This window comes from Salmo salar, chromosome ssa10, assembly GCF_905237065.1.
Source record: "Salmo salar chromosome ssa10, Ssal_v3.1, whole genome shotgun sequence".
NCBI classification, from domain to species: domain Eukaryota; kingdom Metazoa; phylum Chordata; class Actinopteri; order Salmoniformes; family Salmonidae; genus Salmo; species Salmo salar.
The window spans coordinates 98,065,106-98,209,284 of NC_059451.1; positions in this window are offsets into that span (position 1 = coordinate 98,065,106).

Sequence of the window (144,179 nt, forward strand, 5' to 3'; positions counted from 1 at the left end):
AGTTTGTCTTGTCCCGTCAAGTCCTACCAGCATGTTTTCGTGTTTCCTGTGCTCTAGTTTTAGTTTTTCCTAATCTTCCCAGTTCTGACCTTTCTGTCTGTCCTGATCCTGCCTGCCGTCCTGTACCTGCCTGAATCTGATTTGGATTAAGACTCTTTGCCTGCCATGACTTACCTTTTGCCTGCCCCTTCGTATTATTATAAACTCTGAGAATCGTAATATTCACCTACTGTGTCTGCATCTGGATCTTAGCCTGAGCCGTGATAGTACGAACGGGCCATGACTGACCCAGCAGACTCGGACCAGCTCCGCAACGCTGTCTCCTTCCAAGGAGCCACCATTGGAAGACACAAAGGAGTTACTGCAATGCCTTATGGAGGGACTCCATACCCTGGCAGAACGCCATGACAACACGTTCGATACATTGCTGGAGCAATTCCGCGGATTCCATACTAAGCAGCAAGCCACAACAGTAATCCCCCAGACTCTCAGCAACGCCGCCACCAGCGGAAGTTCTTCCCAGCCTACCCCAGTGTCCCGAGAACCTGGCGTACCTCCTCCAGAGCGCTACACTGGAGATTCTAGAACCTGCCGGGAGTTTCTCTCCCAATGCTCCCTCATCTTCTTCGTTCCCCTCGGACTGCACGAAGATAGCGTATTTAATAACGCTAATGTCTGGGAGGGCACTCGCCTGTGCTACGGCGGTGTGGGAGCAACAGTCCACCGTTTGCCTCAGTCTGGAAGAGTTTGTGGCGGAGGTACGTAAAATGTTTGATTCTCAGATGTCTGGGATAGAGGCTGCTCCAACTACATCAGGACTCACGTAGTGTGGCAGACTACGAGGTGGATTTTCGCACGTTGGCGGCTGAGAGTGCCTGGAATCCAGAAGCCCCGTTTGACGCGTTCCTTCATTATCGGAGGTGATTAAAGACGAGCTCGCAGCCCGGGAGCTGCCCACAGACCTCGACTCCCTCATAGCCTTGACCATTGTGAGAGAAAAATTACGTATTTACCTGATTTGTTTGATATTAATAGTTAACAATTCATATTTAACGAATAGTAAGACATTTATGTTCTACTAATGCAGTGTTTTTGTAAAGGGATGGCTCCACTCTACCTCCCTGCAGCTAATCTGGGCGTATGGTCACTAGAGATAGCTTGAGCATTCCAGCATGCATTCATTCCGTAGACAAGATGTGCTGGGTGTAACCGAGATAGAGATAGCCTGGAGTAGAACAAAATCCCTCATTGTTACTAATCATCCTTGTATTTTGGAAACTAAGCTAGGTTGGGTGTTAAAACAACACCAAGTGCAGAAAACCACAAGATGAACCTGAGGTGGCTTATGATGCCCCCAATCTGCGTGAGATGGGTGGAACCAGCCATGACTGAGCATTTTTTGATCTACTACTGTGTATAAGAACTCTGCATTGTCTGTAAGAATAAGCTCTCGGCTACACACTTTAGAGTCGACCAGCTTCATTATTGCAATAATTAAGCGATGTTAAATAAAGATTGATTGTTTGAATAATTGTCCAAGTCTCTCTCAGTACTATGAATTTCTATGACACCCTCCGGATCGATGGGCGGCTACAGGAAAGTAGGAGGGAGAGGGAGTCTGTTCCCTGTCGTCCTCGATTTCCACCTCGCCTCTGAGGAATCCCAGAAATACCCAAAGTCTTAATTTCCGAGTGGATCCGATGTCATCCGAGTTCTCTCAGAAATAACTGAGGGCTGTCGACTCATCTCCTCCAGAGCCCATACAACTGGGCAGGGCAAGAATATCTCCTGCTGACTAAACACCAAGTGCTGTCTGTATTGGGGAGCTACGGGACATTATTTATCTACCTGCCCATTAAAAGACCAGGCTCATCAGTAGGTAAGAGTATACTGGTACGGGGAGTTATCTCTCACTACTTGTAACCCCCTCTGTGCTACCCTGTTGTGGGGAGGCCAGTCTAAATCCACTGCCTCGGGTGCGACTTTATTCCCTGTTGGGTCCGGAGACCAAAGCGATGGAAGGGTATATTGAGGGATTATGCGTCCATCTTCCTCCCCCACCGGAGCAAGGTTCTTCTTGTGGAGAAGAAGGACAAGACCCTGCCTCCGTGTATCGACTACCGGGGTCTCAATGACATTACGATTAAAAAATGTTTGCCACTACCACTCATCTCCTCAGCTTCGAGACTTTCAAAGGGGCAGTCATCTTCTCCAAGTTAGACCTTTGGGAACTCTTATGATCTGGTTCGGATACGGGAATGAGATGAGTGGAAGACAGCCTTTAACACGACTAGCAGGCACTACGAGGACCTGGTGATGCCGTTCAGATTGACCAACGCTCCTGCAGTGTTCCAGGCCCTGGTCAATGACGTGCTCTGTGACATGTTGAAATTATTTGTGTTTGTCTACCTCGACGACATCCTCATTTATTCCCGGTCAGCTCAAGAGCACGTCCTCCATGTCCGACAGGTCCTCCAGCGTCTCCTGGAAAACCAGCTTTTCGTGAAGGCGGAGAAGTGTGAGTTCCATCGCTCCACTATCTCCTTCCTAGGACAAGTCATCGCTGCAGGGGATATTCAGATGGACCCTGACAAGGTGATAGTGGTGGTGGATTGGCCTCAACCCACATCCAGAGTGCAGCTGCAATGTTTCCTTGCTAATTTCTACCAATGTTTTGTCTGGGGTTACAGCACCCTTGCTTCCCCCACTCCCTGCACTCACCTCTCCCAAGGTTCCATTCCTAGGGTCTCCAGCAGCTGATCCGGCGTTCTCAGACCTCAAGCAGAGATTCACTTCATCTTAATCTATCTGGACCAGTCCCATCAGTTCGTGGTGGAGGTCAATGCCTCGGTGTGTGGGCTGTCCTGTCCCAGCATTCTGCCCAGGACCGGAAGCTGCATCCCTGCGCCTTACTTTCCCATCGTCTTAATCCCGCTGAGAGGAACTATGACGTGGGAAATCGAGAATTACTCGCTGTTAAGATGGCATCGGCGGAGTGGAGGCACTGGTTAGAAGAGGCTCCATTCTTGGTTTGGACGGACCATATGAACCTGGAATATCTCCTCACCGCCAGGCGCCTCAACTCCAGGCAGGCGAAATGGGCCCTGTTATTCACTCGTTTCCATTTCACTACCTCCTAACGGCCAGGGTTCAAAAATGTGAAGCCTGACACACTGTCACATCTATAAAGCCCCGCTACTACACCATCAGACCCCGAGACCATCCTCTCCTACTTCCTGTCTAGCGGCTGCAATCATCTGGGGAATCGAGAGTCTGGTCCGCAAGGTGCAGTGTTCCCAGGGGGGCCCGGCTAACCGTATGTTTCTCTCGGACTCTGCCCATGCTCTGGTTCTGGAATGGGCACTGCCCTCGAGGCTCAACTGTCATCCTGGCTCCTGTCGGACTTTGGCTTTCGTCTGACAATGTTTTTGGTGGCCCACTATGGTTCCTGACGTCTCCGTGTTCGTTGCCGACTGCACTTTGTGTGCGCAGAACAAGACTCTACGGCAAGCTCCGGCTGGCCTCCTTCAACCACTCCCTGTTCCTCACTGCCCCTGGTCCCATATATCCCTTGACTTTGTCACTGGTCTCCCTCCATCAGATGGCAACACCACCATCCTTACGGTGGTGGATAGGTTTTCCAAAGGTGCCCATTTTATCCCCCTTCCTAATTTGCCCTCAGCTACTGAGACAGCCCAGCATATGGTGCAGCACGTCTTCCGGAATCATAGACTTCCGGTCGACATGGTCTCTGATCGCGGTCCTCAGTTCTCATTCCAGGTTCTGGAAGGTGTTCTGCACTCTCATTGTGTTGTCGGCTAGCCTGTCCTCTGGTTTTCATCCCCAGTCTAACGGCCAGTCGGAGCGAGCCAATCAGGACCTGGAGACGACTCTTCATCGTCTTGTTGCCACCAATCCCACCACCTGGAGCCAGTAACTCGCGTGGGTCGAATATACCCCCAACACCCATCCCAATTCTGCTACGGGTCTCTCGCTATTTTGTGGAGAGGGGGGAGCTCCCGACTCACTTTGTTCATGTTGCCAGGCAATGACAGTGAAATGAAGAAATTGTCCTTGGTGACATTTCACCATTTCACATTTCACCCTTGCAAATGTAAAGCTACACAAGCCTCATCACCACATTCTGACACTTGCTCACCTGCTGCCCAATGTGGATCTTTTCCCAGATATTATCAGCCGTTCAGCATGTACAAATATGCACGCTCTCACTGTGTATCCTACTCCAAGTAGGCCAGAGTAGACTTATAAGACTGTTTGGATTTGGTGGACTGATATAGGGTACATACCATTTTGAGATTATAACTGCTTTTCAGTATTTCCACAATATCCCCATGTACTTATTATTACCTGGTCTGTCTAGCTGTAGCAGGCTGCGTAGTCAATTAAAAGTCTTGCCGCATTACACTCAAAATCTGTCACGGTTGTCGTAAGGAGAAGCGGACCAAAGTGCAGCGTGTGTCGTTCCAAATTTTATTTACACTGTGAAACTATGCTATACATAAACATAAACTAAAGAACAAAACAACAAACCGTGACGCAGAGTTGAAACATACACTACTCAAAAACCAATCTCCCACAAACCCAGGTGGAAAAAAACCCTACTTAAGTATGATCTCCAATTAGAAACAACGAGGACCAGCTGCCTCTAATTGGAGATCATCCCAAACAAAACCCCAACATAGAAATACAAAACTAGACCCTGACAACATAGAAAAAAAAACTGTCACGCCCTGACCTACTCTACCATAGAAAATAACATCTTTCTATGGTCAGGACGTGACAAAATCAATCTAATTTCCGAGAACAAAATCTTCAAACCGTTCTATATATGAGCTCCACTGCTCAACACATATTTAGTTTCTCAATAGCCCCCAATTGTCGCTTACATCAATATTTTCCTCAGAAACGTCTTGAGTCAGAAGGATCATTGTATGTGTGGGGTACATTTTACATGTTAGCAAGTTAGCAGACGCTTTTATCCCGAGGGACTTCCAGGAGCGATTAGGATATAGTGCTTTGCTCCAGATGAGGTAGTCATTTAAAAATCATGTTAAACACTATTATTGCACAGAGTGATTCCATGCAACTTATGTCAGTTGTTAAGCAAATGTTTACTTCTAAACTTATGTAGGCTTGCCATAACAAGAGATTGAATTCTGTAAGGTCCCTCAGTTGAGCGGTGAATTTCAAACACAGATTCAACCAGGGAGGTGTTCCAATGCCTTTCAAAGAAGGTAGATGGGTACAAATAAAAAATGCAGATGTTGAATATCCCTTTGTGCATGGTGAAGTTATTAATGCCACTTTGGATGATGTATTAATACACCCAGTTACTACAAAGATACAGGTGTCCTTCCTAACTCCGTAGCCAGAGGGGAAGGAGACCGCTCAGGGATTTCACAATGAGGAAAGTTGTGATTTTAAAACAGTTACAGAGTTTAATGGCTGTGACAAGAGAAAACTAACGATGGATCAACAACATTGTAGTTACTCCACAATAATAACCTAATTGATAGAGTGAAAAGAATGAAACTATTCTAAAACATGCATCCTGTTTGTAACAAGGCGCTATGGTAATACTGCAAAAAAAATGTGGTAAAGCAATTCACTTTTTGTCCTGAAAACAACATGTTATGTTTGGGGCAAATCCAATACAACACATTACTGAGTACCACTCTCCATATTTTCAAGCATAGTGGTGGTTGCATTATGTTATGGGTATGCTTGTAATCATTAAGGACTGGGGAGTGTTTCAGGATAAAAAAATAAATGGAATGGAGTTAAGCACAGACAAAATCCTAGAGGAAAATCTAGTTCAGTCTGCTTTCCATCAGACACTGTGTAACGTGTGTCGTGTGTGGAGGACCAAGACGCAACAGGGAAGTGTATACTCATCCTCTCTTTTTAATATATATAAGAAGGAGAAACAAAATAAACACGTATACAATTAACAGAAACGACACTAACAGTTCTGTCAGGTGACAAGCACAAAACAGAATACAACTACCCACAATCCACAATACAAACACACCCTTAATTATAGGACCTTCAATCAGAGGCAACGATAGACAGCTGCCTCCAACTGAAGGCCCCAACACCAATTAACTAAACATAGAAATACAAATGACTAGACAGAACATAGAAATAAACTAACATAGAACTATAACAAAAACCCTGGACTAATAAATCAAATACCCCTCTCTACATTGACACATACACACAACCACCCTGAACCACATAAAACAAATACCCCCTGCCACGTCCTGACCAAACTAAACACTAACAAATAACACCTTTACAGGTCAGAACGTGACACACTGGAAGATTAATTCACCTTTCAGCAGGACAATAACCTAATTCTACACTGGAGTTTTCTACCAAGATCACAGGGAATGTTCTTGTGTGGCCGAATTACAGTTTTGACTTAAATCTACTTGAAAATCTATGGCAAGAGTTGATGGTTGTCTAGCAATGATCAACAACCAATTTGACAGACTTTGAAGAACTTTGGAAAAAGAATCATGGCAACTGTTGCACAATCCAGATGTGAAAAGCTCTTAGAGACTTACCAAGAAAAACTCACAGCTGTAATTGCTGCCAAAGGTGCTTCTACAAAATATTCACTCAGGGGGTGTGAATACCTATGTAAATGTGATATTTCTATATTTAATTTTCAATACATTTGCAAAGATGTCTAAAAACATGTTTTCACTTTGTCATTATGTGTGTAGATGGTTAAGATAATTAAAGTCAATTTAATACATTTTGAATTCAGGCTGTAACACAACAAATGTGAAATAAGTCAAGGTGTATTAATACTTTCTGAAGGCACTGTAACTCTACACCAGCAGGCATTTTCCTAATATTCTCTCATGGATTGGTGGTTACAGTGCCTCTGACATCAATAATCATTCTGTGCCATTCAACCATGAATCTATTTTGTTTCTCCTATTATTAGCTGTTTCATCTCAGTGCACTTTTACTAATATTTCGTCACTTTTAATTCATCAGAATGAATATCCTGCAGGCTAAATAGTGTGTGTTCGTTCCCCTCAGGTACCCCCAATCTTTTATCAACACCATGAATGTGGATTAAGCCCTCGTAGTTGTCGTCCCCCAGGAGGTATTACAACATGGCAAAAATAGTATTTCTGTGTGTTTAGTCCTTTTGGGTCAACTGTGTTCAGATAGCTGGCCAGCTAGGTCTTGTAATATGTGGTGTATGGCAAAGTTCCATCCCTCTAATCTCAATAACCAAAGTGTTCCTGTTGCCAGGAAGGGAGCACGGTGGACTACCTTTATGAGATGGCCCAGGGTAGGGATCTTAACTTCCTTCCAGCTGCCCCTGCCTATCCAAACAAGCCGACGATGCACCGCCCCGCTATCCCTAAACCCTGTTTTGGTCCAATCATTGGGCCGATTACAGTCATAGCTCATCAGTTTCACAATGGCATCGGATATGCAGGGAATGATTTTGTCAGAGGGCAATCACAGCCAAATGGAGCCTCTTCACGCTTTGGTTCACCCTCACCCATCAGTTAGCCCTAATTGTCTTCTCCCTCTAACAAGGACCATGGCTGTTTATGGAGAAAAGCCGTAATGACCTAAAAACCAAAGAAAGGAGGAAAACAAAACGAGAATGCAAAACAATAAAAATCACTATCAGAAAAATTGTGTTTTAAAACCCTGCTGGAACAAGTTAGGGAATGCAAATGGTGGCCTCAGAATGCTGATGAGGCCTCATCTTAGATATGTTGGCTGCCTTGGCATTTCCAGCATGTTGACTATTTTTATGATATCAATTGCACATCCCAGTAGGGTTTTTAAAGTGTCACTACTGAGCAGGGCATTCTGCATCCCAATTACTCTGCTGCTCAGGCCAACACATCCTTCATTCTCTGGCACTGTCTGTTCAATGAGACTTGTGCAGAACTATAGGGAGCCAGAGATGGCACAAAATGCACCCAGATTTATCCCTCTGTTATTGATTATTGTAGCGATATCGCGTTCTGAATAGCACAGAGGAAGAAACTAATTAACCAAGTTTAATGGTTAGACTTGTCATGATTAATGAGACTGTTATGTTAGTTTAAATTTGACGAGGAGAGAACTACTCATTATAACACCGTTTTCTGTGTGGTAGGGATCTTGCTAGAGCCATGAGTGAATTCCATTTTAAATGCCTCTGTTCTGGTAGTGGGGCCAGGGTAATTATTGATGGCTTCACTCCCTTTAGACTGATAAGGTGGTTGCGCTGATGGATAGATTGCTGTGCTCTGCATATACAAGGTTGAAAACATTGATCTTTGGGATTAATGTGGTTCCCACAGGGGCTGATGGCAGTCAAATGGCATTTCTGTAATTATACATTTACACAGACTAATATCCCTCAAGGTGCTGACAGATACTTTCATTTGCCACGACTACTCAAGTGGTGAGACAATTTGTTTTTGCTATACTTATTTACATATTTCAATGGCATGAGCCCCCCCAACCCCATCAATGCATAGCATTGCAAAGCATACCATAACACACCATTTCTCAAGGTCTCAATTACTTGAAGTTACATTACAATGTCATTGCAGTGCAGTTGCTAATTTCTGATGTCATGCTCACTCTTTTCTACAAACAAAGCACAACTCTGATTACAGACAGTGTGTGAACCCTCCAGACTTTATGTCATGTGATGACACACCACCCCATGCCGTGAATATCCAGACAGTGTGTGCATTGTGTGTGTGTGTGTGTGTGTGTGTGTGTGTGTGTGTGTGTGTGTGTGTGTGTGTGTGTGCGTGTGTGTGACAATTTCAGACAGGCTAAAGCTGAGCTTCCAGAGCTTGCCAATGGGCTAAAACAGACTATTGAGCTGGTCAGAAAGGTCTTGGGTGGTGAGTTCAAAAATAAAACACAATATTTTGAGGCAAATCTTTTGTATTACTCCTCATAGAAAGTCTGGGAGTGGGTGTTTTGAGAGTGATATTGCATATGATGTGTCAGTTAAATAAGTGATAATGGTGTTTGCTAGTGTTGATTGGCAGAGAGAAGTGACAGGCATAGCTTTCTCTGAAGGATGGGCAGTGATGCAGTTGCTCAAGATAAGCCCTGAATAAGCCAGGAAGCAGCACCTGCTGGGGCAGCAGTCCATGCAACAACTTCTTCTCCTGCTCATTGTTTTCCACATGCAGAACTCTACCAGCAGAAAAAAATCTAAAAACATATCTTGCCATTCGAGATTTCTAACAAAGACATTGTTATGGCTTGGTCGTGTTGTTGTTCTATGTGGCAACCGGTGTGGATTCCTTCAGCATCCGTGAAATGTGCAAGGCGTGGCGAGACCAGATTTCAGGGGAATCCAAGCGAGAACACGTAAAATCGATAAGGATTATTCTAAAGATTCGAGTTGGTCAGTATGCGGCAGGCAAGAGGAAGAGAGCAGATCAGACGTATTCCCAGACTCCTGAGTCAGACATCTAAATCAAGATGTGCTGCCTCCTTTTGTTATGTTGTGGGCTTTCTGTCCTCTCATCATTATATATTTGTTAGGTGATCAAATGTGAGACCTCTCAGGCAATACCCACAACTTAAATCAGGTTTGTACATTGTGAATCCATTTTTTATCATTCTGGAATGGAATGATACATATTCCTGCTGACTGTTTGCTTGTAGCTAAACACAAAACACAAAATGTGTTCCATACTTACAATGTAATATTAAGCAAATGTTATCTAGAATTTAACCATTAATGTAATATATCTGGTAAATATTAAATATTGTCTTCTTTAAAGTGGAACTCACAGCATTTTAGCAACATGAAATCTGATTAAAATCTGTTCATATACACCCCAGGAAGAATATGATTTTTTTTCTTAACATTTTCTGACAAGCGACCACTTAGATGGTCATTTTCATGTTTTCATTGGTCCTTAGAATGTTTGGGAATTACGTATACTCAGGCATTTGTGAAAATTCTATAGCGATATACAGTGCATTCGGAAAGTATTCAGACCCCTTGACTTTTTCCACATTTTGTTACGTTACAGCCTTATTCTAACGTTGATTAAATCGTTTTTTCCCCCTTCATCTAACTACACACAATACCCCATAATGACAAAGCAAAAACAGTTTTTTAGACATTTTTGCCAAAGTATAATATATATATTTTTTAAATAGTACATTTATATAATTATTCAGACCCTTTACTCAATACTTTGTTGAAGCACCTTTGGCAGCGATTAAATCCTTGAAAATACTTGTGTATTCCGCTACAAGCTTGGCACATATGTATTTGCGGAGCTTCTCCCATTATTTTCTGCAGATCCTCTCAAGCTCTGTCAGGTTGGATGGGAAGCATTGCTGCACAGATATTTTCAGGTCTCTCAAGAGATGTTCGATTGAGTTCAAGTCCGGGCTCTGGCTGGGCCACTCAAGGACATTCAGAGACGTCCCAAAGCAACTCCTGCATTTTCTTGGCTGTGTGCTTAGGGTCGTTGTCCAGTTGGAAGGTAAACCTTCACCCCAGTCTGAGGTCCTGAGCACTCTGGAGCAGGTTTTCATCAAGGATCTCTCTGTACTTTGCTTCGTTCATCTTTTCCTTGATCCTGACTAGTCTCCAAGTCCCTGCCGCTGAAAAACATCCCCACAGCATGACACCATGCTTCACCATAGGGATGGTTCCAATTTTCCTCCAGAAAGTGATGCTTGGCATTCAGGCCAAAGAGTTCAATATTGCTTTCATCAAACCAGATAATCTTGTTTCTAATGGTCTGAGGGTCTTTAGGTGCCATTTGGCAAACTCCAAACATTCTGTCATGTGCCTTTCACTGAGGAGTGGCTTCCATCTGGCCACTCTACCATAAAGGCCTGATTGGTGGAGTGCTGCAGAGATGGTTGTCCTTCTGAAAGGTTCTCCCATCTCCAAAGAGGAACTTTAGAGCTATGTCAGAGTGACCATTGGGTTATTGGTCACCTCCCTGACCGAGGCCACTGTGTTCTTGGGGATCTTCAATGCTGCAGACATTTTTTGGTACCCATTCCTAGATCTGTGCCTCAACACAATCCTGTCACAGAGCTATACGGACAATTCCTTCGACCTCATGGCTTGGTTTTTGCTCTGACATGCACTGTCAACTGTGGGACCTTATACAGACAGGTGTGTGCCTTTCCAAATCATGTCCAATCAATTGCATTTACGATAGGCGGACTCCAATCAAGTTGTATAAACCTCTCAAGGATGATCAATTTAGAGCTCAATTTAGAGTCTCGTAGCAAAGGGTCTGAATACTTATGTAAATAAGGTATTTCTATTTTAAAAAATTATAAATTTGCAAACATATCTAATAACCTGTTTTGCCTTTGTCATTATGAGGCATTGTGTGTAGATTGCTGAGGATTTTTTTGTATTTAATTAATTTTAGAATCATGCTGTGACTTAACAAAATGTGGAAAAGTCAAGGGGTCTGGATACTTTCTGAAGACCCTGTGGAGTGGGAAAGTGGCAGTGTGTTTGGACAATTAATAGACACTGCAGTAAATAAAACCAAATAAAAACATCAGTTTCATCCAGGACCCGGTGTCTACGCAGACCGATGCGCCATAGCAAGTCAGAGTTACAGTAGGCCTATAAGCAAACAAGCCATTTGCCACAAGGACCTGCCATAATTTACTTTGAACTGGACTGTGTGTTTACAGGCAGTTGCAACAGCGTGACTTTAGATCAATAGAATACATTTGGCATAAGGCACAAAATACACCTAAATGGATTTCTGCAAATATGTAGCTAAATATCAAAGAAGACCTCTTACATTTGGGAACTTTACAGTCATATTGATCAAACAACCATACAAATGTAGGCTATCTTTCCCTATATGCACATCAACAACAACAACAACATCAACAAATATTGCTAAAATCGAATGAAGGAACATTAGATAAACCCTCTCAAACCTTTTCAGCTAGTTGGCCGTCAAAATTGCACTGATAAACGATGGAGAATAGCTTGCTTCTGCAGCTGACCTGCCAATGCATGCGTTGTCCCAACCAAGCACCCAAGCTAACGGGCTAAAGTTGGCTTGCTTGCTAGCTAGCTACTTCCAGACACAAATGAGAGAACACATCACTGACCATTTTACTCACAGTATTAGAGCTGGTTAGGCTGTTTACATGTTATCTAGAGTATTTGTGACTAACTATTACCTTTTTTGCCTACATTTACTGACACGGTCATATTCAGCGGGTGTAAATAAATCAGTTATTCTGTGCTCTGGCACACTCAGACAAGAATTCTCTGAAATCTGATTAGATAGCCAGAGTGAATTTGCGAACACAAGAGATATGCTAACTGGATAACAGCAATATATATTTTTCTAGCTAAGCAAATGACACGTGAATCTCTAGTTGTGTAGCCACCGAAAAACGATACGAGGGCAAAAAGTCAGTCACTCAACCACTCCTCCAATGACATGACGTCCTCCTAGCAGGTAGCTAGCTACCGTTGTGCTCTGTTTTTAGCTTGCACTAGCATATTAGCCACATTATGACTGACTTGTGATCATTGCCACTTGCTAGTTTGATTTAATTGACATTCTCAGCCTTAGTTCCATCTGTATTTGTCCAAAATATTGAGTAATTGAAACTGAAACAGTGCATTCCGAATGGAGGCAGCAAACAATGTACCAGGCCAGCTGAGATTTTCAACCCGATAGCAATATTTTTTGGAGTACCAACAAATGTATTGGTGAATTATATAAATCATGCATTGAACTGCCTCCACTAAGGCCAATAATGCCTTAGTGTATGTCATGGAATGTTGAGTCAAATATAACCTATTTTTAAAACCTCTCATAAAGTTGGTTTTGTAGCATAAACTGGGAATTTCACATTTTTGACTGAACTTGTGATTGTCTGTTCTTTTCATATCTGCAAAGTAGTTAAAATACTGTTAGTTCCACTTTAAGTGAATGTAATATTGGGTAGATTTTCAAAATGGGCATTCTGCTGTGTCACCAACCCAGATGTTGTCCATTTTAATCTGCAATATAGAGGAGTGTGTGTACTGCTTCTGCTCGGCTGGGCCCAACTGCTGCCAGGCCATGGCTGGGCCCGAGTGGGTTACACCTCACAGAAGGGCTGCATCCTTGATCTCAGTGGAGCGAACACTGCCGCAAATTACATCCAGCAACGGGGTCTGCCCCGTCAAGCCTGGTTTACCTACATCTGCTAGCCTCTCCTCAGTGGTACTGTAGCCTACAGTAGTTAATGCCACATATGCAATTGAATAGGCTTGTATCTGTAACAGAACAAAATTATATGAAAAGACAAAGGTAAATGTTTTTCTACTGCAGGACTGGCTACCCCTCACTATACTCTCTTTGATATTGGATTATTCACATGCTTCTGTTATGTAAAATGGCTAGCCTGTTTGTGGCAAGTGGCTACACGTTTGGTTATTTGAGGTTGTATTGAATAAGCACAAATAAGCACAAACCCTCAAACTGTTTGCTGTTGTTTGCTTTTCACTGAATGTGACCCTGTTTTTTTTTACGGCTGTTGTCAACAGCTTCAACATCCAATTCACAAAGGTAATGTTGACACTAACTTGATGGGCACTACAGAGAAGCATTTCAATCTGAAGATGTCAACAGTGGGAACTAAACTAAATTGACATTGTGTTCAGCAGTCTTCATAATAGTGCTTTGCTTCTGTTTGTCTCTGGAGCGGTGCCATAAACTCATTGTCCCTGTTATGATGGTATAATACCATAGCGGTGTGTGAGACATATGCTTCCATCAAAGTCTCATTAACCTTGTATCTGATGATGTCCCTCATGGAGAGATTACTCTCTGAGATATCGTTCAAACAACACAGTGGCCATTTACAGCCCAATGATGATTAACAGGCAGGACAAACACTTCGCTTCCTAGACACAGCCTGAATTTCATATAGTTTTTGCATTGTTTTCTGCAGCTATTGACAGGTAGTACCTCTCTCTCTCTCTCTCTCTCTCTCTCTCTCTCTGTCTCTCACTCTTTTGCTCTCTCTCTATTTCTCTCACTACTCACAGATGGCCTATGAAGAGGTCCATTAACACTTGCAGGAAAGAGACGCTGAAATGGGTTTTAAATGCTACAAGATGGAGAGCAATCTTTTTCCACATGCAAGGACAAAGTTAACGTGGTAGGTCACGCTTACTCATCTAGCAGGCTTTAATGCCCTCTCATCTCCTCTCCCCTGCACAGCAAATAGCTGATGTGTTTTTGTGAGTCCTGAATTGATGAAATGGAGCAATTCGCTCCACAGCATTTAAAATGTAAATTGATATGGGGGAAAGTTTCTGTGGCGGTTGTTTAGACTTCATGTGAGGCTGTATCACCGTTCCCATGAATATTGGTATGTGATTCATATTTTTTTTACATTTCATTCAAGCTCTGAGTTAACACACGGTGATCAATATTTAATGCTTTTGGGGTGAATAGTTATAATTGTACAGTGAGAGCGTTATTATCTGCATTATGGCCCAGATTCCACTCCTGGTGTGCGAGTGAAGCAGAGAAAACATTGCTCCCATTTATTACTATGAAGACAGAGCATGATGGAGAACGTTTACCCTGGCATAGAGTCAATGAATTGCATTAAGCCTGTGCATTACTTTGAAAAGGGCAAGCTAATATTACCCTATGGATGACAGGAGAGCATAAAGGAAGGCAATGTGTAATGGCGCAGTGAAAAGTGCCATGGTGGGGCTCAGAATTCAATCTGGTGCTGCTAACTTTTTTCTCCATAACTCTAACGTTTTTTAATTTAGTGTGCATGTGTGTGTATGAGAGAGAAAGAGAGGGAGAGAGCAAGAGAGAGAGAGAGAGCAGCCACCCCACTGCTCTTCACAATACTATGTTCAAACCTGTGTTTTATAAATGTATGTTTTAGGTACATGCATCATCACTGTAGGCTTCGATTTGGTTTGAGCGATGAATACATTGATCCATATACAGAAGCTAAGATTGTCTGTTCATCTGAAAATAGGTCAGTTGGTCACAATCTGTCAACCATGTTTGCAATTAATCAATGATGAGGAGAGCTGGAAATTATTGTCTATAGATTTGAAACAACTTGTGTTCTACCAACATAAATGCAACTACATGTCATGTTAAGCATATTTATATCTCCTAGCACTTCACTTTCTTCTGTGTATCAAGTTTACTTTCAGTGCAGTAAATCAGGTCTTTTTTTTCTCCAATGGCCAAAATAATGATTTTTTTTCTCCATTGCGCTGACGTAGTCCTGCCGTAATGTTTATAATGGAATGGATTTGACACAAGGAGCACATTGGGAGATGGGCTGACTTTACAATCTCACACTGTGTGAACCTCTCTACAGTGGCCAAGGTCTGGTACAGAACTTTATATTACCCCAATTTCTGTATTTTATGATTCGGAGATGAACATGAACTTGGGGAAGGAATGACACATTGTGTATCGACAGACATGCAATGAAAACAGACCCTGATATAAAATAAAAATGAGAATATAGACAACCAAGGATTACTATGGACCTTAAACATCTTCATCTATGTATCAGGACATAGTGCCTGGCCTAGTGTCATTGTTACCATCTAAGTGGCTATGCAAAGACATGGGAGGGATTTCATTGTTCTTGTTTAACATCCACTCCAGCAGGGGTATTCAATGCCTTTAGACAAGGCGTCCTCAAGTTGTGAACTTTAAGTAGTCCTAGGTGTTAGTCTAATGTTGTAGTCTGCTATTGTATACACAGTAGGCTGTGGAGTCGCTGTTGGGTCTCAGCCAATCACATATTAGCCAAACTCTAAAGTGATGATGACCCAGCACACTTGCTCAGCCTGTCAAGTAGAAACAAATAAACACGTTTGGAAATGAAATAAATAAATAAGTGAAATTAAAGAGAGAGGGTGAGGATTCATTGTCCATTCATCAACCTGATTGGTGTAAGCACACCTTGTCTATTTGTTGTTTTTTGTGTCCTCTAATCACAATAGCAAACTCAATTTTATCTGACTCATTTTTCATGCCTGTTAATTCAGATAATCTTTCCAATCTATTTACAGGAATTCAGTCCTTAGGTTTCCCCTCACTCCATCCATCCCTTCATCTCTCCATCCCTCCAGATTCATCATGATGGCTGAACCAGTGAAATCAAGGTGATTGAACTGATTCAAAGCAAGCCCTCGAGTATATAAAACAGTTACTCAGTTCTTCACATTAACATTTTCAATAACTTTAAATCATTTACAGTTTTTCTCAGTCGCTTTGGTGCATTTTTCACATCATCCCTAACATGTGCAAAATAATAAGTGCATTTCTCAGAACAATTTGTACAAACTGAAATATACAATAGATGTGTTTCTAAAGCTAGTAAGTCACTAAAAATCCTTAGTGCATCTCTCAAAAGTAAATATTCATGCCAATGATCATGTCAGTGTCATCAGAATGATAAGTCATTGAGTCATTGTTCACGAACAAGGTCGTCAAAATGTTTAGGCATGTTGTCAATGGAACTGTGTACTTTGACAGTATTACCTGATGTAAACTGATGTAAAAAGTGTTCCGGAACTCCAATTTGAGCAGCAGCAGCTGAAAAATGAGCTCCTACAAATATTGAAATTTACATGGTTTTTAGAGTGAAGTACATCGGAAAAAAGCAAAAGAAAACTGCAAGACTGAATAGGAGAAAAAACAAGCAACAAACAAAGAAGATAGGCTTTTGAAAAATAACTATTTTTCATAAAATTGTAGTTATCTTAGCTAGCTGAATTGTTTACCAGTTGCTAAGCAGTTGCTAGGGACTCTTTTGGAAGAAGCTAGCTAGCTAACGAAGAACAACAAAGAATATCTAGTTAACAGAAGAAAAGAAAGAGAAAATCAGGACAGAAGAAAAAGGATATCAAAGTGAAACAGTTCTCTAAAGACACAAGAGACAATAATACAAGAAACAACACTTCTGTAGCTTGTCAACTATGTGTCTGTCTATCCCTGTTCTCTCCCCTCTGCACAGGCCATACAAACGCTTCACACCGCGTGGCCGCTGCCACTCTAACCTGGTGGTCCCAGCGCACGACCCACGTGGAGTTCCAGGACTCCGGCAGCCTCTGGAACTGCCGGTCTGCAGCCAACAAGGCTGAGTTCATCTCAGCCTATGCTACCCTCCAGTCCCTAGACTTCCTGGCGCTGACGGAAACATGGATTACCACAGATAACACTGCTACTCCTACTGCTCTCTCTTCGTCTGCCCACGTGTTCTCGCATACCCCTAGAGCATCGAGCCAGCGGTGTGGTGGCACTGGAATCTTCATCTCTCCCAAGTGGACATTCTCTCTTTCTCCCCTGACCCATCTGTCTATCTCCTCATTTGAATTCCATGCTGTCACAGTTACCAGCCCTTTCAAGCTTAACATCCTTATCATTTATCGCCCTCCAGGTTCCCTTGGAGAGTTCATCAATGAGCTTGACGCCTTGATAAGTTCCTTTCCTGAGGATGGCTCACCTCTCACAGTTCTGGGTGACTTTAACCTCCCCACGTCTACCTTTGACTCATTCCTCTCTGCCTCCTTCTTTCCACTCCTCTCCTCTTTTGACCTCACCCTCTCACCTTCCCCCCTACTCACAAGGCAGGCAATACGCTTGACCTCATCTTTACTAGATGCTGTTCTTCCACTAATCTCATTGCAACTCCCCTCCAAATCTCCGACCACTACCTTGTATCCTTTTCCCTCTTGCTCTCATCCAACACTTCTCACTCTGCCCCTACTCGGATGGTATTGTGCCGTCCCAACCTTCGCTCTCTCTCTCCGCTACTCTCTCCTCTTCCATCCTATCATCTCTTCCCTCTGCTCAAACCTTCTCCAACCTATCTCCTGATTCTGCCTCCTCAACCCTCCTCTCCTCCCTTTCTGCATCCTTTGATTTTCTCTGTTCCCTATCCTCCAGGCCGGCTCGGTCCTCCCCTCCTGCTCCGTGGCTCGACGACTCACTACGAGCTCACAGAACAAGGCTCCGGGCAGCCGAGCGGAAATGGAGGAAAACTCGCCTCCCTGCGGACCTGGCATCCTTTCACTCCCTCCTCTCTACATTCTCCTCTTCTGTCTCTGCTGCTAAAGCCACTTTCTACCACTCTAAATTCCAAGCATCTGCCTCTAACCCTAGGGAAGCTCTTTGCTACATTCTCCTCCCTCCTGAATCCTCCTCCCCCCCCCCCCCTCCTCCCTCTCTGCGGATGACTTCGTCAACCATTTTGAAAAGAAGGTTGACGATATCCGATCCTCGTTTGCTAAGTCAAACGACACCGCTGGTCCTGCTCACACTGCCCTACCCTGTGCTTTGACCTCTTTCTCCCCTCTCTCTCCAGATGAAATCTCGCGTCTTGTGACGGCCGGCCGCCCAACAACCTGCCCACTTGACCCTATCCCCTGTCTCCGCACCATGCGCGGAGAATCTGTCTCCGCACCATGCGCTCTCACCACTGGTGTCCCCCAGGGCTCTGTTCTAGGCCCTCTCCTATTCTCGCTATACACCAAGTCACTTGGCTCTGTCATATCCTCACATGGTCTCTCCTACCATTGCTATGCAGACGACACACAATTAATATTCTCCTTTCCCCCTTCTGATAACCAGGCGGCGAATCGCATCTCTGCATGTCTGTCAGACATATCAGTGTGGATGACGGATCACCACCTCAAGCTGAACCTCGGCAAGACGGAGCTGCTCTTCCTCCCGGGGAAGGACTGCCCGTTCCATGATCTCGCCATCACGGTTGACAACTCCCTTGTGTCCTCCTCCCAGAGTTCTAAGAACCTTGGCGTGATCCTGGACAACACCCTGTCGTTCTCCACTAACATCAAGGCGGTGACCCGATCTGGTAGGTTCATGCTCTACAACATTCGCAGAGTACGACCCTGCCTCACACAGGAAGCGGCGCAGGTCCTAATCCAGGCACTTGTCATCTCCCGTCTAGATTACTGCAACCCGCTGTTGGCTGGGCTCCCTGCCTGTGCCATTAAACCCCTACAACTCATCCAGAACACCGCAGCCCGTCTGGTGTTCAACCTTCCCAAGTTCTCTCACGTCACCCCGGTCCTCCACTCTCTCCACTGGCTTCCAGTTGAAGCTCGCATCCGCTACAAGACCATGGTGATTGCCTACGGAGCTGTGAAGGGAACGGCACCTCCATACCTTCAGGCTCTGATCAGGCCCTACACCCAAACAAGGGCACTGCGTTCATCCACCTCTGGCCTGCTGGCCCCCTACCTCTGAGGAAGCACAGTTCCCGCTCAGCCCAGTCAAAACTGTTCGCTGCTCTGGCACCCCAATGGTGGAACAAGCTCCCTCACGACGCCAGGACAGCGGAGTCAATCACCACCTTCCGGAGACACCTGAAATCCCACCTCTTTAAGGAATACCTAGGATAGGATAAAGTAATCCTTATAACCCCCCCCCTTAAAAGATTTAGATGCACTATTGTAAAGTGGTTGTTCCACTGGATATCATAAGGTGAATGCACCAATTTGTAAATCGCTCTGGATAAGAGCGTCTGCTAAATGACTTAAAAGTAAAAATGTAATGTAAACTTAGGCTACAGTTTGGATGACAGTTACTGTATTGAAAATGCACAAGGCTGCACTTCTATGGCATATATCAATTTCAACAGTACTATTTACATATTACTGTATGTGGGTTATTGATTGAAAGATACTGGACAACCCAAGTGGCACAAAGGAAAAAAAACTAAATTAGAAAGAAACACAGGAAACCACCCCTAAGGCACAACTTTGCCCGCAGCACTGTTCTAGTGCTGTCTCTACACATCCAGACGTTCCTGTCTGTCGGCCCACATATTCTCATCCACATCACACCGGATAGTTTCCCTTACAATGCAACGTGGAAAGAATCTTTTGGAATGCCATCCATCCTCTGCAGGCGTCTACTGTGATGTCCTCACATGCTGCATCCATTGCAGCCAGCAGGGTCATCTGTGTGTGTGGCTGACGATCATACACCTTCCACCTCCATGCTGAAAAGAACTCCTCAATTGGGTTAAGGAATGGTGAATAAGGTGGGAGGAATTCTATGAGCATCCTCGGGTGGGTCACAAACCATTGCCTTATGATGTTTGATCGATGGAAACTCACATTATCACAAATGACCACATACTTTGGCAAATCCTCTCTAAACAGACCCCTCTCATCATCAGGGATGAGAGCCCTGTAGAGAGTCTCTAAAAAGTTGAGTAGATGCTGGGTGTTGTATGGCCCTATAAGGGGGATATGGGTTAGGACACCATGCTCCGAAATAGCAGCACACATGGTGATATTTCCTCCCCGTTGGCCTGGCAAATCCACAGTAGCTCTGTGACCGATGATATTCCGACCCCGCCTTCTGCATCTGGTCAGGTTGAAGCCAGCCTCATCCACGTATACAAAGTTGTGAGAGGGTTCACTTGATTCCAACTCCATTATACGCTATATCCCAGAACACACAGTTGAATTTGTTTTGGTAAGGAAGAGTGACATAAAATGTACATATATTGCATGTTCCTTCCACAGCAATGGAAATGTGTGCAGTTTATGCTTACTGTACTATGTATCACTATAAAATGTTGCTGTAAAGTAGTTACATAGATATATGTTTTACCTGTACATACTGGTACCGTAGCTCCTTAACTCTGTCCTCATTCCTTTGGAATGGTACATGGTACAGCTGTTTCACACTCATCTGGTTTCTATGCAGCACCCTGTCGATGGTTGAGATGCTAACCGTATGGATGTTTTCAAAGACATCGTTGTCTTCTATAATGGTCCTTTGTATTTCCCTGAATCTCATGGCATTGTTTGCTCGGACCATGGTGCAAATAGCCTCCTCCTGTTGAGGTGTGAAAAGGCGTCCTCTGCCACCGGTTTGAGGTAATCTTGCAGTCCTATGTGGGGAAAAATGCAGTGATGCATCGCACACTTTCACATAGACAAAAACTATGCGAACACACATTTTACTGTAAAACTTACAGGTGGGTGCATGTAAGGTGCAGTATGTATCTGTATAGAGTATATTTCTGTATGCTGTGAAATACAAGTGGACTACTGTAATATGAAGCATTGTAGGAAGTATACAGTATACTGCTTATATACAGTAACTGTGCACTGTACATTGGTGGACATACCTGTTCTCTCTTCGAAACGTTTGAACTATTGAGGACACGGTAGATCTCCCAATATTCGTCTGCACTCTTCGACCCGCCTCAGCCATTGTAAGGCCATGATTGACAATATGGTCTACAATAGTGGCCCTTATGTCATCAGATATGCGCCTATGTCCTCTTCTGCCTCTTCCTGTTTTGCCTTCCACCACGCATCCTTGCTCCTCTTCTTCCTCCTCTTGGCTGTTGACCCTGTTCGTTTCCTGGTCCATCCATTATTGGAAAATTGCAACTCTGTGTTGTGGTCTGTCTATATATGCTTGCCAATTGATTCTTCATGAGATGCACCTTTGAGCAATTTAGACAACTGGTTGATTGTTGGTTGAACTAACACTTTACATTCCTTCATGAGTGAGGGTCAATTTCACCTGCACCATTCATCAATTCACGTTTTTGTACAAAAAGGTCTAATAGAAATGTGTAAAACTATGCTTGACAGTTTATGACAAATAGTTCAACAATTTTGCATGTAATGCCTTATGCAAGGAACTAATGCCTAGATGTTATGAGGGGTAAGACTATTCAACAGAGAACCATCTACTATATTTTGATCAACATGACATGAGCAATTGAAAATGTGGAAAAAAGCTGACACTTGTACATTATCAATTGCAATATGTACAAAAGCAATTGCAATTTGTTCAAAGGAATAAGACAGTGCTTTAATGATGTGCACAACCCTGAGTTTGACTGACTGCTAGATGATTTGGAATTTGTACAAGTAGTATCAAGAATGGCACTTTTGTTCTAAGAAATGCACCAAAGCGACTGAGAAAAAGTGTAAACCCTGAGTTTGACTGACTGCTGAATTCTCAGAAATGTACTCAGATTAAGCAGGAGAGAGAGAGTGGGGGCATTGAGAGAGAGAGAGAGAGAGAGAGAGGCAGGCACAAAAACAGTTAGCATAACGTGGATTACTCCAACAGACAAAACCCACAGCAGCATTAAGCTGAGAGTGCACCTCCACCTCCACAGCAAGGGTATCTTTAGGATGTGCTTTTCTACGCAGGGGGAAATGTAATAAAACAGCTCTCATTACCACACGGCCAGCGCCTTGCCTTGTCTTGCTCTCCTGTTGTTCCACCGCTGCGTCTACTACACGAATTAGCCCCTAATCATATTAGGAGATACTGTAGGTTCACCATTGGGTTAAATGTGGAGAAAATTCCTTAACATATTAGTGAATCCAAGGCTACACTTATCACCAAATTACGTGCAGGAGAGGATTGGATATCGTAAAGAGATATACTAATTACCCTACATTCATTTCAGTGATGTCGTCCTCCAGTGCTAGGGTATTGAATGTGTATTTGAGCTCTGTGCAACAGGGTAAATATAAAGGGAGATACCTAGTTAGTTGTCCAACTTAATGTATTCAACTGAAGTATGTCTTCCACATTTAACCCAACCCCTCTGAATCAGAGAGGTGTGGGGGGCTGCCATAATCAACATCCACGTCTTCGGCACCCGGGGAGCAGTGGGTTAACTGCCTTACTCAGGGGCAGAATGACAGATTTTTACCTTGTCAGCTCAGGGATTCGATCTAGCAATTTTCCGCTTAGTGGCCCAAAGCTCTAACCACTAGCCTACCTGCCGCCCCAATATATGTTGGCCATGTATGTTGAAAGCAACACTTCTAAGAGGCTATAAATATTCAAGCTGAATGTAAGTATTGAAGTCTGAAGCTAAAAAAACTAAATCGATGGGGAAGTTTGTGTGTGTGTGTGTGTGTGTGTGTGTGTGTGTGTGTGTGTGTGTGTAAGGGCATGTATATACAATGCAGTCCCCAGTCTCTGCTATCCCAACCTTTTCCCTGGCAGCTTACAGCCAACTCAGGTACTATATATTAACTGCAGTGGAGAAGAGGGTTTGGCGACCCGTGTCCCCCCGCCTTTTAAATCCCATCTCCGTCAATGAAATCAGGTGTCAAAGTTTGCGGAGGATGCAGCGAAAACAAGCCATACTCGATCACGGCCATTCCTGTCACAGCTAGTGAGAAGAGTGATAAAATAATCCAATAAAGAAGAGAGAGAGGCTGAACCAGAGTCCTCTACAGCCCAGTGGTGCCCGCCTTGACAGAAGGCCACTGAGGCTTTGCAATGGCAGCCATGCATGATGTTACAGGCAGGCAGGCATGCCCAACATTAAGGGGTGTTTTAGAGTACAGCAGTAGCCTATAACTGTGTGTACAGAAGAAATACTGGGCCGAACCAAGGAGAATAGATAGACAATGCAACGTTAATAGGAATACACAGAGGGGTGGTGAAGTCAATGAAACAGGCACCCAGCTGAAGAAAATGGGTTCCATGAGTTGTGTCAAAGTCAAGAGTCATTGCATGAACATATGTCTTAATGATTCCAGTTGCAGAACGTGTTGATCCAGTGCAGTCTTATGCTTGTCTCTGTCTCAAACTGCCCTTTTGTTCTTGTTGGACCGAGGCCATGTTTTTTTGTGCTCTAGGTTGTGTTTGCAGCAGCTAAATGGGCCTCCTCCATCACTTCTCCTTTTGGCTAGCTTGTTAGAAGCTATGGGGATGAGTGTATAGCAAGCAGAGAGGCTTGAGTCATACTACTTTGATGGCTTTGTTATAAAGTCACAATCCATCATCACAAATGGTGTAAATGTACTTTTTGTGATTTTTGTTAATGAAATGTTCTGCCTAACAATTGCCTTGAGTTTGTATTGAGGAGTGTGCGTAAAATCTGTGTATAAAAGCTGGTGAAAACATTTTCATCCATACCACAAAAAACTGTCCAGTCATCTTCTTTAGTTCCAAACTTCCTCTGCTTTTTTCAGAATGGTGTACTGTCTGAAATTGTTCCTGGAAAAATAACACCTCCAGAGGCCCAGCTTCCCACAGAGTGACCAGCCATGATAAATAGTCACCCTCTGTCATTTTCCCCTTTGAATGAGTCCTCTTCTGTCCCTCCACGCTGACATGGAAGGCTAGTCACAGGTGACAGAGCCCATGCCGTATGTCATTTGTTGCCTAAAAGTGTGGGAGTGCTGGACAGGAATTGATATTTAGACAGTAATACCTACTCAAGTGATCATAGATAATGTAATATTGCCACAGCGTTGAAGGAGGGAGCGTTGCCCGTGCTCCTGAAAACCATTTCTCTGGACTGAGCGACTGGCAGTAGATGACAGGGATGAAGCAGGAGTTATTGAACATTGATTGGAGGTTTGATTAATATCGAATGGAATCTATCCCAGAGCATGTCTTACTTACTTCTCACCCCTTTCCTTCGTCACAGGCCTCTGTTGAGGATTAACCATCTCTGTAAAACTGTAAAACATGTCCCCTGCTCTGCCCAGATTAAACCATCCGTCTGACTGTGGAACCTCACTGATATTGGAGGAGGCTCTCTCTTCTGTGAGATCTCAGTGCCTTCCCCTCTCTCGCTCTCTCGCTCTCTCTGCCTCTTTCCCTTTCTCTCTTTGTTTCCTATTTTCTCTAGCTTTGATGCAACACGTCTATGTACTGTTCAGCCATGTGTTATATAAATTATATTACAATCTTGATTATAGTCTGCTATATTGCAATACTTATACTCAAACAGAATAATGCATTCTTCCAAAATTATTTTCTATCATTAGTAATTTGTTTTTGTTTGACTTTTAACAACTCTAATTTGCTAATGGCATGATGGTTTTGAGGCTTGCAGTCGCTTTGGTGACCTGTATCAAAAGGTTGTGTTTTTCTGTCTACTTCTGTGTCTCACCTCATAGTCCACACATTCCATCTGTCCACACAGCCAATCTGAGAGCACCTATGCCAACTGCACACTATATAATAACAAATTATTGCACCATATTATCATTATTAATTTGTGTGCTGTCTGCGAGAGAGAAATCCCTCCCTTGCTCTTTCTCATCTGCCCTCCGTCTATCACATTAGAGCTAATGCCTGTTCACAAATTACATTGGAGAGGAGCCATTAATTGTGGGTTGAGATCAATTGTTGAATTGTTATTTTAGCCGCTGGCCTGATTTCAGTGCTGAGGGTGAGGGGGTGGTGGGAGTGGGGGTTTAGAAGGGAGGAGGCAGGGGGAGGATGACACTGTAGGCCATAACAAGTTGTCTTCCCCATTAATCAATGCCTTCCACACAATTTACCATCTGTGAATTGGGACTGACCCGTCTCGATCTGAGTTCCACCTTCCTGCTCATGAGGGAGCTCAGGAAAAGTCACTGTTCCTACTGAAGGGATTCCATCTCACTGGAAGATGGCCGCTGCTGACTTGCCTTGCCTTGCTCGATCTCTATCTCAGATTGTTTCTGATATCTCTCTCTCTCTCTCTCTCTCTCTCTCTTTCTCCTCACTTACAACACTTTTTCTCTAAACCTCAAGAAACTGAATCAATGCTATGTTATAGCTTAACCTGGCACCATGAAGAGGATGTGAAATGGATGGAATATACTGTATGCAACTATATTTGATTCTTGAACAAGTAATCTGGTTACACTAATATGTTTTCCTTGTGATATCGATAACATCGACTCATGTTAGCAACATAGAGGAGTAGCCTACAACTAGAGAGTATAGTCTCGCTAGACAGACAGGTTGCCTTCCATAATGTACCAATGTTCCAGCGTACATGTCAGTAGAAGTTCAGGCATCAGTTGTGACAGAGAGGAAGAGTTGGAAATGGGACGCGCATCACCGGCGATGTCACTGCTTTATTCGCTTGTTGCCCTAGCTAAACAAGCACAATTCCCACACGCATTTCCAGCCCCCCCTACCCAAACTCGTGATTTGTTGGGAACATTTATTTTTCCCCTTTTAACATTTCCAAGAGAATCTGACATCCACTCCAGATCTATTGCTTCTGCTCCTTTCCAAGCATCTCTCTAGTCTAGCTAAATAAGTCTGCAGGGCTCAACCCAGTGTCCTGAGTATCCCTTGTTTAATATAGGCACTTTGATATTGGCGTCACACAGCCAGACAAATCATCCTTTAATTGCTCTTCTCAGGAGAGCCCAGTGAATTGCAACGCCTCACCAGCCTCTCATCCTGTAGCAACTAGTGGTGGGAGGCAGCCCTGCCAACAAGGAGAGGAGAGAGGGCTGAACATGCCCCAAAGGTGCCTCCCTTTCTCTACACCAGAGGAGGCTGGTGGGAGGAGCTATAGGAGGACGGGCTCATTGTAATGGCTGGAATGGAATATATGGAACTCAGTCAAATGTGGTTTCCACAGGCTCTGATGAATGGACCGTTCCTCACGTGTTCCTCTGATTGTTATTGGCTTGAATGAGAAGCTGCACCACAGTGGTCACGCTGTTTTATGATGATTGAATTTCATTAGGTGTCTAATTGAAACACGCTGTCTCTGCGCTCGAGGGCTAGCTAATTAAAAAGAGGCACCCCAAACAATCTGCTCTACCACTGGTTTGGGAATTTGAGGAATTAATTAAATACACAAGTTTGCAAACAGAAAGGTGGCTAGACTTAGACGGAATGCAATTATTACTGTTATGTTTGGGTTTCACACTTGTTCGGAAATGAGTTCAGTGCCCCCAGGTTTAGGATTAATTACATTTAGAAAATGTGCTCACAACAAAATTACTCCAATGCCATTCTGAGAAACTAGAGGCCAGATCTTTTGTTGGTGGTGATTCTGTTCTGAGTGTGGGTTCAACCTGGAAATCTAATTGTGGGATCATTCTGAATGGCTTGTTTTGTCTTTGATGTCATCTTGCATTTTATTATTTGCTCTCAGTTAAAAAAAACAACCACTGGCACAGTCACAGTCACACACAATGTGTGAAATAAATGTAATTCATCCTTTTCTATCTTTGACGGACACTGTCCGACCATTTCAGTGTCAAGTCTTTTCACTGGAGAATGCAGAGGAGAGAAGAAAGTGGAGACAATGCCTGTTCTCTATTACAGTCCCTCCACAGGCCCCTCTCTGACCACAGTCACCCCTTTTTCTCCAGTGTCAAAACACCTCATTCAATCTTATTGCTAACCTCCTGGAACAAATCAATGAGCTTCATTACATTGAGACCCCTGAGGATTACTTGTTGTTGCTTGGTGGCCAGGATAACAAAACTACAGACTAGAGCTCCTCCATCACTGTAGACTGAATAAAACAATGAATGTGGCAAGGGCCCTCTCAGGGAGCACTAATGGGCCAAACTGCACTGTGGGAGACCATGAAAAGCACCCATAGATTGATTTCAACGCTCTTCTATTGATTTCTATTCCACGGTGTGGTTGCTAGCTGTATTTGCCACTTGCTCACTTCGCTATTCTTCCTTGTACTCTATATGATGACGGTTGTCTGATGATGCAACAACGCTGTAAAAACCTTTCATTCTTAACATGATGTCAGATATCAAATCAAATCAAATGTTATTGGTCACATACACATGGTTTGCAGATGTTATTGCGAGTGTAGTGAAATGCTTGTAGCGAAACACTTCCAGTCAGATATCAAAATATATTTTCATTAGCAATGGTATATATGTACTGTACTCAGGCATCTCAATTGACAATATTTCCAGTTTCTCTGTGTGGTTTAATAATTTGAAAAGAAAATGTCAAATGTAAGACATCTACTATTATTTCTACTTATCCAATGTAATAATCGGAAAAGAGAGGTAACAAAATTGAGCATATGTGTCTGGAATGTCCATGGCCCTTCATTTGTTATTATAAATATTGATATATATTTCCCAGATGACATGTGGTGTCCCAGGATTTCCCCCCTTCTCCCAGCCTGTGACTGACGTGTACATTGAGTGAAATAGTACACCACTGAATGTCTACAGGAATGTATTGATTAGGAATGGGGGATGTTTGTTATGTCAAAATGCAGTCATGTCATGATGGTCAGTCCAAATGATCATGTATACCCAGGACTTTCACTGAGTCTTCTTCACAGAAATGTATTCAATTCTCCTACAGCTATATCTGTTACTCAGGAACATCCAGGGAGCTTCAATTCCAGTGCCGCCTTCTTTGTCGACGTGGCACAGCTCAGAGTTACAACTGCAAAGCGCTCAACTGTGTATATTACATCTTTCAACTGTCAAAGTCCCGTGAGTGTCGAAGTTAGTTAAAACCAACACATATGGCACTTGCTGGAGTGGATTTCATGTGGGAGAGAGTAAATAAGCTAGAAAGAGACAATGTAGACATTGTGATGTGCAGGTCTCGCATGACAGCAATACAAAATGCCCCTCATGGTGGTTCACTGCCAGTTTAACTGTGTGAGAGCAGAGCGAAGGGACTGAGGTGGGCATCACTGTGAAGGGTGGGTGTGTGATTGTTTACTTCTTCCAGTTCTTCTCAGTGTTGCCATAAAGTGTTGGAGCAGTTTCACAGAATTGTAACTCAAATCAAAACTCCATTCATACAGAGAAAGACAGAAAGGTATAATTGATGTTGTCAGGAAAACACTTGTTGTGTTGGAATGGCGTCAAGGGCCCTTGCCTCAGCCACATTTAATTAAGAACAGGAACCAGTGGCCATGATAGGGAGCTCACAAAAGACAGCGTGTGTGTGTCTGTGTGTGTGTCACGTGGCACATCTGATCTCTGCCTCAGGAAAAGGTTGTTTTGAATGAATGTCTTTCTCTTTATAACGTGTGGTGATATTCTCAGTCCTATCCATTCCCCATCACAATCACTGGGCTTCAGGAGTGACATTCAATGCAGCTACATCATCCCTAAATTAAATTTATCGCAACAAATAACTTTACAGTTGCTTGGGTTTAATGTAAATCGACTACATTGTCACGCTTGAAGTGCCGTGAGATTGGTAGATGGGTCGTTGGTAGGCTTTTTTCAAACAAGATTCTCCGTGGGTGAAAGCTATAAAAACAACAACTCTGAAACCCAACAAAATCACCTAGAAAATTCCAAAAACAAAGCTGCCCTCGGAGTTCAGTGAACACACATCACATAGGAAAGCCATTTGTAAACCTGTCAGCTCTACAGCCAACTCCCCCCTGACCTTCATTTGTGGTTTGGGTGTGGTACAGTGTTACTGTAGATACTGGATTGAGAGGGAGGGAGGGATAAGAAGTGACCCGGATGTGTCAGCCAGAGGAGGCTTGTGGAAGTAGCTATAGGAGGACGGGCTCATTATAATGCCTGGAATGGAATAAATGGATCAATAAATGTGGTTCCCATATGTTTGATACCTTTCCATTGATTCCATTCCAGCCATTACAATGAACATATCCTCCAAAAGCTCCTCCCACCAGCCTCCTCTGGTGTCAGCGCTGCAGTATTGGAGTGCTACAGTGTTTTTAAAGGTGTAAAGCCACAGGTAGGACATAGCCTGTAACTCATTGGGGCACCGGAGGTCAGAATCCATCTATTCCATAGTTTCTGGGTGACTGTGGAAGGTGTAGGCACTCTCTCAAAGCATACAGCTCCATGAAGGGCTAATGCTTTACCTGAACCCACTGGAGTAGTGAAGGCTACAGCCTCAGAGAGTGAAAACATAAATAAATAAAGACCATCCAACAGTAAATTCAGTGACATGGCATCTGTGATTCCACCTTCCCAGGGGCCAAAACTAGATCTACTTCCTTAGTCCCCTGAGAATGTATGTTTAGAAAACAACTCAAACAATTAAATCAGTAAAGGCCCAAGTGTATTGTGTTGTGACCTCTGTTACTTGGGGATGGTGCTGGGGAGGGACTGTTGTGGTTGTGTTTACAATCTTCCACGGCGGTGATGCTCAAGGCACGTCACTCTTCATGTCCCTTTGAGAGGTTGTCACCGCTGAGTTTATTTAGAAAGAGGAGTGGGACGCCATTACCCCTGCGCCCTATCTACCACCCGCCTCTTTTTATTAGCCACATAATGGCAGAGATCCATTGTCAGACATAATCAGAGTCAAATGAATAAAAGTAGTGGAGTGAGACTGCAGGAATTGATACATTTTTCCCACCGGATGCATTGGCCAGACCCCCGTCGAGCTTTTCCCACTCTCTCCCACTCTACTGTATATCTCCCTCCTCACCTTCTCTCTCTGTCTTTCTCTTGTTTTGCATACAACCTTCACACAACATTCTTGGAATGGTGCATGTTACCCAGCTAGCACATAATGTTCTGTGAAGAATATGTTTCTTAGGTGGGAATTTTCAGTACTTCAGTATAACATTTTCTGCATGTTTTCTCATGGTGCTATTTATGGTAATGTTCTCAGAACGTTCAGAAGACATTAAGAAACAACATTATTGTGGGGGAATTTCAGTACTTCCACATAACGTTCTCAGAATGTTATTTAAAAACATATACATTCCGTTCTCAGCATCAACAAACTCTCTTTATCCTCTAAGTGTGTTCAGGTGTGTTGGCCGAGCAATCTCATTAGCCACAATTCATCTTAATGAGTGCTTGTTTCCTTTGAAATGGGGTCTGTTTGAATGGACTAAAATGAACAGCTTTGAATGAGTAAAAAAATAACATAGCATGTTAGATCAACCTTGTAGTGCAGTGGACTAATTCCATGGATAAAGGTCAGAAGGTCATTGGTTTGAATCTCACTGACGACGTGCTACCATAAAAATAAATGTGTTTGCATGAAACATGTTATTATTGAAACATGTTCTCAGAATGTTATTTAAATACCTTAAAATAACCTATTTCTGTTCTCAAAAGTTCAATAAAACCTCACAGGAAAAATTTCAGGCAACAATAGTAAAACGTTCTCAGAACCTCTCTGGAACCTAAAAATCAACATTCCCAGAACAGGCACATTTTTCACTTCCGTTCTCAGAACATACATTTGTTTTCAAATTAATGCAGTTTCACCGGTCAGGAAATGTATGGCTTCGTTCCCAGAGCCAATGTGAAAACAAAAACGTGCTATCCCACAACTTCCAAGGAGCCAAATGTGCTAGCTTTGCCGTTTCTCCCCCTCTCTTTGGGGTGGCCTGTTTGATATGCTGGCTGCGTGGTGGGTCAGAGGATGGATTAGAGCACGGATTAGAGCTCCGCTACTGCCTCTCCAGTGCTATTGATGCAAACACACAGAAACCCACTGGATATGGATGGAGTAGCATCTCTCTGTTCTCACTGCTGTAGAACATCAAGCATCTGCAGGTCCCCTTTGGCAAACAAGCCAGTTCTCATAAAGATCAATGGTTCATTTGCACCTGTGATAGCTTCCAGCAGAGAAGCCAGTGTTTTTAGAATGGATAGCCTGTACAGTTTTCCCTTTGGCACTGCTGATAGCATGGTTTTTCTCTGCAGCCGTGTGTTTATACCCCATTGTGCCTTGATCCCAGAGACCTTTCCCATTTAGGGGAAAATTGCAGATCCCTCATGTGGGGAAACAGAATTACTGTGCCTCCCCAGCCCTTTCATTGGATCAATAAGGTGATCTTCCAAGGCAGACATTAGGGGCATTGTAAAAAGGTTACAAATAGGAGTGTTTAGTCCATCACACTCTGCTTAGGTACTAGGATAATATTGATCCTTTCAGGCTCATCAACCTGTTTTCTCGCAAAAGTGATGCTTGAAAAGTAATCATTCTCAAAAGGAGGAAAGATAAAGCGTTTTTTGTGTGTATGTGCGTGTCAGTGGGGAGGCAATGACAGCAAGAAGATAAACACAACCATCCTCATCATGGATTTTTTCTGGTAGCCAGAAGCTACTGTATTTTCAATCATATGTCTATAGGGGAAAGTTACTGCGGCATCACAATATCATAGTGATCCATTCAACTGCAGAGATGGTGCCACAATGGCACTTGGTCATGTGCTTCACTACAATTGCATACCTACATGCATAGCTATATGTATTTGATATGAGTGTTAAATGTAATTTGATGATGCAAGGCACATTAATGTGTTAATCTAAGGCTCACCTTTAGTGTGTTCGGGTAAATCATTGCCAGATAGTGTAACTTTAATACCACCATGAAATTGCGACACACTTGGGTGAGCAAAATTCTATCGCTTGTAATGCTTTTCCATTTAAGTAAATACACCATACGCAAATCATATCATTAGCTTGAAGGATGATTATGACATTATGTTCACTATGGCTTGATACATTGAAATGGTCCATTATACCTTTGCATTAACACCCCAAACAAAATGGTCATTATACTTGCCTGTAAATGTACATACAGTATAGGTGAGAATTGACTTTGTACATGGCTGTCAGTTTTAATACAGGAATGTTTTGCCCTCTGTTTACGTTATTGTATTTTCTGATGGACTTGTTTCATTTTAAAACCATGCTCATCTTGTGTGAGTTGATTTGATCATTATCACCCTGGCACTCCGTCTCGTAGAAGAGGGCCCTCAATAACAGGGGGAGGTTAGTCCTCCCTCCCTTCCATTTGTTTAGGTGACAGCTAGCACATCAGATTTAGTTTGCTCCCCCAGAGCGCTACATAGGAAGTAAAAGATGTGATGTTCCACACTGACTAACCCTTAATCTAAAATATATTAAAGAAATCATTTTCTATTGTCTTTCTCTCATTTTAAATGTCGCCCCTGAGTGACAGCTATGACTGAACAGATTTCTTTAGCCTCAACGGACAAACATGGAAATGTGTGGCATGGAAACACACACACAGGCACATATAGGAACACGTGCGTGTGCACAAACTGGTTAAATCAACATTGAAGATGGTGCTGGCTAAGGTTAAAACTGGCGAGTGTAGAGAGTATAGGGATATTGTTAATCACGTCGGCACCAACAATGTTAGGATGAAACAGTCAGAGGTCACAACATAGCTTCAGCGTGTAAATCAGCTAGAAAGATGTCGTCATGGAGTAATTGTCTCTGGCCCCCTCCCAGTTAGGGGGAGTGATGAGCTCTACAGCAGTTGAAAACTGTTTTCTGCCCCAAAATATATAATTTGTAGATAATTGGCCCTCTTTCTGGGACTCACCCACAAACAGGACCAAGGATGGCCTGCTGAGGAGTGACGGACTACATCCTAGCTGGAGGGGTGCTCTCAACTTATCTATGATCATAGACAGGGCTCTAACTCCTCTAGCTCCACAATGAGATAGGGTGCAAGCCAGGCAGCAGGCTGTTAGCCAGCCTGCCAGCTTAGTGGAGTCTGCCACTAGCACAGTCAGTGTAGTCAGCTCAGCTATCCCCATTGAGAATGTGTCCGTGCCTCGATCTACGTTGAGCAAAACAAAACATGGCGGTGTTCGCCTTAGCGATCTCACTGGAATGAAGACCTCCTTCATTCCTGTCATTATTGAAAGAGATTGTGATATCTCACAGCTCTCACAGCTATAGGCAGTCATAGTCAATGAACTAATCACTGATCATAATGATCTTGATGTGATTTGTCTGTCTGAAACATTGCTCAAGCCTGATGAATTTAATGTGTTAAAAACTTCTTAAGGCTAGCCCCCCTTCTCAATTTCCGCCTGAAGATATACCCTAATCTAACTGCCTGTAGCTCAGGCCCAGAAGCAAGGATATCCATATTCTTGGTATCATTTGAATGGAAACATTCTGAAGTTTGTGGAAATGTTAATTGATTGTAGGTGAATATAACACAATATATCTGTTTTTTATTGTTGTAGCATCATCTTTCACATGTACAAGAAAAGCCAAACAGTCAGATAGGATTCTGGGGATAATTTAGATGGAGAACACGAGAGGGCAACTGTAGTTGTGCAAAGTTTCAGACCGATAACTTCAGGAATGAGTGAGCTACATGACATTTAGCATGAAGTCACCCAGGTGTCCCACACAAGTTGCCCAAATGTATCCAAGTGGCCGAATTGGTGAAGTGATACATTTTTATGCAAATAACTATATACAACATAACAAAATGCAATTCTAACACACACATTGTTTTTATCAAAATGTTTAACAAATATTTAAAAAATATATATAAAATAAAATAAGACCCTCAGTGCTCTACACAATATTTTGCTGCTGATGCCATGTCCCATAGCAGTCTCTTTCTGCTGTAAAGCAGAAGCAAACCAAACAAGAGGTGCAGGTGATGGGGGACTTCATGTGACAAAGAACATAACAACGCCTCCATGCTGTGCCCTTTTGGCCCTGAGGCACATTCATGCCTGCAGTTATGAATTTTGGCATGTAAACACCACTGGTGGCAGGAGTAGAGGGGGCAGAGTTAGAGGGGGCAGAGGTAGAGGGGGCAGAAGGTGATGCAGTGGACTTTGTGCTGTAGCCAGCAAGCTCCCTGATGAGCAGCTCCCAGAAGGCTAGCTGTGAGATGGGGGGCTGTCCACAGCTCTTAGCCATTTCCTTCTGGAGGATGAAGGAATTCACCACAGCAATGTCGATGAAATGATAAAACAATGTCTTGTACCATTTCATTGTCTTGTGGAGAACATTGTAGTAACCTATCAGTGCATCTGACAGGTTCACACCTCCCATGCCATTGTTGTAGTCCTTGATTGCTGCAGGAATGGGGACATTTTTGGTGGTCCATGCCCGAGTAGCGTCCTTCACACGCCTGACGCCTTCACTCGCCACTGAAGGACTTGTGGATAGTACTGAACATGACCACCTCTCTGGTCTCCATTTACTTCACAAAGAGCAGGCCATCTTCACGAATCCATCGCATGGCACCCCGATCAGCCTGCTTAGGCATGTCATTCACCTTTGTCTATGGAAAGCCCACTCTGTTGGTACGAATGGTGCCACAAGCCCACACATTCAACTTCCTCAGGTCTGCAAACAGGGTAGGGCTTTTCTAGTAGTTGTTCACAAACAGTCAGTTGAAAATCCAATAACTCCATAACAGAATCATAACTGAGTCCCTTACCGGTCGCAAAACTGCTTTTCCCCTCATAAACAAAATAATTGCAAGTGTATGCACACACAGAATCAGCCAAAACAAACAGTTTGTAACCCCATATTGTTGGATTGTTATGCATGTATTGTTTTAGGCCAATTCTGGCCTTTGAGGCTACCATCCTTTCATCTATGGACAAGTTCTGGGTGGGCTGAAAATATGTCTTGCAGGCCTTAACCAGAGGTTTGATTTTGCAGAGCCTATCAAACCTTGCGGTGCCTCTCCTCTTGTCATTGTCCTCATAAACTTTTGGGACACTGATGTGAAGCACCCGTGAGATAGTCAGAAACCTTTTACAAGACATGACAGTGGTGGGGAAAGGCAGTTGATAGAGTGGGGATGTTTTCCAGTAATCCTTGAGGGTTTTTAACTTCACCAGCCCCATGTAAATGACCAGTGAAAAAAATATATTCCAAAAAATATCAAATTAATTATATTTCAAACAACGGCATTAGCACTTACCAGTACAGAATTATGTCCTCTCCTTGCAGAAATTTCTCTTCGGCCTGTGAATCAAAACTATGCTCACTCAACGATTCATCTTCTTGTAACAATTCTGGCTCACTTTCCCTATCAATTTCTTCAAAATTTGGTGCAAATCTGTATACTTAGACTTTGACTTCGCTTTTCCCGATTTATTCGCCATAATGTTTTCTATAAAATCGTAAAATACTCTTCACAAAATACTGCTGTGCGTAACGCGTGTGCCTGCAACAAGTCTGATCTTGAATGGCGAATGAAGCTTTTTACACGTGCGTTTACTAACAAGGGCTGGTGTTCCAACCATCACATACTGGCGTTTACCTCAGCTCATTGGCTATATACCAAGCTAGATTTCAAGAAGATCAGTGGTCATTGGGCAGAAATACAGTCAAACAACGAAACTTCGCTAATATTATTGGTGCGCAATGAGGTCAATGCTCGTTGTCTTCAAATCAGTTCCTTTCGGTCAATATGCCCCGCCAAAAAGAACCATCAAGAATGGCTGTGTTACAAACATCCATAGGATTGCAATGAAACCAACCATGACTAGATAAACGGTTGTTTAGTGTGTGTAATTACATCGAATGCTTCGTCAAAAGTTGATAGAGACAGCATTCCTCACGGAGTTCCGTAAATTCCTATCTGACCTTGTAGTCATTGCAGATAATATTCACATTTTTGGTGACTTTAATATTCACATGGAAAATTCTGCAGACCCACTCCAAATGGCTTTCAGAGCCATCATCGACTGAGTGGGTTTAGTCCAACATACCTGAGAGTTTGACTGTGTGATAATAGGTTGCTTCTTGTGTAAATATTTTCTGTCTGGATTTTAATGATTTGTATTTGATTTGTCATACCCTGGATCAAGTTTAGTCCCATGGAATACATTTTGTAGATCTAAATATTTTCCCTCATAATCCTGGACTATCGGACTACCATTTTATTAAGTTTGCAATCTCAACAAAGAATCTGCTCAGACCCCAACCTATGATTATCAAAAACCATGCTATGAATTATCGGACAACCCAAAGATTCCTAGATGCCCTTCCAGACTCCCTCCACCTACCCAAGGACGTCAGAGTACAAAAATCGGTTAACCTCCTAATTGAGGATCTTAATTTAACCTTACTTAATACTCTAGATGCAGTCGCACCGCTAAAAACAAAAAACATTTGTCACAAGAAATTTGTTCCCTGGTATACAGAAAATACCCGAGCCCTAAAGCAAGCTTCCAGAAAATTGGAACGGAAATGGCGCTCCACCAAACTGGAAGTCTTCCGACTAGCTTGGAAAGACAGTACCGTGTAATATCAAAGAGCCCTCACTGCTGCTCGATCATCATATTTTTCCAACCTAATTGACAGAGAATAAGAACAATCCAAAATAAATGTTTGACACTGTCGCAAAGCTAAGTAAAAAGCAGAATTCAACAAGAAAGGATAACTTTCACTTCTTTGATCAAAAGATCATGGAAAGATCATCAAAGCAAATTACGGACTCCACTTTGAATCTGGGTATTTCTCCAAAGCTCAGCTGTCCTGAGTCGGCACAGAACTGCCAAGACCTAGGATCAATGGACACAGCCAAGTTCTTTAATCCTATATCTCTTGATACATTCATGAAAATAGTGGCCTCTAAAACATCACGCTGCATACTGGACCCTATTCCAACTAAACTACTGAAAAAGCTACTTCCTGTGCTTGGCCCTTCTATGTTGAACATAATAAATGTCTACCTATTCCACGGATGTCTACCAAATTCACTAAAAGTGGCAGTTATAATGCCTCTCTTGAAAAAGCCAAACCTTGACCTGGAAAATGTAAACAGCTATTGGCCTATATCGAATCTCCCATTCCTCTCCAATTTTTTTCAAACAAGCTGTTGCGCAGCAACTCACTGCCTTCCTGACGACAAATAATATATAGAAAATGCTTCAGTCTGGTTTTAGACCCCAACGTAGCGCTGAGACTGCACTCGTGAAGGTTGTAAATTACCTTATAATGGCGTCAGACCAAGGCTTTGCATCTGTCCTCATTCTCCTAGGTCTTAGTGCTGCTTTTGACACCATCGATCACCACATACTTTTGGAAAGATTAGAAACCCTAAATGGTCTACATGGACAAGTTCTTACCTGGTTTCAATCTTATCTGTCAGAAAGATATCAGTTCGTCTCTGTAGATGGTTTGTCCTCTGAAAAATCAATTGCAAGTTCAGGCGTTCCTCAAGGTTCCGTTTCAGGACCACTATTGTTTTCATTATATATTCCACCTCTTGGTTGATGTCATCCGGGAACACAATGTCAAATTTCACTGCTATGCGGAAGATACACAGCTGTACATTTCAATGAAACATGGTGAAGCCCCAAAATTGCCTACCCTGGAAAACTGTATCTCAGACATAAGGAAGTGGATGGTGGCAAATGTTTTACTTTTAAACTCTGAGGTCCCAAGAAACAAAGAGATCTGCTGTTGGACCTGAGAGTTAATCTTGATGGTTGTACAGTCGTCTCTAATAAAACTGTGAAGGACCTCGGTGTTACTCTGGACCCTGATCTCTGTTTTGACGAACATATCAAGAATATTTTTTTCCATCTTCGTAACATTTCAAAAATCTGAAACTTTTTGTTCAAAAATTATGCAGAACTGCTAATCCATGCTTTTGTCACTTCTAGATTAGACTACTGCAAAGCTCTACTCTCCGGCTATTTCAAGGTTTTACAGCTAACCTACAAAGCATTACATGGGCTTGCTCCTACCTATCTCTCCGATTTGGTCCTGCCATACATATTGTACCTACACGTACGCTACAGTCACAAGACGCAGGCCTCCTTATTGTCCCTAGATTTTCTAAGCAAACAAATGGAGGCAGGGCTTTTTCCTATAGAGCTCCATTTTTATGGAATGGTCTGCCCATCCATGTGAGAGACGTAGACTCGGTCTCAACCTTTAAGTCTTTACTGAAGACTCATCTCTTCAGTAGGTCCTATGATTGAATGTAGTCTGGCCCATGGGTGCTAAGGTGAATGGCAAGGCACTGGAGTGACGAACTGCCCTTGATGTCTATGCCTGGCCGGCTCCCCTCTCTCAACTGGGATTCTCTGCCTTTGACCCTATTACGGGGGCTGAGTCACTGGCTTACTAGCTCTTCCATGCCGTCCCTAGGAGGGGTGCGTCACTTGAGTGGGTTGATTCACAGATGTGATCTTCCAGTCTGGATTTGCGCCCCCTCAGGCTTGTGCGGTGGAGGAGTTCTTTGTGGGCTATACTCAACCTTGTCTCAGGGTAGTAAGTTGGTGTTCTGTTGATATCTATTAGACAGGCCTACAGTGCCCCCTGACCCACCCCTGCCTTAGTCTCCAGTATCTTTGCTGCAATAGTCTATGTGCCGGGGGGCTAGGGTCAGTCTGATATATTTGCTATATTTGCTTTAATTCTCCTGTCTTATCTGGTGTTCTGTGTGAATTTAAGTATGCTTCCTCTAATTCTCTCTCTTTCCCTTTCTCCCTTCCCTCCCGGAGGACTTGAGGCCTAGGATCATGCCTTAGGAATACCTGGCCTGATGACTCCTGGCTGTCCCCAGTCCACCTGGTCATGCTGCTGCTCCAGTTTAAACTGTTCTGCCTGCGGCTAGGGAACCCTGACCTGTTCACACGGTGCTACCGTGTCCCGGACATGCTGTTTATCGACTCTCTCTCTCTACCACACCTGCTGTCTTGACCTCTGAATGCTCTGCTATGGGAAGACAACTGACATTTATTCTTGTGGTACCCTCTACAACCACTGTGATTATTATTTGACCCTGCTGGTCATCTATGAACATTTGAACGTCTTGAAGAACAATCTTAACCTCTATGGGCTAGGTGGGACGCTAGCGTGCCACCCGTGGTGCACTCCATCAACAGCAGGTGCATTTCAAGAGCGGCAAATTTGAATCCAAATAAATGTCAAAATTCAAATTTTTCAAACATACAACTATTTTACACCCTTTGAAAGATAAACATCTCCTTAATCTAACCACGTTTTACGATTTCAAAAAGGTTTTACGGCGAAAGCATAAATTTAGAGTATGTTAGGACAGTACATTTACAAGAGTTGTGTGTAATGTTTTGTCAATTCAAAGACAGGGTCACCAAAACCATAAAACCAGCTAAAATGATGCACTAACCTTTTACAATCTCCATCAGAGGACACTCATGGACATTATGTTAGACAATGCATGCATTTTTAGTTCTATCAAGTTCATATTTATATCCAAAAACAGCGTTTTACTATGGCATTGATGTTGAGGAAATCGTTTCCCTCCAATAACCGGCAGTCAAGTCAGCACCACTAATTAAATAATTAAAATTAGAAAACATTGGTAAAATATTATATTGTCATTTAAAGAATTATAGATTTACATCTCTTGAACGCAATCAACTTGCCAGATTTAAAAATAACCTTACTGGGAAATCACACTTTGCAATAATCTGAGCACTGCGCCCAGAAAAATACGCGTTGCGATACAGACTAGACGTCATGTTGGGGAGATCTAAAATCGAAAATACTATGTAAATAATCCATTACCTTTGATTCTCTTCATCAGATGTCACTTCCAGGTATCACAGGTCCATAACGAATGTAGTTTTGTTCAAAAAAGCTCATCATTTATGTCCAAAATCTCCGTCTTGTTAGCACATGATCTAAGCCAGCCGGACTTCTCGTCATGAACGAGGGGAAAAAAATATATTTACGTTCGTTCAAACATGTCAAACGTTGTATAGCATAAATCATTAGGGCCTTTTTTAACCAGAACATGAATAATATTCAAGGTGGACGAATGCATACTCTTTTATAACGTATTGGAACGAGGGTACCCAACATGAACTCGCGCGCCAGGTGTCTAATGGGCCATCATCGTTCCATGGCTCTTGTTCGGTCAGATCTCCCTCCAGAAGACTCAAAACACTTTGTAAAGGCTGGTGACATCTAGTGGAAGCAATAGGAAGTGCCAAAATATTCCTCAGCCCCTGTGTTTTTCAATGGGATAGGTTTAAAGGTAATACAACACATCAGGTATCCACTTCCTGTCAGAAAATGTCTCAGGGTTTTGCCTGCCAAATGAGTTCTGTTATACTCACAGACACCATTCAAACAGTTTTAGAAAATGTAGGGTGTTTTCTATCCATATGTAATAAGTATATGCATATTCTAGTTACTGGGTAGGAGTGGTAACCAGATTAAATCGGGTATGTTTTTTTATCCAGCCGTGTCAATACTGCCCCCTAGCCCTAACAGGTTAACCTCTCCAGCGTCCCGTCCCGTATGCGGGATCAAAATCCAGGGAAAACTCCTAGCGACATTAGCATAACGAAATGTAATATATTTTTTCAAATATAGGACTGTCTCATATCGTTTTATAGATACACCTCTCCTGAATCGACCCACGTCGTCCGATTTCCAAAAGGTTTTACAGGAAAAGAAAATCATTAGATTATGTTAGAGGAGTCCATCGTAAAAGCAGCAACATAGTCATTTTCCGACCAACCACATGCATCACAAATAACCAAAAAACAGCTAAATGCAGCACTAACCTTTTACAAACTTCATCAGATGACACACCTAGGACATCATGTTACACAATGCATGCATTCTTTTGTTCAATAAAGTTCATATTTATATATGAAAACAGCATTTTACATTGTCGTCTGACGTTGACTAACTATTTTCCCGTCAAATGCATCCAGGGAAACAGTGCTACAATTTACTAAATTACTATTTGAAAACATTTTTAAAATGTAATATTGTCATTCTAAGATTTATAGATGAATATCTCTTGAAAGCACCTGTCATACCAGATTTAAAAATAACTTTACTGGGTAATCACACTTAGCGATAAAAGGGGATGCGATACTCAGAAAATGAGCTAGTAAACCGAGCTTGGCGCCATCTTGGAACAATCGCATATCACATCTAATCTTGTATAATATTGTCAATAATCGCTTACCTTTAGTTGTCTTCATCAGAAAGCACTTCCAGGAATCCCAGGTCCACAACAGATGTATTTTCGGTCGAAAAAGTCCATCCTTTATGTTCCATTAGCTTGCTGTTGTTAGCGCATCTGAATGCTGTATCCAAATGCTCTGCCGGGCGCGGGACAGCCGTTTCGAAATATTTTTTTTTTTTCCCATTTAGGTTCGTTCAAACATGTCAAACGTTGTATAACATAAATCTTCAGGGCCTCTTTCAACAAGAGAGCCAATAAGATTCGAGGGGGACGATTGCATTGTGTTTCAAAACGTTTCGAAAGGTGGGGGTAGACAGGGCCGCCGGCGTCATAATGGTGATGGCCCTCCCCCTGTGACCAATTTCCAACGCGTCTCATTCACTGAGTTTCGACAGTAGAAGGCTCAAAACACTTTGTAAAGAACGATAGCTCACGGTGTGAATAATAGGCAACGACGTGAAGTTGAGTCCACAATTCAGAATTCCACTTCCTGTTTCAATCGGTCTCGGGGTTTTGACTGCCATATGAGTTCTGTTATACTCACAGACACCATTCAAACAGTTTTAGAAACTTTAGGGTGTTTTCTATCCACAGGTATTAATTATATGCATATCCTAGCTTCTGAGTTTGATTAGTAGGCCGTTGAAAATGGGCACAAATTTTTTCCAAAATGCGCTGTGGCGCCCCCTATCCTAGGGTAACGTCAAGAGGTTTTAATAACAAACTTGTATGCCATCTGTAAATACGAATACAATTGTTAAATTATGAGCCTTGTTGGTTAAGCCACAGAAAAAAGATGGCAACCTTCCCACTAGACATGATTGGCTGAGATAATGAGTGGGCTGGACATGCCAAGAGAGGATTTCGGATTGGTCTGCCATATTCAAGGCTTCTGTCTATTTGAGCATGTCAGTCTGTGTTGGTAATCCTGTTGAACGTGGCTTTTTTTAAAGTATTGTGTAGTGGAGCTGCAGAAGTGTTGCTCTCCACTTTCTGGAGGATCAGGTTTTTGAAATCAGTGGAATTAGAGTATGATAGCTAAAGAGATGGAGAAAACACCTGTCTCCAGATTACATCTTCAAACTAAGGGCAACCATCGTATGGCATTCCTGACAGGGAGACGTGTCCATCATGCATGATGATGTATACAGGCAAGCAAGATAGTCTAGTGTTAGCTAGCTACATTTTCAGATATTAAACGTTTCTAATTTTGACAGAAAATGGTTTCATTTCAAGCTAAAATGTACTGTTAGCTAGCTAGCTAACGTTACCTGGCTGGCTTCCTAGCTGACGTTATGATTTGTTTCCCAGAGCCGTTTGCTTTTCTAGTTGAGCCTAATGTTAGCTAGCTAACATTGGACCTGGTTGGTTCGCTCACAGCACTGTGTCATTGTTGGCACATTGTTCATTGTTGTTTAACTAGCTAACGTTAGCTGGCTGGCTTGTCAGCTAAAGTTGCTTGACGTGTGTTATCTTAAACGTTGTTTACCTAGCTAGGTACAGTGTTTACCTATCTAGCTATATGTCTTAAGCTAAAGTGTACTGTTAGCTAGCTAGCTAGCTAGCTAACGTTAGCTGGCTGACTCCCTAGCGGACGTTATTATTTGTTTCCCAGAGCTGTTTGCTTTTCTAGTTAGAGCCTAATGTTAGGGATTGATGGCACTTTGTTCATTGTTGTTTAACCTGTTAGGGCTAGGGGGCAGTATTGACACGGCTGGATAAAAAACATACCCGATTTAATCTGGTTACCACTCCTACCCAGTAACTAGAATATGCATATACTTATTACATATGGATAGAAAACACCCTAAAGTTTCTAAAACTGTTTGAATGGTGTCTGTGAGTATAACAGAACTCATTTGGTAGGCAAAAAACTGAGAAGGTTTCATGCAGGAAGTGGCCTGTCTGACAAGGTGTCGTTCTTCTTGTCTCTGTTTATTGAAGAGTGAGGATCTTAGCTGTCCCGTGACACTTCCTACGGCTGCCATAGGGTCTCAGAAGGCGGTAAAAAGCTGAATCGTGGCTTTGCAGGCTCTGGCTGAAAAAAAGTAGCGCGTTTGGGTAGTGGCTGGTTACAGTACTGTGAGACTCAGGCTCGTGCCCGCGTCGACCGAAAGCTTTGTTTACTTTCCTCTGTTTAGCTAAATGGACATTCCCGGTCGGAATATTATCGCTTTTTTACGATAAAAATGGCATAAAAATGGATTTTAAACAGCGGTTGACATGCTTTGAAGTACGGTAATGGAATATTTAGATTTTTTTTGTCACGAATTGCGCCATGCGTGCGACCCTGATTTACCATTTCAGATAGTGTCTGGGACGCACGAACAAAACGCCGCTATTCGGATATAACGATGGATTATTTTGGACCAAACCAACATTTGTTATTGAAGTAGCAGTCCTGGGAGTGCATTCTGATGAAGACAACAAAAGGTAATCAAACTTTTATAATAGTAAATCTGATATTGGTGAGTGCTAAACTTGCCGGGTGTCTAAATAGCTAGCCCGTGATGCCTGGGCTATGTACTTAGAATATTGCAAAATGTGCTTTCACCAAAAGCTATTTTAAAATCGGACATATCGAGTGCATAGAGGAGTTCTGTATCTATAATTCTTAAAATAATTGTTATGCTTTTTGTGAACGTTTATCGTGAGTAATTTAGTAAATTGTTAGCGAATTCCCCGGAAGTTTGTGGGGAATTTGCTAGTTCTGAACGTCACATGCTAATGTAAAAAGCTGGTTTTTGATATAAATATGAACTTGATTGAACAAAACATGCATGTATTGTATAACATAATGTCCTAGGGTTGTCATCTGATGAAGATCATCAAAGGTTAGTGCTGCATTTAGCTGTCTTCTGGGTTTTTGTGACATTTGATGCTAGCTTGTAAAATGGGTGCTGACATAATCTAACGTTTTGCTTTCGCTGTAAAGCCTTTTTGAAATCGGACAGTGTGGTTAGATAAAGGAGAGTCTTGTCTTTAAATAGCTGTAAAATAGTCATATGTTTGAGAAATTGAAGTAATAGCATTTCAAAGGTTTTGAAAATCGCGCCACAGGATTCAACTGTCTGTTACGTAGGTGGGACGAATTCGTCCCGCCGGTCCCATAGAGGTTAACTAGCTAACGTTAGTGGGCTGGCTCGTTAGCTAATGTTACGTGACATGTGTACAACACCCGTTGAATATGGCCGGTGTCAGTAAACGTCAGCAAAAAAGCATAATGGAATTGTTGCCAGCAGAGCTGGTTTGGCTGTTTTTATGTTGTCCAGATGTAAACAAATCATCGACCAGAGCATCAAGTGTGCGTTCCGAGAGCGCGCCGAGATGGGTGAGGCTAAAGCTTAAGAAGGTGTGAATGATGCTGAATGGGTGTAGACAAAGAAGAGCTCTTCACTAGATACCAAAACATTCAAATGCGATTTTCTCAAAAGTGGGTATACAAGTTGATTGATCAACTTTCAAAGCATAATTACTTTCCCATTGTTCCTCAAATGCAGTGTATGATATACCATTTTGTAGCTCTGAGTCTCTACCTTTATCCAATGTAAAACACACCATTTCACATTTTGCTACATAACCTGTTAGGGCTAGGGGGCAGTATTGACACGGCTGGATAAAAAACATACCCGATTTAATCTGGTTACCACTCCTACCCAGTAACTAGAATATGCATATACTTATTACATATGGATAGAAAACACCCTAAAGTTTCTAAAACTGTTTGAATGGTGTCTGTGAGTATAACAGAACTCAAATGGCAGGTCAAAACCTGAGAGATTCCTTTACAGGAAGTGGCCTGTCTGACCATTTCTTGAACTTCTTTTCCATCTCTATCTTTTACTAAGGATCTCTGCTCTAACGTGACACTTCCTACGTCGTCCATAGGCGCTCAGAGCCCGGGAAAAACCTGAATGTCGTCATCCCAGCCCCAGGCTGAAACACATTATCGCCTTTCTCAAGTGGCCGATCAAGGGACTCTGGGCTTAGGCGCGTGACCCGACCGCCCCCGCCTTTGTGATTTTTTCCTCTGTTTGCCGAAAAGGAGATTCCCTGTCGGAATATTATCGCTTTTCTACGAGAAAAATGGCGTAAAAATTGATTTTAAACAGCGGTTGACATGCTTCGAAGTACGGTAATGGAATATTTAGAAATTTTTTGTCACGAATTGCGCCATGCGCTCGACCCTTCTTTACCATTTCGGATAGTGTCTGGAACGCACGAACAAAACGCCGCTATTCGGATATAACGATGGATTATTTTGGACCAAACCAACATTTGTTATTGAAGTAGCAGTCCTGGGAGTGCATTCTGACGAAGACAACAAAAGGTAATCAAACTTTTATAATAGTAAATATGATTATGGTGAGTGCTAAACTTGCCGGGTGTCTAAATAGCTAGCCCGTGATGCCTGGGCTATGTACTTAGAATATTGCAAAATGTGCTTTCACCAAAAAGCTATTTTAAAATCGGACATATCGAGTGCATAGAGGAGGTCTGTATCTATAATTCTTAAAATAATTGTTATGCTTTTTTGTGAACGTTTATCGTGAGTAATTTAGTAAAATCTTAGCGAATTCCCCGGAAGTTTGCGGGGGGTATGCTAGTTCTGAACGTCACATGCTAATGTCAAAAGCTGGTTTTTGATATAAATATGAACTTGATTGAACAAAACATGCATGTATTGTATAACATAATGTCCTAGGGTTGTCATCTGATGAAGATCATCAAAGGTTAGTGCTGCATTTAGCTGTCTTCTGGGTTTTTGTGACATTTGATGCTAGCTTGTAAAATGGGTGCTGACATAATCTAATGTTTTGCTTTCGCTGTAAAGCCTTTTTGAAATCGGACAGTGTGGTTAGATAAAGGAGAGTCTTGTCTTTAAATAGCTGTAAAATAGTCATATGTTTGAGAAATTGAAGTAATAGCATTTCAAAGGTTTTGAAAATCGCGCCACAGGATTCAACTGTCTGTTACGTAGGTGGGACGAATTCGTCCCGCCGGTCCCATAGAGGTTAACTAGCTAACGTTAGTGGGCTGGCTCGTTAGCTAATGTTACGTGACATGTGTACAACACCCGTTGAATATGGCCGGTGTCAGTAAACGTCAGCAAAAAAGCATAATGGAATTGTTGCCAGCAGAGCTGGTTTGGCTGTTTTTATGTTGTCCAGATGTAAACAAATCATCGACCAGAGCATCAAGTGTGCGTTCCGAGAGCGCGCCGAGATGGGTGAGGCTAAAGCTTAAGAAGGTGTGAATGATGCTGAATGGGTGTAGACAAAGAAGAGCTCTTCACTAGATACCAAAACATTCAAATGCGATTTTCTCAAAAGTGGGTATACAAGTTGATTGATCAACTTTCAAAGCATAATTACTTTCCCATTGTTCCTCAAATGCAGTGTATGATATACCATTTTGTAGCTCTGAGTCTCTACCTTTATCCAATGTAAAACACACCATTTCACATTTTGCTACATAACCTGTTAGGGCTAGGGGGCAGTATTGACACGGCTGGATAAAAAACATACCCGATTTAATCTGGTTACCACTCCTACCCAGTAACTAGAATATGCATATACTTATTACATATGGATAGAAAACACCCTAAAGTTTCTAAAACTGTTTGAATGGTGTCTGTGAGTATAACAGAACTCAAATGGCAGGTCAAAACCTGAGAGATTCCTTTACAGGAAGTGGCCTGTCTGACCATTTCTTGAACTTCTTTTCCATCTCTATCTTTTACTAAGGATCTCTGCTCTAACGTGACACTTCCTACGTCGTCCATAGGCGCTCAGAGCCCGGGAAAAACCTGAATGTCGTCATCCCAGCCCCAGGCTGAAACACATTATCGCCTTTCTCAAGTGGCCGATCAAGGGACTCTGGGCTTAGGCGCGTGACCCGACCGCCCCCGCCTTTGTGATTTTTTCCTCTGTTTGCCGAAAAGGAGATTCCCTGTCGGAATATTATCGCTTTTCTACGAGAAAAATGGCGTAAAAATTGATTTTAAACAGCGGTTGACATGCTTCGAAGTACGGTAATGGAATATTTAGAAATTTTTTGTCACGAATTGCGCCATGCGCTCGACCCTTCTTTACCATTTCGGATAGTGTCTGGAACGCACGAACAAAACGCCGCTATTCGGATATAACGATGGATTATTTTGGACCAAACCAACATTTGTTATTGAAGTAGCAGTCCTGGGAGTGCATTCTGACGAAGACAACAAAAGGTAATCAAACTTTTATAATAGTAAATATGATTATGGTGAGTGCTAAACTTGCCGGGTGTCTAAATAGCTAGCCCGTGATGCCTGGGCTATGTACTTAGAATATTGCAAAATGTGCTTTCACCAAAAGCTATTTTAAAATCGGACATATCGAGTGCATAGAGGAGGTCTGTATCTATAATTCGTCCCGCCTAGCCCAGAGAGGATAACACTGAATTCAGGTGGTGAGTCACATATGGGATGTATCATTTTAGGACATTCAGAGTGTATGTCACTGTTCTTCATATAATTTTTCACACAGGGAGCCTTTCCTTTGCCGGGGGGGCCTTTTGGGACAGTATATCCACTTCTCCAGGCACCACTACACCACTGATTAAGGCAGTGGCTCAGATGGAACTATCCAACCAGTAGATACATTAGATCTCCTTTAAATGTTAATAGTTGGTTGCATTGCAAACCAAACACAATTCAATTTGACTTTTGAATACAGTAAATAGCCTAAAGATAAGGCTATATTACAAACTAATGTAACAGTATTTGTTTTACTTTAAAATGAGTAACACATCCCTGGACACATTTTGATGTTACTGTAACAATAAATGCCTTCTTAACCTCTTGGGGCTAGGTGGGACGCTAGCGTGCCACCCGTGGTGCACTCCATCAACAGCAGGTGCATTTCAAGAGCGGCAAATTTGAATCCAAATAAATGTCAAAATTCAAATTTTTCAAAAATACAACTATGTTACACCATTTGAAAGATAAACATCTCCTTAATCTAACCACGTTTTACGATTTCAAAAAGGTTTTACGGCGAAAGCATAAATTTAGAGTATGTTAGGACAGTACATTTACAAGAGTTGTGTGTAATGTTTTGTCAAGTCAAAGACAGGGTCACCAAAACCATAAAACCAGCTAAAATGATGCACTAACCTTTTACAATCTCCATCAGATGACACTCCTAGGACATTATGTTAGACAATGCATGCATTTTTAGTTCTATCAAGTTCATATTTATATACAAAAACAGCGTTTTACTATGGCATTGATGTTGAGGAAATCGTTTCCCTCCAATAACCGGCAGTCAAGTCAGCGTCAGAAATTAAATAATTAAAATTAGAAAACATTGGTAAAATATTATATTGTCATTTAAAGAATTATAGATTTACATCTCTTGAACGCAATCAACTTGCCAGATTTAAAAATAACCTTACTGGGAAATCACACTTTGCAATAATCTGAGCACTGCGCCCAGAAAAATACGCGTTGCGATACAGACTAGACGTCATGTTGGGGAGATCTAAAATCGAAAATACTATGTAAATAATCCATTACCTTTGATTCTCTTCATCAGATGTCACTTCCAGGTATCACAGGTCCATAACGAATGTAGTTTTGTTCAAAAAAAGCTCATCATTTATGTCCAAAAATCTCCGTCTCGTTAGCACATGATCTAAGCCAGCCGGACTTCTCGTCATGAACGAGGGGAAAAAATATATTTCCGTTCGTTCAAACATGTCAAACGTTGTATAGCATAAATCATTAGGGCCTTTTTAACCAGAACATGAATAATATTCAAGGTGGACGAATGCATACTCTTTTATAACGTATTGGAACGAGGGTACCCAACATGAAGTAGCGCGCCAGGTGTCTAATGGGACATCACCGTTCCATGGCTCTTGTTCGGTCAGATCTCCCTCCAGAAGACTCAAAACACTTTGTAAAGGCTGGTGACATCTAGTGGAAGCAATAGGAAGTGCCAAAATATTCCTAAACCCCTGTGTTTTTCAATGGGATAGGTTTAAAGTCAATACAACACATCAGGTATCCACTTCCTGTCAGAAAATGTCTCAGGGTTTTGCCTGCCAAATGAGTTCTGTTATACTCACAGACACCATTCAAACAGTTTTGGAAACTTTAGAGTGTTTTCTATCCATATATAATAAGTATATGCATATTCTAGTTACTGGGTAGGATTAGTAAGCAGATTAAATCGGGTACATTTTTTTTATCCAGACGTGCAAATGCTGCCCCCTAGACCCAACAGGTTAAGCAATCATGGAAAGTGTGCCTGTTCAAAATATCATTTAAATGTTGCAGGTCTGTGGAGATCTTCACAACTGCTATATAATTTCAAACGGCATTGACCACTTGCCCTTAAATAATCTCAATTGTAAGTTGGTTGTGCCATTAGATGAAGCTCAGTGATTACACATTCAATTGTTGTATTAATAAACAATAACTGTATCTATGATTGTGTTCCCATTTGAAATGTGAAATTTCTTATGCTTTTAAATGGTTGAAAGCACAGTGATATCACATTTAGGTGACAACTAAACCAAAGATCAGATATTGATTTTTCATTGGAATTTGGTTGTGCTTTTAGATTGTTGAATGCATCGTGATAACACATTGGGAATTTAACAAACTTTTTAGATGTTATTTTTGAGTGGGCGAAAATAGGTTGGAATCTCATTTATCAATGTATCAACCAAATATTAGACAATTCTCCACGTTGAAATGACATGGTGTGCCCAGTGGGTTTCATCTTCTCTCCTCAGTCATTGTGGTGGTGAAAGTACATTAGGGTCGCGGTTAAAAAATCTTTATCTCAGCATCTACTTGTGTCAGTGTGACAGGGACATCAGATGAGCCGTTACGACTGAGACTTTCTCGCTTTCAGCGCCATCCATCTCTAAGCTGTCTATCGCTGCCTGCCACATGGGCGGCCTGATTTCACATCCTCCACCTCTCTCTCTCTCTTGCTCTCTCTCTTTCACTGTTCTTGCAGATTCCGTTTAAATTTAGCATGACAATGCTTCCTGAACTTTGAAAAACGCTAAATGAAAGAAGCACTGATCAGCTCTGATCTTATTGCGCTTTTGTATGGCAAAAACTGCTGGATTGTATCTACACTATATATACAACTCTCTCTTTCTCCTCTCTTACTTTCTCCCCTCCTCTTTACCTCTCCCTCTATTCTTTTGTTACCTCACATCAGATGTGAGCTATCTGACTTTGATAGTGCATTAGAATGTCCTGCTCCAGAGCGTTGAGGGCAGCAGGGAGTGGGTGAGTGATGGTGGGAGCAGGCCCACTACCCCCACTGAGTCCAGTGATTGTTCAAAGCAATGTCCGAAAACGGGCAAATCACCCTGACAGCCTGGGGGTTCTTCCTCCTTTCATCCAAATATGTACAGTACCGGTATGTGATATTTCTAAGATATGAAATAGTCATATGGCGTCTTTCAGAGAATGTACTTTTCTCTGATCTGTCTTGCTTCCATCCGGTATACTGAGAAATTAATAAAAGAAATCATCAGGAATCACACCAATGTGTTTTCTTAAAAGTATTGTATCATGTTCATATCTGAAATTATTATTCTTATGATATCACAGCAATCAGACCACATAGCTTTTGCAATAGCCCCTGCAATCTGCAGGATTTGTAGTTTTTAACTGGCTTTGAAGTTTATCAAATGCTATTGCTTCTTTGAGAAGTATTATTTTAAAAGGGCACATTTTATAGAAATTGTTTCCACCACACTGCCAGATATCATAAAAGTCAAGCATTACTATTTCAGATGGTGATTTGGGAAAACAAAATGAGTGCATTTTACCTGCCACAAGCAACACCATAGTGAAGAGGATGTACTGCTCACAGTGCATTCGGAAAGTATTCAGACCCCTTCCCTTTTTCCACTTTTTACTTTACAGCTTTATTCTAAAATGGAGGAAAGGTGGACTCAAGTCAAGTTGTAGAAACATGTCAAGGATGATCATGGGAAACATGATACACCTGATCTCAATTTCTAGTTTCATAGCAAAGGGTCTGAACATTTATGTAAATATGGTTTTTCAGTTTTTTTTGGTTTTTTTTACAAATTTGCAAAATAAATTGCTTTGACATTATATGGTATTGTGTGTAGATTGATGAGAAAACAACAACAACAATTTAATCCATTTTAGAATAAGGCTGAAACGTAACAAAATTTGGAAAAAGTCAAGGGGTCTGAATACTTTCCGAATGCACTGTATTTAGTGAGTAAATACAATGCCTGGCATTCCACATGTCAGTTTATACTCTGAAATATGCTATGTTTCAACCATCTCTCAAAGTGCTTGGTCCTGGCGTACTCAATGTAGCTTTGGTAATAATGTTGTTAATCATTTGATTTAAATCTTCCATCATCGGGCCTCCTGAGTGGCGCAGCAGTCTAAGGCACTGCATCGCAGTGCTAGAAGTGTTACTACAGAACTGGGTTCATTCCCGTGATGTGCCACAACCGGCCATGGCTGGGAGTTCCATAGGACGGCGCATAATTGGCCCAGCGTCATCCAGGATAGGGGAGGGTTTGGCCGGTGGGGCTTTACTTGGCTCATCGCGCTCTGGCTACTCCTTGTGGTGGGCCAGATTCCTGCAGGCTGACCCTGGTCGGTAGTTGAATGGTGTTTCCTCCAACACATTGATGTGGCTGGCTTCCGGGCTGGTGGGTGTTAAGCAGTGCGGTTAGGCGGGTCATGTTTCAAAGGACGCATGACTCCACCTTCACCTCTCCCGAGCCTGTTGGGGAGTTGCAGCGATGAGACAAGAATGAGAAAAAGGGGGTAGAATACAACAAAAAGTATTCCATCATCACTTGGAGCAGGCATTTTTCTATTTCAGAAAAAAACATACTTTCAATGTAGATGGTTTGAGTAGCTATTACAGAGCAAATATTACCAGGCATTAAAATAGCTATTTAACCTCTTGGGGCTAGGTGGGACGCTAGCGTGCCACCCGTGGTGCACTCCATCTACAGCAGGTGCATTTCAAGAGCGGCAAATTTGAATCCAAATAAATGTCAAAATTCAAATTTTTCAAAAATACAACTATGTTACACCATTTCAAAGATAAACATCTCCTTAATCTAACCACGTTTTACGATTTCAAAAGGTTTTACGGCGAAAGCATACATTTAGAGTATGTTAGGACAGTACATTTACAAGAGTTGTGTGTAATGTTTTGTCAAGTCAAAGACAGGGTCACCAAAACCATAAAACCAGCTAAAATGATGCACTAACCTTTTACAATCTCCATCAGATGACACTCCTAGGACATTATGTTAGACAATGCATGCATTTTTAGTTCTATCAAGTTCATATTTATATCCAAAAACAGCGTTTTACTATGGCATTGATGTTGAGGAAATCGTTTCCCTCCAATAACCGGCAGTCAAGTCAGCGTAACAAATTAAATAATTAAAATTAGAAAACATTGGTAAAATATTATATTGTCATTTAAAGAATTATAGATTTACATCTCTTGAACGCAATCAACTTGCCAGATTTAAAAATAACCTTACTGGGAAATCACACTTTGCAATAATCTGAGCACTGCGCCCAGAAAAATACGGCGTTGCGATACAGACTAGACGTCATGTTGGGGAGATCTAAAATCGAAAATACTATGTAAATAATCCATTACCTTTGATTCTCTTCATCAGATGTCACTTCCAGGTATCACAGGTCCATAACGAATGTAGTTTTGTTCAAAAAAGCTCATCATTTATGTCCAAAAATCTCCGTCTCGTTAGCACATGATGTAAGCCAGCCGGACTTCTCGTCATGAACGAGGGGAAAAAATATATTTCCGTTCGTTCAAACATGTCAAACGTTGTATAGCATAAATCATTAGGGCCTTTTTTAACCAGAACATGAATAATATTCAAGGTGGACGAATGCATACTCTTTATAACGTATTGGAACGAGGGTACCCAACATGAACTCGCGCGCAAGGTGTCTAATGGGCCATCATCGTTCCATGGCTCTTGTTCGGTCAGATCTCCCTCCAGAAGACTCAAAACACTTTGTAAAGGCTGGTGACATCTAGTGGAAGCAATAGGAAGTGCCAAAATATTCCTAAACCCCTGTGTTTTTCAATGGGATAGGTTTAAAGTCAATACAACACATCAGGTATCCACTTCCTGTCAGAAAATGTCTCACGGTTTTGCCTGCCAAATGAGTTCTGTTATACTCACAGACACCATTCAAACAGTTTTGGAAACTTTAGAGTGTTTTCTATCCATATATAATAAGTATATGCATATTCTAGTTACTGGGTAGGATTAGTAACCAGATTAAATCGGGTAAAACATTTTTATCCAGACGTGCAAATGCTGCCCCCTAGACCCAACAGGTTAAAGACGTTCCGCTAGCGGAACACCTGCTCCAATATCCAATGATAGGCGTGGCGCGAATGACAAATTCCTCAAAAATACAAAAACTTCAATTTTTCAAACATATGACTATTTCACTACAAAATGGTATATCATACACTGCATTTGAGGAACAATGGGAAAGTAATTATGCTTTGAAAGTTGATCAATCAACTTGTATACCCACTTTTGAGAAAATCGCATTTGAATGTTTTGGTATCTAGTGAAGAGCTCTTCTTTGTCTACACCCATTCAGCATCATTCACACCTTCTTAAGCTTTAGCCTCACCCATCTCGGCGCGCTCTCGGAACGCACACTTGATGCTCTGGTCGATGATTTGTTTACATCTGGACAACATAAAAACAGCCAAACCAGCTCTGCTGGCAACAATTCCATTATGCTTTTTTGCTGACGTTTACTGACACCGGCCATATTCAACGGGTGTTGTACACATGTCACGTAACATTAGCTAACGAGCCAGCCCACTAACGTTAGCTAGTTAACCTCTATGGGACCGGCGGGACAAATTCGTCCCACCTACGTAACAGACAGTTGAATCCTGTGGCGCGATTTTCAAAACCTTTGAAATGCTATTACTTCAATTTCTCAAACATATGACTATTTTACAGCTATTTAAAGACAAGACTCTCCTTTATCTAACCACACTGTCCGATTTCAAAAAGGCTTTACAGCGAAAGCAAAACATTAGATTATGTCAGCAGAGTACCAAGCCAGAAATAATCAGACACCCATTTTTCAAGCTAGCATATAATGTCACAAAAAACCCAGAAGACAGCTAAATGCAGCACTAACCTTTGATGATCTTCATCAGATGACACACCTAGGACATTATGTTATACAATACATGCATGTTTTGTTCAATCAAGTTCATATTTATATCAAAAAACAGCTTTTTACATTAGCATGTGACGTTCAGAACTAGCATACCCCCCGCAAACTTCCGGGGAATTTACTAACAATTTACTAAATTACTCACAATAAACGTTCACAAAAAGCATAACAATTATTTTAAGAATTATACATACAGAACTCCTCTATGCACTCGATATGTCTGATTTTAAAATAGCTTTTTGGTGAAAGCACATTTTGCAATATTCTAAGTACATAGCCCAGCCATCACGGGCTAGCTATTTAGACACCCGGCAAGTTTAGCCTTCACCAAAATCAGATTTACTATTATAAAAGTTTGATTACCTTTTGTTGTCTTCGTCAGAATGCACTCCCAGGACTGCTACTTCAATAACAAATGTTGGTTTGGTCCAAAATAATCCATCGTTATATCCGAATAGCGGCGTTTTGTTCGTGCGTCCCAGACACTATCCGAAATGGTAAATCAGGGTCGCGCGCATGGCGCAATTCGTGACAAAAAAAATTCTAAATATTCCATTACCGTACTTCGAAGCATGTGAACCGCTGTTTAAAATCTATTTTTATGCAATTAATCTCGTAAAAGCGATAATATTCAGACCGGGAATCTCCTTTTCGGCAAACAGAGGAAAAATCACAAAGACGGGGGAGGCCAGGGTACGCGCCTAAGCCCACAGTCCCTTGATCGGCCACTTGAGAAAGGCGATAATGTGTTTCAGCCTGGGGCTGGGATGACGACATTCAGGTTTTTCCCGGGCTCTGAGCGCCCATGGAAGACGTAGGAAGTGTCACGTTAGAGCAGGGATCCTTTGTAAAAGATAGAGATGGCAAAGAAGTTCAAGAAATGGTCAGACAGGCCACTTCCTGTAAAGGAATCTCTCAGGTTTTGACCTGCCATTTGAGTTCTGTTATACTCACAGACACCATTCAAACAGTTTTAGAAACTTTGGAGTGTTTTCTATCCAAAGCCAATAATTATATGCATATTCTAGTTACTGGGCAGGAGTAGTAACCAGATTAAATCGGGTACGTTTTTTATCCAGCCGTGAAAATACTGCCCCCTAGCCATAACAGGTTAAAATTATTCATAATGTAAGACAATATGTAAAAATAAAGTAAGTGGACAACTTTTTAAGAAATGTACACAGTGTAACAATTCACCCATGTGCCTATTTTATTTGACCGTCATCTAAAACAAGCAGAAATCCATTTGTCTTCTCTGCAACAATTAATAGTTGGGGGTACAAACACAAAGAAAAAATGCACAAAATAAATTAAACGTCTGTGTCAACAATACTGTTTTTACATTGGAGGCCCATTTTGATTAAAATGTTATCGCCTCTGATCATTTTTGGTGATATTTTTGTTGAACTTTACACACTTCACTTTTCTGTCCATAACACATGAATTACCGTCCCAGACTTCACAGGCAGTCCTTGTGCATTCACACACACCACACACTCAAACACGCGCACACGTACACTGGGCTCTTACTGTGACGCCATCCAGAATATTATCTCTGTGGCAAGAAGCTGAGTGGCAGCAGAGGGCATTTATGTGAAATAATGAGTAATGACAAAAAAGGACACCAGCTCTTCGAACATCTAATTCCAAAATCATGTGCATTAATATGGAGTTGGTCCCCTGTTGCTGCTATAACAGTCTCCACTTTTCTGGGAAGGCTTTGCACTAGACATTGGAACATTCCTGCGACGACTTGCTTCCATTCAGCATCAAGAGCATTAGTGAGGTCGGGCATTGATGTTGGGCGATTAGGTCTGGCTCTCAGTCGGCGTTCCAAATAATTCCAAAGGTTTTTGATGGGGTTGAGGTCAGGGCACTGTGCAGGCCAGTTAAGTTCTTCCACACCGAGATCTACAACCCATTTGCGACTCGTTTCAGGAAACTAGGCATATGTCCCGTGTCACTAGTTCACAGGAGAGCCATTTGAATGTAAACTTTTTTTTTATCAAAATGCGTTTTTTGGCAGAAATACCTTACGGAACATGTGCCTTAAAAACAAACTTGTATGCCATCTGTAAATACAACAAAAATTAAAAATACGAGCCTAGTTGACTTAGCTACAGAAAAATACAGGAAGATTCCCGCTATCCATGATTGGCAGAGATAATGGATGGGCTGGGCATGCCGAGAGATAAGTTTGGCTTGATCTGCCATGTAATATGCTTCTGTCTATAACATGAGCTGGTCAGCATGTTTAGGTAATCCTTTCTAATGCTGCTTTAAAAAAAATATATCAGGTAGTATACCTGCAAAAGTGTTGCACTCCACTTTCTGGAGGACAGAGTTTTGATATCAGTGGAATGCCTGGTGGAATTCGAGTATTATAGCTAAGGAGATAGAGAAAATTCTGGTGTTGTATAAAAGGCTGTTGTATAAAACACCTGTTTCCGGATTACATCTTCAAACTAAGAGCAAATACCATGGCATCCGTGACAGAAAGGGAGAAGTGTCCATCCATGTGTACGGGTAAAATAGTCTAGCTAGCAACCTTTTCAGATATTACACGTTTCTAATTTTGTCAAAGTCGTTTTAATTTCAAGTTAAAGCGCGCTGTTAGGCTTGCTTGCTCTCTAGCTAACGTTACGTGTATGATCTGTGTAGTAATATTATTTGTATCTCAGCGCCATTTGCATTGCTACTTATAGCCTAAAGTTAGCTAGTAAACATTGAACCTGGTTGGTTAGCTACCTGCAGATTCATGCAGGGTAGTAACATTATGAGTTGGGATTATGGTTCATTGTTTAGCTAGCTAGCTAGCTACATGTCTAAACAAAAGACTCCAATATGCAAGTAACCATTTCAATAGAATGTTGATGATGACATTAAGACAACTGTCGATAGACTTAGCTGGTAAATTCGCTCTGGCTATCTATTCTGATTTCAGAGCACTCTCGCCTGAGTGTGACAGAGCGTAGAATAACTGACGAATTTACAAACATCCGTTGAATATGGCCGGTGTCAGTAAACGTCTGTAAAAAAGATAATTAAATTGCAGCACAGTTGCAATCACCAATGCTCTGGATAACACCAAAACAGCCTAACCCGCTCTGCTAAGGCGAGAACAATTGTCAGAGTGAGCTTTTCTTTGTGTATGGAAGTAGCCAGCCAACGTTAGCCAGTTAACTTGGGGGCTTGACTGCTGTTGTAAGGTCAGAACGCTCGGATCAACCCTTTTTCCCAGTCAGAGTGTCCAGTGTGCACTCTGAATGCTCCGAGAGTGAAACGCTCTGAATTTACAAATGGACAATCTCACAATGCTCTGAGTTTATGAATGCCAAGAGCGCATTCTGAGTGCACTACGGCAATAGAGATTGAATTTACGAATACACCTGTAGTATAAACCAGTCTTTAGTCTTGAAATCTTTGGTTGTTTAGCACATGGCCACACATGTGAATCCTTAAATAGATGGGTTGGACGAAGGCTTAAGTGGGTGTGAATGCTGCTGAATGGGTGTAGGCAAAGAAGAGCTCTCCAGTAGGTTTACCAAAATACTCAAGGGTCATTTTCTCAGAAGTGAGGTTGCAAGTTTATCAAACTTACTTTCCCATTGTTCCTCAACTGTAGTGTATGATAAACCACTTACTAGCCCTGAGTCTCTCCTTTTATCCAATGTGAAAAACACCATTTCAAATGTTGCCACATAAAACCGAATCGAGCCAGGTTGGTCAAAGGAAAAGGAAGGCCGAACAGGCCCCCATTAACATTGGCGGGACTGAAGTGGAGTGGGTGGAGAGTTTCAAGTTCCTTGTGTTTACATCACCAACAGATAATTGTGAAGTGGGCACAACAACACCACAACAACACCTTTGCCCCATCAGGAGACTGAAAAGATTTGGCATCGGTCCCCAGATCCTCAAAGTTCTACAGCTGCACCATCGAGAGCATCCTGACCAGTTGCATTACCGCCTGTTATGGCAACTGTTCGGCATCTGACCTGAAGGCGCTACAGAGCCTTCCGGTCAGCCTTCGCAAATGGAGGACGGCTTTCACTTCAGCAGTAATACATTTATGAACTTCTTTGAGGAAAAGATCATGATCATTAGAAAGCAAATTACAGACTCCTCTTTAAATCTGGGTATTCCTCCAAAGCTCCATTGTCCTGAGTCTACACAACTCTGCCAGGACCTAGGATCAAGGGAGATACTAAAGTGTTTTAGTACTATATCTCTTGACACAATGATGAAAATAATCATGGCCTCCAAACCCTCAAGCTGCATACTGGACCCTATTCCAACTAAACTACTGAAAGAGCTGCTTCCTGTGCTTGGCCCCCCTATGTTGAACATAATAAACAGCTCTCTATCCACCGGATGTGTACCAAGCTCACTAAAAGTGGCAGTAATAAAGCCTCTCTTGAAAAAGCTGAATCTTGATCGAGAAATTATAAAAAACTATCGGCCTATATCGAATCTTCCATTCCTCTCAAAAATGTTAGAAAAAGCTGTTGCACAGCAACTCACTGCCTTCCTGAAGACAAACAATGTATACGAAACGCTTCAGTCTGGTTTTAGACCCCATCATAGCACTGAGACTGCACTTGTGAAGGTGGTAAACTACCTTTTAATGACGTCAGACCAAGGCTCTGCATCTGTCCTCGTGCTCCTAGATCTTAGTGCCGCTTTTGATACCATCGATCACCACATTCTTTTGGAGAGATTGGAAACACAAATTGGTCTACATGGACAAGTTCTGGCCTGGTTTAGATCTTATCTGTCGGAAAGATATCAGTTTGTCTCTGTGAATGGTTTGTCCTCTGACAAATCAATTGTACATTTCGGTGTTCCTCAAGGTTCCGTTTTAGGACCACTATTGTTTTCACTATATATTTTACCTCTTGGGGATGTCATTCGAAAACATAATGTTAAATTTCACTGCTATGCGGATGACACACAGCTGTACATTTCAATGAAACATGGTGAAGCCCCAAAATTGCCCTCGCTAGAAGCCTGTGTTTCAGACATAAAGAAGTGGATGGCTGCAAACTTTCTATATTTTAAACTCGGACAAAACAGAGATGCTTGTTCTAGGTCCCAAGAAACAAAGAGATCTTCTGTTGAATCTGACAATTAATCTGGATGGTTGTACAGTCGTCTCAAATAAAACTGTGAAGGACCTCAGGCGTTACTCTGGACCCTGATCTCTCTTTTGAAGAACATATCAAGACTGTTTCAAGGACAGCTTTTTTCCATCTACGTAACATTGCAAAAATCAGAAACTTTCTGTCCAAAAATGACGCAGAAAAATTAATCCATGCTTTTGTTACTTCTAGGCTGGACTACTGCAATGCTCTACTTTCCGGCTACCGGATAAAGCACTAAACAAACTTCAGTTAGTGCTAAATATGGCTGCTAGAATCCTGACTAGAACCCAAAAATGTGATCATATTACTCCAGTGCTAGCCTCCCTACACTGGCTTCCTGTTAAGGCAAGGGCTGATTTAAAGGTTTTATTGCTAACCTACAAAGCATTACATGGGCTTGCTCCTACCTATCTTTCCGATTTGGTCCTGCTGTACATACCTACACGTACGCTACGGTCACAAGACGCAGGCCTCCTAATTGTCCCTAGAATTTCTAAGCAAACGGCTGGAGGTAGGGCTTTCTCCTATAGAGCTCCATTTTTATGGAATGGTCTGCCTACCAATGTGAGAGACGCAGACTCAGTCTCAACCTTTAAGTATAGTCTGGCCCAGGAGTGTGAAGGTGAACGGAAAGGCTGGAGCAACGAACCGCCCTTGCTGTCTCTGCCTTGCCGGTTCCCCTCTTTCCACTGGGATTCTCTGCCTCTAACCCTTTTACAGGGGCTGAGTCACTGGCTTACTGGTGTTCTTCCATGCCGTCCATGGGAGGGGTGCGTCACTTGAGTGGGTTGAGTCACTGACGTGGTCTTCCTGTCTGGGTTGGCGCCCCCCTTGGGTTGTGCCATGGCGGAGATCGTTGTGGGCTATACTCGGCCTTGTCTTAGGACGGTAAGTTGGTGGTTGGAGACATCCCTCTAGTGGTGTGGGGGCTGTGCTTTGGCAAAGTGGGTGGGGTTATATCCTGCCTGTTTGGCCCTGTCCGGGGTATCATCGGATGGGGCCACAGTGTCTTCTGATCCCTCCTGTCTCAGCCTCCAGTATTTATGCTGCAGTAGTTTATGTGTCGGGGGGCTAGGGTCAGTCTGTTACATCTGGAGTATTTCTCTTGTCTTATCCAGTGTCCTGTGTGAATTTAAATATGCTCTCTCTAATTCTCTCTTTCTCTCTTTCTGTCTTTCTCTCGGAGGACCTGAGCCCTAGGACCATGCCTCAGGACTACCTGGTATGATGACTCCTTGCTGTCCCCAGTCCACCTGGCCGTGCTGCTGCTCCAGTTTCAACTGTTCTGCCTGCAGCTATGGAACCCTGACCTGTTCACCGGACGTGCTTATTGCACCCTCGACAACTACTATGATTATTATTATTTGACCATGCTGGTCATTTATGAACATTTTAACATCTTGAACATGTTCTGTTATAATATCCACCCTGCACAGCCAGAAGAGGACTGGCCACCCCTCATAGCCTGGTTCCTCTCTAGGTTTCTTCCTAGGTTTTTGGCCTTTCTAGGGAGTTTTTCCTAGGGAGTTTTTCCTAGCCACCGTGCTTCTTTCACATGCTTTGCTTGCTGTTTGGGGTTTTAGGCTGGGTTTCTGTACAGCACTTTGAGGTATCAGCTGATGTACAAAGGGCTATATAAATAAATTTGATTTGATACAGAGGGTAGTACGTCCGGCCCAGTACATCTCTGGGGCCAAGCTTCCTGACATCCAGGACCTATATACTAGGCGGTGTCATAGGAAGTCCCATAAAATTGTCAAAGTCTCCAATCACCCAAGTCATAGACTGTTCTCTCTACTATTGCACGGCAAGCAGTACCGGAGCATCAAGTCTAGGACCAAAAGGCTCCTTAACAGCTTCTACCCCCAAGCCATAAGGACCTAGCTTTATGCATGGGGCCATTGTCATGCTGAAACAGGAAAGGGCCTTCCCCAAACTGTTGCCACAAAGTTGGAAGCACAGAATCGTCTAGAATGTCATTTTCTGCTGTAGCGTTAAGATTTCCCTTCAGTGAAACGAAGGGGCCTAGCCCGAACCATGAAAAATAACCCCAGACAATTATTCCTCTTCCACCAAACTTTACAGTTGGCACTATGCATTGGGGCAGGTAGCGGTTTCCTGAAATCCGCCAACCCAGATTCATCCGTAGGACTGCCAGATGATGAAACGTGATTCATTTCACCACTCCAGCCTCTGCTTGGCCATGGAAGCCCCTTTCATGAAGCTCCTAAAGAATAGTTGACATTGCTTCCAGAGCCAGTTTGGAACTCAGTAGTGAGTGTTGCAATTTTTATGCGCAACGCGCTTCAGCACTCGCCAGTCCCATTCACAATAACAGCACTTATAGTTTACTGGGGCAGCTCTAGCATTGCAGAAATTTGACAAACTGACTTGTTGGAAAGGTGGCATCCTATGACGGTGCCACGTTGAAAGTCACTGAGCTCTTCAGTAAGGCCATTCTACTGCCAAAAATATGTCTATGGAGATTGCATGGCTGTGTGCTCGATTTTATTCACCTGTCAGCAATGGGTGTGGCTGAAATAGCCGAATCCACTAATTTGAAGGGGTGTCCACATACTTTTGTACAGTATTCCGTACTTGTCAAAAGTTTGGACACACCTACTCATTCCAGGGATGATGGATTGTCATTTATCTTTGCTTATTTGAGCTGTTCTTCCCATAATATGGACTTGGTCTTTTACCAAAATAGGACTGTCTTCTGTATACCACCCCTACCTTGTCACAACACAATTGATGGCTCAAACGCATTAAGAAGGAAAGAAACTCCACAAATTAACTTTTAACAAGCCACATATGTTAATTGAACTGCATTCCAGGTGACTATCTCATGAAGCTGGTTGAGATAATGCCAATAGTGTGCAAAGCTGTCATCAAGGCAAAGGGAGGCTAATTTGAAGAATCTGAAATCTAAAATATTTGTTGATTTGTTTAACACTTCTTTGGTTACCACATGATTCCATTTGTGTTAGTTCATAGTTTTGATATCTTCACTATTATTCTACAATGTAGAAAATAGTATAAATAAAGAAAAACCCTTGAATGAGTAGGTGTGTCCAAACTTTTGACTGGTACTGTATATAGTGTATAATAATATATGAGTCTGCTCAGGCATTTCAGGGTTCACAGCCCACAGAGATAGTCATCCTCCAGAACCAAGCTTGGGGATTTTACAACACCCAGCCTTTGGTGGAATTACATGTATAGTATATAGCAAATCCAGTAAAACAATGGAGCTTTAGGAAGGATGTGCAAGCCCTCTGTCACAGTATCCACAGAAAATGGTGCCCCTCCTCGGCCGGGCGGCGCTCGGCGGTCATCGTCGCCGGTCTACTAGCTGCCACCGATCTATGTTTCTGTGTTCGTTGTGTTTTGTCTGTTGAAGTCCGCACCTGTTTCCTTTTCGGTAATTAGTAGGGGGTATTTAGTTTGTTCCTTTTGGTTTGTGTTTTGTGCGGGATTGTTTATTCGTCAGCGGGCAGGTCTGTGAACGTTCTGTGTTTTTGCACATTTTCCCCAGCGGATTCTCGCTAGAGGAATGTTATATTTGCCGGGCTGCGCCCCGTGCGTATCTTTGTTTTCTCAGGGTTTACTGTGTTCCCGTGTGGTCTCTGGGCACACCCTATGCCCTTTTGTTACGCCGAGTGGTTTTTCGGTGCAATAAATATACCGTTCTACGGCACTACTGGACTATGTCTCCTGCATTTTACTCTGCCTTTTCCTCCTGCCTTACGGAGTCCTGACACCCTCAACAAACACCCACACTTTGGCCCTCTCTAAAAACCAGACCAGCATCACAGGTCTTCAATCAGTAACACCAAATTCCCCCCAAATGGTCTTGAGCAGAAGCCAAATGTGTTTTATCGACACTGCAAGAAAACACAAGTAGAAAAACTGCCAATATGACCATCTATCTTTTTAATAGGTCACAATTAAACCAATACAATGAATGTTGTTTTGTTTGGATAAAGAAAGCAAAGGAAGTCAGCAATGAATCACTCTCTAACCCCAGCTCCTAGGACCACTGTGAATAAGACACTTAAATTTATTACAAGGAGATAGGCAAGACAGTGATTGAAGTGAATTCACGGGTCAAACAACGCTCATTATACTACTGTAGGGAATTCCATCTCCAAACCCGATTCACAGACTGACAGAAAGACCCAAGTCTCTGTGACATGCAAAACAGGATATCTAATACCACTGCCCCAGATAATTACTTTCCAATTGCTAGGTTCTCCATTGTTGAGCACAATCAAGCAAGTGCATTAGTTTACCACAAGCGCCCATGTGTGGGAAAAAAAATAAGCATTTACATTTTTGGAAGTGTCCAATGATAGGATAAATGAAAGAGCACTTGAGGAAAGCTGATGAGAATGCAGGCAGAGCCCTGGAGAGAAAATAGTGGCTTGGACAAATGGCTATGACAGATGTGGTATGGAAACTCTCCTTCGGATTGACACAGGTAAGTGGTGCTGCAGAGAACAGGGCAGTTGTGTCAATTAGCAGGCGTGGAGGAGCAGCGTCTATCTGTAGGCAGCTCATTAACACCAGGGTCAGTCTCATCACAGCTCCAAGCTGTCCTCATTCTCACAATACCAGCAGGGACGGAGAGGGAACAGGGAATGTATGTAGGGGTAGAGGAATCTATGCACATTACACAAAAAACTTTAGATCTCTCTCTACCTGTACTATGACCCAGACACACACACACACACACATATAGAAACACATGCTTAAATGGCTCATTCCCAAAAAGGTGTTTGTAAATGCAGATTAGGTGGCAGGTGCTTGTTCAAATGAATATTGCAATTGTGTTTATGCAAAAACTGTTTTATGAATGATTGCGCATGGTTCCAAGGGGCTCAGATGGTTCAATAAGTCTCTGTAGCCCCACACCTTCTCTTGCAATCCCCATCAGAAACACCCACCTCAGAATCAGTTTATGGATTTCAGCTAGACCTGATTTATACTTTACTATGGAAGCAGATGTTGCAGTAGTAGAGAAAAATGCTTGCCTGAAAAATATTGTAAGACACCTAATAGATTGAGCTCGGGGTGACAAAGATGAGAAATCTCTCTCTTTCTCTCCCTCCCTGTCACGTCCTGACCAGCAGATGGAGCTGTTGTTGTAGTTTTGGGGTCAGGACGTGGCAGTCTTGTGTGTGTGATTGTTCTGTGTTGGTCTTGTGACTCCTGATCAGGAACAGCTGGGGATCGTTGTTCCTGATTGGGAGTCATATATGTAGGAGTATGTTTGTCACTTGGTTTTGTGGGTAGTTGTTTTTGCACTGCGTGTTGTGTGCCTGCAAAACTGTTCCTGTCATATATATTGTTTGAATTGTTAAGTGGATGCTCTACTCCTTTATTTTAATTAAAGATGAGTATTCACATACCTGCTGCGCCTTGGTCCATTTCTACAGAAGACAGCCGTTACAGAACTACCCACCACCAAAGGACCAAGCAGCAGAAGAGGAGGAAGCCACAGGAGAAGAAAATGGAAGAATGGACCTGGCAGGACGAAAGAAAATTCTGGGCGGACAAGTTAAGGGAGCTAAGGGAACCCGAGAGGCAGCCCCAAGATTTTTTTTGGGGGGGGCACACGGGTAGTTTGGCCAGGCCAGGGAAGAGCCGTAAGCCAGCTATCCGTGACTACAGGGAGGTGCGTACGAGGTGGAGGGCGTCATGTTACGCTGAGGTGCGCACCATCTCGCCTATACGGACGCACAGCCCACTTCGCCCAGTACCAGCGCCCCGCAGGTGCCAGGGCAAGGGGAGCATCGAGCCGGAAGGGGTGATGCCAACCCTGCACTCAAGACCGCCAGTGCGCCCTTTCGGTCCGGTGTTTCCCGCTAGACACACTAGCATGGAGGTGCGTGTCTCCAGGCTGGTACGTCCAATACCTGCCCCACGCATCAGGAGTCAACAGTCGTCATCAGAGCTGCCCGCCAGTCAACAGTCACCAGAGCTGCCCGCCAGTCAACAGTCACCAGAGTTGCCCGCCAGTCAACAGTCGTCGGAGCTGCCCGCCAGTCAACAGTCGTCGGAGCTGCCCGCCAGTCAACAGTCGTCGGAGCTGCCCGCCAGTCAACAGTCGTCGGAGCTGCCCGCCAGTCAACAGTCGTCGGAGCTGCCCGCCAGTCAACAGTCGTCGGAGCTGCCCGCCAGTCAACAGTCGTCGGAGCTGCCCGCCAGTCAACAGTCGTCGGAGTGGCCGGACTGCGCTGAACTGCCGGAGTGGCCGGACTGCGCTGAACTGCCGGAGTGGCCGGACTGCGCTGAACTGCCGGAGTGGCCGGACTGCGCTGAACTGCCGGAGTGGCCGGACTGCCCTGAACTGCCGGAGTGGCCGGACTGCCCTGAACTGCCGGAGTGGCCGGACTGCCCTGAACTGCCGGAGTGGCCGGACTGCCCTGAACTGCCGGAGTGGCCGGACTGCCCTGAACTGCCGGAGTGGCCGGACTGCCCTGAACTGCCGGAGTGGCCGGACTGCCCTGAACTGCCGGAGTGGCCGGACTGCCCTGTTCTGCCGGAGTGGCCGGACTGCCCTGTTCTGCCGGAGTGGCCGGACTGCCCTGTTCTGCCGGAGTGGCCGGACTGCCCTGTTCTGCCAGAGTGGCCGGACTGCCCTGTTCTGCCAGAGGTGGCCAGACTGCCCGGTTCTGCCAGAGGTGCCCGCCTGCCCTGATCTGCCAGGGTGCCCGGCCTGTCAGGATCAGCCCGAGTGGTCCTCCTGCCCTCCGGTCCAGCCCGAGTGGTCCTCCGGTCCAGCCCGAGTGGTCCTCCTGCCCTCCGGTCCAGCCCGAGTGGTCCTCCTGCCCTCCGGTCCAGCCCGAGTGGTCCTCCTGCCTTCCGGCCTAGCCCGAGTGGCCCGCATGCCTTCCGGCCCAGCCCGAGTGGCCCGCATGCCTTCCGGCCCAGCCCGGGTGGCCCGCATGCCTTCCGGCCCAGCCCGAGTGGCCCGCATGCCTTCCGGCCCAGCCCGAGTGGCCCGCATGCCTTCCGGCCCAGCCCGAGTGGCCCGCATGCCTTCCGGCCCAGCCCGAGTGGCCCGCATGCCTTCCGGCCCAGCCCGAGTGGCCCGCATGCCTTCCGGCCCAGCCCGAGGGGCCCTCCTGCTCTCCGGCCCAGCCCGAGGGGCCCTCCTGCTCTCCGGCCCAGCCCGAGGGGCCCTCCTGCTCTCCGGCCCAGCCCGAGGGGCCCTCCTGCCCCCCGGCCCGGCCCGAGGGGCCCTCCTGTCCCCCGGCCCGGCCCGAGGGGCCCTCCTGTCCCCCGGCCCGGCCCGAGGGGCCCTCCTGTCCTCCGGCCCGGCTCGAGGGGTCCGTCTGCCTGGCGCAGCTATCGGCTCCACCGAAGTGGGCGACGCCGAGGGTGGAGCAGGGTCCACGTCCTGCACCGGAGCCACCTCCAGGATAGGTGGGTTGGGGAGGGAGGGTGTAGCACAGTGCCGTCATTGACGGCAGCCACCCTCCCTTCCCTCCCTTATTGTTTAGGGGTTATTGTTTATGGGTTTTGTTGGGGATTTTGTTTGTTGGTGTTTTTTTCGTTGTTAGGTGCATTCCGGGGTCTGCACCTTGAGGGGGGGGTACTGTCACGTCCTGACCAGCAGATGGAGCTGTTGTTGTAGTTTTGGGGTCAGGACGTGGCAGTCTTGTGTGTGTGATTGTTCTGTGTTGGTCTTGTGACTCCTGATCAGGAACAGCTGGGGATCGTTGTTCCTGATTGGGAGTCATATATGTAGGAGTATGTTTGTCACTTGGTTTTGTGGGTAGTTGTTTTTGCACTGCGTGTTGTGTGCCTGCAAAACTGTTCCTGTCATATATATTGTTTGAATTGTTAAGTGGATGCTCTACTCCTTTATTTTAATTAAAGATGAGTATTCACATACCTGCTGCGCCTTGGTCCATTTCTACAGAAGACAGCCGTTACACTCCCTCCTTCCCTCCCTATCCGTCTATTTTCTGTTATCTGTCTATTTTCTGTTCTCAGATATCAGACAGATTTTATTATATTTTAATCACATTTAGAATATGAACCTGTAATGAAATCTCTTAACACATTAACAGCTAAGCTACTCATGAAGATGAAGGCATAACTGCCGAAAAGCATTAGCCATCCTGGCCGAAAAGAAAAAGGTGCAATGAGGTGATGTCTTTTTGTCCTTTAAAAAAAAAACATTTTTGGAGAGTTGCCGTTTCCCAATGTTTCTTGATCTTGGGATTTCCTTTGAAGTCATTGTCTTAAATGGCAGAGCACCCAGCTATTAAAGCGAGATAGCGCACCTGTTACCCATTCCACAGCTAAGCTACTCAGTTTGAGGTTCACCACATTTGTTTCCTGGTTAGAACTGGGTCAATTTAGAGCCTTCTCAGAATAAGAATACTATGGAATTTCACATTCTCACTAGGTGTGGATCGAACAGCCCTGACCTCTGCCCTTCCCTGGTGCTGAATGCTGAGGGTTAACTGACCGTGACCAATATGTCAAACACAATGCAGCCTGAAACCGAGACATTCACTAATCAGGTATCTGGTGAGTGAGGACTTAATTGGACCTGCTTTGCATGGTCGATGCACAGGCAGGCAGAACCTCTCTTTATCAGTGATTGGTTGGAGCCTGAGGGCCCTCACCAGCTCCCCTATACATCTCCTCTGACACCATGGCCCCAGCTGTCTCGTCCCTATTATTGGAGGGTACTGACAGGGAATATCTAACACCTCTAGCTCCCAGACACTCAGACATGGGGACTGTCACCGCTCTGGCCTCAGCTTGGTCTCTTAACTCTACTGTCAAGATCTAAAAGACTATGGTTGCTGTTCCCACGGGGAACCGTGGACACAACTCAATTTGCTCTCCAGGTGACAGACAGAGTTTCAAACCTTCTGAGAGTTACCTGGCAGCCCTTTTTGCTCTCACTGCTCTCATTCGCTCTATTCTCTCTCTGTCTCCCCACTCTCCTCTCTCTGTCTCGCTCCCCTTGTCTCTTGCACTCTTTTTATTCCTGTCGTGAATACCGTCTCTCTCTCCTCTCTGGAAAGTTGTATCCACAGTCCTTCCCCTCTCTGTCTCTCTGTTTTATTGACAGTAAATATGTGAGAGCCTAAAACGGAAGTTGGTGCAGCAGACAGACTCAATTCCCCCCTCTTCTCCTCATTTTGTTAGGCCTCCTTAAGGTCATCATTAGGCAGAGCGTTAGGTAGAGCTTCTCTCACATTAAAAGCGTGGAGCATTGGGGTGCTGACAGGGGTGATGTGGAGCTGCACAGTGATTTATTCCTTACATAAACAAACTACTGGCCAATCCATCTCTCTGACTACTTACAGGTTAAACCCTAGTCTTATTGGACTTGCATTATCCCCTAGTGCAAGTCATGGCAGTGTGCTTGACTCATTGGACTGGATTATAAATGCTATAGGCTTCATTTGATTGCTATTATGCTGTGCCAAGTGAATTACATTGTGATATGCAGTGGCTACTGAAGTAGGTGGCTTGGTTTTGTCTCTGGGCCAAAACAGCAATGTAAGATTGCAAGAAAATCTATAATGCAATATAGAGTAAAACATGCTCACACGCAGGCAGGCACGGACCCGCATACACGCACACGCACGCACGCACACACTACCATACAAGCAGAGTTGGGCCTTTGCCATTTTCAAATCGGTCCTTAGTAGTAGCAGCTATGCCCTTTCGAACAGCCTCACTGAATTAATATTATGTGATAAAAATACTCTCATACTTTGAGTGAAAAAAATACAGTTTTCTGTGACCCCTCGTATTACTCATATTTTCTATGGGTTTTCCATTAATACTTCCCCTGTACAATACAGTATAATTGAAAATGTTCTCTCCTCAGTGCCCATTGTCTAGCATAACAAGAGAAAAGTAATATGGTTCATCCACTGCAAGGTAAGAAAAGGTTAAGACTTCAGGACTATTGAGGAACATTTAGGTTTCAATCATTTAGAAGGTATGACCTTTGGAGAAGGGGCCTAATCAGTCTGGACTCCCTCAGTGCCTGTGGAGCCTGTCTCTTAACTACTGTCAGAAAACGTATGCCAGAGCACATCTCTCTCTCTCACTGTCTCTGTCTCTCTTCTCTCTCATCCAGGGGCACAACTTTCATTGGGGACGGGGGGGGCATGTCCCTCCCACATTGTGAAATTGCAATCCCCAGTTTTAGAATTGGAATATGATACAAAACACGGCTCCAGTGTGCTTTAAGACCATGCAGACGCCTCCGAGCGGTCGAATAGGCTGTTTGGAGTGTTTATCCGACTGGATTTAGGATCGGGCGGACACCACAGAGCGGGCTGACAGGCTGTATGAAGGCAAAGCTTCTGGAAGGCTGGCTGGACCAGCACGGGAGAGTTTAGCATAGTGGGAAGGAAGCAAAACAGAACATGGCTACTCTTTAGTTGACTGATGTAGCTGGTAAGGTAACTGCTGTTTAACTAAACTAGCTTTTATTTGCAGTGCTGAGTATGGTAACTGACATGTAACTGAAGTGAATGATTAAGCTACGCTAGTGAGTAGCTACCACAGCCAGGTCAGCTCTAGCCTCTAGTTATCTGTCAGATAGCGATATGAGGTGGCTATTATTACTATCTAACAGCAGATGTTTGTATGGACATGTTTGTAGCCCATTTAAGAAGTAAATTAACTTGGCAATCTTTCGCCAGTTGATGTACCGTTAGAGAGAGAGATGGCCAAATGTTGGCTTACATTAGCTATTATTTTTGTCTCAATCAAACTAGACTTCAATCAAATGATGAAACAATCAGCCAAAAGATTGAAGATTGATATTCTAATGTTTTTTTCAGTGCAATGTGAGTTGTATTAGTCAGTATGGCAATGTAACATTATTGATCTGTCAGTTTCCCTAGCTAAGTCCCTACTTTTCACACTGACACAATAATAAATAGCTCTAATGTTACAGACTTCATTGTCATGTTGCACAGTAGAGGTCTGAGCAGGACCAATTTCTTCATCCCGCTCCAGCCCGCACCAACTGGCTTTCTGTCCCACTCCCACCCGCTACCGCAAGAACTGGTCCCAAACCCAACAATGGGTTTGCCACAATGTTATTTTAGGCGTATGTGACGTAGCTTACTTGTCAGCCATGGTCCCAGCAATTTTTTGCCCTATAGGCAATATCAAAAATAACTTAAGAAACAGGTTAAATTACCAGAGATTCTCACATGGCCCCTACATTGTATTACTGGGCTATATCAGCTAAAATGCTTGATGTACACCACAGTTCAAACATTTGGGGTCACTTAGAAATATCCTTGTTTTTGAAAGAAAAGCACATTGTTTGTTCATTAAAATAACATCAAATTGATCAGGAATACAGTGTAGACACTGTTAACCTCTTATGGCTAGGGGGCAGTATTTTCACGGCTGGATAAAAAACGTACCCGATTTAATCTGGTTACTAATCCTACCCAGTAACTAGAATATGCATATACTTATTATATATGGATAGAAAACACCCTAAAGTTTCTAAAACTGTTTGAATGGTGTCTGTGAGTATAACAGAACTCAAATGGCAGGTCAAAACCTGAGAGATTCCTTTACAGGAAGTGGCCTGTCTGACCATTTCTGGAACTTCTTTGCCATCTCTATCTTTTACTAAGGATCTCTGCTCTAACGTGACACTTCCTACGTCGTCCATAGGCGCTCAGAGCCCGGGAAAAACCTGAATGTCGTCATCCCAGCCCCAGGCTGAAACACATTATCGCCTTTCTCAAGTGGCCGATCAAGGGACTGTGGGCTTAGGCGCGTGACCTGACCGCCCCCGTCTTTGTGATTTTTTCCTCTGTTTGCCGAAAAGGAGATTCCCGGTCGGAATATTATCGCTTTTCTACGAGAAAAATGGCATAAAAATTGATTTTAAACAGCGGTTGACATGCTTCGAAGTACGGTAATGGAATATATTATTTTTTTGTCACGAATTGCGCCATGCGCATCGACCCTTCTTTACCATTTCGGATAGTGTCTGGAACGCATACGAACAAAACGCCGCTATTCGGATATAACGATGGATTATTTTGTACCAAACCAACATTTGTTATTGAAGTAGCAGTCCTGGGAGTGCATTCTGACGAAGACAACAAAGGTAATGAAACTTTTGTAATAGTAAATCGGAGTTTGATCAGGGCTAAACTTGGTCGGTGTCTAAATGGCTAGCCGTGATGGCTGGGCTATCTACTGAGAATATTGCAAAATGTGCTTTCACCGAAAAGCTATTTTAAAATCGGACATATCGAGTGCATAGAGGAGTTCTGTATCTATAATTCTTAAAATAATTGTTGTGTTTTTTGTGAACGTTTATCGTGAGTAATTTAGTAAATTCACCGGATGTTTGCGGGGGGTATGCTAGTTCTGAACGTCACATGCTAATGTAAAAAGCTGGTTTTTGATATAAATATGAACTTGATTGAACAAAACATACATGCATTGTATAACATAATGTCCTAGGGTTGTCATCTGATGAAGATCATCAAAGTGGCCTGTGTTGTGTGCACAGTGTCTATTTTTTTACACGGAGGGAGAGAGCATGATGCCCCTTCATCGTCTATGTGAGTCAGTTTGCACGTCCTATATAATGTGGTAATGATGAGGGGGGGTACTGGGGACAGGGACCAGAGGCAGACAGGACGGAATTGTAGTGGAGAGAAAAGCAGAGTCAGGCTAGGGAAAATAGGCACAACAGGATAGCAAGATCTATGCAGGAACAAATGGCTTGAAACGTAGACTGACTGAGCAGAGATTACATTCTGGCTTAGTATTTGTAGAGGTCTCGATTATGGAACAGGTTGCAGCTGGTGGGGATCTGCTCTGCCTCCAGCACACCTGTCTCCACTCACACAATCACATGCACCCAAACAGCGAGAGAGAGGGAGAGAGCACTGGGGGAGTGGCCTCAGCTTAGGGAGACACAGGATGAGAAGTAGAGGGTGTGGCAGGGGCAGATGTAACAGTACCCCCCCCCCCACGTGGCGCCCGATCAGCCTTATATGGCTGTATGGTATGGAAAGAGTGAGGGTCCAGAATATGATAGCAGGGCACCCAGCAGCGCTCCTCAGGCCCGTGTCCTTCCCAGTCCACCAGGTACTACCAGGTACTACCAGCCGGCGCACGTCCAGAAGCTGCCGGACGGTATAGGCAAGATGGTCATCAACGAGCCGAGGGGGTGGAGGAGCTGCTACAGGAGGAGACGGGACTGGAGCAGACAGGTTTATTAATGGATACATGGAAGTTAGGGTGGATCCCGAGAGAGGCTGGGAGTTTCAGGCGCACAGCAGAGGGGTTAATGACACGGTCAATTTCAAAGGGACCAATGAATCGGGGGGAAAGTTTCTTAGATGCCACTTTCAATGGCAGGTCCTTCGAAGAGAGTCATACCTTTTGGCCTGGGGTGTAGACTGGAGCTGAGGCACAGCGACGGTTGACTTGGGACTGGGTCCTGGTAGAGGCACGAAGAAGGGCACTCCGGGCCTTCCTCCAGGTGCAAGGGGGGTTGGTAACCCAGACCACATTCGGAAGGTGACATACCTGATGAAGCGTTGGTGAGGGTGTTGTGGGCATATTCAACCCAGGGTAGCTGAGCACTCCAGGAGGAAGGGTTAGCAGAAGTCATGCAGCGTAGGGCAGTCTCCATCTCCTGGTTGGCCCGTTCGGTCTCACGCGTTGGTCTGGGGGTGATATCCAGAAGAAAGACTGACATTGATACCAAGAGCTGAACAGAAGAATCTCCATACCTCCATACCATAAACTGGGGTGCCCTGTCATAAAAGATGTAATTGGGAATGCAATGCAGACAAAACACACGGGATACCAGGTGTGCAGTTTACCTGGAGTACGGGAGCTTGGTGAGGGGAATGAAGTGAGCCGCTTTGGAAAATCTTTACATTTACATTTTAGTCATTTTAGCAGACGCTCTTATCCAGAGCGACTTACAGTAGTGAATGCATACATTTCATACAATTATATACATTTTTTTTTTTTTTCTGTGCTGGCCCCCGTGGGAATCGAACCCACAACCCTGGTGTTGCAAACACCATGCTCTACCAACTGAGCTACAGGGAAGGCTAAAATCTGTTAATAATCGTGAGGATGACTGAGTTACTGTTTGATGGGGGAAGGCCAGTGATGAAGTCCAAAGCTATGTGTGACCAGGGGCGACTGGGTATGGGAAGAGGGTGAAGCAGACCGGGTTTAGTGGAGGTTTTGTTCCAGGCACAGACTGAGCAGGCTGAGACAAACTCCCGGGCATCTCTCTCCATAGTGGCCCACCAAAAACGCTAACGCAGGAAGGTGAGGGTCCAGTTCATACCAGGGTGACAGGTGAGGTGGGTAGAATGGGCCCATTGAAGAACATCAGAGCGAACAGAATCTGGAACAAACAGAGCATTTCTAGGACCGTTACCCAGGTCAGGCTGGTTCCGCTGAGCTTGGCCCATACGAGACTCGATCTCCCAGGAGACGGTGGCAACGATGCAGGTGGATGGCACAATGGAACCTGGTTCGGAACCAGTGTTGTCGGTGGTGAACTGGCAGGAGAGTGCGTCAGGCTTGGTAATTCTAGAACGGGGTGATAAATTAGTGTGAAATTGAATTTACAGAAGAACAAGGCCCAGCTGGCTTGTCGGGAGTTCAGACGTTTGGCGGTCTGGATGTAGGACAGATTTTTGTGGTCTATCCACACAATGAAGGTGAGTACGGAACCCTCCAGCCAGTGACGCCATTCCTCAAGAGCCAGTTTAACTGCTGGAGTTCCCGGTTACCGATGTCAAAGTTTCTCTCTGCAGGTGAGAGCTTACTGGAAAATAATGCACATGGGTGGAGCTTCTGTTCAGAGGGGGACCGTTGAGACAGCACAGCACCTACCCCGGTGTCGGAGGCGTCCACCTCCATGATGAACTGGAGTTATGGGTCTGGCTGAGTGAGGACTGGAGCGGAAGTGAAGCGACGCTTGAGTTCCAAGAACGTTGCCTCTGCCTCAGGGGTCCAGTGGATCAGAGTGGAGGTGGAGGAGAGTGGTGAGAGGTGCTGCCAGACAGCTGTAGTTGCGGATGAAACATCTGTAAAAAAAACAGGAAATGCTGTAGTTGCTTCAGGTTAGAGGGCCCAGGCCACTGTGACTGGCATGACCTTGGTGCGGTCCATACGTAACTCCCTGTGCAATAATATAACCTAGGAAAGACACAGAGGAAGCATAGAACTCACATTTCTTAGCTTTAACAAAAAGCTTACTCTCCCACAGCCGTTAGAGAACTTTGTGAATGACAAATCTAAATGTCATCCAAATAGACAAAAACAAAGCGTCCAATCACATCCCTCAGAACATCATTGACTATGTTCTGGAATACAGCAGGGGCATTAGTGAGACCAAAAGGCATGACCAAATACTCAAATAGGCCAAGTGGTGTGTTGAACGCAGTTTTCCACTTGTCCCCCTCTCTGATGCGGACAAGGTGGTAGGCATTCCGGAGGTCGAGTTTGGTGTACACCGTGGCACCATGCAGGGGGCAAAAGCAGAACTGATGAGTGGCAAGGGATACTTGTTCTTCACTGTGATATTATTCAGCCCACAACAGTCTATGGACGGCCTCAGTGACCCATCCTTCTTATTTACAAAGAACAAAACAGCACCCACCAGAGAGGAAGAAGGCCTGATAAGTCCTGCAGCCAGGGATTCCTGGATGTACCTCTCCATAGCCTCGTGCTCGGGGCGAGAGATGTTTAACAACTGGCTACTGGGGAGAGGAGCTCCAGGCTGGAGGTCAATGGCACAGTAGTACGGCTGATGAGGCGGCAGCGACAGGGCTGGGTGCTTGCTGAACACAGGATCTAGATCGTGATACTCGGGAGGAACTGATGACAGATCCGGAGGTTCTGGAATGGACTGGGACACAGACAAGGCAGGGGCAAGGGCAGACTGTTGACAATTTGAGGAACAAAATTAACTCCAAGTGGTTACCTTTCCGGTGGTCCAGTCGATCTGTGGGTTGTGCAGCTTTAACCATGGATGGCCAAGAACCAGGGGTGAGTGAGGGCAGTCGATTATGTGGAAACTGATCTTTTCCTGGTGGTTTCCAGAGAGACGCAGGATGACAGCGACAGTTCTCTCACAGACACGGGCGAGGAGCTGTCTGTTGAGAGTGCTGGCATCGAGGGTGAATTGAGTGGAACAGTGTCCAGTCCCAACTGGGTTACGACACCACGATCCACGAAACTCTTGTTGGCACCCAAGTCGATGAGGGCAGGTGGAGGAAAAGCCTGGCTCTGCCACACGAGGGTGCCGTCAAGCAGGGTTCTGGGGGGGAGAATGGCCAGTGATTTGGCTCAACAGTATATCACCCACTATACCAAGCCACCCTTTTGCTGGACGCAGGGATAAAGTGGAGACAAAGTGACCAACCTGGCCACAGTATAAGCAGCTCCTAGTGCTGATTCACCGCTGCCTCTCCTCTTGAGAGAGACGAGCCCGGCCGAGCTGCATGGGTTCAGGTTCTGGAAGAGACTTGGGAAGGGAGGCAGTCGGGGGAAGGAGAACAAGTCAAGGAAGCAGATGTAGATATGGGGCATGCAACCTTACCTGCACTCTCCCTCCGACGCTCATGGAGACGGTTGTCAATGCGGATGGCGCGAGAGAGGAGCTCATCGTGTCCATCAGGCTCATCCCTGGACACCAACTCGTCCTTGATGGTCTCGGTGAGAGCGATCTGGAATGCTCCCTGAAGGGCCTCCTCATTCCAGCCGCTCTCAGCGGCAAGGTTGCTAAACTCAATCACCATTTCAGTGACACTATGGGAGCCTTGACGGAGGGACAGGAGTCGTTTAGCGGCATCCTTACTGCAGACAGGGTGGTTGAAGACTCTCTTCATCTCCTCCGTGAAGCTGGAGTAGGAGGAACAGATGGAGGACTGTCTCTCCCACACCGCCATGGCCCAGGAAAGCGCTGCTCCACAGAGGCAGCAAATCAGGAAGGAAATCTTGGCCCATTTGCTAGCATAAGCGTAGGGCTTTTGCTCGAAAACTATTGAACATTGTACCAAAAAATCTCTGCAAGCTCCGAGTTTGCATTCTTAATGCTCAGGAGCTGGAACTAATGGCTCACGGGGGGAGGAGGAGGACTAGGGGTTGGTTGCGAGCTATGGGCGAAGGTTCGGTCCTGTAGGTTAGAAAGTCTCAGTGAAAATACCGTGACGTGCTCCAGGAGGGTTTTCAGGGCTTGGTCATGTTGCTCGAGCAAGGCGCCTTGGCCGGCGAGGATTTGGTGGAGAGGATCTAAGTCTGCTGGGTTAATATCGTTGGCCAGATCATAGTTAAGCAGGTATGAGCCTAGTTTGCCAAGGAAAAAGCACCGAGCTATACAGGGAGAAAGAAAGGATCCTTCCTGGCTAGTCATGATTGGCTGATATAATGGAATGGTTGGACATGCCAAGAGAGTCCTGATTGTTCTGTCATTTCACAGTCTTCTGTCTATAATAGAATGGGGGTTTCCCTGTTCACTATATAGACAATATTTGTTACCACAGATTTTTGGAAAGAGGTAGATTTGGATAACTGCAACTTGCTACAGATCTCAAAAACATTGCTGCCCTGAATTTAGCTGGGTTTAAGTAGAGACTACTTTTTGGAGGACAATGCAATGCGGACTCATGTGTTTACATGTGTGGTTGGGGTGGGGCTAAGGTATAAAAGGGTGTGAACAATGTAAAAATAAGCAAATCACTTTCATTTGATTTAAGCCTCAATAAAGAAATTGGGACACATATACATATACTTATATAATTATTATGATCAACTGTAAGCATGGAAAGCTTTGCAATTTTGATGAAATTACCTTTCAGTCTAACATGGCTATTCACTTAATTTTGTAGTTCTCAAATCAAAATAAAATCTAATTGCATTGGACACATAGACATGGTTAGCAGATGTTATTGCGAGTGTAGCATGGATGGCCAAGAACAAGGGGAGAGTGAGGGCAGTCGATTATGTGGAAACTGATCCTGCTTGTGCTTCTAGTTCCGACAGTGCAGCAATATCTAATATCTAATCTAAGTAATATATAACAATTCCACAACAGATACCTAATACCCACAAATCTAAGTAAAGTAATGGAATAAGAAAATATAAATATAAGGATGAGCAATGACAAAGTGGCATAGGCTAAGATGCAGTATATACATATGAGATGAGTAATGCAAGATATGTAAACAATATTAAGGTAGCAGTATTAGCCTGTTGGGGATAGGGGGCAGTATTTGCACGGCCGGATAAAAAACGTACCCGATTTAATCTGGTTACTACTCCTGCCCAGTAACTAGAATATTCATATAATTGTTTGATTTGGATGGAAAACACCCTAAAGTTTCTAAAACTGTTTGAATGGTGTCTGTGAGTATAACAGAACTCATATGGCAGGCCAAAACCTGAGAAGATTCCAAACAGGAAGCGCCCTCTCTGACCATTTCTTGGCCTTCTTTGTCATCTCTTTCCAAAACAGAGGATCTCTGCTGTAACGTGACACTTTCTAAGGCTCCCATAGGCTCTCAGAAGGCGCCAGAACGTTGAATGATGACTCTGCAGTTACTGGCTGAAAAACAGTAGCACATTTGGTAAGTGGTCGATCTGAGAACAATGAGACGGAGTGCGCGCATGCACGTGAAGAGTCCATGTTACTTTTTCAGTCTTTGAACGAAAAGAACGACTCCCGGTTGGAAATATTATCGCTATTTTACGAGAAAAATCGCACAAAAATTGATTTTAAAAAGCGTTTGACATGCTTCGAAGTACGGTAATGGAATATTTTGAATTTTTTGTCACGATATGCGCCGGGCGCGTCAGCCTTCGGATTGTGTCTTGAACGCACGAACAAAACACCGCTATTTGGATATAACTATGGATTATTTGGAACCAAACCAACATTTGTTGTTGAAGTAGAAGTCCTGGGAGTGCATTCTGACGAAGAACAGCAAAGGTAATCCAATTTTTCTTATAGTAAATCTGAGTTTGGTGAGTACCAAACTTGGTGGGTGTCAAAATAACTAGCCTGTGATGGCCGGGCTATCTACTCAGATTATTGCAAAATGTGCTTTCACCGAAAAGCTATTTTAAAATCGAGCACCGCGATTGCATAAAAGAGTTCTGTATCTATAATTCTTAAAATAATTGTTATGCTTTTTGTGAACGTTTATAGTGAGTAATTTAGTAAAATGTTAGCGAATTCCCCGGAAGTTTGCGGGGGGTATGCTAGTTCTGAACGTCACATGCTAATGTAAAAAGCTGGTTTTTGATATAAATATGAACTTGATTGAACAAAATATGCATGTATTGTATAACATAATGTCCTAGGGTTGTCATCTGATGAAGATCATCAAAGGTGAGTGCTGCATTTAGCTGTCTTCTGGGTTTTTGTGACATTATATGCTAGCTTGAAAAATGGGTGTCTGATTATTTCTGGCTTGGTACTCTGCTGACATAATCTAATGTTTTGCTTTCGTTGTAAAGCCTTTTTGAAATCGGACAGTGTGGTTAGATTAACGAGAGTCTTGTCTTTAAATAGCTGTAAAATAGTCATATGTTTGAGAAATTGAAGTAATAGGATTTTTAAGGTTTTGAAAATCGCGCCACAGGCTTCAAGTGGCTGTTACGTAGGTGGGACGAATTCGTCCCGCCTAGCCCATAGAGGTTAAGGGAATACTTTAGCTCCCCCAATCCTGACACTTCTATTGAACCAGTAGGTCACTTACCTGTACATACTCCGACTCCTTTTAGAAGCAAGAGTTATTTTGGTTATTAAATTTTTGCATCTGAGCTCTTAGAGTGTGCGGCTTTCCTTTATTTTCTAAGGGTCTTGTCCCCTGCCATTACCTCCTCCCAGGTCCAGGACGTCCTCCACTCTCTCTTCTCCCGGGCCCAGGATCCCTGCTCCTCCTGGACACGCTGCTTGGTCTTTTTGTGGTGGGATCTTCTGTGGCGGCGTTCGTCGGAAGGGAGGAGACCAAGGTGCAGCGTGGTAAGTGCTCATGATAAATTTTATTATAACTCAGAACACTAAACAAAACAACAAACAAAGGAAAACGAACGTCACGTTCTGCAGGCTTTCACTGAGCTGTACAAAAACAAGATCCCACAACAGAAGGAGGGAAAAGGGCTGCCTAAGTATGATTCCCAATCAGAGACAACAATAGACAGCTGCCTCTGATTTGGAACCATACTCGGCCAAACACAAAGAAATACAAAAACTAGATTGCCCACCCCACATCACACCCTGCCCTAACAAAACTAGAGGAAATAAAACGTCTCTCAAAGGTCAGGGCGTGACATTAGGGTAGGTTTTAATAGTCACAGTGGGTACAAAGTATCCTATACACTTCCTTATAAACTCACTCACCGAATCATCGTATACGTTGATATTATTCTCTGAGGCTAAACCGGAACATATCCCAGTCTGTGTGATCAAAACAATCTTGATGCATGGATTCCGATTGGTCAGACCAGCGTTGAATAGTCCTTAGCACAGGTGCTTCCTGTTTGAGTTTCTGCCTATAGGAAGGGAGGAGCAAAATGGAGTCGTAGTCAGATTTGACCAAATGCGATTATTTGTTCTTCGTTAGAAGCAATGTTTTTGTAAATAGTCATCTCTATTTATAAACTGTCATCTCTCCAAGTTTAGCTGGAACTGAGCCTGACAGGATTTGACTAAATGTGATTGGTTGTCAACATGACATTGGCCTATGTCTTGTCTTTTTTTTTTAAATACTTTGAGCAGAAAATCAGATCTCAAAATGATTGGAGAAGTTTTTGATATCACCAGTGCCACATCCATATGATATACACTCATATATTAGGTACACCACCAAATGGTTTTCTCCTACAGACAGTGAGTCACGTGGCCGTGGTTTTCTATGTATATAAAGCAGGCAGACAGGTATCGAGGCATTCAGTTACTGTTCGATTGAATGTTAGAATGGGCAAAACGAGTGACCTAAGCAACATTGAGCATGGTGTGATCGTCTGTGCCAGGCGTGCCGGTTCCAGTATCTCAGAAACAGCCGCCCTCCTGGGTTTACCGAAAATGATGCGACAAACAAAAAACATCCAGTCAAAGGCAGTCATGTGGGTGTAATGAACGCGATAGGAGACAGAGAGCTGGTTTCAAGCGCATAGTGCAGCAGGTGTTTATTGGAAGGGACCATAGGAGGAGGCAGGTAGCTGGGTCCAGGGGCAGGCAGAAGGTCATACACAGTATGTCCAAAATGGCACCAGTACAGGCGGGCTATAGACAAAAGGCATTGTAAGTGAGGCAGGCAAAAACTATCATTGAGATCTGGAGAGTGAGCTGGAAAGTGGACTGCGTTCCAGGGATCTAAGTGTTTGGGAGTGTGAGTTGGACACAGACGTTACAGTGGGCGAAAACAGTTAATTGATGAGAGAAGTCAAAGGAGAATAGCAAGAATCGTGCAAGCCAGCAGACAGGCCACAAACAGGCAAATAACACAATAACACAAGTACAAGGGTGATGTGCAGAAAGGCATCTCAGTATGCACAACTTGTTGGTCCTTGTCACGGATGGGATACTGCAGCAAACGACCACACCGTGTTGCACACCTATCAGGTGAAAACAAGAAGAAACATCTCCAGTGGGCACACGATCACCAACAATGGACAATTGAGGAGTGGAAAAACATTGCCTGGTAAGACGAATCCTGGTTCCTGTTGTGTCATGCTGATGGCAGAGTCAGGATTTGGCTTAAGCAGCAGTAGTCCATGTCCCCATCCTGCCTGGTGTCAACAGTACAGGCTGGTGGTGGTGGTGAAATGGTGTGGAGAATGTTTTCCTGTTACACGTTCGGTCCCTTGATATCAAATGAGCAACATTTTCAATACCTGAATAATGCAGGCTGTTCTGAAGGCAAAGGGGTGTCTGACCCGGTACTAGATGGGTGTACCGAAAAAACGGTGTTTATCTTGTCAAAAGCTCAACCTGACTGCAATTCTCAACAAATTAATAGGGAGTCTGATTTATGGGAGAAACTGACCTTTTAAAAATATGTGACGTTTTATCAAATGTGTGGTTGAGGGACGCGAGACAGAGGGCCAAAATGCGGAACTGTCCTGCAAAATTCATGACAGTTGGTCACCCTACTTTCCACATGGGTAGGCAACTCTTTGACGCTCGAGGACTATAGCGTACTTTCCAAACTGCATTGTATGTACGTCCCCTTTGATTGTTACAGTACAGGAACTTACAGTAACCTATGTATACCCACACTATGGGAACTAGGGAGCGAAGAGTGAGTAACGTAACAGGATGGAGTTTTAGAGGACAATGTAATAAATTTTTTATTTCTATTCATTTTTAATGAATTCATTATTCGTTGGCGAGACCCCTGGAGGCTGAGGCATCAACACCATTCCGCCTTTAAATGGAACGCTGATTGTTTTTCATGTTTATTCAGAACCCGTGGGTCAGTGGTCCGCCGTAATCTCCCAGCCCTCCCAAGGACAATTTGGGGGAGATATTATGAATAAAAATTATCTTAATAATATCACACAGAAAAGGGACCCACAGCAACAATGAATAGCATTACTGGCTGATCTGAAGCCGTTAATGTCAGATCCATTTGGTGTGGGAATCAGTACAACACAGCTGTGGGCTTCTGAGTAGGCCTCTGATGTCTGAGTGGTTATGCATAGAGTAATAATCCACAGGCATTAGTATGTGCCCCCAATACCAAGGCTGTAGATGCTCTCCAGTTCTCCTTTTTATCTTATCTGTCATTAAATCTCCGTAGAAGGTATTCAAGTAAAACCTATGCATTCCATTCCATTTGGACGCAAGTGCTGCTGAAAGATTAAAGCAGTTCGCTAATCACTGACTAACAAAGAGGCTGTGACAACAGGACATACTGTACTGTACAAACATATTCCAACAAATGTAAGCTTATACAGTATGTATGCATGTATGTATTGTATATGGTATCTTAAAATAGCTAAAATATGTAGAATAATGACAGTGTAATAAGAACATATGTGCACTCAACTTGTGAAAACCTCTGACAAGTGAGAAGAGTTGAGCTGCAAGGAGTCGTCACAGCAACTTGCCTCCCTCCTGTACCCTTGACCTAAATGGAGAGACATCCGGGGGGAGAGGAGAATTAAAATGAAAAGAAAAATACAATTATACAGAGAAAGAAATACATTAGGTGATCAAATATAGCATTTTCCTTGAACTGTGGGGTAAGGGAATGAATGTTCCAGTAATATGAACACAGAGAGGTGCAACCAGGGGTATGTTCCACTGGGCATATTCTCCCTTCATCTCAGTCTCACAGGGAGGGAAGGGTCAAGAGAAATGTTGGGCGGATCACACAAATGACACTTATATGTCAGATTAGCTCAGTTCTACCAATGTACTCGGCCATTCAGACTGGATTAAATTTAGTCTGAGAGCTATTATTATGCATGGGTCGAAGTCTTAACACTGACCACACTCTAGTTCCATTAATGTGGTGTGAAATTAATCCAGCGGTCACAGCCAGTCTGCCCCTTACATACTTGCCATGTTCAAACTATTTCTCTTTTTCAATTCATCCTTGCCCTGTCTGTGATTTCAATATTGTATATTTTATAAGCTTATGACTTTGAGGAAGACTTCCATTAAACAAAGGTCCCCTGGTTGGCTAGGTCGCTAGGATGTGACTTAACGGTTTTCCTCAGCAGCATTCTCGAAACGTCATGCTAGAAGTTGCCTCTCAGGGTATCATACTGAATTACAACTTTCAGCTGCAGGCCTAGCAGCTGTAAAATGGAGCTTCTTGGGGAAAAATTGTTCAATTTACATTGCTGTTATTCAACCCAGGCAGGAGCCTCTCCTCCTTGACACAAATGTAAAGCCTGCATAGTGCTGTTAGTCGCACATGTAATAAAGTGCCTGGGAGGCAACAAAAGGAAAATAACGTGATCCCACTCATTAGAGACAGGCCTATCTTCTACTGAGACAGTTTGATCCCACTCATTAGAGACAGGCCTATCTTCTACTGAGACAGTTTGATCCCACTCATTAAAGACAGGCCTATCTTCTACTGAGACAGTGTGATCCCACTCATTAGAGACAGGCCTATCTTCTACTGAGACAGTTTGATCCCACTCATTAAAGACAGGCCTATCTTCTACTGAGACAGTGTGATCCCACTCATTAGAGACAGGCCTATCTTCTACTGAGACAGTGTGATCCCACTCATTAGAGACAGGCCTATCTTCTACTGAGACAGTTTGATCCCACTCATTAGAGACAGGCCTATCTTCTACTGAGACAGTGTGATCACACTCATTCGAGACAGGCCTATCTTCTACTGAGACAGTTTGATCCCACTCATTAGAGACAGGCCTATCTTCTACTGAGTCGGCTGGTGAACAGTGAATAGGCCTATCCCTTATATCAACTATACATTCATACTTCCGTTAAAGAGACAAAGTTCAATTAGGGGATCTGGGACTGTCTAAATGGAGGTAAATATAAAACCCACAGTTCCGGACAACTTGGCAGATTGGTCCTTCTGGATTAATTACTTTCATTAATTATTTTGTAATTAGCCACATGTAATTGCTTTCCGACACCTAGGATTACTCTGTCTTTGTAGCATATTATCTCCCTCAATTAGGGAGGGCTGTTGGGATAAGACAGTACTTCATGTGGCTTTTCTTTCCATTTTCTTTCTCTTATTTCCCAACTTATCCTCCATTTTACCCCTTCCTTCCTCCCTCCTTCTTTTTTTCCCTCTCCTTCGATTTCTCACAAAAGGCGGCCTAAGTTACTGCAACGAGTCAACGTGATGTTACACCAAGACAAATTATAGCCGGTCTGCCTGTGATCTCTAACCCGGGGCCTCTTAGTCTAGTATCAGGTCCAAATCCACTCATTAGTTTCACAGTAAACAACTGCAGCACCGCTTGTGTTTCCTAGCAAAACATTACCCACATGCTGCATGGGCCTCAGTGGAAACATACTGTATCCGATCATCCCTCACCCCAGCTGTACTTTATCCGCACATTGAGACATTAATGCCCCAGTGTTTGAATCTCATATCTCCTCTTCCCAATGATATCCAGGCAGCCCTCACTTCAAACAGAGGCAGTTGATTATCAGTGAGCTGTAGGATGGATAGGGGGATAGGGGGGCTGAGGAAGGCAGGAGGCCGGATTGGGCGATAAGCCTGGGTGTTATTGGCTATCTGAGCCAACTGACATCCCCTTGAAGGGAATGTGGTGTGTGTGTGTGTGCATTTGTGTCTATGTACGTGCATTTGTGTGTGTGTGTGTGTGTGTGTATACTTGTGTGTGTGTGTATGTCTGTGTGTGTGTGTGTGCATGTGTTTGTTTGTTTGTGTGAGTGCGTGTGTGTGTGCAGAGCTAAGTTCCCTGTGTGCTGTATGCACAGTCTACTGAAATTAGGTAACTGGTTTATGGGGTTGGGGGCTGGGGAAGTATAGGGGAAGCGAGGGGTAAGCCTGGCCTTTGAATTGGTGCAGCATGGGGAGCTAGAGGTGAAGAAGGGAAGTGGCGTGGGAGGCAGCATCAGCTGAGATGATTCGTCTCAGACCTTCCATCCTCTACCAAGTCCACAAAGTTTAGCTGCCTGGCTGCAAGGCTGGGGAATAACTGATAAACAAAAAGACTAACTGATTTGAAAAAAAAAATGTAACTTTAATCTGTTTCATTACCAGCAGAAATATTGTAATCAGATTACAGATACTTAAAAACAAACTAGATGATTCTTTCTATGATTACCAAAAAAACATATTTTTTATTTTATTTAACTAGGCAAGTCAGTTAAGAAGAAATTATTATTTACAATGACGGCCTACCGGGGAACAGTGGGTTAACTGCCTTGTTCAGGGGCAGAATGACAGATTTTTACCTTGTCAGCTCTGGGATTCAATCCATCAACCTTTTGGTTACTGGCCCAATGCTTTTACCACTAGGCTACCTGCCACCCCCTAATACTTTATGACACCTTTCTGTTGAATGAATCTGACCACAAGTCAGAGACCACTATGATGACACCAAATGTGTTTGATGGATCGCGGAAAAAGAGCAGGAATAGGTTTTTGTAGGCTACAGTGCAAGCTATTTCTTCCAATGGTGCGAGTGCTGTCGGCATCAAATATTATCAGTGCTGTGCGAGTAACTAAAATATGTTTTTTTTCCAATTATTACACAACTAATTGACCAATATCATTTCAATGACTTGAATTGCATTTTGTTTTGAAATGTTTTATTTTGTGATTACAATGCAATGTTTCTCTAGAGGGACATCAAATAATTAATGAGAGAAATCAATTCAAGAACAATGTGGGACGCTGGGCTGAAGGAAATTGTAGTTCTCATTAAGCAAATATTCAACCTAGTTCAGAGCAGAAATGTGGTAATTAACTACAATGACCATAATCCATTCCACCTATTCTTTCCGGCTTGGACAGAGATGGATACACTTTTACACCTGTTACATTAGGTTATATACACACAGAGCACATAGACCGCATGAGAGAGGAATGTACACAACACACATTTTAGAGAGGGATATAGACAGTTTGTGAAAGTATTCCTTATCTACTTTGAAGAACTAGTAAAACTATTTCACCAGACAGCACTGCAGCATACTTAGGCAGGCTAGCCAAGCTAAATAGGATGACTAAAGACAGTGCAGTATGGAGAGCACAGAGATAATGTTGTCTGGCTGCTACTCCCTGAGAACAGATGAGATGATGACTTTATGGAATGAAAAATAATAAAAACATAAAATAAAACTAAGTAATATACATAACTGAAATAATGTGTTATTTCATAGTAATGCCCTATTTTTCTATTGATGTCTACCTAATGTGGACCTGACAGAGACAATGGAATATTTACAATGCAATGGAATGTTCAATATTTTTGGCTTTGGAATTTCCATTAAAAAGCAAAACAATTATGTTAATGTCATTATGTAATAATGCATTTTATGTTAAAAAAATTATCGAAATCGAAAAAGATTGTTTTTATTTTTTATAATCAAACTGAAACTTAACCGACCTCAAAAAGCACTAATCGCACTTTAAGACCAACTTGAATAAATGTTTGGCGGTGAGGACGACAGCAGTGGTGTAGCCTACAGGCAATACGGATATCAGTTAGGCCTATTATTGATATCTACAAAGATATTATGTGAATCACACTGGTGCTCTCAGTTATTTGCACCTTACAGATTGTGGTTGTTGTGGAAGGCCATTCACAAAAGAATAGGTGTATTTTACCCCAATAATCTTTGAATAAAAGAAGTGCAGGCTAAGCTGCCTATCAATCATTGTTAATGTGACCCGTGGACAGCCAGTGAAAAATGCAGTTGTAGCCCCCTTGGACGGTTACGTCGGCAGACCAGACGTGTTGGATCGGCAGGGCTCCGTGTAGGCAGTAAAATGGTCCAGACCAATTGGCAAAATAGTTATTGTAGCACAAGAAATCGGCTGAGGGTCCTCTTCAGCTAACAGTCCGATATGCTCTAGACAGCTAGCAAGCCGCGGCTAGCAGGCTAGCGGATGGGCCTTCAGGGGACGTTGTGACGGAGGAGCCTATTGAAACCCTCCAGGCGGATTACGTCGGTAGACCAGTCGTGATGGAATCGGCGGGGCTCCGTGTCAGCAGTAAAAGGGGTCCAGGCCAATTGGCAAAATATGTATTGTAGCCCAAGGAGTGGCCTCTGGATCTCTTCAGCTAGCCGGGAGATGGGCCTAGCACGAGGCTAGTTCCAGGTTCACTGGTGCTTGCTTCGGGACAGAGACTTTAGCCAGGGGGTAGCCACTCGGATAGCAGCTAGCTAGCTGTGATGATCCAGGTGAAAAGGTTCGGGGCTTGTGATAGGAAACCGGAGATGTGGAGAAAAAGCAGTCAGGTATGCTCTGGGTTGAATCGCGCTGTGCTTACTGGCACAAGTTGACCGGGCTAAGGTTAGTTGATGACAGCCAGCAGTGGCTAACTGACTACTAGCTAGTTAGCTGGCTAGCTTCTGTTGGGGGTTCCGGTTCTAAAGTATAGAAAATAGTAGTTCCATACCACATTGGGTGAGGTGGGTTGCAGGAGAGAGTTTCAACAGAGGTTAAAAATATAAAGAAATATACACAAAATATATACGAAGGGAAAAAAGGATATATACACGGGACACGACAAGACAAAGACGTCTGAACTATTACGCCATCTTGGAACAATGGACCCAGCAGAGATTCCTCAGTCGTCCGAGGAATATGCCGAACTCCACCATTCATGGTCGACCCTCTCCCACCATGGAACTACGATTGGCCACCATGAGGCACGGCTGCAGACATTGTCGGATGATTTAGGAACTACGCTCTGCAGACAGGACAGACGGGAGCAACTGCTGCTGCACCTGTGGCTGTTCCTAATACTCGACTCCCTACCAGCCCAGCATCTTCCTCCTTTTGAGAGCCTCATCTCCCGGCACCGGAGCGCTGTGAGGGGCATCCTGGGAGGTGTCATGGGTTCCTGCTCCAATGCTCTCTGGTCTTCGAGCTGCAGGCATCAACATTTCCCACCGAGCATTCCAGAGTGGCATACGTCATCTCCTTGCTCTCAGGATGGGCTCTGGCCTGGGCCACAGCTTTATGGGAGCAGCAATCAGACATTTGTTTTAATTGGCCAAGCTTCTCCCAGTAGACGAGGAGGTTTTTGATCACCCATCAGTGGCAGGAATGCTGATCGAAGACACATTGCTCTTCTGCAGGGCAGCCAGAGCATAGCGGATCACGCCATTGACTTTCGGACGCTCGGTTGGAGAGCGGTTGGAATACAGAGGCACTTCACTCAGCCTTTCTGAACGGACTCAGTGAGGTTCTCAAGGATGAACTAGCTTCCCGGGACAACCCTGACACTCTGGATGAGCTCATCATCCTGGCCATCCGTTTGACAACCGGCTTCGGGAACGTCATTGTGAGAGGACGGAGGGCTTCCGAGTGGTCTCCACTGTTTTGCGTCCCGCTAAGGGAGTCGATTCTTCGGTTGTTCCACTGCCTTATGCTGCGTCTGCTTGTTCTGTACCCCATCAAGAGTTCTCAATTCGGCTCTGGTTCCCCTTCATATCCTTCAGAGGAGCCGATGCAATTGGGACGCACCACACTTTCCGCTCTGAAGAGGCGCAGGCTTAACAAGCAACGTTGTCTTTACTGTGAGAGTCTGGACACTTCTGTGCCTCCAATCCCGAGCTGACGGGAAACGGGATGACTTGTCAGTAGACGGGAGAATACTGGCGAGTCAGATACAGTCTCCAGCTGACGACACGTTACGCACCTTGCTTCCGGCCAACCTGCAGTGGGACAATGGGCAGTTGGACATTTCTGCATTCATAGACTCTGGGGTTACCGGCTGTTTTCTGGATCGCACATTAGCTTGCCAACAGGGGCTGCCTCTCACTAAGCAGGACATTCCGTTGTCGGTCACTGTGCTGGATGGTCAACCCCTAGGGTCTGGGAAGGTCAAGCAACTCACCATGCCTATTCAGCTACGAGTTCTGCATTACCACGTGGATCTTATCCAGTTACATCTGGTGGACCCTCCTGAGCTTCCCCTGGTTCTTGGACATCCGGGGCTTTCTATCCATAATCCTCAAATTGACTGGCAGTCATTCGAGAAACCAAGGCTGTTGAGTCTGCCGATAAGAATGTGGTGATTGACAGAGTCGAAAGCCTTGGCCAGGTCGATGAATACGGCTGCACAGTATTGTCTTTTATCAATGGCGGTTGTGATATCGTTTAGGACCTTGAGCATGGCTGAGGTGCACCCATGACCAGCTCAGAAACCAGATTGCATAGCGGAGAAGGTACGGTGGGATTCGAAATGGTCGGTGATCTGTTTGTTAACTTGGCTTTCGAAGACCTTAGAAAGACAGGGTAGGATAGATATATATCCTATGTAGATATTCCATTAAAAATCAGCCGTTTCCAGCTACATTAGTCATTTATAACATTAACAATGTCTACACTGTATTTCAGATCAATTTGCTGTTATTTTAATGGACAAAAAATGTGCTTTTCTTTCAAAAACAAGGACATTTCTAAGTGATCCCACACTTTTGAACTGTAGTGTATGTACGGAGACATTCAACAGGATTCCTCGCCTTTCCTCCTGGAGGTGTAAATTCAGGTATCTCACACTCACAGGCAAAAAATATATTGTTAATCCCTCACCCACTGTTTACAATGCGTATAAGTGTACCTGTATCATGCCTAGACTGCAGTTTTCACTGAACATGAGGAAACACTGTTTCATTGTAAACCATCCTCAGTCATGAATGGATAACAGTGTACGAAGTCTATACCTTTCTAACATTTCATTATAAAACATTGAATGACTGACTGACTGATTGATTATGAATAAACACACAGATTCACAGACACAGCCACTTACTAAAACATTAACCCACACCCAACACCATCACTATCACCACTATCACCACCACCATCACTGTCACCACCATCATCACTATCACCACCACCGTCACCACCACCCTACTGCAGACACACAGCTGCCAGAGGAGCCACCATGTAATGAGCCACACACACAAGCATGCAAACGCACAAATGCACAATTGCGCACGCACGCGCACACACGCACACATCTTTCCTTTACACATAGGGGGAATAAAACGATGGAAGAACACAATACAGTAAAAAGTAATCAAAATGGAGTCTGTGTGTGAGTTGGGGTCATCCGAGGGGTCAGTCCTGGAAATGCCAAGCAGTCCACTGTCTTCCACTGTTTTTCCCACACCCCCTCAGTCTCTGTCTACACCTCGTCCACAGGAGATTCTGCCTTATTTTCTCCTGTATTGGATCAGATTAAAGTTCAAAGGAAGCAATTTGGGGTAACTAAAATGGGAACAGGCTTGAGGAAAGAGGAATGGGAGAGAGGTGGCAGCTGCAGCCTCCACCTTCAAGTTCAAACGCTCCTCTGTTACACTGCCAATCTTCATTGGACTCTGCTTTGGGCTGGAGATGCAGCCTGGACCAATTTGTGTCTCACTACTTTGCTTTTAAATGAGACGTAATAGGCCTGATGTGAGGGGAGCCCTGGCCTGCTGTGTTTCAGGCTGTGCTTTTAGAGATGTTACAACGAGGTCTCGAAACATAATTTTGACGCTCCAAATGATCAGATAAATAATTTAGTTTGACTCACTTAAATCAAAGGGATGAGTTCTCACCATCATCATGTTCCTCTCTACTTGTGAATCTCTTCCACGAGTCAACATCAAGAGCTCAATGACACAACAAGACCTTTCACTGGCAGGGAAACGGCTTTTCCACAGTAAGGAAAGTACTGCCAACTAACACAATGTGCTTTATCAAATCATGTTCTTTGACCATCCACTAGCTCTGCATTTTTTTTCTACAAATACTAGGTGAGTTGTAAATATTGAAAGATTTTGAAAATAATAACAGTGACTGTTGAGTTTAGTCTGTTTGGAGCTATTGAGACCATAACATATTGCTTTATTCTATAACAGTAGTTCGCAAACTTTTTATAGTCCCATACCCCTTCAAACATTCAACCTCCAGCTGCGTACCCTCTCTAGCACAAGGGTCAGTGGACTCTCAAATATTGTTTTTTGCTGTCATTGTAAGCCTGCCACACACTATACGATACATTTATTAAACATAAGAATGAGTGTGAGTTTTTGTCACAACCTGGCTCATGGGAAGTGACAAAGAGTTCTTATAGGACCAGGACACAAATAATAATATAATAATAATCAATCATTTTGCTATTTATTGAGCCATCTTACATATAAAACCTTTGTAATCATCGAAGATTACAAATAACTCAAAACAGGTTAATGAGAAGGGTGTGCTTGAAAGGATGCACATAACTCTGCAATGTTGGGTGGTATTGGAGAGAGTCTCAGTCTTAAATCGTTTTCCGCACACAATCTGTGCCTGTATTTCGTTTTCATGCTAGTGAGGGCCAAGAATCCACTCTCACATAGGTACGTGGTTGCAAAGGGCATCATTGTCTTAATTAACAGCCCAATTTGCCAAGACATGATACTCTGAGCACAGCCCAAACCAGAAATCTGGCAGTAGCTTCTGATTAAATAATATTTTCACAGAACCGCTTGTTGCAATTTTGATGAGGCTAGTGGACTGCTGGCAATGCATGAAATGGATAACTAATCCAGGTGTTTCTGTCATCCGTTTTGGGAAAGTACCTGCGTAATTGCACACCCAACTCACTCAGGTGCTTCGCTATATCACATTTTGACAAGCTTGTGTTAATTTGCACACAAAAAATCATACAATAATGGAAAGACCTGTGTGTTGTCCTTGTTAACGCAGACAGAGAAGAGATCCAACTTCTTAATCATAGCCTCAATTTTGTCCCGTACATTGAATATAGTTGCGGAGAGTCCCTGTAATCCTAGATTCAGATCATTCAGACGAGAAAAAACATCACCCAGATAGGCCAGTCATGTGAGAAACTTGTCATCATAGAATCGGTCAGACAAGTTAAAAAGACGGTCAGTAAAGAAAACTTTAAGCTCGTCTCTCAATTAAAAAATGTTTTCAATACTTTTCCCCTTGATAACGAGCGCACTTCTGTATGTTGTAAAAGCATTACATGGTCGCTGCCCATATCATTGCATAACGCAGAAAATACACAATCGTTCAAAACGTCTTCCAAGCTGTCAGGCATTCCCTTGGCAGCAAGAGCCTCTTGGTGGATGCTGCAGTGTACCCATGTAGCGTCGGGAGTAACTGCTTGCACACGCATTACCACCACTATGTCTCCCTGTCATGGCTTTTGCGCCATAAAGATACCAACACATCTTGACCACCAAAGTCCATTTGATGTCACAAAGCTGTCCATCACTTAAAAAATATCCTCACCTGTTGTCCTAGTTTCCAGTAGTTTGAAGAAGAGGATGTCTTCCTTAATTGACCACCAATAAACGTAACGGACATATACCAGGAGCTGTGCTAGGCCCGCCACGTCTGTTGACTCATCCAGCTATAATGCATAGAATTCACTGGCTTGTATGCAGTAATTGTTTCAAAACATCTCCTGCCATGTCACTGATGAGTCATGAGACAGTGTTGTTTAATGAAGTCATTGTCTGTATAGTTTTTTTGGCCTTTTCCACCAGCATTGTCTCAGCCATATCCGCGGCGATAGGAAGAATTAAGTCCTCCACAATAGTATGGGGCTTGCCTGTCCTAGCCACTCGGTAGCTCAACATATAAGACGCTTCTAGCCCCTTCTTATTAATCCTCCTGCTGTGTTCCAGTCGAAATGGACTGATTTACAAGTTTTCTCTCTGAAAAATGTAGTTCATTTAATCTGATTGTCATAAGGTTCCATGACTTTGTCCACACAGGGCATCTGAGCACACAAAATTCATTTTGATGATTTTCATAACATTTTGGTTGTTTTATTTCACTTTTGTACTTAGAAATTAGAAATGATTGGGTGAGACTACAAATTAGTGTATAAAATTTAGTTCAGGCACATGCCCATTCATCAGATGGACTCACTTTGTCTCGCAGACCCCCACAGGCATGTGTGTTTGAGCACACAGACACACACACACACGCTCACACACACCTCACTCCCCTTCTTGGCTTCCATGGCAACCCCACAGGAACCTTACCCCAATAGAATCTTTCCCCCACGGGAACCCCACCTGTCGGCAGTCTCACAAACAATTGCAACATGGTTTCAATAATATTGTACGGTTCTGCTTTTCTTTTCTTAGTCAACCTTGTGTTTTTTTTCTTTGTGTTCTTGAACGTAGCCCTGTTTCTTTGTGTTCTGGAACGTTGCCCTGTCTTTCAGTTTTGTTCATTAATTTCACCTGTGTTCGTTTCTCACCTGCTCTCATCAGCTCCCTATTTAGTTCAGTTATTTCTGTTTGCATGATTGTTAGGTATTGTTTGTTTTTGACTGCCTACCTGTGTTTGACCATTGCCAGTGACCACGATTCCTGCTTTCTGCGAAGGCTTAATAAACATCTGCCGCGCTCTGCACATGAATCTACACCATTTTCTCCCTGAGTATTCACTACAAATATATAGAAATTTTCTCACAGCTCTGGTAAATAAAGTTTTTTGAGTCCTTGCTCACAATTAATTACGTGGCAGCACAATGACCAAACGATATACTGTATGTGAGGCTCCTGATCATATCTTTGAACATGAGACTGGTGAGGAGAGAGAGTCCTTGTTTAACTTTGACACAAAGTAGTCTGTGATAAATAGCACTATGTTTCATCTGAGTATTTGTTATAGTCAAAATAATCCATTCATTATGCTTTTTTTACTCAAGTTGTATGAGCTCAGGTCAATGAGGCCTACTGGCCAGAAATAGCAAATAGAAGTTCAAAACTTGTAATGTTCACAATAACTTAAGTTGATAAAAATATTTAACACAACATTAGGTGATAATATATGTATAATAATGGGGTGATCATTTTGGACCGGGAACACAGAATGAATTAACATGAAACGAACATGACAGAAGGGTTAATGGTATATGTTGCTTTTATACATGTCTTACTACTCGTCTTAATTCTAGCTCGAAAGTCATCTTAATTCCCGCTCAAACTACACAGGCTTATTTTTCAAATTGGCATATTTTGTTTCTAAATGTCTGCAAGAGTGAAGGTTTCATCGAGTTGTGAGTACTTTTGCACTACTCCCAATATAAGTGAACCCCAAATCAATGTAGTTCTCATATTTGTGTCTCTTCGATGGTCCAACATCCCTGTCTGTTGTTCGGTGCTTTCCCCGGTAAGGGGGCAGTAGCTCTTCAGCAACAACTGTCAGTGTCCATGCTAGCTGGGCTAACAACAAATGTAGAATTACTGATGCTAAGATTAGATGTGCTCGTGGAAGCAGAACAACTTGTGTCGTCGACAGGTGCAGGCTTAGTACTGCTGGTAGTATCTGTACTACCAGTAGAGCTGGTATGAGTCTCTATGGACGCAGGCCTTACTTTCTTTAACCATTAATCCATTTTCGAGCAATCGGAATGAGCAACAGCTACGTTTGGCTACATACGGACCGTTAGTGGAATTCCCGTGAGAGAGTAACGGTTAATGTGATAGGATGTTCATTATTTGACTAGGTTACCTGTATGGGGCGGCAGCGTATCCTAGTGGTTAGAGCGTTGGACTAGTAACTGAAAGATTTCAAGTTCAAATCCTTGAGCTGACAAGGTAAAAATCTGTCCTGCTGCCCCTTAACAAGGCAGTTAACCCACTGTTCCTAAGCTGTCATTGAAAATAAGAATTTGTTCTTAACTGACTTGCCTAGTTAAATAAATGTAAAAAAAATTACGTTGTGTTATTATTTCGCTGAACACTAGATGGTTTAATTTCATTTTTGGTAGGGAAATGAGGCTAGTCTGGCGAGAAAAAAACTCACCAAATGTATAGCCCCATTGGAAAATCTAAATGGACTGTTTGAAAATGTTTTTTTGGCATTGCGCTTACCAACACATTTTGAGAACCCTCTTTGCAGTCTTTTTAAAATATCACCAGGTCCTTCCATGAAATGGGTGCCTTTTGCAGCCCTTTGATATTTTAAGCAGAAATGATGCACAAATATATTACATTTTAAAAGCCTATTATATTGAAGTGCACTTGGAGAATTAAAAAAATCTGCATTTTGACATGTCCCTCCGTCAACCCTGTGCCACTACTAGGAAGATTTCAACCAAATTTCACCATCACTGTAAAGGCCTAGTTATGTTGCTGCTTTGACAAAGTAATTTCAGAACAATTTACCCTCTTTAAAATAATGGACCATTCCACCAAGTGAAATTATTCACAGCAGGTGATATCGTTTGGGTCCTATGAACAGCATGGTGGAAATGGAAGTAAGTCTTCGCTCTCTTTTTAGTGTTAATTGTTTTATCATCTTTGACTGACATGGTCGACCTCGACACGTAAACCCTGTTCGCTAAATTAATGTTATGAAAACTTTAATTATGTGTTGAACATATAATCCCTAATTTTATGAACACCAAGTGGTCCCATGCTCTTCACCACATGAGGAGTAATGGTCGATCTTCACCTAAAACCTCATCCCTCTTATTGTCAACCCTGTTGGAGGCCCAATGGTAATTTGATCAGTTTGATATTATACGTGAGATTATTTGTACAAGGGATACTTAATCAATGACAGTGTTTGATTTATCTCAATGAAAATATTTACTTTTACTCACATACATTTTCCATGACACCCAAAAGTACTCGTTATATTTCAAATGCTCAGACAGGACAGCAATATGGTCCAATTCACGCACCTATCAATATAATGCATTATCATATCTACTACATCTGATCTGGCAGACTTACTAAAAAACAAATACTGCGTTTGGAGTGTGCCCCTGGCTGTACATAGAGAAAAAAAAGAACAAAGTATGGCAATTGAGTACTTTTTCCACCACTGTACTTTAAAACAAGATAGATTTTACTCAATTAGTATTTTACTGAGAGACTTTTACTTTTTTTGACTTGAGTTATTTTCTATTGAGGTATCTTTACTTTTACTCTAGTATGACAAAGTACTTTTTCCACCACTACCCAGTCACTACAAAGATACATGCGTCCTTCCTAACTTAATTGCCGGAGAGGAAGGAAACTGCTCAGGGATTTTACAATGAGGCCAATGGTGATTTTAAAACAATTAGAATTTAGTAGTTGTAATATGACAACTGAGGATGGATCAACAACATTGTAGTTACTCCACTACTAAGTTAATTAAATGACTGAGTGAAAATATGGAAGTTTGTACAGAATACAAATATTTCAAAACATGCAACCTGTGTGCAACAAGGCACTTAAGTAATACTGCAAAAAACATGTCAAAGAAATTAACTTTTGTCCTGAATACAAGGATTATGTTTGGGGCAAATCCAACACAACACATCACTGAGTACCACTCTTCATATTTTCAAGCACGGTGGTGGCTGCATCATGTTATGGGGATGCTTGTCATCAGCAACGACTAGGGAGTTTTTTAGGATAAAAATACATGTATTAGAGCTAAGCACAGGCAAAATCCCAGAGGAAAACCTGGTTCAGTCTTCTTTCCAACAGACACTGGGAAACTAATTCACCTTTCAGCAGGCCGAATCTACACTGGAGTTGCTAACCAAGACTACGTTGAATGTTCCCGAGTGATGTAGTAACAGTTTTGACTTAAATTGGCTTAAAATCTATTGCAAGACTTGAAAATGGCTTTCTAACAATGATCAATAACCAACTTGATAGAGCTTGAAGAATTAAAAAAAGAATAATGGGTAAATATGAACAATCCAGGTGTGCAAAGCTCTTAGAGACTTACCCAAAAATACTCTGTTTCTAACAATTATAGTCTCAGGGTGGTGAATACTTATCTAATCAAGATACACTATATATACAAAGTATGTGTACACCCCTTCAAATTTGTTGATTCGGCTATTTCAGCGACACCCGTTGCTGACAGGTTTATAAAGTAGTGGTTTGTCGAGTTCGGTCTGGAAGAACTTGTGGAAGAACTTGACTGGTCTGCACAGAGCTCTGACCTCAACCCCATCGAACACCTTTGGAATAAATTGGAATGCTGACAGCAAGCCAGGTCTAGTTGTCCAACATCCGTGCCCGATCTCACTAATGTTCTTGTGGTTGAGTGGAAGCAAGTCCCTGCAGCAATGTTCCAACATCTAGTGGAAAGCCTTCCCAGAAGAGAGGAGGCTGTTATTGTCACGTCCTGACCAGTAAAAGGGGTTATTTGTTATTGTAGTTTGGTCAGGGCGTGGCAGGGGGTGTTTGTTTTGTGTGTTTCAGGGTTTTTGATTTATGTTCTATATTTTCTATTTCTACACTGCTCAAAAAAATAAAGGGAACACTTAAACAACACAATGTAACTCCAAGTCAATCACACTTCTGTGAAATCAAACTGTCCACTTAGGAAGCCACACTGATTGACAATAAATTTCACATGCTGTTGTGCAAATGGAATAGACAACAGGTGGAAATTATAGGCAATTAGCAAGACACCCCCAATAAAGGAGTGGTCCTGCAGGTGGGGACCACAGACCACTTCTCAGTTCCTATGCTTCCTGGCTGATATTTTGGTCACTTTTGAATGCTGGCGGTGCTTTCTCTCTAGTGGTAGCATGACACGAAGTCTACAACCCACACAAGTGGCTCAGGTAGTGCAGCTCATCCAGGATGGCACATCAATGCGAGCTGTGGCAAGAAGGTTTGCCACAGTACATCAGGAGACGTGGAGGAGGCCGTAGGAGGGCAACAACCCAGCAGCAGGACCGCTACCTCCACCTTTATGCAAGGAGGAGCAGGAGAAGCACTGCCAGAGCCCTGCAAAATGACCTCCAGCAGGCCACAAATGTGCATGTGTCTGCTCAAACTGTCAGAAACAGACTCTATGAGGGTGGTATGAGGGCCCGACGTCCACAGGTGGGGGTTGTGCTTACAGCCCAACACCGTGCAGGACGTTTGGCATTTGCCAAAGAACACCAAGATTGGCAAATTCGCAACTGGCGCCCTGTGCTCTTCACAGATGAAGCAGGTTCACACTGAGCACATGTGACAGACGTGACAGAGTCTGGAGACGCCGTGGAGAACGTTCTGCTGTCTGCAACATCCTCCAGCATGACCGGTTTGGCGGTGGGTCAGTCATGGTGTGGGGTGGCATTTCTTTGGGGGGCCGCACAGCCCTCCATGTGCTCGCCAGAGGTAGCCTGACTGCCATTAGGTACCGAGATGAGATCCTCAGACCCCTTGTGAGACCAGATGCTGGTGCGGTTGGCCCTGGGTTCCTCCTAATGCAAGACAATGCTAGACCTCATGTGGCTGGAGTGTGTCAGCAGTTCCTGCAAGAGGAAGGTATTGATGCTATGGACTGGCCCGCCCGTTCCCCAGACCTGAATCCAATTGAGCACATCTGGGATATCATGTCTCGCTCCATCCACCAACGCCACGTTGCACCACAGACTGTCCAGGAGTTGGCGGATGCTTTAGTCCAGGTCTGGGAGGAGATCCCTCAGGAGACCATCCGCCACCTCATCAGGAGCATGCCCAGGCATTGTAGGGAGGTCATAAAGGCACGTGGAGGCCACACACACTACTGAGCCTAATTTTGACTTGTTTTAAGAACATTACATCAAAGTTGGATCAGCCTGTAGTGTGGTTTTCCACTTTAATTTTGAGTGTGACTCCAAATCCAGACCTCCATGGGTTGATAAATTGGATTTCCATTGATTCATTTTGTGTGATTTTGTTGTCAGCACATTCAACTATGTAAAGAAAAAAAGTATTTAATAAGATTATTTCTTTCATTCAGATCAAGGATGTGTTGTTTAAGTGTTTCCTTTATTTTTTGAGCAGTATATGTTTATTCTAGTTTTCTATTTCTATGTTGTGTTTTTCAATGACCTCCAATTAGAGGCAGCTGGATTGTCGTTGTATCTAATTGGAGGCCAAATTTAAGTGTGTTCGTTTTTCACTTGTGTTGGTGGGTGGTTGTTTCCGGTATAGTCTGTGCACCTTCCTGGACTGTTTTCGTTGTTTGTTTTGCTTAAGTGTTTTTTCTTTAATAAAATAAGAAGATGATTAATATACCCGCTGCATTTTGGTCCACTCCTTACAACGAACGTGACAGTTATAGCAGCAAAGGGGGAACCAACTCTAAATTAAAGCCAGTGATCTTCTATTGAAATGTTTGACAGAAAGGTGTCCACAGATTTTTTTGTTTTTTGTTCATCCTCTTTGACGTTACAGAGTATTTTGTGTAGATCGTTGACCAAAAATTTGAATTAAATCCATTTAATCCCCTTTGTAACAAAACAAAATGTGGAAACATTCTAGGGCTATGAATACTTTCGGAAGGAACTGTAACAAGGTTGATGGACAGTGTTGTACAAGTGCAGATAAAATGCTCTTAGTTCATAGGATTTTAATGCCTGAGATGGGAAAATGTTTTTCTGTAGGGTAAAAATATCCTCCATGCAATTGAATGTTCAATAGATATTTTTAAGTTAATTTGAAAAAGCACACATTTCGTGGAATGAACCCACTACAGAATTAATTCCTATAAAATAGTTTCAATATGTGTCTAATAATGACAGTGCAAAACACATTCTTCCTGTAATTCACATCAAATCAAAGCAAATATGTCACATGCGCCGAATACAACAGGTGAACACCTTACAGTGAAATGCTTGCTTACAAGACCTTAACCAGCAATGCAGTTTTATGAAAATCCCCCAAAAAACGAAGAGAATAGAAGAATAAATAATTAAAGAGCAGCAGTAAATACCAATATCGGGGCTATATACAGGGGGTACCGGTACAGAGTCAATGTGTCATTGTGCGGGGGCACCGGTGTCGAGATAATTGAGGTAATTATGTACATGTAGGTAAAGTTATTGAAGTGGCTATGCATATATAATAACAGAGAGTAGCAGCAGTGTGGGGGGGTAGCCATTTGATTAGCTGTTCAAGAGTCTTATGGCTTGGGGGTAGAAGCTGTTTATGGCTTGGGGTAGAAGCTCTTGGACCTAGACTTGGCACTCCAGTACCGCTTGCCGTGCGGTAGCAGAGAGAACAGTTTATGACTAGGGTTTTTAGGGCCTTCCTCTGACACCGCCTGGTATAGAGGTCCTGGATCGCAGGAAGCTTGGCCCAGGTGATGTACTGGGCTGTATGCACTACCCTCTGTAGTGCCTTGTGGTCGGAGGCCGAGCAGTTGCCATACCAGGCAGTGATGCAACCCATAAGGATGCTCTCGAGGGTGCAGCTGTAAAACCTTTTGAGGATCTTGCCAGGCCAAATATTTTCAGTCTCCTGAGGGGGAATAGATTTTGTCGTGTCCTCTTCACGACTGTCTTGGTGTGCTTGGACCATGTTAGTTTGTTGGTGATATGGACGCCAAGGAACTCAAAGCTCTCAACCTGCTCCACTACAGCCCCGTCGATGAGAATGGGGGCGTAGTGGAGCTGTAGTCCACAATCATTTCCTTTGTTTTGATCACGTTGAGGGAGACGTTGTTGTCCTTGCACCACATGGTCAGGTCTCTGACCTCCTCCCTATAGTCTCATCATTGTCGTGATCAGGCCAACCCCTGTTGTGTCATCAGCAAACTTAATGATGGTGTTGGAGTCGTGCCTGGCCGTGCAGTCATGAGTGAACAGTGAGTACAGGGGGGGACTGAGAACGCACCCCTGAGGGGCCCCCCGTGTTGAGGATCAGCGTGGCAGATGTGTTGTTACCTACCCTTACCATCTAGGGGCGGCCCGTCAGGAAGTCCAGGATCCAGTTGCAGAGGGAGGTGTTTAGTCCCAGGGTCCTTAACTTAGTGATGACCTTTGAGGGCATTATGGTGTGAACACTGAGCTGTAGTCAATGAATAGCATTCTCACATAGGTGTTCCTTTTGTCCAGGTGGGAAAGGGCAGTGTGGAGTGCAATAGAGATTGCATCATCTCTGGATCTGTTGTGCGGAATGCAAATGTTGTGGTTCTAGGGTTTCTAGGAGAATGGTGTTGATGTGACCAGCCTTTCAAAGCATTTCATGGCTACAGACGTGAGTGCTACGGGTCGCTAGTCATTTAGGCAGGTTACCTTAGTGTTCTTGAGCACAGGGACTGTGGTGTTCTGCTTGAAACATGTTGTTATTACCGACTAAGACAGGGAGAGTTTGAAAATGTCAGCGAAGACACTTGCCAGTTGGTCTGTGCATGCTTGGATTAAACGTCCTGGTAATCCGTCTGCCCCAGCGCCCTTGCGAATGTTGATCTGTTTAAAGGTCTTACATCGGCTGCGGAGAGCATGATCACACAGTCATCTGGAACAGCTGATGCGTGTTTCTGTGTTACTTGTCTCGAAATGAGCATAGAAGTAATTTAGCTCATCTGGTAGGCTCGTGTCACAGGGCAGCTCTCGGCTGTGCTTCCCTTTGTAGTCTGTAATAGTTTGCAACCCTGATACATACGACGAGCATTGGAGCCGGTGTAGTATGATTCGATCTTTGTCCTTTATTGAAGCTTTGCCTGTTTGATGGTTAGTCGGAGGGCATAGCGGGATTTCTTATAAGCTTCCGGCTTAGAGTCCCGCTCCTTGAAAGTGGCAGCTATACCCTTTAGCTCAGTGGGAATGTTGCCTGTAATCCATGGCTTCTGGTTGGTACGTACAGTACATACAGTCACTGTGGGGATGACGTCCTCAATGAACTTATTGATAAAGCCAGTGACTGATGTGGTGTACTTAATGCCATTGGAAGAATCCGGGAACATATTCCAGTCTGTGCTAGCAAAACAGTCCTATAGTTTAGCATCTGCTTCATCTGACCACTTTTTTATAGACTGAGTCACTGCTGCTTCCTGCTTAAATTTTAGCTTGTAAACAGGAATCAGGAGGGTAGAGTTATGGTCAGATATGCCAAATGGAGGGCAAGGCAGAGCTTTGTACGCGTCTCTGTGTGTGGAGTGAGGTAAAACTGATTTAAGTTCCCTGCATTAAAGTCCCCGGCCACTTGGAATGCCGCCTCTGGATGAGCGTTTTTCTGTTTGCTTATGGCGGAATACAGCTCATTGAGTGCAGTTTTTGTTACAGCCTTGATCTGTGGTGGTATGTAGACAGCTACGAAAAATACAGATGAAAACTCTCTAGGTAGATAGTGTTGTCTACAGCTTATCATGAGATACTCTACGTCAGACGAGCAAAACGTTGAGACTTCCTTAGATATTGTGCACCAGCTATTGTTTACAAATGCATATGCCCCCGCCCCGTGTCTTACTAGAGGCTGCTGTTCTGTCCTGCCGAAAGAGTGTATAACCTGCCAGCTGTTTGTTCTTAATGTCGTCATTCAGCCATGACTCAATGAAACATAAGATATTACAGTTTTTAATGTCCCGTTGGTAGGATATACGTGCTTTCAGTTCGTCCCACTTTCCGCAAAAGTTTCCTTTTCCAGCGAATCACGGGGATCTGGGCCTGGTCGGGTGTCTGTAGTATATCCAAGGCAGCCGACTCATTGAAGAGGGACTCCTCGTACAATTTGAGGTGTAATCCCAGTTCTGATGTCCAGAAGCTATTTTCGGTCATAAGAGACTGTAGCAGAAACATGATGTACAAAACAAGTTACGAACAATGCAAAAAAATAAAAAATAGCATGGTTGGTTAAGAGCCGATAATGCACAAAGGCCTGCAGTATACCATTGAGCTTCAGATCAGTGAAACACAAAATGCTTTTGCAGAGTAATGGACCATGCTGGTGGTGAAATGACCATAAATCAAAAACCACACATTTTAGGACCTGGCCATGAATCATGTAAAAGATCAGAGACCACAGTGGCACCGCTGGCAGACCGAGCCAGATCAAACATTTCCATTAACTAGCCAATATGAACACTTAAGTAATATTATAAATATGAACACTATATAATAGCCTCTAGTTTGGATGAAATTGTGTTTATTTGTTCCTAAATAACAAACACATTAAAATGCCACAATCTTTTAACATTTGAAGAAGCTTAGAAAACGGAATTGTACAGCCATAACTAAATTGCTAAGAGGAAAAAACAAGTCTAAAAGCCCCATGGATTGGCCCATTAAAGACATCTCTTCTCTCTACCACAAGTTTGTAGGCCTCTCCACTCACAGCGCCTCAGTGGTACAAAGTACTTAAGTAAAAGTACTTTATAGTACTACTTAAGTTGTTTTTGTTTTGTATCTGTACTTTACTATTTATGTTTTTGACAACTTTTACTTCACTATGTTCCTAAAGAAAATAATGTACTTTTTACTCCATACATTTTCTCTGACACCAAAAGTACTTGTTTTAAATGCTTAGCAAGACAGAAAAATGGTCCAACATTCCTGGTCGTCCCTACTACCTCCCTACTTTTACTCAAGTATGACAACTGGGTACTTTTTCCACTACTGCAGCACCTGTCATCACTTACATATATGGGTTGAAAATGGCAGATTTTGTAATTGATGAGCACCTAAATTGGAACGCAGTTGGCTGTACAGTAACATGCTATACATGACATCAGACTTCATGCACTCCACTTTACAAATCTGTATGGGTTTGACTGATCCTTATAAACTTGAGCAACGCATGTGACAAGAAGATGCCCCCATCCCTCCTCCTAATTGTGCTACTTATGCACATTTGTAATTGTCTGAGTGAGGGAAATGCTGTAAATTGAGAGGACTCTGTGTTCTGAAAGCTGAGATGTTGAGGATTATAATAAATACCACTTTGACGTCATACAAGGAAACCCCACAACCTTGAGTCCAAAAGTGCACTTCACATTTCCATATTTGTAAACTCATGTAATTTACAGTATCAACATTTACAACCACTATGTTTGATCCACAGTTATAAGGGTGACATGCGTAGAACCCGGGTTTTTCCTGAATAAAATGAGCCTATGTTTGTAGTATTGTGAAGAAAAATACCCATGGAACACACACTTTAATGCACTCACGACTCCATCCTATGCGCACCAAAATTACAATCTATTTGCCTGAAGTGCCTTTTGAAAGCTTAACACTGTAAGATTGTATTTTATAACTTAGCTAGGCATGTTGGTAATCGAATACACTTTGAAATTATGCACACCTGACACAGATTGTGATTTATGAATGAAATGTTTTTGGATTGCCTAAACAACAGGAATAATTGTTTGATGGTGGGGACACAGGGCTGTGTTCCAAACAAAAAAAGACAAGTGTGATGGCTTCAGTTACTCAATGGCAAAACTAGGAAAGCTAAAAAAGACCTTACATTTGAAGGCTCTTTCCTTGAATCAAAGAAGTGCATTGAGATTACTTAGGAACTGTGCACAGTTTGAAGAGATGTGTGGCCACTTGGAGACACCAGTTAGACCTCTCACTCAAACCCCTGTAATAGTTATTTCTTATCTTGCACCTACTTAAACATTTAAATTAATATTCTTAAAATTTTACTGAATGTATCCAGAGTATTTTCAGATTTTGTTGTTGACAAATGCTGTGAAAATTACAGTAAATGTAAAATGCACATAAAATCAAAGGTAATGTTTGGATTCAGTGTTGTATCAGGTGAACTGTTGTGTTCTCACCTTTGGTCTGATAATTTCCCCATAATCTCCAGTGTTCTCTTTCAATTGCTACGATGATCATGCATATGTTTTTTACATTTTTTATGTTTAGATAATTTTTTACCTCTTTTTCATGGTATCCAATTGGTAGTTACAGTCTAGTCTCATCGCTGCAACTCCCGTACAGACTCGGGAGAGGCGAAAGATGAGAGCCGTGCGCCCTCCGAAACACAACCCAGCCAAGCTGCACCTCTTCTTGACACAATGCCCGCTTAACCTGGAAGCCAGCCGCACTAATGTGTCAGAGGAAGCACCGTACACCTGGAAAACGTGTCAGCGTGCATTGCGCCCGGCCCGCCACAGGAGTCGCAAGAGCACAATGGGACAAGAACATCCCTGCCGGCCAAACCCTCCCCTAACCCGGATGACGCTGGGCCAATTGTGCGCGCCCCATGTGTCTCCGGGTCACGGCCGGCTGCGACAGAGCCTGGACTCGAACCAGGATCTATAGTGACACAGCTAAACTCAGCAAAAAAGAAATGTCCTCTCACTGTCAACTGCGTTTATTTTCAGCAAACTTAACATGTGTAAATATTTCTATGAACCTAACAAGATTCAACAACTGAGACATCAACTGAACAAGTTCCACAGACATGTGACTAACAGAAATGGAAGATGGTGTTCCTGAACAAGGGGGGGGGTGGGTCAAAATCAAAAGTAACAGTCAGTATCTGGTGTGGCCACCAGTGACATTAACCTGTTAGGGCTAGGGGGCAGCATTTGCACGTCTGGATAAAAAAAATGTACCCGATTTAATCTGGTTACTAATCCTACCCAGTAACTAGAATATGCATATACTTATTATATATGGATAGAAAACACTCTAAAGTTTCTAAAACTGTTTGAATGGTGTCTGTGAATATAACAGAACTCATTTGGCAGGCAAAACCCTGAGACATTTTCTGACAGGAAGTGGATACCTGATGTGTTGTATTACCTTTAAACCTATCCCATTGAAAAACACAGGGGCTGAGGAATATTTTGGCACTTCCTATTGCTTCCACTAGATGTCACCAGCCTTTACAAAGTGTTTTGAGTCTTCTGGAGGGAGATCTGACCGAACAAGAGCCATGGAACGATGATGTCCCATTAGACACCTGGCGCGCGAGTTCATGTTGGGTACCCTCGTTCCAATACGTTATAAAAGAGTATGCATTCGTCCACCTTGAATATTATTCATGTTCTGGTTAAAAAGGCCCTAATGATTTATGCTATACAACGTTTGACATGTTTGAATGAACGTAAATATATTTTTTCCCCTCGTTCATGACGAGAAGTCCGGCTGGCTTAGATCATGTGCTAACAAGACGGAGATTTTTGGACATAAATGATGAGCTTTTTTGAACAAAACTACATTCGTTATGGACCTGTGATACCTGGAAGTGACATCTGATGAAGAGAATCAAAGGTAATGGATTATTTACATAGTATTTTCGATTTTAGATCTCCCCAACATGACGTCTAGTCTGTATCGCAACGCGTATTTTTCTGGGCGCAGTGCTCAGATTATTGCAAAGTGTGATTTCCCAGTAAGGTTATTTTTAAATCTGGCAAGTTGATTGCGTTCAAGAGATGTAAATCTATAATTCTTTAAATGACAATATAATATTTTACCAATGTTTTCTAATTTTAATTATTTAATTTGTGACGCTGACTTGACTGCCGGTTATTGGAGGGAAACGATTTCCTCAACATCAATGCCATAGTAAAACGCTGTTTTTGGATATAAATATGAACTTGATAGAACTAAAAATGCATGCATTGTCTAACATAATGTCCTAGGAGTGTCATCTGATGGAGATTGTAAAAGGTTAGTGCATCATTTTAGCTGGTTTTATGGTTTTGGTGACCCTGTCTTTGAATTGACAAAACATTACACACAACTCTTGTAAATGTACTGTCCTAACATACTCTAAATTTATGCTTTCGCCGTAAAACCTTTTTGAAATCGTAAAACGTGGTTAGATTAAGGAGATGTTTATCTTTCAAAGGGTGTAAAATAGTTGTATGTTTGAAAAATTTGAATTTTGACATTTATTTGGATTCAAATTTGCCGCTCTTGAAATGCACCTGCTGTTGATGGAGTGCACCACGGGTGGCACGCTAGCGTCCCACCTAGCCCATAGAGGTTAAGTACTGCAGTGCATGTCCTCCTCATGGACTGCACCAGATTTGCCAGTTATTGCTGTGAGATGTTACCCCACTCTTCCAGCAAGGACACCTGCAAGTTCCCGGACATTTCTGGGGGAATGGCCCTGGCCCGAGCCCTCACCCTCCGATCCAACAGGTCCCAGACATGCTCAATGGGATTGAGATCCGGGGGCTCTTTGCTGGCCATGGCAGAACACTGACATTCCTGTCTTGCAGGAAAGGACGCACAGAACGATCAGTATGGCTGGTGGCATTGTCATGCTGGGGGGTCATGTCAGGAGGAGCCTGCAGGAAGGGTACCACATGAGGGAGGAGGATATCTTCCCTGTAACACACAGCATTGAGATTGCCTGCAATGACAACAAGCTCAGTCCGATGATGCTGTGATACATCCACCTCCAAATCGATCCCACTCAAGAGTACAGGCCTCAGTGTAACACTTATTCCTTCGATGATAAACGCAAATCTGACCATCACCCCTGGTGAGACAAAACCGCGACTCGTCAGTGAAGAGAACTTTTTGCCAGTCCTGTCTGGTCCAGCGACGGTGGGTTTGTGCCCATAGGCGACGTTGTTGCTGGTGATGTCTGGTGAGGACCTGCCTTACAACAGACCTACAAGCCCTCAGTCCAGCCTCTCTCAGCCTATTGCGGACAGTCTGAGCACTGATGGAGGGATTGTGCATTCCTGGTGTAACTCGGCAGTTGTTGTTGCCATCCTGTACTAGTCCCGCAGGTGTGATGTTTGGATGTACCGATCCTGTGCAGGTGTTGTTACACGTGGTCTGCCACCGCGAGGACGATCAGCTGTCCATCCTGTCTCCCTGTAGCACTGTCTTAGGCATCTCACAGTACAGACATTGCAATTTATTTCCCTGGCCACATCTGCTGTCCTCATGCCTCCTTGCAGCATGTCTAAGGCACATTCACGCAGATGAGCAGGGACCCTGGGCATATTTCTTTTGGTGTTTTTCAGAGTCAGTAGAAAGGCCTCTTTACTGTCCTAAGATTTCATAACTGTGACCTTAAGTGTCTTAACGACCGTTCCACAGGTGCATGTTGATTGAAAGGTATAGGGCGCAGTATTTTCACTTTCGGATGAAAAGTGTGCCCAGAGTAAATTGCCTAATACTCAGGCCCAGAGTCAAATATTTGCATATTATTAGTAAATCTGGATGGAAAACACTATGAAGTTTCTAAAACTGTTTGAATGATGTCTGTGAGTATAACAGAACTCATATGGCAGGCAAAAACCTGAGAAAAATCCAACCAGGAAGTGGGAAATCTGACGCTTGTAGTGTTTTCAAGTTATTGCCTATCTAACACACAGTGACTTAGGGTTCATTTTGCACTTCCTAAGGCTTCCACTAGATGTCAAAAGTCTTTAGAACCTTGTTTCAGGCTTTTGCAGTGAACAGAGAGTGAACAAGAAGGCCGGGAAGTTGGTTACTCAGAAAATGACATGAGTTCAGTGGCGTGCTTTCACGTGATGAGGTAGCTGTGTTCCATAACATTTTTCAAGACATGGGAATCGTCCGGTTGGAATATCATTGAAGTTTTATGTTAATAGGGGCTATAGGTGGGACGCTAGCGTGCCACACGTGGTGCACTCCATCAACAGCAGGTGCATTTCAAGAGCGGCAAATTTGAATCCAAAATAAATGTCAAAATTCAAATTTTTCAAAAATACAATATTTTACACCGTTTTATAGATAAACATCTCCTGAATCGAACCACGTTGTACGATTTCAAAAAGGCTTTACGGCAAAAGCATAAATTTAGATTATGTTAGGACAGTACATTTACAAGAGTTGTGTGTAATGTTTTGTCAAGTCAAAGACAGGGTCACCAAAACCACAAAACCAGCTAAAATGATGCACTAACCTTTGACAATCTTCATCAGATGACACTCCTAGGACATTATGTTACACAATGCATGCATTTTTTGTTCGATAAAGTTCATATTTATATACAAAAACAGCGTTTTACATGGCATTGGACGTTGAGGAAATCGTTTCCCTCAAATAACCGGCAGTCATGAAAGTCAGCGTCACAAATTATAATAATTAAAATTCGAAAACATTGGTAAAATATTATATTGTCATTTAAAGAATTATAGATGAACATCTCTTGAAAGCAATCTGTAACTTGCCAGATTTAAAAATAACTTTACTGGGAAATCACACTTTGCAATAATCTGGGCATGCGATACCCAGAAAAATACGCGCTAGCTTAGCAGACTAGACGTCATGTTGGACGGAGATCTAAATCGAGCTTAAATACTATTGTAAATAATCCATTAACTTTGATTATCTTCATCAGATGTCACTTCCAGGAATCACAGGTCCACAACGAATGTATTTTTGTTCAAAAAAGCTCATCATTTATGTTCCAAAAATCTCCGTCTTGTTCGCACATGATCTAAGCCAGCCGGACTTCTCGTCATGAACGAGGGGAAAAAATATATTTCCGTTCGTTCAAACATGTCAAACGTTGTATAGCATAAATCATTAGGGCCTTTTTTAACCAGAACATGAATAATATTCAAGGTGGACGAATGCATACTCTTTTATAACGTATTGGAACGAGGGTACCCAACATGAACTCGCGCGCCAGGTGTCTAATGGGACATCATCGTTCCATGGCTCTTGTTCGGTCAGATCTCCCTCCAGAAGACTCAAAACACTTTGTAAAGGCTGGTGACATCTAGTGGAAGCAATAGGAAGTGCCAAAATATTCCTAAAACCCTGTGTTTTTCAATGGGATAGGTTTAAAGTCAATACAACACATCAGGTATCCACTTCCTGTCAGAAAATGTCTCAGGGTTTTGCCTGCCAAATGAGTTCTGTTATACTCACAGACACCATTCAAACAGTTTTAGAAACTTTAGAGTGTTTTCTATCCATATATAATAAGTATATGCATATTCTAGTTACTGGGTAGGATTAGTAACCAGATTAAATCGGGTACATTTTTTTATCCAGACGTGCAAATGCCTGCCCCTCTAGCCCTAACAGGAAGATATGTACAAGCATACTCTATTATCTCAGTTAATTAGGTATGGGCGATCAGGTCCTTATGATATCCAGGGGGAACAACACTTTACATAGGTTTAGGGGGAATCCTTTTCTTATTTAAAGAGGTGGGGTTTCAGGTGTCTCCGGAAGGTGGTGATTGACTCCGCTGTCCTGGCGTCGTGAGGGAGCTTGTTCCACCATAGGGGTGCCAGAGCAGCGAACAGTTTTGACTGGGCTGAGCGGGAACTGTGCTTCCTCAGAGGTAGGGGGCCTAGCAGGCCAGAGGTGGATGAGCGCAGTGCCCTTGTTTACATTTACATTTTTTATTTTTCGTTTGAGCCATTTGGGTGTAGGGACTGATCAGAGCCTGAAGGTACGGAGGTACCGTTCCCCTCACGGCTCCGTAGGCAAGCACCATGGTCTTGTAGCGGATGCGAGCTTCAACTGGAAGCCAGTGGAGAGAGCGGAGGAGCGGGGTGAAGTGAGAGAACTTGGGAAGGTTGAACACCAGACGGGCTGCGGCGTTCTGGATGAGTTGTAGGGGTTTAATGGCATAGGCAGGGAGCCCAGCCAACAGCGAGTTGCAGTAATCCAGACGGGAGATGACAAGTGCCTGGATTAGGACCTGCGTCGCTTCCTGTGTGAGGCAGGGTCGTACTCTGCGAATGTTGTAGAGCATGAACCTACAGGATCGGGTCACCGCCTTGATGTTAGTGGAGAACGACAGGGTGTTGTCCAGGGTCACGCCAAGGTTCTTAGCACTCTGGGAGGAGGACACAATGGAGTTCTCAACCGTGATGGCGAGATCATGGAACGGGCAGTCCTTCCCCGGGAGGAAAAGCAGCTCCGTCTTGCCGAGGTTCAGCTTGAGGTAGTGATCCGTCATCCACACTGATATGTCTGCCAGACAGGCAGAGATGCGATTCGCCACCTGGTTATCAGAAAGGGGAAAGGAGAAGATTAATTGTGTGTCGTCTGCATAGCAATGATAGGAGAGACCATGTGAGGATATGACAGAGCCAAGTGACTTGGTGTATAGCGAGAATAGGAGAGGGCCTAGAACAGAGCCCTGGGGGACACCAGTGGTGAGAGCACGTGGTGCGGAGACAGATTCTCGCCACGCAAACTGGTAGGAGCGAACTGTCAGGTAGGACGCAATCCAAGCGTGGGCCGCGCCGGAGATGTCCAACTCGGAGAGGGTGGAGAGGAGGATCTTGTGGTTCACAGTATCAAAGGCAGCAGATAGGTCTAGAAGGATGAGAGCAGAGAGGGAGAGAGTAAGCTTTAGCAGTGCGGAGAGCCTCCGTGACACGGAGAAGAGAAGTCTCAGTTGAATGACCAGTCTTGAAACCTGACTGATTTGGATCAAGAAGGTCATGCTGAGAGAGATAGCAAGAGAGCTGGCCAAGGACGGCACGTTCAAGAGTTTTGGAGAGAAAATAAAGAAGGTGTACACTGCATGAGACAAAGAAAATATATAATCTAATGATCACTCAGTCAAGACGGTCAGTGTGAAAGGAAGGGGGCGGGCAGAGGGAGAGGGAAGGATTGAAGGACCCTGGGGAGGGGAAGTGAAAAACCCTGGGAAGGCTAATTGAAGGACCCTGGGAATGGTTGACACTAGTTACCACAGCCACAAAGTCATAAAACCCGCATATTTCTACAATTTATCTTCTGAAAATCTGATTTTAAACCTAACCTTAACCACACTGCTAACCTTATGTCTAACCATAACCTTAAATAAAGACCATTAAGCACATTTTTGTTTTCATAAATTTCTACGAAATAGACAATTTTGAGTTTGTGACTATGGTAACTAGTGAAAACCCCTTGGAAGGGGAAGTGAAGAACCCAGGGAAGGGGAAGTGAAGTACTCTGGGATGGTTGTAATCACAGAGATTCATAAGCTGATTAATCAGTGTCCCTCTGAGCACAGTGCCACCTTTTCCTCCAAAGACGTTACGGAAACGTGACAGACAAGAAACAGTAATCTAATCTGTTTGTTGCCCCCTCCAGGTCTTGTCTCCGTATAATTGTTAGGTACTATGCAAAGAGGTTTTCTTAGGGGAGAGTGGGGTAAATTGTACCAAAGGGTCAGTTGAGCCACCCCTTGTTTCTCGGAAACCATACACAAAATTAATTGTGACCAAATTTTTAGGACATGGTCATCATTTCATGGAGTCTGTGAAGGAAGAAACAACATGTGAAAAGTGGTAAGGAAGTTATGTACAAATAAACAGATTTTCACAAAGTCAAATTCATGTATTGTGTTATAGGTTTCATGATGCTTGTATTTAAAACAAAGTATATAGTTTTACGACTGTTTTATACATAGTTGGGGTCTCTATAACCTACAATATCATGTCCTAAACTTAGCATGAAAGTTCATCGTTGAAGCTGTGTGGGCTAATAGTCAAAAAAGTTTCTTTGGGGTAAATTGTGCCATTTGGCCAGGGGCAAGTTGAGCCAATGGTCAATCAATATACCCCAATCGAAATGATGATTATATTTTGTCCGTTTTATTCATAATAGGCCTATGCAAACTATTTTGAAGGCACCACGCATTCAAATTACGAAAAATTCCTTCCTCAGTTGGGTATGCTCAACATATTCCACTCTCCCCTACCCCTTGTCGACAGGGACTAATGTTATTTATCAACAGTTGTTCTCTCTTCCAGCACCTCCTCCACTCCTAGAAGTGTTGGGCCCCACTGACCCACTGTAGTTAGCCAGGCATAATGATCGGTATAGTGAGTATGTATGGGGACTATGGGTTTGACTAGAAATATTTGTTTACATTTTTGTTTCAATTTGTCTGCCTTGTATGTGTCTTTACAAAGTATTTTCACAGCTGAAAAGTGCTGCTTGTTGTACCTTGGTTGAATAAGTTCTTTGTCAGAATCTCCATCACTAACACATGTACAGTATATAACAGGGCTGATGGGAAATAAAGTGCGGTGGCGTTATCCATTTGCCCTTGTATCCATCCATTACCCAGTGATCTTGCAGGATAGTGACACATATGAATAAGTACACCGCAAATTGGCCAGTGTTAACTTCTTTGGGATAGGGGGCAGTATTTTCACGGCCGGATAAAAAACGTACCCGATTTAATCTGGTTACTACTCCTGCCCAGAAACTAGAATATGCATATAATTAGTAGATTTGGATAGAAAACACTTTAAAGTTTCTAAAACTGTTTGAATGGTGCCTGTGAGTATAACAGAACTCATATGGCAGGCCAAAACATGAGAAGATTCCATACACGAAGTGCCCTGTCTGACAATTTGTTGTCTTTCTGTTGCATCTCTATCGAAAATACAGAATCTGTGCTGTAACAAGACATTTTCTAAGGCTTCCATTGGCTCTCTAAAGCCGCCAGAAAATGGAATGGGGTGTCTGCTGTCTCTGGGCGAAGAACAGCAGCAGAATTTGTGAGTGGTCAGCCTGGGGACAGTGACACTGGAGATGTGCGTTCACGAGAATTCTCCATTTTTTCTTTCAGCCTTTGAATGAATACAACGTTGCCCGGTTGGAATATTATCGCTATTTTACAAGAAAAATAGCATAAAAATTGATTTTAAACAGCGTTTGACATGCTTCTATGTACGGTAATGGAATATTTTTTTGTCACGAAATGCGCCGGCGTCACCCTTCGGATACTGACCTGAACGCATACGAACAAAACGGAGGTATTTGAATAGAACTATGGATTATTTGGAACCAAAACAACATTTGTTGTTGAAGTAGAAGTCCTGGGAGTGCATTCTGACGAAGAACAGCAAAGGTAATCCAATTTTTCTAATAGTAATTCTGAGTTTTGATTGTCCCAAACTTGGTAGGTGTCAAAATAGCTAGCCGTGATGGCAGTTTATATGTCACAAAAACCAAAACCACAGCTAAATGCAGCACTAACCTTTGATGATCTTCATCAGATGACACTCCTAGGACATTATGTTATACAATACATGCATGTTTTGTTCAATCAAGTTGATATTTATATCAAAAAACAGCTTTTTACATTAGCATGTGATGTTCAGAACTAGCATACCCACCGCAAACTTCCGGTGAATTTACTAAATTACTCATGATAAACGTTGACAAAAAACATAACAATTATTTTAAGAATTATAGATACAGAACTCCTCTATGCAATCGTGGTGTCAGATTTTAAAATAGCTTTTCGGCGAAAGCATATTTTGAAATATTCTGAGTACATAGCCCGGCCATCACGGCTAGCTAATTTGACACCCACCAAGTTTGGCCCTCACCAAACTCAGATTTACTATAAGAAAAACTGGATTACCTTTGCTGTTCTTTGTCAGAATGCACTCCCAGGACTTCTACTTCAACAACAAATGTTGTTTTGGTTCCAAATAATCCATAGTTATATTCAAATACCTCTGTTTTGTTCGTGCGTTCAGGTCAGTATCCGAAGGGTGACACGCGAGCGCATTTCGTGACAAAAAAATTCAAAATATTCCATTACCGTACTTAGAAGCATGTCAAACGCTGTTTAAAATCAGTTTTTTATGCTGTTTTTCTCGTAAAATACCGATAATATTCCAACCGGGCGATGTTGTATTCATTCAAAGGCTGAAAGAAATTGAGAATTCACATGATCGCGCATCTCCAGTGTCACTGTTCCTAGCCTGACCACTCATAAAATCTCCTGCTGTTTTTCGCCCAGACAGGAGAGACGTCATTCCACTTTCTGGCGCCGTCTGAGAGCCAATGGAAGCCTTAGAAAATGTCACGTTACAGCAGAGATGCTGTATTTTTGATAGAGATGCCACAGAAGGAGAACAAATTGTCAGACAGGGCACTTCCTGTATGGAATCTTCTCAGGTTTTGGCCTGCCATATGAGTTCTGTTATACTCACAGACACCATTCAAACAGTTTTAGAAACTTGAGAGTGCTTTCTATCCAAATCTACTAATTATATGCATATTCTCGTTTCTGGGAAAGAGTAGTAATCAGTTTAAATCAGGTACGTTTTTTATCTTTCCGTGCAAATACTGCCCGCTAGCCCCAACAGGTTAAGAATTAAAAGTGACTCCAACACACAAATGCTGCGTATAGAAACACATTTTTGTCGGCATGGTTGTATGCTCTGCAATCGGTCCTTTGTTTAACAATGTCCATTGAGAACGCACAATGACTATACCATTTAGCTAAGCTAAGAATAATGTGAACACTCAGTCAATAATCGTTGGGTAGTTAGATAGCATATAGTTAATATACTAGCTAGTTTGATGTACTGTATTAGCAGCCAACTAACGTTAGGTAGCTATATTACCGGTACATACTGATGTAATGATATGCCATACGGTTCATAAGGGTAGCGTAACCAAGAAATTGTCAGCCAGCATAACAAATAACAAAAGTTATTTGAAAATTCATTACTTTATAACATTGCTCAGCATTTGCCATAATTTATTTAATCAATTAATTTGTATCTTAAGACCAATAAGCATACTACATACTCAATTTACTTCACAAATAGTGGGGGAAACGTGGATACCTAGTCAGTTGTACAACTGAATGCCTTCAACTGAAATGTCTCTTCCGCATTTAACCAAACCCCTCTGAATCAAAGAGGTGCGGGAGGCTGCCTTAATTGACATCCACGTCTTCAGCGCCCAGGGAACAGTGGGTTAACTGCCTTGCTCAGGTGCAGAACGACATATTTTTACCTTGTCAGCTCTGGGATTACGATCCAGAAACCTTTCGGTTACTGGCCCAACGCTCTAACCACTAGGCTACCTGCCGCCTTGTACGGTCAGTGCGGTTATTCTGAAAACATCTACTAATCTTGGTTTTGTCATTTTTTATTTTCTGTTGATAGAACACTGACATCAAAACACTGATGTATTGATCTTTAGATTTTCTTTTATGTCATTGTGCCAACTCACAACTCGCATCTCTGAATTCTTTATTAGATTGGAATTTTCCATCAGCAGGGAAATGCTGCCCAATTTGATCCATGATTACATTTTTTTACCATATCCGAGCCGAATTGGTAGAATGCTCTTGTGCTTCTTTTAGTGCCTCTATGGCTTTGCTATAGTTTACCTCTTCTATGATGGTTATTTCTGCGCCTCTCTCAATGGTGTCCAGAGTTTAGATTTCCTCATTCACAGTTTTAATATACCCCAATTTTAACAATTTTCCAAGGTAGTGATAGCCACTTCTCCGGAGAGTAGTTATGGTATTTGTGCCTTTTAATCGGTCACGGCACCTGATACCTTTGTATAAGAACCAATACTGAAGTGTCTGCCAATTTACTACTGGAGAGTATGGGAGACCTAATGTCTTATACCAGTGGTCACGCTTCAAATCTTACTGTTGACGACACACATTACCAAAATACGATCCATCGTCTGTCCATAATATAAATCTCTCGCCAACACACACACTCAGGAAACAAAATCAAACACACAAAACAAACAGTATTTGGTTAGGAACGTCTCCCTTCTTCATCAAAATATTTTCTAATTACTCTGTCATTTTACATTTTGTACCCACATGGTAGTTCCAATGCAAATTTCATATTTGTAGGTTTTAAATTAATATTTTTTATATTTATTTAATTTTTTAACAATATTTTTTTCTAAACTGCAGAAAAAATCAAATATTCCTATCTCAGGATTGTGGCCTGGGATCACATAACTCAAAACCGTGTCATATCATCCCATGGTTGCTTCTCTGCCTCAACAGAGAAACACAACCCCTGTCTCTAACCAGGATACTTCTGCTTCAACAAAAAGATCCCAATTGGAGAAGTCCCTACTCCAACCTTGCTTCAACAGGGTGTTTGCCCTAGAATTACTTCTAGGACTTCCCCTATTCCCCTTCCCCTAACTCTGCTAGAACAAAGTTTCTAACTAGGGGTGTCATTGATACAACAAAGACATAATGTGCACAACCAATCCCAGAACAGGATTTTCTATGATGTTCAAAAGAAAATCAGTCTCACCCTTAATTTATTTTGTCTGTTTGGAATGGCGTATCCACTCACTGACTCCTCCTGCCGGTCCGAGGGGTTCCCTTTTCTGCTCCGCTTAGTTGGAGTGTCTAACGCAGCCCCTGCGCGCAGTTTCCCGGGGAGCAATCGGCAAGCGGCTTTAGCCATCCCATCCTCGTTGCCAAATTGAGAAATTCCATAGGAAGAGAGACTGCAGACTCTTTCAAACAACAATTTTATTATAAGATTTGCAAAAATGAAGCAATCAACCATCACTAAGAATAGTCAGAGTTGGAAGCACTACGAACAGAGTTGTCTCTCATCTTTTATAGAAAAGTCCAACCTCTTTGTCAATGTGGCAGTTAGCAGATGTGTGCAAATGGGTGGGGAACATAGTATATAAAAGGCGTTTAGCTTGTCTGTGCAGATTAAGATATCTGACATTGCCACCATTGTCTGTCTCTTCCTGCAAGTTTCCACACAGAGGAGTTCCTGCGGATAGTACAAACGGGATGTCATATACTGAGGTTGCACCTGGCTCTTATCTGTACACCCAGACTTATGACTAAGTCACACAAGACAAGCCTGCATCAGCAACAAACAAAAAAAACACTAGCATATAACAATGGACAATTGTCTATGTAAAAACAGCATAGTATATTTAATTTTATAATTTTCCACGACAATGGGCCTGTAATGCACTTATTTCATTCTGATGCGCCTGTGATGCACAGATTTCATTCTGATGTGCCTGTGATGCACTGATTTCATTCTGATGTGCCTGTGATGGACTGATTTCATTCTGATGTGCCTGTGATGGACTGATTTCATTCTGATGCACCTGTGATGCACTGATTTCATTCTGATGCACCTGTAATGCACTGTTTTCACTGTGATGTGCCTGTGATGCACTGATTTCAATTTAATTTGCCTGTGATGCACTGATGTCATTCTGATGCATGCTCTCTTTGTGGCCTAAATATATTAAACAAAGCAGAGTCACTCCTTTATTGCTCCTGTTTAACTCACCTACAACTTGCAGGCTTAATTTATGAGTGGGAGAGAACCAGACAAAAAATAGTTATTTCCTAGTGTGAATATTTATCACTTCCTGGTGTCAATTCAGCTACAGGACGCATTCTCTATATTTGATCCTCCTACATTAAAAGGTGCTCCGGCTTAATACTGAGGTTGTTGAAAAAACACTCCCATGGGTCTTAACACTCAGAGAGTGTTTCAATATTAACACTACAAAAAGTGTTAAATTGACACTGATGAGAGTGGACCTATGTAAACACTGGATGTGTGTTAAAATGAACACGCCTGGTGTTAAATTAATACTTTCAAATTTGATGTGTAATTGACTCATTTCCTCCTGTTCTCTTGGGACATGTCACCTGAGCGTCCCTGACACCTATCATTTTTAACACAGGGTGTCATAAATAAACGGTAGCGTAATTCCAAAGCCTTGGTAGCGACTTTTCAGCCCACCTCTATGGCAGCCATTTTATTTCCTCTCCCCGAGGGTGACCGTATGGATGATGTTGTCGGTAGTTTTGAGCGGCGACACGAGCTGGTGAGCAGCACTAAGTCTGACCTTCATCTACAAACATCTGTGCCATCCCCTCGACACACACACAACATCCCCACCACCCCCACCATACCATACTGCAGACACACAGCTGTTAGCGGAGCCACCATGCAGTGTGCCACTGTGTCCCTGAGACAGCCAGCCAAGGGCAGGAACTGAATACGAGTCAGACAGCAGCAGGCTGGGCCACAGACTGAGGGTTAGAGGACCAGGGCCTGGCAGACATAGTGAGATCAGCATGTTTAAGGGTGGGTGAATGGGATGCTGGGAACCCTTATATGTCATTTAGGGGTAAAATGAGGCTAAATATGGGATTTAAATGTGAGTGTTTCTGTTGTTGGAATGATTTTTGTTGATAAACCCCTATTGAATATTATTGTATGCTGCTTGGAACAATTTATTATATTTTCATGGTGTTTTACCAGACACTTAGAACACAAATGGATTCAATAAGCCCGGTATTCTCCTGTGAAAATACAGATAAACTATATCAGCATTATTGCTTTATTAATATGTTGAGATAGAATCTTATTCAAGGAGATGCTGGCATTTGAGTATACTAAACAGCAGTCAACACCATTTATTTCCCCCTCACATTCACTCTGAGGTTCTGTAGTTGGTTCTCCCAAACATGGTAAAAGTTAAATCATGACAAAAAAAGCAATGTGTTTCCCCCACCTGAACAGTCTACCTTGACATTAACACAAATATCAACCCTTCGGGTCCAACTCCAGGACCAGGAGTGGTGGGTGACCTGATGATGAACCCCTCTTGAACCCTCTGGTGAGATAAGCCTCTTTCTCACCTCCAGAGGGTGACAACTGTAAAACATGTCCCCTGCTCTGCCCAGATTAAATCTGTCGTCTGACTGTGGAACCTCACTGATAATGGAGGAGGATCTCTCCTATGTGACACCTCAGTGCCTCTCTTTCATGATTTTCTCCCTTAACTCCCCCTTCACTCTCCCTCTCTGTGTCTCTCACTCCCTACGAGACCCCCCCTCACTCAATCTCTCTCGCTGATGTTTAGCATGGATAGAATGGTACATGCAGCGGCTGCCATTACTCTGGTTGTGTGCCATCCATCCTATGGATAATCCCTGGTCTGGAAATCGATAGCTACTGGCAGGTAGATGAGGATTGGCAAGGGAAGGGAGGGGAAGGGGAGAGGGCCATGCAATGAAATCATACTGCTTTGACTGAAGAAGCTGCCACCATGTCCTGGATACAGTTCACAGTGGCCTAACCACTAATGCCCAAAAAGCCGGTGTTTGGAGGATATATTGGCACACTGCCAATATATCCTCCAAACACTGGCTTCTCGAGCATTATACAACGAGTTACCAACATATCGAAATAATGATTGACATATTTTCATGAACATTTTTATTTTGCTGAATTTATTCATAGTATTTCATCCTTCCACAAGATATAGTCCCGTCACAAATCTAGGGTTGCTACCCAAGCCGGCTGGTCGTTCGTTTTATTGGTTCAGTTGCCAGAGACGCGACCCAGTCCTGAAGCCTTTTGTTCTATATCTATGGACGCGACCCAGTCATTCATTCTTAATGTTCCATTGCCATATTGGCTGGCAACGTTCTAATCCCTTGCTTGCTAGCTAGCCAGCTACGTCTAATTTACAGTCACATCAAAAAGCGCAGCCAGAATAACAGCAAAGCTGCCTTTGTGTTTATTTAAGATGTTTTCTAGTGACATTTATTTGGAATCATCCATAACAATGAGCTAATGAGTTGAAATTTCATCTGGGATAGAAAATGTGTTTACTCTTCAGTGTGATCGTTTGTTTCGTTTGACCTTTTTTCAATTTACATTTCTTTGTATATATCCCCAAAAATTATGCCAGCTGATTTATGATTTAAGCTGGCTGAGAAACGCTGCCTCCCTGTCTATCTCGTCCCAACTCCCGATGCATTCATTACTATGGGACAGCTGGAGATTGAATTTGAATATTGAAACAATGTTGCAAATGTCGGAGAGACCGACAGCAAGGTTTATACAAATCTCCGCTGATGAAAACTAAATGTTATTCTGAAAGAAATGTGAGATAATGACTAGATGCTTTTTATAATGGAGATCAAGTTTATAAATTGCCTTGCTGGGCTGATGAGACAGTGGATTGCGCAGATAGATGGAACAGAATAAATAGGCATTTTAACGTCAAAGATTTAGCTGGTGGTAACTGGTGGAATGGACAACGGCCGGAATTTAACCAATCAGCTTTCAGATTAGACCCACACATTATATAATGTGTTTTAATTACCAGTCAAACAACCGTTCATCATCACAGACTATGGTATAAGAATGAAATGTCTGGGAGGGAGTGGGAATGGAATCCTCATAGCAGAAGTGGATATGGTTAGTTAAAAAAAGCGTTAGAATTATCAAAGGGATACTTTTTTAACCCAAAACATACAATGATAAATGTAAAGCATTGTGTAAACACTACAATAGGGAAAGTGAGAGTGCCACAATGGTTGTGCATGCATTTTGTTGATTTAACATTTTACTGATGTTTCTTTCCATTAGGTGAGTCTCAAATTAATTGAAAACATGTAACCACAATGTATTGTTCAGTCTATGTCTAATGTTCAGTCTATGTATACATTTTGTTTGTATCCCCATTGTGATTTGTCTCCCCTTCTGAAAATAGTAAAAACATATTTCTATCTGTAAAACCCTGATGTGTTGGTTTCAACAATTAAGATTTTTTTTTATCAACTTCAACTGTCCTCCGATGGTTGCTGGATTTCCTCTTCACCCCAGATTCACAGGCACCTGCAGACTTACTTACCTTAGGTCAGTGGTTCCCAAACTTTTTATAGTCCCGTACCCCTTCAAACATTCAACCTCCAGCTACATACCCCCTCTGGCACCTGCTTGCACACTCATTACCACTCCACCATGTCTCCCTGTCATGGCTTTTGCACCATCAGTACAGATACCAACATGAGCAGCAGCTATGTTTGGCTACATACGAACCGTTAGTGGAATTCCCGTGAGAGAGTAACGGTTAATGTGATTGCATGTTAGTTATTTGACTAGGCTACCTGTATTTGATATTGTGTTGTTATTTCGCAGAACACTAGATGGTTTAATTTTATTTTTGGCAGTGAAACGAGGCTACTCAGACCAGAAAAAAACCTCACCCAAATGTATAGCCCCGTTGGAAAATAGAAATGGACTGCTTGAAAATGTGAAGAAAGAAAAATGTAAATAATATATATATATATATATATATATATATATATATATATATATATATATATATATATATATATATATATATATACTGCTCAAAAAAATAAATGAAACACTTAAACAACACAATGTAACTCCAAGTCAATCACACTTCTGTGAAATCAAACTGTCCACTTAGGAAGCCACACTGATTGACAATAAATTTCACATGCTGTTGTGCAAATGGAATAGACAACAGGTGGAAATTATAGGCAATTAGCAAGACACCCCCAATAAAGGAGTGGTTCTGCAGGTGGTGACCACAGACCACTTCTCAGTTCCTATGCTTCCTGGCTGATGTTTTGGTCACTTTTGAATGCTGGCGGTGCTTTCACTCTAGTGGTAGCATGACACGGAGTCTACAACCCACACAAGTGGCTCAGGTAGTGCAGCTCATCCAGGATGGCACATCAATGCGAGCTGTGGCAAGAAGGTTTGCTGTGTCTGTCAGCGTAGTGTCCAGAGCATGGAGGCGCTACCAGGAGACAGGCCAGTACATCAGGAGACGTGGAGGAGGCCGTAGGAGGGCAACAACCCAGCAGCAGGACCGCTACCTCCGCCTTTGTGCAAGGAGGAGCAGGAGGAGCACTGCCAGATCCCAGCAAAATGACCTCCAGCAGGCCACAAATGGGCATGTGTCTGCTCAAACGGTCAGAAACAGACTCCATGAGGGGTGGTATGAGGGCCCGACGTCCACAGGTGGGGGTTGTGCTTACAGCCCAACACCGTGCAGGACGTTTGGCATTTGCCAGAGAACACCAAGATTGGCAAATTCGCCACTGGCGCCCTGTGCTCTTCACAGATGAAAGCAGGTTCACACTAAACACATGTGACAGACGTGACAGAGTCTGGAGACGCCGTGGAGAACGTTCTGCTGCCTGCAACATCCTCCAGCATGACCAGTTTGGCGGTGGGTCAGTCATGGTGTGGGGTGGCATTTCTTTGGGGGGGCCGCACAGCCCTCCATGTGCTCGCCAGAGGTAGCCTGACTGCCATTAGGTACCGAGATGAGATCCTCAGACCCCTTGTGAGACCAGATGCTGGTGCGGTTGGCCCTGGGTTCCTCCTAATGCAAGACAATGCTAGACCTCATGTGGCTGGAGTGTGTCAGCAGTTCCTGCAAGAGGAAGGCATTGATGCTATGGACTGGCCAGCCCGTTCCCCAGACCTGAATCCAATTGAGCACATCTGAGACATCATGTCTCGCTCCATCCACCAACGCCACGTTGCACCACAGACTGTCCAGGAGTTGGCGGATGCTTTAGTCCAGGTCTGGGAGGAGATCCCTCAGGAGACCATCCGCCACCTCATCAGGAGTATGCCCAGGTGTTGTAGGGAGGTCATACAGGCACGTGGAGGCCACACACACTACTGAGCCTGATTTTGACTTGTTTTAAGGACATTACATCAAAGTTGGATCAGCCTGTAGTGTGGTTTTCCACTTTAATTTGAGTGTGACTCCAAATCCAGAACTCCATGGGTTGATAAATTGGATTTCCATTGATTATTTTTGTGTGATTTTGTTGTCAGCACATTCAACTATGTAAAGAAGAAAGTATTTAATAAGATTATTTCATTCATTCAGATCTAGGATGTGTTATTTTAGTGTTCCCTTTATTTTTTTGAGCAGTGTACATATACATTTTTATTTGGTGTACCCCCGACAGCAGTATGCATACCTGTCATGTCCTGACCAGTAAGGGGTCATTTTGGTTATTGTAGTTGGTCAGGACGTGGCAGGGATGTGTTTGTTTTGTGGTTTTCCGTTTATGTTCTATGTTTTCTATTTCTATGTGGGTTTTCTAGTTTGTCTATTTCTGTGTTAGTTTTGGGAACGACCTCCAATTAGAAGCAGCTGGTTGTCGTTGCTTCTAATTGGAGGCCATATTTAAGTGGGTTTATTTTCTCTTGTGTTTGTTTCTTTGTACAGCTGTGTAGCCTTACAGGACTGTCGGTCGGTTTTCTTGTTTTGTTTAGTGTTCACGGTTAAAAATAAAAGTTAAGTATGGACAGTTACCACGCTGCGTATTGGTCCGATATTTCTTACTCCTCAGACGACGAAACTTATGACAATACCCCAGTTTGGGAATACCTGCCTGCGTTATGTGATATACAAGCCAAACCTAGTGAAACAGTTTCAGGCCTGGCAGACAACCTTAAAATTCATGTAAATCTCCATTATGGTCTACTCCTGAAAAGGAACCAGTCTCACCTGAGCACTTTCTATTAATTAAACCAATCTAACAAACTCCAGCCAGACCTGTAATCTCTCTCATTACCTCTCAGAGAGCTCCAGACCCAAAATGCCCTGTAAAGGTTCGGAAAACAACACAACCGATCAACCACAAAACAAACTGATTACAGAGCACGGCAATTAGCTCAAACAGATTATCACAGGTGTTATAATGACATTAACTTTCTAAACCCTGCAATCCATCTCCCCGTGTGTGGCTGAGTGGGCTGAAAAAATAAAGGTGGGTGACAGTGTTGATGCAGCTCTGTTTCTTTATCCTTGTGGATCTATGTTAGAAATGCAGTTATGTGTATTACATGTAGTCAGATTGTCAGATAAATTCTAGTCTTTTCACTGTAAATGCAAAGATAATGGGCCACATTGGACCTACAACAATTTTTCAAGACATACAATGAATCCATACAAGCAGTTTAACATATCTAACTGCAGTTGCCAAGGGGATAGCCAGGCAAAAATGTTCACCTAATTGATGGTTTATGCTAAATATCACAAATCACAAAAAAGCTCCATAGCACTGATGCTTGTAGGCTTTTATAGTACACATTATCAAATATTTACATTACAATGGTGTTAGTTAATTGTGGTTTGACATTGAACAGAGTGAAAGGCTTCATTTGAAAAATATCCATACTTCTTGCATCAACAAACAAAAATGGGACTTTGATATGCTCTGTACAGTCCAATAGAGCCTCTCATTTGGAATGTAGTCTAAAGCCCGAAGATAACCATATTGGCATCTATAGTGCCAATTAAAACCAAGGGCTCATTTGGCTTTCCTTTGATAGTAGGCTGCTGAGACTCTACACAACTGCACAGACCCTGATTTAGGCTAGGGCACCATAATTACATAATCCAACCGTACGCTACAGAGAAAGAAGCTAAATGTGTTGCTTCTCTTCCTCCTCCTTGGTGCATGGTTGCTTGAGCAGAGAGAGAGAGTGAGATCAACCATGAAAGTGCTGACAGTGCACATGCTCTTGCCAGCCGAGAGGACACTTGTAAAAGCAGTGATGGGACCTCTCTGGGTGATTCATCATCCTCTCTCCTCTATACCTATGTAGAGGACAAATGATGGGTAATTCTGACCTTTAACATATGTCTAGACCGTCATCAGCAACATAGATACATTCAACACCAGTGTGAGATATGTGAACACCACAAATGTAAATCTTATATGCCAATGGGTTGTATTATTTTATGATAATAAGAAGACAAACAATATGTTCAATGTCAGTTGAAACTGTTGCATCACTAAGCTTCCTTAAAGATCAAATCCTCATCAAGGGGAAACAGTGGCACTGTTTGCCCCAGCACCTGTGTTATTGTTTTTGTTTTATTGACGAAACAGGAGTGAGGAGCGAATAGCAGCATGGTAAATAAATATTACAGTATATATTCTGTGGTTCTATTGCGTACGCAATGAGGTTCCTAGGGAAAAAAGAGTATTCGTTGTTTGCAGTAACTTTGTTGTTGTAATATCCCAAACGGACGTGGCAGTTTCCCCATTAAGGATTCGAGATTTAAATATCACATTTGGGAGCAACAAACAGTGAGCAGACATTTTACGTTCCTGTCAACAAATATCTCTTCACCTTCTCTTCTTAGTAACAATCTCGGAGGGGCACTCTGGTCATTGTCTGGTTTATGTTTCTCTCCACTGAGCCCAGCCAACACTTCCATCCTTCTTTTATTCACCTTCTGTCTTTTCTTAGTCAGCGGACAGCTGTGTATTTCCGCTCCCCTGTCTGTCATGGCTAAGCTTAAATCTTTAATGACACTCATCTGGAGTTCTGCCTGCAGAATGGCTTAAATGTTTTTCCAATTTTTTTCACACTTCTCTGGTACTTCTAATTTCCATCCCATCTGGTGGGCTATTCACTCAAATGTGCATTTACCCGAGGTTTAAGGTGCTTTTGAAATGTTCAATGAAAACAAAAAACTAAACTTAATTATCATGTGTTTTGAAAAGCGATCCAACTGAGCAAAAGACACGCAAAGATGTAATTTAAGTCTACATTTCCCTAATAACAAATTGAACAAACATTTTGAAATTATTTTGGCAACTTGGACCACATCATATGCATAATACTTGAGAAAAATTATGAAATATTAGGCTATTACAAAGGCCTATTTCTCCCTCGTCATGAGAAATGTTACGCATTAATATTCCAGTCCAACCTTCTTTTTGATAAGTTCTTATGACAAGCTTTCCTTCCCTAAATCCCTCTCTAATCAATGGGGCTAGAATAAGTTTCATTTTCAACAACAGTGGAAACCAAACCTCCTGTGCTGTGTATGAGAAGCCCATGGTGAATGTACATGCTGAACCAGATAAATGACAGGAAATCACATCACTATGGCCATGATTTCCTTCTCTGGACTGTGAGAGGATGAGCGGAGAGAGAGGAGATAAGGGATGAGAGAGGGCACTGACAGCATGTTCTGTAGATAGCCAAACCCCAACCCTGTTGTCCTTTCAGGAGAGTGGGCACATCCAGCTGTCAGAACGGGTGCATTGCCTGGTAGACACCAGGGCCACCCGTGTCCTGGATGTGTTTTCTCTTCTCTCTCTTTCCTGTCGTTTATGCACTCGCTCGCTCCCATCGTTCCATCTGTTCCTTAAATAGACCATCCCCTCATCCCTCTCTTTCTTGTCCTCTTTGGGAGTAGCAGTCGTTCCAGACTGTCATTCCTGAGCCAGTCTCTGTTTCTCTCAGGGCCTTGGAAAGAGAGAGAGGAGCACTCCAGTTGTCTTCACTCCAACTGCCCATCTGTGGTGGGGGTAGGGTAGGAAACATGCAATCAACATCTTCTCCATGTCTCTTAATGACTACAGTAGGACAATCCATTTAGACAAGTGTATACAGTGGCGATACTTGTCAATGCTAGCAATGATTGTCACTTTCATACAAGTTATCACATTTAGGATTCTTGTTTGAAGATTTGGAGACGGGAGGGCGGAATTAAGGAGGAGCAGCCATAACATCTATCCATGGTGGCTGGGGTTTTGGGAGGTGGCCATGGTTCGAAGGGGGTTAGGCCGTGTGTCTCCGAATGCCCTGGGCCTCTTTGGAGCTGTGTGTAATTGAAAACAGCTTCAATCTGGTGCATGGAAACCAACCGGGATCTCTCTGGAAATAGACAGTGTTTTAATGAGTTTGTTCATTAAAAGTTTAACATTTTCCTAGGAGATCAGGACTGCACTTTTAAAGCAGATCTGGGAACCATATGAAATGCACAAACTGAGACGTGGAACTGTGTTATGCTATTATAAGCCACGCTTATACCTGGTTCTAACATGCATCCTTTGTCCTGATCTTGTCCTCATTCTGATTGTGCCCGCATTTTTAGACAGGTGTAGACTTTTAAAATACGCACTGAACTGCTTTTGATCAGATCTTATAAGTGTGAACAGGCAAGATCAGGACAAGATTGGGACAAGATCAAGATGAAGGACACATGTTAACGGCAGGTATAAATGGGGCTTCTGTTTAAGAGATGGCACTGTTGCTATTGCTTCCTGGTTCATATAATGTCACTGTCTACATAGTGTGAGCTTGCTGGAAAAGGCTGCATACTTAAGAGAATTTGGAAGGAAATTGTCATGGAAATGATTCAAACATTCCTATTTACTAGACTGCTGTTACTTTAGAACTGGCAATCACACACAAGCACACTCAAAGTTCATTGATCTTTCATTTAAATAATCAGTTTAAACATTCTTGCCCAAAGGTGTTGGGTGATGTTAGTCCAGTACACCACTAAGTCACTCCTCCATCCCTCGCCTCCCCCTTAGTCTGCCAACCATTCCACTCCAGGTCTCTTTCTCTCACTCTCTCTCTCACACACACACACACACACACACACACACACACACACACACACACACACACACACACACACACACACACACACACACACACACACACAGCTAACATGACATTTACCTGTAATTAGACTCTTCCATATTTTAATAGAAAATGATATCCCTTAAGGTCTCCCTGTCATTTGCATGGGCAGCTCTGATGATAATCTGGTCCTGGAAAAAAAATCATTACCTGACATGGGCTGTCAGCCCAAATTAGTACCTGCAAAATCCTTATCAGGGATGTGACCTTACAGAGCACCGCTGAAAGTTGTCTAGCAGGGGAAAGAATGGTGTGTGTGTACTTCCTTTGTGTGTGTGTGTGGTTGTGTGCGTACTACCTTCTTGTGGTGTTCTGAAAGTTTGTGAAACTTCTCATGCCTGTCCACTGTGAGTAGACCTTTCTACAGATGTAGGATCTTAATAATTTCTGAAAGTCTAAGCCGTTGGGGGTGGGGCATCTTAATTGGGGAGGACGGGCCCGTGGTAATTGTTGGAGCGGAATTAGAGGAATGGTATCAAATACAGTTGAAGTTGGAAGTTTACATACACTTAGGTTGGAGTCATTAACTCGTTTTCAACCACTCCACAAATCTCTTGTTAACATAGTTTTAGCAAGTCGGTTAGAACATCTACTTTGTGCACGACACAAGTTATTTTTCCAACAATTGTTTACAGACAGGTTATTTCACTTATAATTCACTGTATCACAATTCCAGTGGGTCAGAAGTTTACATACACTATGTTGACTGTGCCTTTAAACAGTTTGGAAAATTCCAGAAAATGATGTCATGGCTTTAGAAGCTTCAGATAGGCTAATTGACATAATTTGAGTCAATTGGAGGTGTACCTGTGGATGTATTTCAAGAACTACCTTCAAACTCAGTGCCTCTTTGCTTGACATCATGGGAAAATCAAAAGAAATCAGCCAAGACCTTAGAAAATAAATTGTAGACCTCCACAAGTCTGGTTCATACCTGGGAGCAATTTCCAAACACCTGAAAGTACCACGTTCATCTGTACAAACAATAGTATGCGAGTATAGGAGTGTCACGTCCTGACCAGCAGAGGGAGTAGTTGTTTAGTATTTGGTCAGGACATGGCAGAAGTTGTGTGTTGTATGTAGTTTCTAGTTGTTCTGTTTCTGTGTTAGTCTTTTGACTCCCGATCAGGAACAGCTGGATATCGTTGTTCCTGATTGGGAGTCATATATTAGGTGTGTGTTTTTCTCTTGGGGTTGTGGGTTGTTTTATTTCGCACTGCTGTAAGTATTTGTATAGCCTGTGAAACTGTCACTCTTTCATTTTGTGTTTATTGTTTTCCGTGTACATCATCGTTAAAATCAATTTTTATGCAATTTTTCTCATAAAAAAGCGATAATATTCCGACCGGGAATCTGCGTTTAGGTAAACAGACGAAAGAAAATAAAGCATTCGGTCGACTCGGGCACGCGCCTAAGCCCATAGTACTCTGATCGGCCACTTGCCAAAAGCGATAATGTGTTTCAGCCAGAGGCTGCCTCGATATCGTTCAGCTTTTTCCCGGGCTCTGAGAGCCTATGGGAGCCGTAGGAAGTGTCACGTTAGAGCAAAGATCCTCAGTCTTCAATAAAAAGAGCCAAGATGAAACACAACTTCTCAGACAGGCCACTTCCTGCATGGAATCTTCTCAGGTTTTGGCCTGCCATTTGAGTTCTGTTATACTCACAGACACCATTCAAACAGTTTTAGAAACTTTAGGGTGTTTTCTATCCAAAGCCAATAATTATATGCATATTCTAGTTACTGGGCAGGAGTAGTAACCAGATTAAATCGGGTACGTTTTTTATCCGGCCGTGTCAATACTGCCCCCTAGCCCTAACAGGTTAAAAAGACAGGTGTGTGCCTTTTGAAATCATGTCCAATCAATTGAATTTACCACAGGTGGACTCCATTCTAGTTGTAGAAACATCTGAAAGATGATTAATGGATGCACCTGAGCTCAATTTCGAGTCTCAAAGCAAAGGGTCTGAGTACATATGTAAATAAGGTATTTGTGTTTTTTACTGGTAATAAATTTGCAAACATTTCTAAAAACCTGTTTTCGCTTTCTTATTATGGGGCATTGTGTGTAGATTGATGAGAAAAAAAGTAAGCAATTCTAGAATAAGGCTGTAACGTAACAACATTTGGAAAAAGGGAAGGGGTATAAAAACTTTCAGAATTATGTGAAGGATGGTTTATTCTACATGGAACTATTACACTTTAAAGTTATCAAAACACGTTGCTTAGAATATCTATAAGTTCAGCAATTGTTCTCTTCTCATATTACTCTGTAGGCTACTGGCCGATTCAAAGCTTCCACCTGGTGGAAGATTGGACAGTAGCTACAGAGAGGTATTAGAAGAGTGCCATCTTCCTGCATCTCACATCAGCCTGTATTTAATGAACTCTGTCTGCTGGACCCATGGGTTGGCAAACTCTGTCATATCCAGGATGGAGTGTCATGCACTCCACCCCTCCTGCATCCTGACTGCACCTGTCCATAACCTGTAATACATTACATAGTTGGAAGGGACTTCATCACCCACTGGAGACTTGAAGACAGAACCTCACCCAGAGAGCTGTACATGTCAGTGTGTGGTTACACAGCCAAATCTTTAAAATAGGCCATAGAAGTATAATAGTATGTAGTTCTGGGACAGCTGAAGTTGTGCCAAAGATTATGTTCCTTCTTCTGGGGTTGTACTCTACACACAACTTATATTAATTTGCTAGGTAAAGTGTAGGCGTACTGTCTTTAAAAGCATAGCCTATTTACACTAGATGTTTTTTTTTTTTTTATTCTAAATTTATTTTACCCATTTTTCTCCGCAATTTCGCAATGTCCAATTGGTATTTACAGTCTTGTCCCATCGCTCTAACTCCTGTACAGACTCGGGAGAGGCAAATGTCAAGAGCCATGCATTCTCCGAAACATGACTCTGCCAAGCCACACTGCTTCTTGACACACTGCTTGTCACGTCCTGACCATAGAAAGCTTTTATTTTCTATGGTAGAGTGGTCAGGGCGTGACGTCTAGTTTATTTATTTCTATGTTGGTTCTAGTTTCTTTTTTCTATGTTAGGGGTTTTGTCTAGTTTATGTATTTCTATGTTGGTTCTAGTTTCTTTTTTCTATTTTGGGGTTTTTGTATGATTCCAAATTAGATGCAGCTGGTTATCGTTGTCTGTAATTGGGGACCATATTCATGTTGTTGTTTTTCCCACTAGGTTTTGTGGGAGATTATTTTGAGGTAGTGTATGTTTCACCTCTTCATCACAGTTTGTTATTTTGTTTAGTAGTTTATTTGTATGTCTTGCATTGTTTCACAGTTATAATCAAATGTGGAATGATACACACGCTGCGCCTTGGTCTTCCTTGAACAACGAACGTGACAGAATCTCCAACAACCAACGGACCTAGCAGCGTGGTCAGGTGGACTGGACCTGGGAGGAAATCCTGGATGGAGCAGGACCCTGGACAAGGCCTAGGGGAGTATCGTTGTCCGAAGGAGGAGATTGAAGCAGCGAGTGCAGAATGGCGATATTACGAGGCGTTGTACCATCAAGGCAAGCATGAGAGCCTGCCCCCAAAAAATGTTTTTGGGGGTGGCACACTGGGAGATTGGCAAAGTCAGGGTTCAGACCTGAGCCAACTCCCTGTGCTTACCGTGTGGAGCATGTGTCCAGTCGGGCACCGAGTTATGCGGTGATGCGCACTGTATCTCCAGTGCACATTCACAGCCCGGTGCGCTCGTTGCCAGCGCCCCGCATTTGCCGGGCTAGAGTGAGCATTCAGCCACGAAGGGTGGTGCCAGCTCAGCGCTCCTGGTCTCCAGTACGCCTCCTCGGTCCAGGATATCCTGCGCCGGCTCCGCGCACTGTGTCGCCAGTGCATATTCACAGCCCAGCGCGTCCTGTGCCAGCGCCCCGCATTTGCCGGGTGAAAGTAAGCATCCAGCCAGGACAGGTTGTGCCAGCTCTACGCTCGAGACCTCCGGTGCGCCTCCAAGGCCCAGTATATCCTGTACCTGCCCCACGCACTCAGCCTCCAGTGAGTCTATCCAGCCTGGTATGCCGTGTGCCTGCTCCTCGCACTTGCCCTGAGGTGCGTGTTACCAGTCTGGCGCCACCTGTGCCAGCCCCACGCATCAGGCCTCCAGTGCGCCTGCCCAGTCCGGTGTGTCCTATTCCTGCTCTCCGCACTCGCCCTGAGGTGCGTGTTACCAGTTTGGCGCCACCTGTGCCAGCCCCACGCATCAGGCCTCCAGTGCTCCTTCCCAGTCCAGAGCTTCCGGCGACAGTTCCCAGTCCAGAGCTTCCGGTGACAGTTCCAGAGCTTCCGGCGACAATTCCCAGTCCGGAACCTCCTGAGACGGCCCCCAGTCCGGAACCTCCTGAGACGGCCCCCAGTCCGGAGCCTCCGGCGACGATCTGCGGTCCGGTGACACAAAAGTGGAGGGATCAGCTGTCGGAGCGGGGGCTACGCCCCGAACCGGATAAGCAGGATGAAAGGGTTCTTCGTCCCGCACCAGAACTGCCTCAGATGCAGGAGGATCCGCGGGATGAGAAGGTTCTTTGTCCTGCACCAGAGCCGCCACCGACATTAGACACCCACCCTAACCCTCCCTGTTTTTTTTTGTTGTTTCAGGTTTTGCGTTCGGAGTCCGCACCTTTGGTGGGGGGTACTGTCACGTCCTGACTATAGAACGTTTTTATTTTCTATGGTAGAGTGGTCAGGGAGTGACAGGGGTTTTGTCTAATTTATTTATTTCTATGTTGGTTCTAGTTTCTTTTTTCTATGTTGGGGTTTTTGTCTAGTTTATGTATTTCTATGTTGGTTCTATTTTCTTTTTCTATGTTGGGGTTTTTTGTATGATTCCCAATTAGAGGCAGCTGGTTATCGTTGTCTCTAATTGGGGATCATATTTAAGTTGTTGTTTTTCCCACTAGGTTTTGTGGGAGATTATTTTGAGGTAGTGTATGTTTCACCTCTTCGTCACGGTTTGTTTTGTAGTTTATTTGTATGTCTTGCAGAGTTTCACAGTTATAATAAAATGTGGAACGATACACACGCTGCTCCTTGGTCTTCCTTCAACGACGAATGTGACACTGCTCGCTTAATCCAGAAGCCAGCCACACCAATGTGTCGGAGGAAACGCTGTACAGCTGTTGATCGAAGTCAGCGTGCATGCGCCCGGCCTTCCACAAAGAGCACAAAGAGTCACTAGAGCGCGATGGGACAATCCCGGCTGGCCAATTGACGATGCTGGGCCAATTGTGTGCCGCCTCTTGGGTCTCCATGTCACAGCCGGCTGCGACGCAACCTGGGATCAAACCCAGGTCTGTAGTGATGCCTCTAGCACCGCAATGCAGTGCCTTAGACCGCTGCACCACTCGGGAGGCCCTAGCTGAAAATATTTTGTCTTTCTTCGTAACACAAACACACCCAACATTTATTTTTATATAAATGTATATACACTCAAGCTGGCAATGTTTGTGCAATGCCCACATGTAGCCTACACCTGTAGGGATGTTAGTTCTGGGATTTGTCCTCAGACATAAGGAGAGACAAGATGAGACAAAACAAGCCAGTTGTAGTTCAATCGAGTACAGGCTTAACTGAATGACAACAGAGACAGAATGCAACATGGAATTGAATTGAATAGTTTGGGGAAGGCCTCGTATCTGAGGAATTATCCTTGGAGCCAGATGCTGATGACAGGTTGCCCTATGCTGGGCAGCTGGAATGGAACCCCCCCAAAATAAATAAATTTACTCACCAGGGATAAGGGACACATCAGAGCAATGGTTGGATCTAAAGACTGACGATAATGATAATTAAATGTAAGAGAGATTAATGTAAAGAATAAAACAAGTGCAAATAGGGTGTAATAATATGGAATGTTTATTAATGCAAGGTGCGCTGAGCGCAGGATTCAAAATAGTTTGTGTTTGGTTGGAATGAGAGGTCTGCATGTATATCTACCCAGCCACGCATGCCGTAATGCAATATGCATGATTACATGAAACGCTAGCTTAGCGTTGAACAGGTCAGTATTCACAAGGCCGCAGGGCCAGATCGACTACCAAACGCATACTCCGAGAATGCTCTAACCAGCTGGCAAGTGTCTTCACTGACATTTTCAACCTCTCCCGGACCCAGTCTGTTATACCTACATATTTAAAGCAGACCACCATAGTCCCTGTGCCCAAGAACGCCAAGGTAACCTGTCTAAATAACGTTCGCCCCGTAGCACTCACATCTGTAGCAATGAAATGCTTTGAAAGGCTGGTCATTACATTTTTTTACATTTTCTTTAAACATTTTTAGTCATTTAGCAGACGCTCTTATCCAGAGTGACTTACAGTAGTGAATGCATACATTTCATTTCATGCATTCTATTTTTTTGTTGTACTGACTCACATCAACACCATCATCCCAGACACCCTGAACCCACTCCACTTCGCAAAGCGCCTCAACAGACCACAGATGACGCAATCTCTATTTCACTTCACACTGACCTTTCCCACCTGGACAAAAAGAACATCTACATGAGAATGCTGTTCATTGACTACAGCTCAGTGCACAGTGTTCAACACCAAAATGCCCTCCAAGCTCATCACTAAGCTTAGGAACCTGGGATTAAACACCTTCTACAACTGGATCCTGGACTTCATGACGGGCCGCCACCCAGGTGGTAAGGACAGGAAACAACACATCCGCCACACTGACCCTCAACACGGGGACCCCTCAGGGGCGTGTGCTTGGTTCCCTCCTGTACTCCCTGTTACACACGACTGTAGGCAGCACACGACTCCAACAGCAACACGGTGGTGGTAGGCCTGATCACCAACGATGTTGAGACAGCTTACACAGAGGATGTCAGAGACCTGGCAGTGTGGTGCCAGGACAACAACCTCTCTCTCAATGTCAGCAAGACAAAGGAGCTAATCGTGGACTACATGAAACCGAGGGCCGAGCACTCCCCCATTCACATTGAGAGGGCTGTAGTAGAACGGGTCGATAGCTTCAAGTTCCTCGGTGTCTACATCACTAAGGACCTATCATGGTTCAAACACACCAACACAGTCGTGAAGAGGGCACGACAACGCCTCTACTCCCTCGGGAGAAGATTTGAGAAGATTTGGTGTGGGCACTCAAATCCTCAAAAAGTTATACAGCTGCACCATTGAGAGCATCTTGACTGGCTGCATCACCAATTGGTATGGTAACTGCTTGGCATCTGACTGTGTAGCACTACAGGTGCTTCCCGAAGCAAGCACCAGTTAGCCTTGAGCTAGCCTCAAGCTAGGCCCATCTCCCAGCTAGCTGAAGAGGTCCACCAGCTAATTCTTGGGCTACAATACCTCTTTTGCCAATCGGCCTGGACCCTTTACTGCCGACATGGAGCCCAGCCGATCCATCATGACTGGTCTGCCGACGTAATCGTCCGAGTTGGATTCAACAGGCTCTTCCGTTGCGACGTCTCCGAAGGTCCATCTGCTAGCCCCGGCCCGCTAGCTGTCTGAATCGCCGTGTCTCCAGCTCGCCTAGCGTAGTAGCAACTACTGAACGGCTCCCTGACTCACCTATTGCTACTCATTGGACCCTATGATCACTCGGCTATGCATGCCTCTCCCTAATGTAAATATGCTTTGTCTATTGCTTTTTTGGTCAGTTATTATTGTCTTATTTCACTGTAGAGCCCCCAGCCCTGCCCAATATGCCTTTGATAGCCCTTTTGTCCCACCCCCCACACATGCGGTAACCTCACCTCTCTCATCATCACTCAATGCCTAGGTTTACCTCCACTGTACTCAAATCCTACCATACCCTTGTCTGTACATTATGCCTTGAATCTATTCTTCCATGCCCAGAAATCTGCTCCTTTTACTCTCTGTTCCGAACGCACTAGACAACCAGTTCTTATAGCCTTTAGCCGTACCCTTATCCTACTCCTCCTCTGTTCCTCTGGTAATTTAGAGGTCAATCCAGGCCCTGCAGCCTACAGCACAACCCCTATTCCCCAGCCGCTCTCATTTGTTGACTTCTGTAACCGTAAAAGCCTTGGTTTCATGCATGTTAACATCAGAATCCTCCACGCTACGTTTGTTTTATTCACTGCTTTAGCACACTCCGCCAACCCTGATGTCCTAGCAGTGTCTGAATCCTGGCTTAGGAAGAACACCAAGAATCCTGAATTTCCATCCCCAACTACAACATTTTCCGACAAGATATAACTGCCAAAGGGGGCGGAGTTGCAATCTACTGCAGAGACAGCCTGCAGAGTTCTGTCATACTATCCAGGTCTGTGCCCAAACAAATCGAACTTCTACTTAAAAAAATCCCATCTTTCCAGAAATACGTCTCACTGTTGCCGCTTGTTAAAGAGCCCCCTCAGCCCCCAGCTGTGCCCTGGACACCATATGTGAATTGATTGCCCCCCATCTATCTTCAGAGTCGTAATGTTAGGTGACCTAAACTGGGATATGCATAACACTCCGGCCATCCTACAATCTAAACTAGATCCCCTCAATCTCACACAAATGATCAAGGAACCTACCAGGTACAACCCTAAATCCGTAGCCATGGGCACACTCTTAGATATCATCCTGACCAACTTGCCCTCGAAATAGACCTCTGCTGTCTTCAACCAGGACCTCAGTGATCACTGCCTGCGTCCATTATGGGTCCACAGTCAAACGACCACCCCACATCAATGTCAAACTCTCCCTAAAACACTTCAGCAAGCAGGCCTTTCTAATCGACCTGACCTCATCCCGTCAGTAGAGGATGCCTGTTTGTTCTTTAAAAGTGCTTTCCTCACCATCTTAAATAAGCATGCCCCATTCAAAAAAATGTAGAACTAACGATAGATTTAGCCCTTGGTTCACCCCAGACTTGACTGTCCTTGACCAGCACAAGAACATCCTGTGATGTTCTGCATTAGCATCGAATAGCCCCCGCGATATAAAACTTTTCAGTGAAGTCAGAGACCAATATACACTGTCAGTCAGGAAAGCTAAGGCTAGCATTTTCAAACAGAAATGTGTATCCTCCCAGCTGCCCACTACACTGAGGCCAGGAAACACTGTCACCACCGATACATCTACGATAATCAATCATTTCAATAAGCATTTTTCCTTACATGGCCATGCATTCCACCTAGCTACCCCGTTACCAGCCAACAGCTCTGCACCCCCTGCAGCAACTTGCCCAAGACCCCCCCCCCCCCGCTTCTCCTTCACCCAAATCCAGACAGCTGATGTTCTGAAAGAGCTACAAAATCTGGATCACTACAAATCAGCTGGGCTACACAATCTGGACCCTCTCGTTCTAAAATGATCCGCCTAAATTGTTGCAACCCCTATTACTAGACTGTTCAACCTCTCTTTCGTATCGTCTGAGATCTCCAAAGATTGGAAAGCTGCAGCGGTCATCCACCTCTTCAAAGGGGGAGACACTCTAGACCCAAACTGTTATAGACCTATGTATATCCATCCTGCCCTGCATTTCTAAAATCTTTCGAAAGCAAAGTTTCAAACAGATCACCGACCATTTCGAATCCCACCATACCTTCCTCACTGTGCAATCTGGTTTCCGAGCTGGTCATGGGTGCACCTCAGCCACGCTCAAGGTCCTAACCGATATCATAACTGCCATCGATAAAGGACAGTACTGTGCAGCCATCTTCATCGACCTGGTCAATGCTTTCGTCTCTGTCAATGACCGCATTCTTATTGGCAGACTCAATAGCCTTAGTTTCTCAAACGACTGCCTCGCCTGGTTCACCAACTACTTCTCAGACAGAGATCAGTGTGCCAAATATGAGGGCCTGTTGTCCGGACCCCTGGTACTCTCTATGGGGGTGCCACAGGGTTCAATTCTCGGGCCGACTCTTTTCTCTGTGTATATCAATGATGTTGCTCTTGCTGCTGGTGATTCACTGATCCACCTCTACACGGATGACATCATTCTGTATACATCTGGCCTTTCTTTGGACACTGTGTTAACAAACTTCCAAACGAGCTTCAATGCCATACAACACTCCTTCCGTGGCCTCCAACTACTTTTAAATGCAAGTAAAACTAAATGCATGCTCTTCAACTGATTTGCTGCCCGCACCACCACGCCCGACTAGCATCACCACTCTGGACGGTTTTGACTTAAAATATGTGGACCACTACAAATACCAAGGTGTCTGGTTAGACTGTAAACTCTTCTACCCGACTCACATTAAGGATTTCCAATCCAAAAATCAAATCTAGAATCGGCTTCCTATTTCACAACAAAGCCAGTCATGTTGCAAACATACCCTCGTAAGACTGACTATCCTACCGATCCTTGTCTTTGGCGATATCATTTACAAAATAGCCTCCAACACTCTACTCAGCAAACTGGATGTAGCCTATCACAATGCCATTCGTTTTGTCACCAAAGCACAATATACTACCCACCACTTCAACCTGAATGATCTCGTTGGCTGGCCCTCGCTTCATATTCGTCGCCAAACCCACTAGATCCAGGTCATCTACAGTTGAAGTCGGAAGTTTACATACATCTTAGCAAAATACATTTAAACTCAGTTTTTCACAATTCCTGACATTTAATCCTTGTAGAAATTCCCTGTTTTAGGTCAGTTAAGATCACCACTTTATTTTAAATATGTGAAATGTCAGAATAATAGGAGAGAGAATGATTTATTTCTGATTTTATTTTTTTCATCACATTCCCAGTGGGTCGGAAGTTTACATACATACACTCAATTAGTATTTGTTAGCATTGCCTTTAAATTGTTTAACTTGGGTCAAACGTTTCGGGTAGCCTTCCACAAGCTTCCCACAATAATTTGGATGAATTTTGTCCCCTTCCTCCTGACAGAGCTGGTGTAACTGAGTCAGGTTTGTAGGCCTCCTTGCCCGCACATGCTTTTTCAGTTCTGCCCACAAATGTTCTATAGGATTGAGGTCAGGGCTTTGTGATGGCCACTCCAATACCTTGACTTTGTTGTCCTTAAGCTATTTTGCCACAACTTTGGAAGTATGCTTGGGGTCATTGTCCATTTGGAAGACCCATTTGCGACCAAGCTTTAACTTCCTGACTGATGTCTTGAGATGTTGCTTCAATAAATTCACATAATTATCCTCCCTCATGATGCCATCTATTTTGTGAAGTGCACCAGTCCCTCCTGCAGCAAAGCACCCCCACAACATGATGATGCCACCACCGTGCTTCACGGTTGGGATGGTGTTCTTCAGCTTGCAAGCCTCCCCCTTTTTCCTCCAACCATAACGATGGTCATTATGGCCAAACAGTTATATTTTTGTTTCATCAGACCAGAGGACATTTCTCAGAAAAGTACAATCTTATTAAGTTCTGCACTTAAGGCATAGGCATTGTCATTGAAATATAGCCTTCTTTGTACCAGCCATTGATCCTGTACAATCAATACCATCATATATTATTGTCATATGTACAGTACAGGATAGACGTGGAGTAGGCTTCACAGTTCAGTGAAATGTTTACTAGTGGGAATCTTATTCACTCATCAGACTATGGCAATTTTTATCATATCAAAAGTATTTAGCACGGATCTAGCGTACGATTGCAGTCTAGGCTTCGTTTAGTTTCAGGTGTGTAGCCCACATGCCTACCCTTTCCCCTCAACGTGTGGTTTTGTTTCCTATCCCCTCGCTTTCGCTCTCACCTCTCTATTAATTCTAAACTCAGCAAAAAATGAAACATCCTCTCACTGTCATCTGCGTTTATTTTCAGCAAACTTAAAATGTGTAAATATTTGTATGAACATAACAAAATTCAACAACTGAGACATAAACTGAACAAGTTCCACAGACATGTGACTAACAGAAATGGAATAATGTACCCTGAACAAGGGGGGGGGGTCAAAATCAAAAGTAACAGTCAATGTCGCTGGTGGTCACACCAGATACTAAGTACTGCAGTGCATCTCCTCCTCATGGACTGCACCAGATTTGCCAGTTCTTGCTGTGAGATGTTACCCCACTCTTCCAGCAAGGCACCTGCAAGTTCCCGGACATTTCAGGGGGGAATGGCCCTAGCCCTCACCCTCCGATCCAATAAGTCCCCAGACGTGCTCAATGGGATTGAGATCCGGGCTCTTCGCTGGCCATGACAAAACACTGTCATTCCTGTCTTGCAGGAAATGATGCACAGAATGAGCAGTATGGCTGGTGGCATTGTCATGCTGGAGGGTCATGTTAGGATGAGCCTGCAGGAAGGGTACCACATGAGGGAGGAGCATGTCTTCCCTGTAACACACCGCATTGAGATTGCCTGCAATGTCAACAAGCTCAGTCCGATGATGCTGTGACACACCGCCCGAGACCTGACGGACCCTCCACCTCCAAATCGATCCCGCTCCAGAGTACAGGCCTCGGTGAAATGCTCATTCCTTCAACGATAAACGTGAATCCGACCATCACCCCTGGTGAGACAAAAAAGTGAAAAGCACTTTTTGCCAGTCCAGTCCTGATCCAGCGACGGTGGGTTTGTGCCCATAGGCGACGTTGTTGCTGATGATGTCTGGTGAGGACCTGCCTTATAACAGGCCTATAAGCCCTCAGTCCAATCTCTCTCAGCCTATTGTGGACAGTCTGAGCACTGATGGAGGGATTGTGCGTTCCTGGTGTAACTCGGGCAGTTGTTGTTGTCATCCTGTACCTGTCCCACAGGTGTGATGTTCGGATGTACCAATCCTGTGCAGGTGTTGTTACACGTGGTCTGCGAGGACGATCAGCTATCCGTCCCGTGTCCATGTAGCGCTGTCTTAGATGTCTCACAGTGTGGACATTGCAATGTATTGCCCTGGCCACATCTGCAGTCCTCATCCCTCCTTGCAGCATGCCTAAGGCACGTTCACGCAGATGAGCAGGGACCCTGGGCATCTTTCTTTTGGTGTTTTTCAGTGTCAGTAGAAAGGCCTCTTTAGTGTCCTAAGTTTTCATAACTGTGACCTTAATTGCCTACCATCTAAGCTGTTAGTGTCTTAGCGACTGTTCCACAGGTGCATGTTCATTAATTGTTTATGGTTCATTGAACAAGCTTTGGACAGTGTTTAAACAATTTACAATGAAGATCTTTGAAGTTATTTGGAAATTTATAAATTATCTTTGAAAGACAGGGTCCTGAAAAAGGGACGTTTCTTTTTTTGCTGAATTTATTTGAATGTTTGAACACCATTCAACACCGTCGCGTCTCATGGTTGTGCCCCGCCATCCGTGAACAATCCCTTCTACTGGTCTACACAGGCTGATTGCTGTCGTACTGTTCACAGCTATTTTGTTGCATAGGATTGGACTCATAGTAAGATGATCCCAAGAGCAGCTCGTAGAACGGCCTCACTGACACTTCATTGCCAGCAATCATGGATTGGTATCATATAAACCAGAGATGACATGTTTCCTAAAGTCTGTAAGCATAGTCATCAAATTGGCTTACATGCATAATCATAGCCTCGTTTGGCAATATCACAGTCATTTATCAATCGTTTCTTCAATGACTCAAAAAATGGAATATTTCACGCATGCCTTATGAGCTCAGGAGCTCTACTATTTCCTTAACTTTCATCACTTTAGGCATTTTCATTTAGTTTGTATTTCATCTGGATATCATAAGGTGAATCCACCAATTTGTAAGTCACTCTGGATAAGAGCGTCTGCTAAATGACTTAAATGTAAATCTCGACATAAACAAATGTCTTCAGCAATAACTTGACATGTCAACTCAGTTCCTGGCATTCAGTTCTATCTCAAATAATGGCTACATTCTCTAGTCTCCCGCAGCAAAGCACGTGGCAGGGTGGCAATCAACAGTAATATTTCAATTGTTACAGGCAGAGCTACAGTTTCAAACAACTGGGTTACACCTTGCCTGAACTGATCCGGGTAAATGCTCTCCATGCAAGCTTCAAACATCCTACCCTTTTAACAACGGTTTGGTCACCAGCTTCTGGTTGCAAATTAATGCTACCCAGCAATAGGTTTGAACACATTGGTTCTCTTACTGCTAGCGTGCAAGGTTAATCTGGCAATTGCACATCCTTGGTTAGCACTGTTTTCATATCACTTTCACTCAAATGCCTTCTCACTGTTGGTCCTACAGTTACTATGGTCACGTTGCAACAGTGCCTGATCTCAGATCTCATCATGTATTAGACAGGTGGCCTCTGACTACAGGTTTTATGACAAATTCGTCCCATCTGCGTACTTTTGGGGGGATTTTAGGCTACCACCTGCAGTTCACCAGCAACATTTTGGATAATTGGTAACTCTATAGTGGGTTTCAACTCATAGGGCTATGCAACAGCATGTCACATACTAGGCAAATCCATTATTCAGGCACTGTTATTTCTAGTTGCTGTGTCTCATGACATCTTTTTCCAGTCCCATTCAATCAGCACGACTGTTCTTCTTCCAACACAACAGTTTTATTCTCAGCATTAAACTACCTTTTACTTCCAATTCTACAGCATATGCTCGCAGCCCTCAGACAAAGCGGTTTCCCTCCGCATTGAGGTCTTCACGAGGCTGTCTTCTCACTGGTTTACCATGGGTTCCTTCAATGGAGAGTTCACAAGTCCTATCACTCTTATTCCTTCACATGATTTAGGTTTTCTGATCTTTTCACCCTAATCACTAGCCTCACTCGTAGGCATTCTAAATCAGATTCTGGGGTATTATCATGATAGTTCACACTTACACAACCCTTTCTCATGCTTTATGCTTATATATACACCAAGTGTACAGCACATTACAGTACAACACATCTTTTCATGACAGACTGACCAGGTGAATCTAGGTGAACGCTATGATCCATTATTGATGTCACTTATTAAATCCATTTCAATCAGTGTAGAGGAAGGAGAGGAGACAGATTAAAGAAGTATGTTTAAGCCTTGAGACAGTTGAGACGTGGATTTTGTATGAGTCCCATTCAGAGGGTGAATGGGCAAGACAAAAGATTTAAGTGCCTTTGAACGGGGTATGGTAGTAGGTGGCAGGCGCAATGGTTTGTGTCAATAACTGCAACACTGCTTTTTTTATGCTCTACAGTTTCCCGTGTGTATCAAGAATGGTCCACCACCCAAAAGACATCCAGCCAACTTGACACAACTCAATATTAGGAAGGTGTTCTTATTAATGTTTTGTACACTCAGTGTATATTCACACTCAATCCTGCTCTGCTCCTCATCATTCTCTTTTCATCCCTCCTATTCAACCCTCATCTGTTTCACTTCTGTCCTTCGTCAAGTAATGAAAAGGTGTTATTTTTCACCTCTACGCTACTTTGGATCTTTCGGTCAGAACTGGAGCTGCAACCACCACCACTCTAGCTGTACAGTGTAATTCCACCCTCAGTCTCCAGCAACTAGTTCACTGGTCATGCTCTGCCTACACCTCACATGGTAGGCCCAATATACACTACAAGATATGTGGACACCCCTTGAAATTAGTGGATTCAGCTATTTCAGCAACACCTGTTGCTGACAGGTGTATACAATTGAGAACACAGCCATGGAATCTCCATAGACAAACTTTGGCAGTAGAATAGATCGTAATGAAAAGTTCTGTGACTCAACGTGGCACCGTCATAGGATGCCACCATTCCAACAAGTCAGTTCGTAAATGTTCTTCCCTGCTAGAGCTGCTCCGATCATCTGTAAGTGCTGTTATTGTGAAGTGGAAATGTCTAGGAGCTACAATGGCTCAGCTGGTAGGCCACACAAGCTCACAGAATGGGGCCGCCATGTGCTGAAGCGCTTAGCTCCAAAAAATTGTCTGTCCTAGGTTGCAACAATCACTATTGAGTTCCAAATGGCCTCTGGAAACAACTTCAGCACCAAAACTGTTCGTCAGGAGCTTCATGAAATGGGTT